This window comes from Anastrepha obliqua, chromosome 4 (assembly GCF_027943255.1).
Source record: "Anastrepha obliqua isolate idAnaObli1 chromosome 4, idAnaObli1_1.0, whole genome shotgun sequence".
In the NCBI taxonomy this organism is placed as follows: domain Eukaryota; kingdom Metazoa; phylum Arthropoda; class Insecta; order Diptera; family Tephritidae; genus Anastrepha; species Anastrepha obliqua.
The window spans coordinates 125,207,204-125,311,085 of record NC_072895.1 but is presented as its reverse complement, the minus strand read 5'-3'; the positions used below and the strand labels follow the sequence as shown (position 1 = coordinate 125,311,085).

The following is a 103,882-nucleotide window of genomic DNA, read 5'->3' as shown; positions in this document are numbered from 1 at the left end:
ATCTCAAAAATGAAATTTCATTTGACTTAATTCAAAGGTTTGCACTGAATACTACGTTGGAGACACGTTGCGTGGACCTATCTCACATCGCATCATTCTTAGATCCGCGACATAAGAACTTACTTTTTGAAAGTTCTGAGGAGTTTAGAACAAAGATCTTCACAACGGCAAAGGAAATTTATCAGTCTTGTTTGAACATGCCGTCAACTTCGGTCGCAGATGATACTCCAACAGTTATGGATATACTTCTTGGTGGGGATAACATAAATGAAATGCAAAGTGAGTTTGAAAAGTATATTTCTGAGCCTCAAATTAACCAAAATTTAGAGGCGAGAGCTTGGTGGAAGGATCACGAAAAGCAGTATCGCATCCTTTCACTACTAGCCAAGAAATATCTTGCAATACCAGCTACATCAGCAAGTTCCAAGCGAGTTTTTTCTAGTGCTGGTAATATTGTCCAACCTTCAAGGAGTAAATTAAAACAATACTTAGTATCAGCTTTAGTATTTCTACACCAAAACAAAAGGAAATAAATATTTAAACAGATTTTAGAATTAATTAAGTTTAAATTCATTATTTATTTATTAATAAGAAAATAAACTTCATGTGACACTGAAATACGTAATCTATTTCAGACTTCTTTTTAAAAGAAATAAATAATATATATTTGATTATCGAATTAAAAAAAAAATTTTTACTTTAAAAGGAAGAGCGTTAAGGTATTTTGCCTTTAGCAAAAGCATACGTACATAAAAACTTCAAAAACCATTGAATATGATAATTATTTATTACAAATAGTGTCTTATAACTAAATATGCAAAGAAATATCTACCTACTATTGACCACTCAGCAGGGTAGGTACATGTACATATACATATGTCATGTATCTGTTGTTTAATACCGAGCTTAGGTACACACATTAGCAACAAAAAGTAAGTGATATTTTTATTTTATTTCTTCTATAGCGTATTTTTTTGAAATTACATACATACATAGATACATACACACATGCATTTGCGCATCAATCCAATTTCAAAGCAATCTGCATGTGTACATAAATAAGTATATAATTCTATCCTATTATTGGCCTTGAATAACTTTTAAATCTGTAGATTAAGCAAAAGAAGATTTTAAGGCTCCATATTTATCGTTTGAGAGAAAACCATTATTTCGATCCGTTATCGTATAATACGATGCGGACATAGAAAATGTGAAATCATATTTCATCATACAATTTATATGGGAAATTGAAAAGTGCGATGCGGGCCACCCTAATATTAATATTAAGGTGTCTAAACGCAAGAATTGTTACGAGGGAAAACCAAATATTTTTTTAGAAACGCTCTGATGTTTTTATGCACATTTAGTTATGCACATACATATAAGTATGTATACCTGTCGATGTTTTATCAAGAACAAAACCAAAGAAATCTTACCATATTAGCTAATTGAAACATGAAGCGGTCAAATCAAAAAATCGAGAAAAACTGATTAGCACCATGAGAAGGGCCAATGTAATTTTTATATTTTTAAAAGCATTTTCTCCCTGATATAAATGAATATATAGTGAGGTATTCGAATAGTAAGGTATTCGAATAGTAAGGTATTCGAATAGTGAGGTATTCGAATAGTAAGGTATTCGAATAATGAACTATTCGATTTATTTGAAACGAATAGTATTATTCGTTTTATTCGAATAATGTTTATTGGAATATTATTCGAAAATAATCCCACTCCTAATTTGTATATTTACGGCATGAGCCAATGTAATCCCGTGAAAGGACATACAACTATTCCTACATAATAATATACGTCTTTTTTTTCTTGCTTGTAATTAGTATCGCTCGTGACCGATAATTCGACTAAAGAATGGGCACGAAAAATATTGGTCGGGCGAAAATCGTTATAACATCAAAACAATTTTATGTTAAAAAAAAAATGTTAAACAAAAATCTCATATCAATACCCTTTGTTATAAACAAAATGGCGCAATTTAGATTTGATTCCTCTCATTAGGCGATGGACATCAACTTTTGTTACGGTATCTGCTGCTCATTTTTAATTTCTTTTTTCAGTTTTCGTACCACACTGGCAGATGGCTTGGCGAATCAAATATTTTTTTAGGGCAATTGTATTATTATATTCATCATTCCCATCATCCTTGTATGAATATTAATTTGAATTTTATTTTCCAACCGTTACCCGTTCCTTTAGTTAATCTCACAATTTTGCTTTGGATTCCTTTACCTGTGTTCTATTGTCGTTGTACCTCTGTCAAGAAAGATGATAAATTCCATTGCAAGATGGATCGAATTTGTTTTTGACAGTTAAATTACGGTTTATTTTGTAAAAGAAAGTATCGTATAAAAAAGACCAAGGTAAAGTCTACATCAGGGCTTCTTAAACTGTGGGTCGCGACCCCCAGGGTCCTGTGCATGAATGCCTGCCTGTGCATGAATTTTGAATAGAAATCAAATCAGAATATCCCCTACTATCGGAAATGACAATGAACAAATTACTGCCATTTTGTACAACATATTTATGTGAATCAGCCTTTTCCACATTAACTTACATAAAATCAAAATACCGTTCAACTTTAATAAACGTTGAAAATTTATTACGATCTGCACTAACTCAAATTGAGCCTAGATTTAATTATTTGTGTAAAAATAAACAATCACATCCGTCACATTAATATTGTTTGATGTTAATAATATGTTTTGACGTGATAACGTCTTATAATTCGATTTAGCCGGTTGCACGCACGAAAAAATGTGTCGTTACCTTGCTCATTAGTGTTACCTTGCTCATTTGTCGTTACCTTGCTCATTGCCGTTACCTTGAATGAATTGCAAGCGAAAGCGCGGAACGAACAAAGCAAACGAACGGCAACGTTCGACATCTTACTCTCTCCTACTTAAGTGAGCGTATATATGTATGTATATGCGCAAATGTACATATATAAATTCACGTATTTGTATATATTTGTATATGCCTTCTTATTGATTATTATTAATTTGATTTACTTTAAGAATTTAAAATAAAACCAAGTTTGTTAATAATACCTGTTGTTTTAATGTTATTATTATTAATTTTTTTATTATATATGGAGGAAAAAATGTATGGTAATATTTACCATATACCTTATAAGATATGAGAAGGCTGCGCACTCTCGATACAGCATTTCTAACCGATGTAGCGGACATAGCCCATCTAAAACTAACGAAGCTCTGCTCGTTTATTAAAGCAACCGGATGGTTTGAAAAGGAACACGTAGAGTAAGGATAAGCTCCAGTGGTATCACAATGGACCTGCCGAAGGTCTAAGTGTGTCTTGCGACAACCACCCTACCTACCTACCTATAAGATATGGTTTATACTAATATATGTATATAAACATGCATATACATATACAATTTCGCGCAATTTTCAAAAAGAACAAATCTATATGTAAAGATGCATACAAGTCATATGGACATATCAAATATACGAATCTATTCCGTACGCAAGCTAATGTGCTTGAACTGCAAGCGAGAGCGCGGAACGAACGACAAAGAGCACAATCGGTCCCCGCGTTCGGCAACGTTCGACATCTGGCTCTGTCCTACTTGACTGAGCATATATATGTATGTATATGTGCATATGTAGGTATATAAATTCACATACTTGTATTTGCATATGCCTTTTTCCTGTGTGCATGGTAATGAACCATTTCTCTGTTGAGAATAGGACGATGATAGAAAAAGTAGGAAATGAAAGGGAGTGTTTCGAGTGTAAAGTGTCTTGAAAAAGGCAAATCGATGATGGTGCCTCTTAGTGTTGTTGACTTATTAACGTCTGATGCACAATCGAAATTGAAGATATCTTTCATGACTTTGATAAATGTTTCGTCACTTTGCACGTTTGTGTAAATGTAACTTGACCTATTCCTTTGCGATTCCATTTACCTGCTTCTCTATATCCATACAAAGTATCTATCAAACAAATTAAAATTTTTTTTGAAAATTGCAACCATTCCATAAATATTTTCTTATGACGTTGTCACGTTAAACTATCGTCAGTAAACCGACTTTACAGACAACCTTGTTGTCAACCAAAAATTGTTAGAAAAGTTTATTTTTTCTATTGAATATATAGATATAGTTTTATGTTTTCTTATAAAAAAATTGTTACAAAAGTTTATTTTTTCTATTGAATAAATATACATATAGTTTTATGTCATTCTATTTATTGCGTTTTATTACGACCGATACCCGTCAACGTTTCCAATTATATATATGTGAAATGAATGGGTACGTATTCTTTAATCCTTATTTTATTTACATTATAAAATAGTGCGATATTACATCTACATCTACGGTTAAGGCAGTAGTCTGCTTTAGAAGCCGAAAAAAAGCGTTTTTTTTAGCAATTTTTTTTGAAAGGGAAGGAAATGATTGCGGTAAACGGAATTTCAAGACGATAGTGTACTATATTTAAGGTTTAAAAAACAATATTTATTTTTAAAAAATATTGAAATTTTTTAAAGTTGTAAGTATTTTTCTGGAGCGCCTGGAGTCTGCACTTATAAATCGGTGCCGGTGGTGGAGGTCGTGCGATGCATCTGAAACAGTCGAACCAATTTTTTTTTTAATTTTTATAAGTTTCTTTTCTTTATGAACTAAAAAAATACCGAAGAAGTTATAAAATTCCAAATTTTTTCGAAGTTTGAAAAAAAAATTCACTTTTTTAAGAAAAAAAATTGACTTTAAGTTGCAAAACAAGTAGTTTAAATAATACTTTTGTCCAACTTTTTTAGTTCAAATAGAAGATAATTTAATACTGAAGCTAGATCACTTTGGTTTTTTTTCGATCGGACATATATTCTTTTTGCTATCGCCGGCACCGTTTTCTAACACTTGTGAAAATGAAAACTCGAGAAAACGCGCTTTAAAGTTCTGCCTGAGCATTCGCACCTGCTCGACGCTCGGCCACCAAAACTGCTCTAGCTTCGAAAATATGTCGAATTGGCCTCTGGAATTTTAAAGACATATTCTTGGATAGTTTTGGAAGAGATTTAAAACAAAACAAAAAAATCGATTTTTTGAAGCCTGTAAAGCAGACTACTGCCTTAATATATATTTCATTATATGGAGGAGGGGGTCGTTTAAAATTTCCTAAGCTTGAAGGGGGTCGCTATATAAAAAAGTTTAAGAAGCCCTGGTCTACATAACCCTTCCACTGCCGTACTATAAGCAACTAGCTACATAAATTGAAGTTATTTAAAACGGGGAATACTAAATACACTATCTCACAATCAATTTACTTACGGCCATGCCCAAATTCAGAATGATTTCATAAACTTAATTTTTTTCAATTGCACCTATTCTTAATAACAATGTATTTGGATCACTCTGTACTTACAACCGTTTCGGTACATATTAAGCTTTCTTTCACATGAACTAGTCTGTGATACCGTATCCAGAGAACCAGAGAACGTAAAACAGGTACCTGCCGTATCTTATAATTATTATATTCAACACTGAAAGTGTCTGTCAATTAATTTGGCACATACACTTGCTTATCGATATATTGTCACCAGTTTTCATGAAGTATGATATCAAACATTTCTACTAAAATCAATATTAAAATTCAAAGTGATATAAGTGTTTTATAAAAAATGTGAGTTTTTATAATTTAGAAAAATATAGCTTCAAAATGAGTTTTTATAAAAAATGTTCAGAAACTTATCGATTTCTAGTCAATCGTTTTCTTGGCTGTTGTCATCGTTAACTGAGTTCTGACATTTGTAGCAGTAACTAGCTGTGCTCAGTATATTTTGAGCAACGCGTTAAAACGGTTTGGTAAATTTTATAAGAACACAACGAATCATCTGAAACGACGGTGAATAAATTTGCTAAAGTGTTTTGCGTTTGGCTGCTTGGGTACGTTTGTATGTGCGCGCGTACGGTGACGCCAACGTCGGTGCTTCAGAGCCCATCGTCGCTCTCTGGTTGAAAACAGCTCTACCTCATCTAGTGCGCTCGCTTCCACTTATATAATATACTAGAGGGTGTGTGCAATTTAGCTTCGTGCATCTCTATTTTTGGTGTTGTGTTCATTGTGCAAAGTGTTTGTAGCAAAAAATTCGTCAAATAAAAAGTAAAAATCCAAAATTGTGAATTTCTTCAAACAACATATATTTTTACAATATTTACAGTAAAATTAAATTTGCATTGTACAACAGAGTGTTGGTGTGCTAACTGAGCGCAGTGTTTTGTGAGCAATAGGAATTTGTGAATTTGTCTGATTAGAATACAAATGACAAAGATTCTGGACGAGAACTAGGGATGTCCAACTGATGCGACTAATGCTAATTGTTAATTTATAATGAACTTAGCATGCCACTGATGGTATTTAACTTTGACAAAGTGATGTCATGGTTGGTTGTCTAGCTGGCGGAGCCACTAACCCGCGCATGCAGAACTCGATTCGTCATCATTTGGGTGGTAGGAATATTGACTCTTAGAAGCGTTTGCTTTGTTGCTCTGTGTGTATTTTCTAAAAACGTCTGTCTGCAAAAATCTAGTGTAACAATGAAGCAAAAGACAAAATGTCATAATGGAATAGTATTTGCGAAATCTGAATTAAAATAAACGTACGCAAGAAGAAAAATCAAGTGCAAAGAAGAATGAAAAAGTGACTTAAAGGTCGCTAAAACAAGAGCGACTGTAAAAACAATTCTATAATAAAGAAGAAATAAAAACAACTTCGCCAGACAACAAAGCACTCGCACACGAGAAAAACAAAAATAAGAGGAGGTGACGATTTTGAGGTATTAGCCGAGAATGATAGAATTTCTTATATTCGGTACACCGTGGGTATAAGTGGAATGAACCGAGGCGCAGGCAATTTATTTTGGTGGGGGTTCGCAGATTCGGGCACCCCATTCGTAAAACAGCGTCAGCTGCTGCTGCATGTACATATGTTCGTCCAATTGTCTTTTAAAGGGTGTTCAAATTGGGCTGTGCTGCTGACGTAACCTCTAAATATAGAACGCGATATATTCCTTAAAAATTTTGAGTGAGTTAATTCTCGTTCGTATTATTCCATTCACAGAGTGTACATAACTGCCCTCATAGGAAATAATGAATTTTTTTTTTGCACATGCAAAAGTATAAAAATAAGTCATTTTGCTCACCGCTCAAAAATTATTAAAAAAATAAGACATTTATAATATTGCTTTTTTGATTCACAAAATACATGAATGTGAATACCATTAGGAGTGAAACTCCACATTTTCTGTGCACATGGTAATATATTTTAAGTATAGTTTCTACAAAACAATTGATAATAACTTAAATATAACTCAAGCAACGGCACTTGATATCGCGACTCAATTTGCTCTGATCAATTTTTCCATGTGGTCGACAAAGTAGCTAATTACTATTATTACCAAATTAAGCCTTTTTAAATTTGAGTGAATGAACCCAAAATTTGCTTTGAAATATAATGGGAGATTGCTTCTACAAGCGAAGTAAATGTTTATATCGAAATCTCATTTGTAAAAAAACTGATTACTTTCATCGCAACTAGGAAATATGATATATCCGCACTGGACACCCTGTACAATACTGACGAGAAATTCCTGTGTAGCAGCTGAAAATGCTCAAAATTATGCAGGAGGAGCCAGAATTTTTGAACAGCGATTTAAGGTCTGTTTTTTCCGTCAGTAAATGCCTTATCAAAACAAAATAACAATTCAGAAAACTAATGCGCCTGATTTTCCACAAAATCTAAAAGTACTCAGACCACTTCCTGCTAATGTAATACCAGCGTCCTACGTGTTCCAATTAAATATATAAGTATGCATACCTCTAAACGTAGATATTATCGCGCGCGAGCTTATAGTCGTTTTTTCTTTTGCATTTTCCCATCTCATTGTCTGTTTGTCCACCTGTGCCACCTGTTCTGTTTAGCTGCACCATTAAACTAACTACCCACAGAATACCCATTGCCACTGGGCAGCTTGTCAATTGGACTGTCATTATCCGTTGTCTGAATACCTGTTCGATGCAGGTCCGTGTGTTTGTGAATAATAAAAGCAAGAGCAAAGAGCGGGGAAAGAAGAATACGTAGAGATTTACGCACATACATCCCAGTGCATACGCACATATAGGGTGTAAATACATGCATACATAGATAGTATACATACATATATAGTGGAGGGAAAAGAGTTATTAATCACAAGCAGCAGTATTATTTCATATAACAACCAATAAGTCTACGAATTAAAATTAAATGAAAACTAAATGTCGTCAATCAGTCTTTGTTCAGATGGCAACGAAGTAGTATAAGCAATGGTTGGGTTGATTTGTTCGTTCATGACCAACCCAACCTCAGCTATTGCTGACCTCTGTTGTAAATAAAACACTGTCACACCCCCTGTTATGTCAGCGAATCAGCTGATTGGTGATCGTCCCATTAACTGGCCTGACTCAGTTCACGATTCAATCTCGTATTAGGGCAATAGCATTCACAAAAGTTTCTTTGAAACTGATCTTGGCTGTGGCAAATTACCTTTGGGGATCAAAGTATTAGCGATGAAAATATTTTTTTGGCATGAGCAAACTAAAGTTTAACTGTTTGCCTAGATAAATTGCGGCCTCTACCGAACCCAGCCATTGTAGAGGTCTGCTGTTGTTGTTGAAACAACAGAAAATATTCTCCATTAAGTTTTAGTGAATGCTGCTCAAATAACCATTCTTAGTCGAATATAAAACGGGGCGTTCCGGTAACGTATATCTGACTGTTGTGACAATAGTTAGAGGACGGTCCTGAGCATGGCTGGACTTCTCGAATGATTTTCACCCACAACACAACTGTGTAGAAGGCTTTGAAAACTCTTGACTTCTCACTATCGACAAATATGAAGCGGTAATCTGCGCGTAGGTTGAATGTGCGCCACCGTCCTAAATCTGCAACAATCTTATCCACCATATGAACGAAAAAGGACGAACTTTAATCCAATATTCATGCATATGTTACAGCAATTCTGCCTTTAAGAAAGACAAAGTCATTGGGGCTCAGTTGCCATAAATATATGAAAGGCACATAATTTCGTTTTGCTTTTCTTCTCTTCTTCGTTTGAAGTAAAAGTCACAACATCAAGAATAAACTTTTTATTTATACATTTAGCTGATTAGCATTATCATTCATTAATCTAGGGTTACTTCGTAGCATAGCTTTCTTAAACTTGTTTTTAAACACTCATAGTTCACATCCCTTCCATGCAGGACTTGATATTTAACTTCGAGGGAATGTAACCTGAGATTCCGGGTGAGTTCCCTAACGGTCTTATTTATTTGAGCTTGATAGGTCATAAGGCCCTTTTCATTTGCCATTACATGTCTGCATCTCTCAAAGGATTTACTAAATGGCAAACAAAGGCGTGAATTCTTGCATAATTACAGGTGAGAAGGAAATTAAGTGGAAGTCATTTAAACAGTTAATTTTAGTCGTTTAAATTTTGTAAGGAATGTAGGTTGTAAAATTTTTTTTTTATAATTTTTTAAATTTATATTTGTCTGCCTATTTCTCGGAAAATAGGGTATTTTCCTAACATGTACTAAAATATTTCATTTGAAGCATTTTTTACGGCTTTAAGACACTCTGGGTTGGCAAAATATTACACTATAGTGAATGAAGCTGCAAACAGGCCAGAGAACCACAGCTAGACATGCAACGGGATGCTTCATTCGTTTACGTTGTGAGCTGTGTATACTTTTAGTTAAGAAGCATAGAGGATGGCGTTATCCTTGAGCTATAGCCATCACTACCAGAGCATCAGCTTTGATCACATGAATACCGGAATCTGAGGTCGATCAACACTTTTCGCAAGCGAAAAGCTTCTGTTGACCAACGAGTCTATATTGGCATAAGTAAATTCCGGTTAACATCCTACCTGACCATAATTTACCTAGATATATCCCACCCGGCTGTGAAGGAACCCCGTCTAACTAACTAACTAACCATATCCATCACGCGAATCAGCCAATTGAATACCCCTTTCCCTTAGTCTGCTGTTTGTTAATTGGACGAATATAGCTGATTTATGCAAACGAGTTTGCATTTAATGATCTAAGAATCCATAAAAAAAAACAAAATCACGCAAAATATTTGGCGATTGCGAGAACATCATTGTTTACCTTTTGTAATCATTTCCATATAATCTTCAATACAAATGCATATAAATACATACAGCGAGATCGCTTTTAAAAATAGCGCATGATATTGGAAAAAATACAACATTGGATTATCAATGCCTCAAAGCTTACATACATACAGTGAGCCTAAATAATTCTAAATATTCTATTGCAGTTGCGTTGTTGTTAAATTGTGTTGTTTACCTAATTCCACATTAGACCATATAAGTATGTACCTATGTATGTCGAGTGTGAATTGCCTCATTCGCAATCATAACAAAAACTACTGAAGAAAATGCGCGCATGCAATGCTATATCAAAATGTGGGTATACATTTGAATACAATGTATGTATGTATATACATATATTTCTGATTGGCTGTCAGTCACATCGGATCGTCTATAAATAAGTCAATAATGATTAATCCGAACGGAAGAATTGTAAACAAAGCAACGTAGCGTTTGCATGTATGAGCCAAATTGCAAAAGCGAGTAAAAGGTGAAAGAAGTAATGTGTTAATCCTTGCATGCGAACTCATTTCTAAGTATGTATGAATGAGTATTATAAAAATCATAAAAACAACAATAAGTGGTGTGACTAGATGCAGAACCAGCAGCAGCTGTTAACTCGAAGTTATATAAACTAATCTGCCACCAGGGGTATTACTGAAATTTAGCAGCAAATTCTTAAATTTATATGAAGGGGAAAGAAGGTTGGACAGAACGAAACGAAATTTCGTAAAGCAGAATGAGTTTCTCTAAAGTTTCCACAAATACCACCGGCTTTATGTTTGCATGTGTGCATGGACAGACGTCTTCAGATTATATGTATGTATGCGCATATGTGCGAGCATGTGCACCGGATCACTATTGCCAAAACACAACATGAGGTAAAACCCACAAAGATAAGAGAAAAGACAGAGGCGGAGACCGGCGCTGTGCTTCAAAGCGAACATTAGACTACTAACATGTGTATGGATGTACATATGTATTTGAAAAATGATTTTGTAAATGTTTTTTTTTTTTTTATTCTGTCTCCTGAACGCAGCCGAGCGTATCTCTAATTGCGTGGCTGTGTGTATGTTATTGTAATGCCAAAGCTGGCAGTTAATTAACTGGCGACTTGAGCATAGATATGCGTATCTTCTTAACCCTTTCATTAAGAGTTAGTCAAAACAGTAAAGCAACACAAAAAAAAAACAGAAAAACAATATTAATTTTCTTATAATAGTTTTGCGGAAAACAGGCTAAGAATCTGAAATTACCAACGCTTTAATGAGTGAAAAGGTGAACAAAAGTCACAGTCGGTGTTCGGAAAAAAGGAAAATAAATAAGTAAAAAACATCGAGCAAACCAACCGACATTACCCACATTGTTACAAACGCATAAGAAAAGTGAATAAATAATAATAAAGTGGTCACCGAAAAGCAGAAAGGCAGACACCGAGCCGGTCAAGTGTCAAATTCTTCCCACACTCAACCAAACTCAACTCAGCGCCTTTGTTTCGGTGCTGATATTTGGGTTCTCTTTTGTTGCACCTGAACAACCGATAACTGGTGCCCTGCAGCACTTGCAGACAACCTCCGCGGCAGCTGCCAGCGTCATGGGCAGCGTTTGGAAGCGTCTGCAGCGCGTCAATAAACGTGCCGCAAAATTTCAATTTACCTCATCGTATCATGAGCTGCGACTGGAGACCACCGCCAAATGGTAAGTTAATCACTTATTAAAAATGTTTTTATAGAAAAAATAATGGTACGCATATAGAATTTATTTTTTTAAAAATTACTTTATTTCAAATTTACTTTTGAATTTTGAATTAGAATACAAAATATTTATTTATAAAAATAGGGTTGTTTAAGTGAAGAATGGAGCTAGAAAACATTATGACAGTTAAGTGTGCTTAAGGCAATCGCATTCTAACATGTGTATATACATATGTATATGAAGTCTAGATAGCGGATATTGACGCGCAAGTGCCTTATTCTTCTTGCTTAAACTAACCTGACAGTTTTGCACGGTTTAAAATATATAGAGCTCTAACTAAAAGTTAGCTCGTTCAGAGCTGTTCTATTTGCTTATTTTTTTGGCATATCTTACTTTATTAATGTGGCGGTCGCTGTAGCCGAGTGCGCTTTTGTGTGACTAACATTCGGTTGCATCGGACTCGAAAATTGTGAAAAATCTATTCTGAATTGAAAGTTGAAAATTTTGATGTGTGTTTTTTGGAATTTGTTAAATTTTTGTGAATTTATACTTAAGTTTTATACTTTCATAGAAACATGAAAAAAATAAAATAACTAAATAAAAAAAATAAATAAAATGATAAAAACCTAGAAATTCGTCGCGGTATCATTGTTTTGAATGTATAATATCTTACTTTTTTATATACATACATATACATAGCTTCATATTTTGTAAATTATCTACTTTTCGGACCCGGGCAGTTAAGCATTAAGGTCCTATAATACTTAATTTCACATTTTATGGCAATTTTTGAAATTGAAGCTTGCTGATTACCAACCCCATTTTCGGAATTATTTTATGATTAATTTATTTGAGCACATTCTTCATATACTATACATATGTATATACATATAAGTACTATATAATTGGCACGCACAGTGTTTGTGCTCCCTCCTCCTCCTATTTATAGTGTGAGTCTTGATATTTCTCTACAAATGGAGGGAGATACAGTTTTACGCCGCCTCCGAGCGGCAAATGATTTTTTATGAGGGGCATTTTCATGGCAGAAATACACTCGGAAGTTTGCCATTTCCTGCCACTATTGTCATTAACAGAGGTTTGAACACGGGCACTACTAAGGGGTAGTCACACTCTAACTCGTTCGGCTACGTCGGCCATTTTCATGTATACATACATACAGATAAAAATGTGTATTCATACATATACAGGGTTGGCCATATTAAACTGACCCATTGAGTAACCCTATAACTTTTTACTGTAATTTGAAATCTAAGGTTTACGTCAACAAGCCAAAGACACTAGGCGCACTTAAGGCCAATATCCGACGGGAAATAGCCGCCATATCGGCCGCGACGCTGGCCAAAACTATGGAAAACGCCGAAAAACGGGCACATTACGCTATACGAGCTAAGGGCGACCACTTGCGCGATATCATATTCAAAAAGTGATGTAAACGAATCTCCTTAAACTAAATTAAATGTTTTTCACAATGAAACACAAAAAAATGTTTCTTTTTCCATATTTTTTTAATAATCACATGGGTCAGTTTAAGATGGCCAACCCTGTACATATCCAAATACGTGCTAAGGGCGACCACTTGCGCGATATCATATTCAAAAAGTGATGTAAACGAATCTCCTTGAACTAAATTAAATGTTTTTCACAATGAAACACAAAAAAATGTTTCTTTTTCCATATTTTTTTAATAATCACATGGGTCAGTTTAATATGGCCAACCCTGTATATGTACATATGCCATTTTTCATATTTTCTTATATTTGAACTTTTAATCACATTTTGTGCTGGTGACTTTAAAATTCCTTTTTTCTTTATTTCTCTTTATCAATACGAAATTTCCTGTTTATTTGGTCGCTGTTTTTTTGTTCTTTTCCAGTTGCGCACAAAGCAATACACATTGCATTTAACGTTTTTAAACGTGATTTTGGGAAATGTTAAAATCGTAGAAAACCCATTTAAAGAATTTCTGATTTTCTTCCCATTGACTGCCAGTGCAGAGGTGTACCGTTATCACGATGATGATGAAAATGTGCGAAATCGGTTAATAACAAAGCACACATAACCTATAACGGTAACTTTCTAAATTAAACAAATTTATGTATATATGAGTAAATATAAATATACATAGGCTTGGTAAATATAGAAGGAAGAAGATTTTTTTAAAAATATTGGAAAGTGGACGGGATTCGCTATCTAATTAGGCATCAACATTTGTGCGTTATTGTGATCAATTAATTTAAGCGCAAGAGTTACCGCATGACTTACAGATTATGGCCCCTATTATGAGCAACATTCGATCTTCGACTGTAGTCGAAAGTGCTGATCGAACGAATTGTCATTTGGTATTATGGTGCTCATTCGCTGAAGAATAGGACTATTGTGAATTTCGATCGCTCGACGCATTTACAATAGATAATTTTTTCTCAGCTGATACAGCAAATCAAAATAAAAGAAAAAGCGGTTGTATTGAAATTATTTGTTAACAACATTTTAACTTTTAAAAAGTTTTAAAGTATTTTTCGTGAAAATGAGTACAACGGATCATACAATGAAAATAACTTATATAAATGCGAAAAATCCAGGAGCTACTCATGATTCTATGGCTTTCAAGATGTCGCCATTGAAAGCGCATTTAGAGGAGCAACATCTCAATGGCCGTCGCAATACTTGGCTCCCCGGTATGTAATAAACACCAATTGAAATTCCGTTTTTAATAATTTTTGTCTGTCTCAGATGATGCTGGATACGCTCTAAAACCATACTTAATGACGGCGTTCAGAAACCCTGAGGTAGGGTCTCCACAAAGAACATACAACAAACAACATGCTAAAGCGAGAAGTATCATTGAGAGAACAATTGGAGTCTTGAAAAACCGATTTAGAGGTTTGTTGCAGGCAAGAGCTCTCCACTATTCTCCAAAAAAAGTAACAAAAATTATTAATGTGTGTGCAGCTTTGCACAACATTTGTCTGCTTTACAATATTCAACTTCCGGCTGAAGAGTTATCCGATGAGACCCTCAACGATGATGCTGGAAATATTGAAGTGGAGTCAAATAACGGAGAAGCAGAAAACATAAGAAATGAAATTCTTAGAATATTATGGAAAAAACTAAAAAGTATTAAATAAAAACCTTTATGCCATAGTTTCTTTTTTATTTTTGTTTATTTTTAATCCATTTTGCTGCCGTTCTAACTGGTGGTCCCAATCAATTCAGCTCCGTTGTAAACTCCTCCCATTTTTTGCTGCTTGAACGTTTGTGTAAATCCCTTTTGCGAATTACGGATTCTCTTCCATTAATGCAATCAGCCTTTCTAATTGCTGTTTGGTACTCATGACTTCCGACCTGCATAAAATTAACAAAATTAGTATATGTTTATTATTTGGTTACTATAAAACAATAAATAATCGCAGAAAACAAACATTTTAACTCATTTTCCCACAATACGCTACACAATCGGAAGCAAAATTGCATTCGACTCTAAATTCGGTAAACAACGAAAATTTCGATAGAGTTGCACCGCTCATAATACCAAATTGACATTCGATTTTCGATCTTCGACAACCAGCGAATATCGAAGATCGAATCGAACTCATAATAGGGGCCTATGTTTGTTTGACCCAGGCATTTGTTAAGCGTCGGGATATCAAAAGGTTCAACTACAGAAAAGAAAACCATCAGCTAATATATCAAAATATAATTTCTGACAAAAGAAATCGATCATGTGAGCTGTTTTATTACATAGTATATATTTCCAACTATTTTTGAATGGATTCTAATTTATTTATGTAAATGTGGTATTGCGGGTTTTAGACAATCGGTATTGTTCTTACTAAAGGTTTAAAAAGTGTTTTAGAGATATATGGATCATTGATTTCTTCTAATCACCGTTTTATAAATGCAAGAGCATTTTTCACTTTATTAACCATGACATTAATGTGAAGATTAAAACTAACACCTCGTTATCATCATCGTTTCCTTTATCTCCCTTTGGAGCATAGGTCCTCAAAATTAACACCTTAGTCTATAAAATTTGATACTTGCTCTATACTACAGTATTTTATAAGAAGCTGTCCAGTCTTGATTAACTTGAAGCGAAGCTACTTGTACTAAAAGTATCAGGTATATTTTTAGCTGCATGAGAACTCTCGATGTCGATAATTATGGTTTGACAGTTTGCAGACTGTGTTGACATTTTTGTTCGGTAATGCTTGGCAAGTCATCATGAATCATTTAACTCCAGAACAGCGCTTCCAAATGGGGGAAACTTGCTAAAAAAAATCAGTCTGTTCACTGACGGCATCATCGGCCCTTATTTCTTTCGGAATGAGGAAGAAGGTTCCGTTACGGTGAATGGCGAGCGCTATGGTGACTGAATTTTTGCTTCCAATCGACGACATTTGGTGCCAACAAGACGGTGCAGTTTGCCATACACCGCATTTAACAATCGATTTATTGCAATATTCAGGCCACCATTGTCGCCATACGGCCAGATTTATTGGAAAAAGTAGTCAAAAATTGGACCATGTAACTCATAGCCGCGGTGGATATACATATGCCAGATATAATATTCAAAAAATTAATGTCATGAAATTATCTACCAGATTATAATAAAAAAATTCAAAAATTCAGATTATAATATATATTCAATTCTCAAGCCATTGGAAAAAAACACGAGATGTGCGTCAACAATAAATACATACTGTTCCAAGAACCGTTACTTGCTTTCATGCCCTGTGCAGCTTTCCCTTTTTCATAACTTCCTTGTATTTTCCTTCGCCATACGCTTGCTTATACGCTCACTCGAAAGTAATTTTACCAAAAATTATGTCAACAATTTACGAATAGTATTCACCCATAGCCGAAATCAAATTTATGTCAAATATCCATTTTAATTTGAAGCTTACAGTTTATGGTCACTAATTTGCGACATTTTTGACCATCAATAAAAGCTTTAGGTCACTAAATAGCTTACACTATTCTACTAACACGCATATAGTGTCTGCACGTATACATACAAGCACACTCTTGTACCCAATGCGTACACTTCTTTTGTATACCCTGCATTCAAACGCATCAGTTCTGAACCGCCTTACTATCCGTTTTCTTTGCAGCTGAAGTAGTTCGGGTTCTATGTATTTCTTCCCAATGCTAGGCTACTAATAGACTCAACATAGCGATGATCTATGTAAAGTCAATTGCCACTTATACATCAACATTATACCAGTTGATGCTTAGTTCACATTGGCCGAAAAGTAGCAGATGATGGAGTTCATCAACATTTATAGTTGCCTAATCACCATTGGGTGCGTTTGAAACATTCTTATATACAGTAATAGAAAAATATTGCTCTTGCACGCACCTCTAATTTGCCATTCCCCCACTGGTACAATTCTAGACACTTTCGAACTAGTATGACTTGTTCCAACAAATACCAGTTCGTGAAATGGAAAGCCTGCTGAGTAGTTTGGCTTTTCACCACAGTTAATAACAAACGCATGTATGTATGTATATGTGTTTGTGTGTATACTTAAGTAGGTATGTACTTTGTACTGTGATTATTCAAACACTTAACGAATATTGCAATTGATTGCCACATAATATTCTCGCCACAAACCGCATAGAAAATTTGAGGAACTCATTTATTTATGTATCCGCTGCGCTTAAAAAACGGTGTTAATATACATATATCACAAGTATTAGCATAAAAATCGAGTCACTTTGGCAGACAGGCAGATAGTACGAATGTGTGGAACGACTTGTTACCGATTTGGTTTCTGAAAGGTGGAAAGAACGGAAGTGGTTGAGTATGTAAATTTTTTGAATGTTCGCGAGTAAAAAAAAATCAAATAAAAAATAATAAAAATTAGCATACAATTTTTTGTGCTAAAAAATTTAAGCAATTGCACTGAAAAAATCGTGCAAGGCGTAGAAAATTAAATTGTTATAAAGAAAATGCGGAAATTGATATTTTTTATTCAATATTTCAATATTATATTATAATGTAATATTATATTATATTAATTTTTTTGCATTCGTTTAAAAATTATTCGAAAATCTTGGATTTGAGGAATTTTAAAAAAATCTAAAAATACACGATATAGGTATGAAACTCTTGGCAAGTGTGTCAACATAAAGATCACTTGGCCTTGGCGTCACATTTGTTTACTTATGGAGGTAAATAACATACATATGTACGTACATCGGCAGCACATAAACAGCTATTGAAACCACAATGATTTGCTAACTGTAAATATGATATCTTTAACTACTTGGTTAAAACTTTTTTAAAGACAATAATTTATAGATTTTATACTATATACTTAAATATGTAGTATGTGGAAATATATTTACTCGCGAAATTGCAAAAAACTTAGTTGTTGTACATGCAGAGAAAAATTTGGTTTCTTGAACGTTGAAGTTTGTAGTGTTTCAAATTTAAGATTGATTATAAAGATTTGTCCAAAGTATTATTTTTGGTTGAACTGCAAAAGTTGAGTAAATGTCACTTGTTCGCCTTCATTCTATCTTTAAAAAATATTTTAAAGTTGAGCTAACTCTTTATTGCAAAAAAATAGTTTACATTTTTGCGGCAAAAGGCTCCTTATGTGATAACGCACATTTCACGATAAGGCGCGCCTACTCAAGGGCTAATATAAATGATTAGGGCGACTTTAAAATTATGCACTACTCACTAAAAGGTATCGACACGCTCTTTGAACATCAACGTTGTTTTTAGCCTTAGTTGCATCTTGTAGGCGCTATAGTTAACCGAGAGTACCGATATAAACTCGAAAGAATTCAAAAAGATAAAACTGGTAGTGCACCACGTCCCCACGTCCCCACGAGAATTTCAGTTGGTATTGCTGTTGCTCGGATGGCGCTGGAGCAGGAAGCTCAATGGTATACTTCAGTGCAGGGTCATTGTTCTTCTTCTTCTTCTTAATTGGCGCGATAACCGCTTACGCGGTTTTTGCCGAGATTAACAAAGCGCGCCAGTCGTTTCTTTCTCGTGCTAACCGGCGCCAAGTGAAGCCAAGTCCTTCTCCACCTGATCTTTCCAACGCAGAGGAGGCCGCCCTCTTCCTCTGCTACCACCAGCTGGTACCGCATCGAATACTTTCAAAGCCGGAGCGTTTGTATCCATTCGGACGACATGACCCAGCCAACGAAGCCGCTGGATCTTTATTCGCTGCGCTATGTCTATGTCGTCGTAAAGCTCATTCAGCTCATCGTTCCATCGATCGCTTCATCGGATGTTGTCATCGTCCAAACTTCTGCGCCATACGTTAGGACGGGCATGATGAGAGTCTTGTAGAGTGTTAGTTTTGTTCGACGAGAGAGGACTTTACTGATCAATTGCCTACTTAGTCCAAAGTAGCACTGCGTTGGATTTCAAGGCTGACATTGTTATCGGTGTTAATGCTGGTTCCTAAATACGCGAAGTCTTTTACAACCTCAAAAATATAGCTGTCAACAGTGACGTGGGTGCCGATACGCGAGTGCGCCGACTGTTTGTTTGAAGACAGGAGGTACTTCGTTTTGTCCTCGTTCACCACCAAACCCATTCGCTTTGCCTCTTTATCCAGCTTGGAGAAGGCAGAACTAACAGCGCGGTTGTTAAGGCCGATGATATCGATATCATCGGCATACGCCAACAATTGTACGCTCTTATAAAATATTGTGCCTGAGCGATTAAGTTCTGCGGCTCGTACGATGCTCTCCAACATCAGGTTAAAGAAGTCACACGACAGCGAGTCACCCTGTCTGAAACCTCGTTTGGTATCAAACGGCTCGGAGAGGTCCCTCCCAATTCTGACGGCGCTGCTGGTGTTGAGCCACGTCATCTTACATAGCCGTATTAGTTTTACGGGGATACCAAATTCAGACATAGCGGCATACAGGTAACTCCTTTCCGTACTGTCGAATGCAGCTTTGAAGTCGACGAAAAGATGGTGTGTGTCGATTCTCCTTTCATGGGTCTTATCCAAGATTTGGCGTATTGTGAATATTTGGTCGATGGTAGACTTTCTAGGTCTGAAGCCACACTGATAAGGTCCAATCAGTTGGTTGACGGTGGGCTTCAGCCTTTCACACAATACGCTCGCTAGAACCTTATAGGCGATATTTAGAAGACTAATCCCGCGGTAATTGGCACAAATTGCAGGATCGCCCTTCTTATGGATTGGGCGGAGCACACTTAAATTCCAATCGGCAGGCATGCTTTCATCCGACCATATTCTGCATAGGAGCTGATACATGACAGTCCGTCGGCGCCCGCGGCTTTGTTGTTCTTTAGCCGTGATATTGCTATTCTCACCTCGTCATGGTCGGGTAACGGAACGACAATTCCGTCGTCAACGATTGGGGTATCGGAATCTTCACATTCTCTATGACATGCGCAGCTGTCACCGTTTAGCAGGTTCGAGAAGTGTTCCCTCCATAATTTAAGATTGCTCTGTACGTCAGTCACCAGATCGCCGTCTTTGTTCTTACAGGACAACGCCCCGGTCTTAAAACCTTCTGTAAGCCGCCGAACTTTCTGGTAAAATTTTCGGGCGTTGTTCCTATTGGCCAGCATCTCAAGCTCCTCGCACTCACGTATTTCGGCCTCTCGTTTCTTCTGTCGGATAATACGTCTCTCTTCCTTTTTCAGCTCTCTGTAGCGATCCCACATGGCTCGCGTTGCGCCCGATCGCAACGTGGCTCTATAGGCGGCATCCTTTCTTTCTGCGGCAGCATGACATTCCTCGTCGTACCAATTGTTTTTTCGGGCTCGCCGGAATCCGATTTCTTCGGCGGCGGTACGTAGGGAACGAGAAATGTTGCTCCATTGCTCGTGCATGCCGGTTTGTTGGGCAGTGCTCTCCGAGAGCAGGAGTGAGAGTCGAGTGGCGAATCTTCTGGCTGTCTGTTGTGATTGCAGCTTTTCGATGTCGAATATTCTTTGCGCAGGTAGATGTACGTTTTTTGCTGCACAGAGGCGGGTGCGCAGCTTGGCTGTAACAAGGTAATGATCAGAGTCGATGTTGGGTTCTCGGATCGTGCGTTCATCTAATACACTAGAAGCGTGTCTTCCATCTATCACAACATGATCGATCTGGTTTCGCGTTTTTCGATCAGGAGACAGCCAGGTAGCTTGGTGTATCTTTTTATGCTGGAATCTGGTGCTGCAGACTACCATGTTTCGAGCCCCGGCGAAGTCGATTAGCCTCTGTCCGTTACCGGATGTTTCGTTGTGCAGGCTGAATTTTCCGACTGTGGGACCAAAAATTCCCTCCTTGCCCACCCTGGCGTTGAAGTCGCCAAGCACGATTTTTATGTCGTGGCGGGGGCAGCGCTCATAGGACCGTTCCAAGCGCTCTTAGAAGGAATCTTTGGTCGCATCGTCCTTCTCTTCCGTCGGGGCGTGGGCGCAAATTAGCGAGATGTTAATAAATTGCGTTTTGATGCGGATTATTGCGAGACGCTCGTCCACCGGAGTGAACGACAGTACTTGGCGACGAAGTCTCTCTCCCACAACAAATCCGACACCGAATTTGCACTCCTTTACATGGCAGCTGTAGTAGACGTCGCAAGGTTCTATGGTTTTCTTACCTTGCCCCGTCTATTGCATCTCTTGGATGGCAGTAATGTCAGCCTTTACTCTCAGGAGGACATCAACCAGCCGGGCAGAGGCACCGGACATTCCAGGTGCATGCCCTCAAATCATATTCCTTATTTCGTTTGCAGGGGTCGTCATCAGTAAAGGTAGTTCTCATCTGAGGCTTGTTAATTCTTTTCATTGGGGGGGATTTTTAAGTGGCGGGTCCCAAACCCAGCACACAACCAGCTATCCTGGAATGCTTCGCCTTCTCACGTTAGCTCACTCCCGAACAGGTGTTCGGAAGCTACCCAGAGGATACGTGGGCTAATCCCGGCCGTTGTGAGCTGCTTGAACCATATGTAGAAGAATCGTCCTGGCCACTCCCAAGTGAATGGCGATCAGTAACTTTCCCCACTTGCGTGGACTTCTACACATGGAACCATCCTCCAAGGGGTCATTGTTGCGTCACAGAAAAGAATAAGACCTTTTTTAATCTTATAGTTATCGATTAAATTCAACGACTACACACCATTACAACAGCAAATCCGATTTCTCTGCGTGTAACCGCTCTACATTAGCTATGCGCCGCGGTCAATAGTCGGGCAGACGTTCGAGTGTGGCGGCCCCATTACGAGTTCATATGTGAGAACGTTACTATGTGCAGATGGGCGTGTGTGCGTGGAACTGTTAAAATTCGCATATGTTGTGTGTCTATTTGTATGTCTGTCAGCTTACCGTTCCAAATCATTTGTATATTCACTCGTTTTTATTTGGTTTTGTTTTTCGCCGTTTCTTCCATGCACCTCTAATTACCTTTTCTATTCATTTTAGTACGTTCTTTCTGCTTCAATTATTTGCCCACCATTACAGTTCTGTTCAGCTTCGACTCTAAGCTAGACTTACCTTTGTTGCTGTGCCGCACTTCAAAAGGGTAGCACAACTCGAACTAAACAAAAAGGTGTGAATGTACGTACATACATACATATTTAGGTACATCTAAGCGTACATCTGAATGTGTGATTGCATGCTCTTAGTAGATGTCTAGGCGTTAGAGCGGTTGGACCAACAATGCACAGTGAGTAGTTTTTGTTTTAACTCTGCGAAAGATTTTTTTTCAGTTTTGATTTGTAGTTTGATTGCCACACATCATAAAGCGCACATAGTCATATAATTTATACGTAATAATGCATACATACAAAAATACATATAATGCTGAACCAGTGTTTTGACTGATCTGACTCAATAATGAATGGGCATTCATTGCCTGTATTCACCAATCATAAATTTTCCGCACTATTTGTGATTTATTGTATTATTGTTGTTGCCTTTGGGGCAAAAAAAAACAGTTCCCTAGGTGGTATTCTATTGATAATTTTTACACATACGTAAGTACATATATATTATAGTATATAAATATATATTATATACATACATATATGTGTACCTGTTTCTGTTGGTTGAAGTTATTGAAGGGCAAATGCGTGTTTAAATGCTTCTGTGATTTTCCTTGTTTTTTGCAAATTAAATTTATTTTTAACACACTTTTATTAGGTCGGGTTGTACGTATGTATGTATGTATGTAACGGAATCTTTGAGCTTAATTTTCACTGGCTTCTAAAAATCTGATCGACTTGAAATTTTGCACACGTATCAATGACCGATGACAATGCAATAATTTGATAAAAGTTTTCCATTATCCTTATTAGGATTGCCAGGATTAATATTTTCTTTTTTTTACTGTGGGCAAAAAGTAAGGTGAATTTGGTTGCAAAATGAAAAATCTTTATTTGTTCTTGTAAATCAGTTTCTCAGGCTCCCTCCACGAAATAAGTTCTTCATCCCGATTACTTCTTTATCACGGCCGATAACTGCATAGCTTTAGACTCACAGTCGATAAGAAAGGAATTAAATGTATCACGAATATATCGAATCATTAATTCACTGACTGCAATGATAACAATAATTTTCATTCATAATAAAAAATAGTTTAAAAAAATAACTAAAAAACTCGCTTTTTGCTAATCGAACTAAAAAATAGAAAATAAAAAATAGTTTAACCCTTTTAATACTAACGGGACACATATGTGCCAATGAGTGTTTTCGTTTTACTAAATGCCAAATATTTCTTTGCATCGCTGTGTATTTTCTTCCCATTAGTTTTTTACGAGATATACCATCAATTATGCTCCGTATGACCCGTTATTGTATTTTTCTCTACACATGTTTTGCAGTCGTAGTTAAATGGTAGCACGTGCTAGGTCAGTAAGTGGAAAAACGACAATTATAGATCTACTGAGTGTTCATTACGGGTGGGACAATGTTTTCCCAGGACATTTTCTCAATTCCTAGAAATAATTTCTTTATTTATACAAGAGGACATGCTATTTAGATCACTAGTAATAACTTTTCATGGTTAAATATTTTTTCCCCTTAAAAAAAATCCGTATTGAAAGGGTAAAGGTATTAAAAGTTTTCCATTATCCTTATTAGGATTGCCAGGATTAATATTTTCTTATTTTTTACTGTGGGCAAAAAGTAATGTGAATTTGGTTGTAAAATGAAAAATCTTTATTTATTCTTGTAAATTAGTTTTTCAGGCTCCCTCTACGAAATAAGTTCTTCATCCCGATTACTTCTTTATCACGGCCGATAACTGCATAGCTTTAGACTCACAGTCGATAAGAAAGGAATTAAATGTAACACGAATATATCGAATCATTAATTCACTGACTGCAATGATAACAATAATTTTCATTCATAATAAAAAATAGTTTAAAAAATAACTAAAAAACACGCTTTTATTGCTAATCGAACTAAAAAGTAGAAAATAAATTTTAATGACAAAGGGACCTATAATGAAGTGATAGCAAATCGAACGATCAGTCGAAGTCAACTACCTCAGAACAGAATTATAACAAAAATTAAGATAGGTACAAATAGAGTAATTCAAATTAGAGTTAAAAGCGTGGGATGCTTGATATAGTAAATATTACAATCATTCTATTGGCAACTACCTATGTACAGAGGGTTATGAAAGTGAAGCAAAATGCATCCCACGCTTTTAACTCTAATTTGAATTACTCTATTTGTATTATACCTATCTTAATTTTTGTTATAATTCTGTTCTGAGGTAGTTGACTATGACTGATCGTTCGATTTGCTATTACTTCATTATAGGTCCCTTTGTCATTAAAATTTATTTTCTACTTTTTAGTTCGATTAGCAATAAAAGCGTGTTTTTTAGTTTTTTTAAACTATTTTTTTTATTAATACAAATGTAGAGATATTTCCTAGGACTAATTTCTTTATGTCTAGATAAAGTTCCAAAGAGCATAGTTATTTTGCAGATAAAGAATTGGATAAAAAATTCCGAATTCACAATCGACTAAATTCCTAGCAGATGACAATTTTGGGACAAAAATTAGAAAAGTGGTAGCGCCTAGAAGTCATCATTTGTTTTCAATTATCTGGCTGATAAAGTGGCTGATAGCGTATGGTACGGTTAAGAGGGAGGCTAAGATATTTAAACGTTTTTGGTTTTCTTAAGCTTTTTTTTTATGAATGCATAATATCATAGGCTGCCGTGGCCGAATGGGTTGGTGCGTGACTACTATTCGGAATTCAGAGAGAGAACGTCAGTTTAAATCTCGGTGAAAGATCAAAAAATTAAGAAAAGGTTTTTTCTAATATAATAGCGGTCGCCCCTCGGCAAGCAATGGAAAACCTCTGAGTGTATTTCTGCCATGAAAAAGCTCCTCATAAAAAATATCTGCCGTTCGGAGTCGGCTTGAAACTGTAGGTCCTTCCATTTGTGGAACAACATCAAGACGCACACCACAAATAGGAGGAGGAGCTCGGCCAAACACCCAGAACGGGTGTACGCGCCAATTATACACTTGTGTTCATACAATTAGGCCACTACATAGAGCATGTGAATTTAACAAAAACACAACATATATAAACCAAGCTTTTGCATAACGGTAATAAAATTAAGAACTGTTACCTATTACGAAAATAAGGAGACAAACAAAAACAAAAGTTAACAATGCATTATGGTAAAGTTCAGAATAGTATCAAAATACGTAAAGCCACGTGTGCTCACAGAATTAAGCCAGTGCAGGTTAAGTAAAGAAGATAATAATTTATTATAAAAGTAAAGCACAAAGTAATTACTTTTAAGTTATTTTGAACTAGTTTTCGGATAATTTAAATAATTTTTTCGTCAGTATGGGGAAAAATAAGAGTTCAACTCCTCAGGAAAGAAAAATTATATGGGAATGCTTTCAAAAGCATAAAAACGTTACAAAAGTAGCAGAGCTTCTGACTTTTTCGAGAGGAAGAGTTAAGAATGCACCCAAACATTTCAAAACAAAGAAGAGTTTTGTGAATTTGCCGCGTAAAAAGCCAAGAAAGACCACGTGTTACGATGACAGAAAAATTGTTCACATGAGTAAGGTGGATCCTTTTTTGACTTCTACTGAAATAAGGACTCGAATGGAGGAGTACCATAACGTAAAAGTTTCAGCTCAAACCATCCGGCGGCGTTTACAAGAAAATTCCTCAAATGGGCGAATGGCAAGAAGGAAACCTAACGTGTCCAAAAAAAACATTGCAAGAAGACTTAGCTTTGCGCAGCAGCACTAACAGAAAGACGCAAAATTCTGGGATCTAGTGGTATGGAGCGATGAATCCAAATTCAATGTATTTGGAAACGATGGCAGACCCTATGTAAGGCGACCCCCATTAACTGAGTTAAGTCCAAGGTATACTAAGAAGACTGTGAAACACGGGGGTCTTCTGTAATGGTGTGGGGATGTTTCAACGCATCTGGCGTAGGCCCAATTGTTAAAATAGATGGAATGACAAGTGTTATGTACAAAGATATCTTTGCGGATCATTTGGATGGCGACTATGATGATGATCTGCCGTTAGCTTGGATTTTTCAGCAAGATAACGACCCCAAGCACTGCTCCAGGGTTGTTAAGGACTGGTTTGTGGCAAAGAAAATAAATTGTTTGGAGTGGCCGGCTCAAAGCACCGACTTGAACCCCATTGAAAATTTATGGGGCATTATTAAAAGGTCAGTTTCTGCTAGAAAACCGTGTAATAAAGCAACATTGTGGGCAATGATACACGAGGAATGGGGTAAAATTACACCGGACCAATGCAAGACACTAGTCCGAACAATGAGCAGTCGCTGTAGGGAAGTTATTTTGAAAAAGGGTTTCCCAAAAAAATACTAATCTAGCTTTGGTTAGTTTTTGACACGTTAATGTCGAATTTCCTTTAAGTAAATAACTTTCTCACAGGTGGCTTAATTACATGAGCACTGAAATTTCATCATCATGAAGATATTTTTATTTTTTTTTTTTAATGCGTACTTTGTTGCATATTTGTAAGTTAAAACAATTAAATAAAACTAATTTCCTTTCTTAAAATGGTAAGTGTTGCTTTTGTTTGCCTTGTTTCAATTAATTACCATGCCACGTTGGTTTGGTCATACGAGTGGCCTAATTGTATGAGCACAACTGTATATATACATATATATATAATATCGTAGGAATTTTGGGTAAAAATTAAAGAAACGACGTTACGAGTATTTGAGCAAGTGTTGCTTGAAGTCTGGTTTCTGTACCTACTCGACTTTGAAGAATTTTTCTGAATCTTGTTACTTACAGTATTTCTTTAAGCTACCCATGGATTTATGTTTTTGTAGTAATTATTAAATTTATTAGTTATTAAATTAACAAAATTAATTTCATAATTAATAATTATTAAATATTCAATGAATAAATCATAATTTAAAAAAATATAAAAAAGCAAAAATTTTCTCAAAAATAATATTACTTCTGTTCTTTTTTTGTGCAAATTTTTCAACATGTAGCGAAATTTTGAACTTGAGCGTATTTTCAATGTCAAAGAAAACAGCAACAATTACGCGTTCTATTGTGGCAATTTTAAAAACACAAGAAGAAATCCGCAGCGAGGTATATTCGTTGGAAAAAACATTTGAAATATATTATTTTTAGGAAAATGAAACCAAAACAAAAATATAAGATAAAAGGTGAACAAGAGCAAGAAAAATAAAATACTACTGCTCTTGTATTTTTGCTTTTATTTTCTATTATGTATTTACAGTTTTTATATTGTTTTTTGTTTTTGTGTTTGCTCATGACATTATCTTAATGCAAATTTAATTGGTTTTCTGCTTTCATGGTAAGCCAATTTTTCTGTCGACATTGTAAACAAGCTCGAGCAAATCAGACAAATAAACCAACCAAGTAAAATCTAAATGCAAATTAATAGAAAAATCTAATAAGGTCCATGTCACACCCAATCTAGAATCTGCTGTTCGCTGCATGTATCAATAAATCGCTAATATTTTCGTATTTTGTTTGTTTTGCTTCCCATTTTGATTTCAATAATTCAGTTTCCATTCCGTTCTTTGCTTTGATGTTTTGTGAACATCTTCTCTTCAAGTCAAATTGATGCGCCATATAAAACTGAACTACTTTTACTCTGCTGATGTCATGCGATCCACACAACTGCATTCAACACTTGCTTGTCGAAAAACGCCTATATACACCCACAGCTCAATAAAATCCATAATTTGAACGCTACGGCTGGTCAAGGAGTTGGTGCGAATGTGCCGCTTTTTATTTACTGGCCACCTGTCGTTGTCGTTTTTCATTACTCTCGCTCTAATATGATCGCAGTCCGCTCGAAGTTTCTTTCTCACCGCGCTTAGTCTGTTCATTTATTTACTTTTATTTGCCATTTTTGCGTCAATAATAAATAATTTTATACACCTACATTGCTGTTGTACAAGTAGTGTCAATGTAATAATTTGTATGACTTTGCAACTGTGCAACAGAAGAGCTAATTAATTTTTTTCTTTAAGTTTTTTCCTTGTTTTTTTGTCACCAGAAACCTTCCTTTTGATGGACATTCTGAGGCTCATAGGCTTCTCCCTCGATTGGCAAAAGTTAGAGCCACCGTATGGAAATATGTGGGGGTAAAATGTGACGGCAAGGGGATAAGGATCGGAGAGTTGGGTTGGTTGGTTGGTTTAAGGGTGACCCCGCATCGGAGTGCCACATAGACCGCAAGTTGGGTCCGTTGTGTTGCCCTAGAGCTCATTATGTTACATGATTTCCCCACCTAACCGAGATTTTTATTGTGGATTTTGGTCAAAGATATTAATTCGTTTCGAGATTTTGATGAGAGATTCGATTTTCAGGTTCGAGAGTACTGAAAGATTGTCAATTGTTGGAGAGCCAAGAAGAGCGAGGCGACTTCTGGCTAGACCGGGACAACTGCACAGCAAATGTCTACTCGATACTTCCTCATCTTCGTCCTCGCAGTATCTGCACAGGTCGTTTTGAGGAACCCCAAGCCGACGTGCGTGAGTGCCCAACAGGCAGTGGCCGGTGATAAGAGATATTATATGCCTTAGTTAGTGTTTCGAAAGACTTATAAGGGTTTTTGTCTGTTTCAGATTGTAGGATGGCCAGGTTTGTCTGGTCGTAACGCAAGTAGTTTCCACTCGCCATCTCCGATCAGCAATGCTGTGAAATTCTCGATCAATGAGTAATTTACATGTTGAGAGCGGAATGTGGATTGTGGGTAAGTTACTAACATTTGATTGCGCAGCTCCAGCTCTTGCGAGCTCATCAGCTTTGCAGTTACCTTCGAATCCACTGTGACCCGGTATCCATATTACTTGGACAGAATTCTGAACACTTATCTCGTTAAGAGATAAGAGACAGGATCGAACCACATCTGAGTGGGTATAAGAGGAGCTGAGTGCCCGAACGGCCGCTTGACTGTCGGTAGAGTAGGTAACGCACCACTTATGTACATACTTTCCGATCTTGGAAGTAATGGAAATATTATTTTTATATAAGGTAGCAAAATGAATCAACCCATTTTGCTTTTGTGCAACTTTTAAACTAAGTAAAAAAAAAATTTTTAATTATTTTGGATGGTTTGCATCTTTATTTTGACCTTTATGCGCTTTATTCCTTGTTTGTTTGTATACTGCAGCTGTATAGTTCAAAAGTGTCAAATATGTTTCGTGGCCATTTGCAAAAATTATAAATCTTCCGATTAATTTTGAACCGCCTTGTACATACATATTTTTATTATTATTAAAGCATGACTTAGGAAATTCAATTTTTAAGTTTACGTATATTACTACTACAGTGCGTTAAACAACTATAGCACGGGAACTTTTTGACAAGTTTTGGAAATTTATTTGTTTTTCATTTAATTTCATTAGTTTCTGTTTTTTGAAAATATATTTTATACTCCTACAAAAACCATATATGTATATCAAATTTTGAAACTCTGCAAATTAAAAAACAATTCAACAAATTTTCATCGAAATTTCAAACTTTTTAATCGGAATTTTTAGGAAAATTTTGAGTGTACAGCATTATAGTCACTGAATTTTAGAATAATCAAGTAGAAGTTCGAAGTGGCTCAAAATTCGCTAAACATTTTGTTTGCCGGCGGTGTGCATTTTCTCCCTATCACGAATGCTAGACATATTTTAAAAATATTTCGGAAAAATTTAAGATTTACGCATTGATTTGAAAATACCCTCAAAATTTGATTGTTTTTAATAAGTGGGATGAGATTTTAAAAATACTTTTTCCAAGAAATAACCTCAAATAATTGAACAGCTTAAACTTAAAAGGTGTGCATAAAAATATTTAAAATTTTTATCTTCCATATAACGCATTTTTATATTTAAAAAAAAAAAAGAAAAAACTGCGCAAGACGTTTATCGGAAAAAATGATCAGAAATCATTGCGAATTCCGCGCCGCCTCACGCTTGCATTTCATTGTACCGAAAATTGAGGTTTCTATAAAATTGCGGCCGCCGTAGCCGAATGGGTTGGTGCGTGACTACCATTCGGAATTCACAGAGAGAACGTTCGAATCTCGGTGAAACACCAAAATTGCAGGCAATTGCAAACCTCCTAGTGTATTTCTGCCATGAAAAAGCTCCTCATAAAAATATCTGCCGTTCGGAGTCGGCTTGAAACTGTAGGTCTCTCCATTTGTGGAACAACATCAAGACGCACACCACAAATAGGAGGAGAAGGTCGGCCAAACACCCAGAACGGGTGTACGCGCCAATTATATATATATATGGGGCATTCTTTCTGACCGTGAGACCCCCTGCCCCCAGAATAGATTTTGACGAAAAGAGCTCTATGAGGGCTTAAAATGTAGGTAATTATGTTTACTTTCGAAAGCAAAGTGGCACTTCTTGAAATTCAAAATGGCGGATCCAATATGGCGGATTCAATATGGCGCAATTTTGCAGTTCGTACATCAGATTTATGCTATTTCGTGTTTTCTTTATTTATTTTTAAGTAAAATTGTTGCATTGGATTTAATTTTACATATTTCCAAGTTAATTATTTATTTTTATTGGTCACTGATTATTCATCACATTTTTTATCATCAGTTCATAGCATAAATCTGATGCACGAACTGCAAAATTGCGCCATATTGAATCCGCCATATTGGATCCGCCATTTTGAATTTCAAGAAGTGCCACTTTGCTTTCGAAAGTAAACATAATTACCTACATTTTAAGCCCTCATAGACCTCTTTTCGTCAAAATCTATTCTGGGGGCAGGGGGTCTCACGTTCAGAAAGAATGCCCCATATATATACACATATATAATATAAAACTGCATACTCTTATAAAAGTTTATAAGAAATCGTTGTAAATATTTAAGAAATAAGTCTTGGAAGCATACTTCTGCTGCTGGATGTAGTACTTCGAAGGCTTCTCATCTCCCCAAATAAGTTTTTTATTGAATATGTGTGAAAGTATATTAATTCGGTAATTATTTACATATTATGAATAGACACATACATATTAAAGTAGGGATTGCACATACGGTACATAAATACATATGTCTAAACATTGTTTAGTTAAGTGACTTAGATGTGATAATACATAGTACAAAACTAATCTAAGAAAAAGTCGAACATATTTGTTTGCTTAAGTTTTGAGACTCGTTATTTTGCCGCCAAATCACTTAGGCGTTTTAAAGACAGCAACTGCACAGAATCGCATTCGTATTGGTGTTCCAATCATTTACAAGCAGTCTCAAAGCATTTAAAGGCTTCTTCATTGGACGGCCATTTTTCAGTTGAGACGATGCCATCACTAATTTCGTCTTCATCGTCTTCATCTTCAGGAACTTGAACCTGTGCTTGTCAAATTCTAGCCATTCATACACGTTTTCTTGGTCACATTCTTCAAATCCTGAAACCACTTTCGTCAACTCAACCATTTCTGAAACAAAGTTTTCATTTGTGCGTTCTTCAGATGTAGGGCCAGCTTCGGATTCAACTGCTGCACAAAGCTTATTCCAGGATTTCTTTAGAGTAGTCGCTTTGACATTAACCTACGCACTGTTGCCATGTAAACAGCATCCTTCAAGTTAATACCTTTGTAGATTTCAAGAATTGTTTTATCTTCCCCTTGGCCGATTAGGACACTACGAATCAACGCTTTTCTGTAGTAACGTTTGAAGGCTTCGATCACCCTCTGGTCCATAAGTTGAAGGAGTGAGGTAACATTGGGTGGAAAGAAAATCACCTTAAATTTTCCATCTTCTCTTTCAAGTAAAAGGTTTGAGCGATGACTTGAAGCATTATCAATCACTAATATTATAAAACATTTATAGTGTCTCCAGTTTCTCTGATGTTTTTAACCTCTGGAATGAATACAGCGTCATACCACTCGATAAATATTTACTTGAGTGTCCATACAAGAGTTTTTTTGGTTTTTGTAAATTCCTGTGAAGCAGTTTTTTTATTCCTTTGAAGCATCTTGGATTCTTAGATTTCCTATGATTAGATTTTCCTATGATTAGCAAATGTAGTCTATGTGTCCCCGTATTGTTTCCACATACCATAGCTGTTATGCGGGACTTGCTTGCTTTGAATCCAGGCGCTGAAATTTCTTTTTTAGAGACAAGGGATTTGGTCGGCATTCTCTTCCAGTATAACCCAGTTTCATTTGCATTGTAGACGGTACTGTCCTTATAACACTGCTTTACAAGCAAACTCTTAAAACTTTCTTTGAACTTTTCAGCAGCTTCAATGTCAGCTGACCGCTTTTCCCCTTGAATATCTAGCTCTCTAATTCCGTGCCTAGACTTGAATCTTTTTAGCCAACCAGTAGATGCTTTAAAATCATTGTTACCCCCAAGCTTTCTGTTCATTTCTAATGCCTTTTCGCAAATCAAAGGACCATTTATTGGTTGACATTGAGCATGTATCTGCATGAACCATGAGTAAACTGCTATGTCTAGGTTTTGATTTTCTGCCTTTTTCATTGGTTTTTTATGCAAGCTTCCATCTTCACTGTCCAGCACGCAGGCAAACTTTGTGATAGATTCACTGCTTTTTCATGTCAGCTATCGTTGAATTCCCAACACCAAACTCTCGAGCTAAACTTGATCCACTTACACATTTTTTTAATCGTTCCAAAATTTTAAGTTTGTCAGAAAGACTAAGCACAACTCGTTTACGTTTCGGCATTGCTAGGAGTCACACAGGTCAAAAAAAAAAAAACAGCACGGACCGTTAAAACAACACTCAGTCTCTCTATTGACAAACTGATTAGACGGATTCGTACTTCTGCCGGCCGCTCGTGTTTTAATGCGAGATTGCCCAAACAAAACTGTCGGCGTCGGATGCCCGTTCGATGCGCGTTCGTTTTGCGGCACGATAACACAACCGACGCTGTTATATTTAGGAACTGCGCTACTAACTTAAATTCATAAAGCGCGTGACAGAAAGCAAGTGTGTACATATCTACAAGGCTGTCAATACCTATGAATCATGTTCTAAATATAACATGCTATCGATGAAGACACAGAAAATGCCAATATCATGATGTTCCCTTGCATCGCTCTCTGAGTCATTTCTAGTAAACGTTTCTATTTCATTTGTACATACTTTTTTTATTCTTTATATTCGAAAAAGGCGGTTCCGTTCGGTTAACCGACGTTTCGGATGACCGGCTTTCGGATAATTGACTCTCTACTGTACATATGTTCAAAATCATGCCGAAGTTATCTACTAGGCGTCATAGCGTATGTATTTATATTTATTGCATGATAAGGCATAAACGTTTTAGGCGTAGTACCAAGTGCTGCTGTCCACTTTGCTCTTAACAATATCAAAAATCGGACTAGCAACATGACTAGCAGGAAGCTTACTCTTTACCGATAAATGTCTTTGACCCACCGGGGGCTTGCTGAATAAAACAGACATATGGTCCTAAAATGAAATTAGTATTTGTTTAGTTCTTAAGACTTCTCTGATGTGCCCACCACTGCTTACGTCAGCCAATCTATTTACAGTCTTAGGCTTCTTATTTGCTGAATTGAATGCAGCCATTGTTAAATTTATATCGCCACTAGGATGTTTAGAATTCAATTACAATTACAACGACACGCGTGAAATTAAATTTTCCACTTCTCTTTTGCTTACAAAAATGACCTTTCACCAGTCAGCCTTCCCACTTTCTGACTGTCTGGCTGCACCACCTCTAAAGCGAAGGCGCGAATGAACTGCACCTATAGCCAAATGCAAAACTTCTGTGTGTGTTCTCCGTCTGTTTATGCCTCCTCCCATTGCGCATTGATTAGTCAACAGACAAATTGACAGACAGCCAGGTAGTTCGGTGGAAGGGTTGGATGAGTGGATGGCTTTATTGTGTGCCTGTGCGCCTGTGGCGTTTTCATCCAATTCAGATACTTCCAGATGCCGCATTTTACTACTTTGCTTGTCGTTCGAAAGCCAATTGCGCCGACGGCCTCTTCAGTAGCTAATGTTTTGCTTAGCGTCAGACGCTGGACAGCAGACACTCGAAATGCGGTTAAAAATTCACTTGTACTTAATTTCCGATACACTCCATCAACCGGCTGTGGGCCTTGCGCTGATAACTTTATTTGTATTGAGATCTGAGTATGCAAATGTATTGAAAGAAGATTGAGTCTTTGCGTTTATTGTTTTAGAAATCAAAACATTTTAAAGTGGCGAATTAATTACTGGCACGCTCTGGACTGGGCGCTTAGCAACTCTTGCCATATACAAAATTGTTCGCTTTAATGTAGCTCGGTCAGCCATTTTTTTACAATATTCGCAATGTACTTCATGGCAAATTTATTTCGTTAATTTTGAAAATGTAGCTTTTAGTTAAAGCCTTACACTTTGTCAAAATTAAAAAAAATCATGAAATTTTCATTAGAATTTCGAGATTTTTACTGAGAATTTCTAAGCTTTCTTTTGGCATGCAGTTGTGTATTGTACACATTCTTACATACAACGCTTGAACACCTGAACGTCAACAAAAAAAAATTCCAGGAACGTCAAAATTGCACTTTGTTCATTAAATGAGCTATAAAACTACGTAGCAGAAAAATATTGAAAATTCTTAGTAAAAATTCGAAATTTTGGTTGATAATTTTTTTGTTGTATAAAGTTTGAAACTTTAAAATATGCTGCTTTTATTGTAGTATGAATTATATTTTTATACAAAACTTGTCATGGAGAGCATTGCAAATACTGTAACTAAACTCTGAAACTTTTTGCACTGACTGTATTTATTGCAGCATCGATTTTGAACTGATTATAATGGCTAATTATCCAAAGTGCTCTGAAAAGCACGGTGGGTGGTATTTTTTAAATACTTCTATTTAATGCTGTTTTGCCCAGATTTCCTTCACCAGACCAATTGGTTTTTTACACAAATGCTCAGTTATTCTAGCACATACACGTGTAGGCACATACCAACCAATCCCTTCCATATACGATTACATATATTTTATTCATTCAACGACCAATAAAAATATATTCACATGGCATGAAAATCAATAAATTGTCATATTACTCGCTGGGTGGTGTTGTTTCACGCTTGTCATTTTCACAATCACGAATGGGAGCAATAACAATGAAAGCACTACTAACGGAATTTTAGTTCACGCTTAGCTTCATTTACCGCACTAGCGCCGCTCCACTCCGATCGACTCCTCTTTCAGAGCATTGCGTTCTGTTTGCAGGTTTATCTAGGCTTTATCAAGTTTTCCTGTTCGCGTACTATTTATCTGTATGCGTCTTCGCTGTTGGTGGATGTGTGGGGGTGTGTTGCGTGAGTTGTACGCATAAAAATTGCCGATTCTTGCTTTTGTTTGCCAATGCTTCGTCGAGCGTAATTTAATCTATGAAATTTAGATTCGGTAGATTGCAATTAAATTTATATTAAATAAGAGCATGCAATTATACTGATAAAGCGCGTAATAAAACCCACCATTTTTCATATAAGTAGAAAATTACGGACTCACTTTTGAATAATAGTGAGTTTAGATGTTGGATATTGCAGTAACTTTGAAACTGATTTTCCTCGTGGAAGTTAGCAGCTACGATTATTATAACTGTCATGTCTTATCCTCAACTAGTTTTTATAGCAGCAGATTAACGTACTTCACGTCGATGATGCTTCACCAGCAAAGGTTTGCGTGACAGTTGATTATTTGTTTTTTTAATTTTCTTGAAGCTTCTAACTAGCAATCATTGGAAGAGAATACAGTCTCGCTCGAAAAGAAATGAATTCAATTGGATTACAAAGGATTAGAAAAGTATTTTCAAATATTCCAATTCCATTTCCTCCCAATTCGCAGAATATTACAATAGTGTTTACGAGTCTACTATAAAATTGTATGAGAAGTCCATCTTGATATTTCTCCATCTTACTCAGCCGCTAAACACCACCCCTTTCCTCTCATGGACTTTGTTTATTCAATTGAAACCTCAGTTTGCGCCTGACTTCACGCATCGTTGCCATGGTACAGTGATTAAAAGTGACTCACTTCCCGTCCAAGTTCGTAATCATTTCATAAATACTCGCAAGCTACTTACATATATACATTTCAACATACATACATATCTCGATAAATAAGATCGTTCGTATGTTTCATGGATGTGGCGTAAAGCGCAAAAAGTACAATTTTATATGTGTGTGCGTACATGCATAGATAACTTCTACTCAAATATGAACGAGACGTTATCAATAAAACGGTCCGCGGATGACATATGACAAAAATAAATTTTTTGTTTTTTGGTAGGACTGTTATAAGCTTACATGGCAAATTTCAGCGTGATATGTCACATAGTTTGTTTTCTGTGCTACTGTAAACAAGTCAAGCTCGAGTGTGTCCTTCGAATTTAACGATGGAAATTCAAGTTGAACAAAGAATTTGTTTGAAATTTTGTTATTCCAACAAAATTTCGGCTTCAGACGCCTTAAAAATGTTGCAGACAACCTATGGGGACTCTGCTCTATCGCGTGCACGTGTTTTTCAGTGGTACAAATCGTTCAAAGAGGGCCGTACATCAACCCAAAAAACCACGCCAAAGTCGCTCAAAAATTAAGGTTATGCTGACTGTTCTTTTCGATTACGAAGGTGTGGTGCACTCGGAGTTCCTTCCGCAAGGCCGATCGGTTAACGCTGAATATTATTTAGACGTTTTAAAGCGTTTGAGCGAGAACATTCGTCTAAAAAGGAAGGAATTGTGGGACAACAGTTCATGGTTCTTGCATCACGATAATGCACCAGCTCACACATCACGTCTTGTTCGCGATTATTTGAACAAAAATAATGTTAATATCGTTCCGCAAGCACCGTATTCGCCTCATATGGCTCCATGTGACTTTTTCCTATTTCCCAAGCTCAAGTTGCCGCTCCGTGGAAAACATTTTGAGACAATTGAAGTCATAAAAGAGAATTCGAAGAACACGCTCGAGCTTGACTTGTTTAGAGTAGCACAGAAAACAAACTATGTGACATATCACGCTGAAATTTGCCATGTAAGTTTATAACAGTCCTACCAAAAAACAAAAAATTTATTTTTGCCATATGTCATCCGCGGACCGTTTTATTGATAACGTCTCGTTCATATTTGAGCAGAAGCTATACCTATATGCATCGACCTATCGCGGTCTACAACTACATAAAAAACCTAATGAAGACTAAATGACCAAATACTAAATCAACAGCGCCTAAGCGGCTAATTCACCTTGCAATGCTGAACTGTCATTATTAATAATTATTTTGTTTCTTAGCCTTTGTTATTAGCCATTTTGCTGGCATAGCGCCGTCATTAAATTGGTATTAACTATATTATATTTTCCGGTTTGATTTATTTTATCTTTGGCTTTTGCAACGTTCCAACCACTTTCGGGTTCGTGAAAGGTGTGAGCGTTGCTACACATAAACGCAAATGCACATTTGTCAGTTCAGTTGCTGTTGTCGGGTGCCAAACTCGTGGATGACAACCCACAACAATGTTAATGTATACATACATATGTATGTGTGTACATTTCGAACACTGCCGTTCTGCTTAGCACTTTGCATGAAACTAAAACTACTTGCATTGCCTAAGGGAGCACTTACGGCAAACACCGGCAGCGGCAGTATACCGGCAGTGAATCTACATGGAAACTACATACATACATGCTTACCAATAGCTACCAACTGACCACTCAGCCCTGTAATTCATTGTCAATATCAACCATAACAACAACAGTAACAAATGCTTACGAGTACTCTCAGGCTGTAGTCTTTCCTTTTTCGTGCTCTGGTGATGACAGCGGAAAAGGAAATAGGCGGTGTTTGGGGGTTGCAGAGAGTGGGCGCTGACTCACCTCGATTTCATCAGTTTGATTCAACCAGAGGGTTACTTGTCTGCCCTTGTTGGCAGTGAATTTTTTGTTTCCGAGTATGTGCGGCCATTTACATTTTCATTCTTCAAATGTCAATAACATTAACACTAACATCAGCAACCACAAAGCCGAGTATTGAGGAGTTGATGGAACTGAAACGAGCTTCTTTAAGCAACCAGCCAAACATCTGCACTTCTCTCGAATGTTCGCCTTGTACGATAGTCTTAAGACATCCTTGCTGATTCTTTGTTCGCGCTGTGAAGTTTCGAAAGTAATGTGAATAGTAATAAAATTTGAAGTCATTTTCTTTTTCGTACTTGGCAACTGTGGGTGAAAATTGAACAAAAAGGTTTTATGGCTTTGTATTTGTAAAATTGTCGAACAAGTAAAACAAACTTTTGTTACACTTGTACTGCTATTTCTTTAACAGTCGAGGGAATATACATAGCCAATAGTAGAGCTGAAGGCACAAAATAATTCAATCTGATAATTAGTCAGCACAGTGAGCCAATCCTTGTATAAACGGCAGTTGGAGCTCACTCGCGGGAGCTTAACTCGAAGATGTGGATCGATGAATAATGGTCTTCTGTACAGACCAGACAGATCCGAGGTCAAATGAATATCTTTTTGAATATCAATGCTCAATGAAAAAAAAAAAAAAAAAATGTCGAGCGTTCATTATACTCGTATGAATGAAAATGCATACCACCAGCAACCAAAAAACAAAAGCTCAAAAATTAAGCGGAATTTTGAGGCGCTTCCAACTTGTATGTACAATGTTAGACCAAATTTGAATGGGATATAAAACTAGGTACCCAGAATTTTACTATGTACAATTTTTGATTTAGGTAGGTAGGTAAAAGTGGCAGTCGGTCTTTAAGGGGTTAGGGGTAGTCAGAGGCCCGAAAAAATGATGATTTTCACGAATTTTTTTTTGCTACTTAATTAATTTATTTAACAAAAATAAAAACATAGCATAAAAACATCATGTTTTAACTTGACTTCACCAAAATTTAAAAAAAAAAAATTAATAATTGCAAAAGTTATCGCTGTTTGTGTGAAGGCCGTTTCTCCAGAAGTCCCTTGCGGTGAACATCACAAGTCCTTGCAGATTCATCTAAAACCAATCGGACAAGAAAAATTAGTTTTATTAATAGATAATCTTGTGCCTGATCGAAGCTTTTTTTTTTGTTTTTCAAAATGAACAAAATGGCGGCCTCAGAAAATTTTTTCCAGATTTTAGAGCAAAAAACCAACAGTTAATTGTTAAAAAAAAATCGAAATTTTTGAAAAAAAAAAAATCCTTCGATCAGGCACAAGTTTTTTATGTTTTTCAAAAGCTGTATAAATTTTATTGAAATCTACGTAGCGGTTTTTAAGTTACAGTGTTCACCAGTTTGAAAAACATAGTTTTGAGAAAAACGCATTTAAAGTTTTGCTATCGGCTCCGGAGCGGCCGAGCGCCCTTTGTTAATTGTTGAATAACTTGAAAAGTATTTGTCGGATTCACTTCAAATTTTTACACAATATTTTTAAAACATTATACTTTAAGAAAATGCAAAAAAAAAATCAATTTTTTGAAAATTCTGACTACCCCTAACCCCTTAAAACAACTCACTTAGACCTTTGACCGTTGCCGATCTATTGGAATACCAAAATTTTAACTTAACAAGTTTGAAATGCTTATGAAGTTTTTTTGAATTTTGTAGAAAGTTTAAAATGTTGAGTTATTATATATAGTTTTTCTTGTAGTATGAACTATATTTTTATATATAAAGGTGAATGTCTGTACGTTGTCCGCGCATCATTTCGAAACGACAACATCAAATGTCGTAAACATTTTTATACATTCATATTTTCACCCAATGAAGGTTATAGGCATGTTTTTATGATGGAACTCCCTTCCCACAGCCCCCAGGCCGCGCCACCACTTTCACTCGTCACTAATAATCGAATATTTGCTTAAATGTAATCTAAAAAATCTTAGTTTTTCCTATTTCCCACTATTTATAGCACACTCTAGACTTCATAATCCGCATAAGCTGTTCAACTATGACCCAAATGCAAAGTTCAATAAAAATAATTTTGCTTGATATTTTTCTGATTGGTTGTTTTGATTTTATTCAACGAGGCATAGCAACGGACAGTGCTGCCGGACGACCAAAAAAAAGTGAAGTGAAAGGTCGAAAAAAGTGAAGTATTTTCGAAATTTTCGAACTGTTTAAAACTTTATATGGACAATGAACCCCCTTAAATAAATTTAATTTAGTTATAGTTAGATATAATGAATTTTATTGACATTTGATTAAACTAAAGGCTTACAAATTCAGTTTATAAAAAATTGCATTTACATATACAATATGTATTAAAATAGTTAATTTTAAGACCAATAAATTCACATGAATAAAGCCCTCGACTTCATATTACTACTGAAATAAAATGGATGTACAAATAATTTTTAATTTTTATATTAGATTTTATCTAATGACTATTCAAGTAAAAAAAAATAAACATTTAAATTGTGATTATTTTATACTGAAAAAGGATATATTGTAGCATTCTTAAGATTTTTTGTATTCCCTTAGAATATTATGGGATGGAACCCAATTATTGATTTCGTTTGCAGTCACCATTTCTCTTACTAAAAGTAAGGAGTCCACTGTACCCACATCCAAACAATTTCTTCTAAACGATTTAATACTATTCATTCTTGAAAACACACGCTCAGGGGATGCGCTACTATGTGGAAGGCTTAGGATAGCACCAACAAAATCTTTTAAATTAGGGTACATTAAATCTCCTAAGCTGTTTTTCATGCAAAACATTTGTTTCCAGAAACTCTCAAGACCTTCTTCGGACCGATTTTGTAGAATAAGTAACCTCCATTCACTTTCCAAAGGTCTAGATGTTCATCATTTTCTACAAGATTTGGGAATAAAGTGGTTAACGGCATTAAACTAGAGCCTAAAGAAAGAGGGTTTAGAATTTTTAAAATCGATTCTACGTAAAATTTGCTTGCAGAGAATTATATAAAACTGTTTACAATTTTGCTGAATTTCAATAGTTTGTGAATTTTTTAAATTCTGACTTTGTAAAAGACTCTGAGCTTTTTGTCCAAGATAAATATCTTTTAAAGGTTTCAATACACTTAGCTGATCAAAATTATCCACTGTTAACATTTCAAAATTTAACAGGTTTAAGTCAACAAAATTACTTAAAATATTTTTGAAATAGAGGGTAAACATTTCCAGAGCTACGTGAAAGCGTGGAGTCTCTGACTGAAATTCTAAGTTAATTTTATTGATTTCTTTCAAAATGTATGCTAAAAAAAACAAATAGCATTTATTTGCATTTGCATCATTCATATTTGTCAGTGTGTTATTTGTCATATCATGGTTTTGTTCAAAATTTGTTAAGTGAAAATAATGAACTGAGGCTTTCCATTGTTCCAATACTCTGGACACGGCATTTTCCATAGAAAACCAACGGGTATTAGATACCTTCAAAATTTTATGGTTTTCTAAATTGAAATAATTTTGAAATTCAACGAACTCTTTTTGCCTTTTACTGCTATAATTAAAAAATAGGTATATATCCCTCACAATATTATCGATTTTACTTGGAATGGCCTTAGCAGCTTTCGATGAACACAAATGCATAGAGTGGCAGATACATCCAATAACATACAAGTGAGGATTTATATCTTTAAGGAGCCTCTGCACTCCATTTATTTGACCCATCATCACTGAGGCATTGTCAGCTGCAAAGCCAATTAAGTTTGTTAAGGGAATTTTAAATCGTTCAAAAAAAGCTTTAATTGATTCAAAAATTGTTTTGGAATCACTCTTATCAAGTTCGATTAAACTTAAAAAATGATCTCGAATTTTCCCGTTTTCTTTATCAAAATAGCGAACCACTAGAGCCAAACACTTTGCTGAACTTACATCTGTTGCTTCGTCTATTATAAGAGAGAATTTGTTATTTCTCAAACAATCGCTTATCTTTTCAACAAAATTTTTATGTAGTACATTTGTTACGGTTTCTTTTGCCTTTGTTCTACCACATTTCAGGCCTTTTATTACATTTGTATTGGCTGCAACACTTTTAATTAGTTCTATTAAAGGCGATATGAGTGTAAACGGTAAATCGTAAATGCACAAACAAAGTATAATTTTTAATTCAGCTATCTTGATTGCATTTTTGGTAGCATAACACCTTTCTTTAACGTCACTCAGCTTAATTTGATTTCGCAAAGCTGCTTGCCTTTTTTTATGACTTTCTCCTTCTCCGTGTCTTTTAATATTGGTTATGTTATTTATTTGCAAGGATTTTTTTGCAAATCACGCAGTACGATTTACCTTCTTTAGTATTAAGCCATCTATGTAAATTTTTCCGATGTGGACGGAATTTTTGTTTACAATTTTTGGACACATCTTCGGAGGCTGATCCATCTGATTCGTCAGAAGAGCTGATACTAATACAGGGTGGCTGATGAAAGCCGCTACCAAAAAAAAATTGAATAACTTTTTTTCTTTTTAAGTTATCTGTTCCATTTTTGTTTTAATTTGCAGATTGATCTTTAAAATTTATTAAAATGGATAACTGGGACACGCAAACAAGAATTTGGATAGTCCGCCGCTATCACGCACTGGAGTCCCTAGTTTTGGTACAGAGAGAGTACAGGCGGATGTTTGGCGGCGATCCCCCGAGCAGATGGACCATAATGAGACTGGTGAATAATTTTGCTGAGCAAGAAACAGTCGCAAGAAAGCCTTATCATCGAAACCCACCAGTTCGGACGGAGGAAACGATCGCTGCTGTAGCTGCAGCTATACAAAGCAATCCAAGGGTTTCAACAAGAAGCTTATCTGCTCAACTTGGTGTCAGCCGACAGTCTTTGCAAACAATAATGCACAAAGATTTAGACTTATTTCCCTACAAAATTCAAATGGTTAACAAACTGAATGCAGCAGACTTGCCAATTCGCTTGGAATTTTGCCAGAAGATCCTGCAAATGGTGGAAGAAGACCAAAACATGTTAAACTGCCTTTTCATGTCTGATGAGGCCCATTTCGATTTAAACGGCAATGTGAACAAACAAAATTGTCGAATATGGAGTACTTCTAACCCACAGATACTCCACGAGACGGAATTGCATCCTCTTCGCGTGACAGTGTGGTGTGCGGTTTCTTCACGCTGTATTGTCGGGCCTTATTTTTTTGAAGAAAATGGTCACACCGTTACGGTTACTGAATACCGTTATTTGAAAATGCTGAAAGAATTTTTCTATCCAGAACTATGTACGCCGAAAGAGAATTCCTTTCAACTCTGTGTGGTTTCAACAAGATGGGGCAACGTCTCACATAGCACAGACTGTTATGACAGAGTTGCGACGAAAATTTCCCAATAAACTGATTTCAAGAAACTTCGAATTTCGTTGGCCCCCCAGGTCGCCTGACCTTACTGCACCTGACTTTTTCTTGTGGGGTTTATGTAAACAAGAAGTTTATAAAACAAAGCCAACAAATTTGGATGAACTAAAACAATCCATTCGGGCAACAATTGCGGCTATTCCTGTCGCAACTCTCAAAGCAGCAATGAACAACTTTTTACTAAGATGCCGTACTTGTGTCAACGAGCATGGGGGGCATTTAAGTTCAATTATTTTTAAAACTAGTTAAGCTACATTTAATAAAATTTAATGACCTTCAACTTGAAGAAAAAAAAATGAATTCCATACACTAAAAAAAAGTTATTTGAGTTTCTTAATGTAGCAAAATTCATTAGCCACCCTGTATAATATTAGAAATATTAGTTTTTGCAATCAAATTATTAACGACAACTTACACTGATTTACTAGACACTGGAATTGTTGGCTCCTTTCTTATTGCACCACATTGCGTGCCATCTGCTTTGACTAAAAAACTAATGCGTACAATTTAAGATATTTGTATCACACGTACATTTAAACAATGTTTTTTCTTACCGATCCATGATTTTACACCAAAGAAAACGAGAGTTACGATATGCTTTGCTATTAAAATTAAAGCACACTTTTTGAAACGATATACAATAATTTGAATGAAAACTTTTGTAAAACTATGAGGCACTTGTTTTCCGAGAAATAAATACACCAAACCAAATGAAGACAAAACGTAAAATCAGTTGAAGCCACATAGCGGTATTTTTCGAATGTGTTTGTATGTATGCATACAAATGCACAACTTCTAATTAATTGACATTGCCAAGTCAAGCAAACAAAGCAAATAAAATGACAATCAGTCATTAGAAATATTTATGAATTGGGATATTGAAATAACAAAGTATTTAAAAAGTTAAGTGTTTTTTTGTTGAAACAGGCAAAAAGAGAAGTGTTTTTTTGAACGTAAAGTATTTTTTCGAAAGAGGAAGTGGTGGAATATTTGGAAAAAAAGCGAAGTAAAATCTTCCAAACGAAGTAAAAACGGCAGCACTGGCAACGGATGCCGGGTATTGTGTATTATGGTTATTTTTTTTTTTTTTTTTATTATTATTTACATTGTAACTAGTTAATAAATTATAAACTAACGAACAATTTGGATTTAATTTTGTACAATACAACTAAATTTAAAAATACTCTGCATCAGGCTTGCAGGGAAATGGGCTACTGCGTGAGTTGGTGCGGTTTTTTTCGTTTCAGCCTTTCTTTCCATTTAACGGGGTCAATTAGGGCTGAGGCTTCGCTATTTACATGGTGGCGTAGTCTTTCCATATGAGACTTAGCGTTGATGTTGATCGAAGTGGCAACTGATTCGATGCCAAGGTCGCGTTCGATATGGGTGTTACGGACGTACCAAGGTGCATTAACAGCGCATCGTAGTACCTTATTTTGGAATCTTTTTATGGATTTTATGTTGGTTGAGCTTGAGCAGCCCCATAGCTGGATCCCATATGTCCAAATTGGTTTAAGCACCTGCTTATATAAACGAATTTTATTGTATAGGGATAAGGCTGATTGGTTGCCCATAAGCCAGTACATATTTCTAAATCTGATATCTAATTCTTCCCTTTCTTTTTAACGTGAGCATTCCATCTAAGCTTGGTATCTAGTGTCATACCTACATAAGTATTTGGCGGTGTTGTGATGCGGGATTTGTACGCCGTTTATATGTAGTGGCAGATATTTGATTTTCTTCTGTGTGAAGTCTAAATGAACCGATTTTGTTTCCTTTAGTTTTATGCGCCATTTAATAGTCCACTCGGAGATTTTATTTAAATAAATTTGAATTATTATTATTTATTGTTATTATGGTTATTAATAAAAAATTATTTTCTATGAAATTATTGTTTGTAATTCTTTATACATATCCTAAATCCCTCAAAACTACTCCTACTCGAGCGGGGCCGCGGGTTAAAACTAGTATTTTTATAAAAAATAAACAAAAATAAATAGTCAAACATGTCGCACTGTTATAATTGTGACTGCCACTATACATACATACATAGAAAATCTAGATTTTGTTGCAAAAATGATAGCCCTCTTGTTGTGTTTTCAGCTCTACCTCTGTCATATTATGCCTGTCCTGCTCTTTACACATTTTCTTTTATATCCCTAATAAAAAGTGTCCTGAACTTTTGTAAAGTTATTTATGGCCTGACTTTCCTCGAGTTTGCATACCCATCTGTAAGTAGACATACACGAATTTTACCACCGAAATTATTTAGGTTTTATGGCTGTTAATTTTTGTTGCTATTGCAAGATATTTTATAAGTATTAGTTTCTATGATACCTTTGAAAAGGATACTGAAAACGTAGTAAAGTGAATGAGTCGCAGTCAGTAAAAATTATAAATTTGTTTATCAAGCAGGCCGCTGTGCCATTTATTAAGGCGAAATAATTTTTTACGAGTGTTAGTTTTTTCTTATTTTTGGCTTTCTCTCTTAACTCATTCAAAATTGATTTCCATTTCGAAAGTGTCTATCACTGAAATCTTTTTTTACATAAAAGTTTAAATTTATGTTGTTTGTTAAATGATATTACTACAATTTCAATCGCAATCTCACCCAACGCTTTGTGGTTTCGTATGGGTTTTACAATAATAAAAGATTACTTTATCAGCTCAATGAATGTTTGTTTGTTTCCCCTTTTTCGCTGTTGTTTGAGAGTTCGAATTGTTTACATTGCGGTGCCATGTTAGGCATTAATGTGGGCCCCTTGCTATCCTCAGCAGATTGCTAGTGTGAAGTGGCCATATCGCAGTGCATGCATTCACTCACATACATATGTGCAGCATAAGTGTATAAGCAGTCATGAACACACGTGCTTGTGTACTTCTCTGTGTATGTATGTAGGCATGTGCGTAAGTTATGTGCATATGCATTCGTTAGAGAGTTGCTTATAAAATACAGAATCTGTTTAACTAGAAAACATTTTGTATTTCAAATAATTGGGGTGATATTTAAGGCATAGATGCTTAAGAAGAAACTCTGAGCACTTTTAAAAGTTATTTTAGTGCACGAATATTTTCGCAATTGGTTTTTCTTACGAGGTTTACGAGGTTATAAAATACATTAAGTTTATGTTGAAAAACTTAAAATTTTGTGCCGATATTAGTTGCTAGTAAATAACAAGTTTTCTCACAAAATGGAAAAATATAAACCTTTTTGCCGCTTCGAAGGCGAAAATACCTTCGGAAGCTTGTCAGCGCCGGGCAGGGACGTGTCGATACGTTACCGCGAGCACTTTAAGGTAGTTTCTTATAACGTTTGTAAGTAAAAATCCTCTTTTTGTCAAAAGCTAATTTACATTTCAAACGTTTTTCCTCTGACTTGGTTCCTTATTTTTTTATTTGTATCTAATATTTTGCACCAGGTCATTTGATTTATCATTTGTTTAGGTTTGTTTTATTTTATGGGCCTTTCTTTTGTTCTACATATTCACATATAACCACAACAAATACAACAACAAACAAAATTACAATTTATGACCTACAATTTTTATATGCGAGTTGACAAAGTCATCAGCTGCATATAATTTAGAAATTCATACATACACACACCCTCCAAATGTCCGATGTGTTGATAGTAGGGGTGGGATTATTTTCGAATAATATTCGAATAAACATTATTCGAATAAAACGAATAATACTATTCGTTTCAAATAATTCGAATAGTTCATTATTCGAATACCTTACTATTCGAATACCTCACTATTCGAATAGTTTACTATTCGAATACCTCACTATTCGAATACCTTACTATTCGAATACCTTACTATTCGAATACCTTACTATTCGAATACCTCACTATATATTCATTAACATCAGGGAAAAAATGCTTTTAAAAATATAAAAATTACATTGGCCCTTCTCATGGTGCATGCACTTGTACATAAACCGATTAGTAGTCCGCTAATCTAAATAAATATTTACCAAAAATATTCGAATAGTGAAGTATTCGAATAGTGATGTATTCGAATAGTAAGGTATTCGAATAGTAAGGTATTCGAATAGTAAGGGTTTCGAATAGTGAGGTATTCCAATAGTGAGGTATTCGAATAGCATTATTCGAATAAACGAATAAAAAATTCGAATAAATATTATTCGAATTACGAATATCTCTCGAATAAAAGATTTTATTATTCGAATAATTTTTATTCGAATAGTCCCACCCCTAGTTGATAGTAATATGTTGCTGTTGCTGTGGTCATGCTAAATTACCGGTCTAAATAAATTTAATGCTTATTGGGATCATGCGGTGGAACTAGCATACATATGTACAAACAATGCTGGTCTGCTGGTCATGCTTTGTTGTAGTAATGATTTGTGATGGGGAGAGTGGGCTGACTGATATTTATGTGTTGTAAAAAGTTTCAACACTTCCATTGTTAGTATATACAATACATAGGTGAGTCCGGAAAGCGGATCTGGAGTTCGACAGGAGGCAAGTATGGTGGGAACGCATGCGTGGGCCCGACTGGAGTGCAACTTTTGACGGCCGTCATGTGAGTAGTAATTCCCGTAGAGCTCACGAGTGGTCAAAAGGCTTTCTGACAATTTGCTTAATGGTAGTACGGCGAGGGGATCGATACTTAGACAAGAAGAGGTTTAATTCGGGTAAAGGCGTTTGATGCTTCTCCCTCGCACAAGAAATAGGTGCTTAGCTAGAACACAGTCTTACACCCTGTCACGCAGCCAAATGGGGGCTGGTGTAAATTAGACTATGCACCGCAAGTAACGATGGCAAAGCTAATCGTATCCTGGAGCACATTTTTTCTCGCGGCCCATCACATGGAGATTTATCGACTTTGACATTTGTGCTGTGTTATTATTGCAGAACCACATAAAAAGTTGTAAAATTTATTATTGTGCTTATTATACACTGTAAGGAATCATACCAACCCAAACTGGAATACCCAATGAGGCTCACTATAAAGCTTTCGGTTATATACTAATCTTGCATTAAAGTATATGTAGATTCGAGAATGTGTTCAAAAAAAAATATGATACTCAATATGGCTCCAAAGGCAATAGACTCGCCGAATTAATAAAAGAAATATAAAAATGATAGTGACTACGGAAATATATATACAATGTATGTATATACATATGGCGTGTATGAAGATCTATTGCCTCTTCAAATACAAATCCCTCCCTATTTCGATAGTGTTGCAAAGAAAATCATATGCCAACATGTCAAACATATGGAAAACTGCGACAAGTAGAATGGGGGCACTACTTAAATAGTTATACTAAGCCATATGAATTGCCTGATGGCTTGTCTGTTGTCACTAAATCGCGAGTGAGTGCTACAGCAGAAGTAGGCATGCAAAACGTGATACATATGTAAGCACAAGGAGAGTGTGAGCAACTAGCAGACCCATCGAACGTTATCTTTGGGCGAAATTTTCTGATGCAAGTCTTACTTCAATTAGTGCCGCACATACATATTTACATATGAGCATTTCTAACTTATTATATGCGTTGTATAGAGAAAAATATATATTTACTAGCAAATATGTGAATGTAAGTGATTGAAAATTAAAAAGTAGCATACCTCCTAAGCAGCAGGAAGTAGGCTTTGGAGAATAAGAATCAGCGTGCTTAAGTGCTATGCTGTGTGTACAAACATAAATACACATACAGTGAGTCAATAAAGTTTAAGTACACACATCAGTCAGATAAAAAAATGCAAATGTTTCATTCAATTTACATACAAATTTATTAGAGCTTGTATATTTCACATTGTAAATAAAGTAAGGAACATAAAATCATTTTTTTTCAATTCATTACATACTAGCTTTAAAAAATAATAAAAGCACTATCGTGATTTCACATAAAAAAAGTTTAAGTACACTTTATAAATAATATTAAAAAAAGAACAAAAACAAAAAACGTGGAATAAATTAATATTTTGTTGGTCCTCCACCTGCACCGATAACAGCTTGTAAGCGTCTACGCATGCTTCTCACTAACCTTTTAGTGTCATTTTCTGCGATTTTGCCCCACTCCTCTGATAACACATTTTTAAGCGATCCCTTTGAGGTTATATTATGTTTCCGAATTCTTTTCTCTAACAAATCCCAGACATGTTCAATGGGATTTAGGTCCGGTGATTGTGGGGGAGTATGCAGTTGCTTGCAGTTGTAAAGGAGCCATTCTTTAACTAAATATGATGTGTGCTTGGGGTCGTTATCCTGCTGAAAAAGAAATGTATTTTCATCGAGCCCCAATTGCGTTGCACTTTGCTTAAGATTGCTGCGTAAAATGCTTAGATATGAATGCTTATCCATAGTAGTTTCAATAAAGACCATTTTACCCACACCAGCTGCCGCCGTACACCCCCAAATAATTATGTTACCGCCACCGTGTTTGACAGTCGGTATTAAATTTTTTATCTGCATCTCCTCATTAGGCTTTCTCCATATTTTTTCGCTCCATCCGATCCATAAATATAATATATAGATTCATCGCTAAATAATACGTTATCCCAAAAGGAATCTGGCTTTTCTAAGTGCTCCTTTGCAAAATCCAAACGTTTTATTTTATTAATAGGTGATATTAGAGGTTTTCTACGTGGAACTCTTCCATTGTAACCAGCTTTATGAAGTACATTTCTAATGGTCTGAGGATTGACGCTTGTTGCAGTTCCTTGTAGCAATTCATCACGTATTTTTGGAGCAGATTTTTTGGGATCAGCTTTGATGGCATTCAAAATATATCTCTCTTCCCGTTCGGAAATTTTTTTTGGACGACCAGAACGTGGTTTCTTTTGCACATTTCCATTGCTGTTGTGAAAGTTAATAATATTTTGTACGCTAGAATGTGTTTTTCCAACAATTCTTCCAATTTCACGCAATGATTTTTTTTCCAAATACAATTTGATGATCAGTTTTCTTATTTCCATCGATATTTCTTTACCTTTTCCCATTTCGTCCACTTTGAACTAGCGCCTGTATACAAATGTACAAATTATCAATAATAAAATGCTTCAAACGCATTTCTACACTTGTTTGCTAAAACCCAAACAAATTTAAATCCGTTATTTTTACAAAAACAACAACGTAACAATACATATTTGCGTGTTGTACTTAAACTTTTTTTGCGTAATTTTAGCGCTCATTGCGGGTTATTTTACGTATGCATCTAAAATGTATAACGGGAACAACAAAAAAACCGGTTTTCAGGACAACAATGTACTCTTTTAATGATACAAAGACATTGCATGAAGTTTTTTTTAACATAACTATGATAATTCTTAGTGTTTGTAAGAAATAACAAGGTGTACTTAAACTTTTTTGACTCACTGTATGTATGTGGGTATGTAGGGAGACATCCTTACTTCCGTATTTGTTTCGTACACAGGGTAGAGCCTGTCTCTACTTTATGTTCAATGTATGTATACTTGCGTTCAAAATACTAGGAGCGCGTGGAATTACCAAGTTTTAACTATTTTTTTTTTATTCAAACTTCTGTTCTTCTGTTTTTATAAAAGTATAGTGCATTCTACAATAAAAAAATTTAACTCTAAGTTCCATTCCCGTCCAAACTCTTAAAATCGTTGCAAATTTCAACCTTTTTGTTCCAATTTTTTAGAAAATTCGAGGTATGTGGCCTTATAGCGATTTTAAACATTCCATTTTCTATCCTAAAGTTGTATGGGCTATAAAACTGCATACCTCGAAGTTTTCTAAAGATTCTGGTTAAAGAGGTTAAAATTGTGATGAACATTTTTGTAAATTTATCGTGGACAAAGTGTGGAGCTTTGAGTTAGATAGCTTTTTTCTAGAATGCAATATACTTTTATAAAAACATAAAAAAAAATTTAACACAAAAACATAGTTCAAACTCGGTAGCTCGTCACGCTCCTATTATTTTCAACACAGGTGTGTAGAGCTGCATACTGTCGAGTCGATAAATGTCAAATCACAACGTCATCCACCATTTACTATTCTTCATCGACTTGTTTTTATTATTTCATATTTGCTTTTTCGTTTTGCGAAATCGGCGCGCCATATGTGTACTGCTCCATCCCTAGACAGCAACAACATGCCTGTCAACAATATTAAATAATGAAGGCTATAAATTCAAAGGTAAACCACTATGAGTGAACATGAGCGGCTGTGCGAGTACAGAGTGTGGAATATGACGTTGCCATGATGACGCCTGTTCGCTGGCTGGGATTTGAATGATGTTCCTGGCTGCCTGCCGATGCTGTTGTCGATGATACTTACGACTAGCGATGATGCAATCAACATATGTATGTGTGTGTATGTGTTTCGAGCCAAAACGGGCATTGCTGGAATTTTATGAATTTTTGCGAAAAATTGGTCAAACCAGTACGAGAATGAAACGCCAGTCATTAAAAATTCAAATGAAATAAGCAGAATGGAGAAAATAACTAATTTTATTTATAAAAATTTTTAAATTGAAAATCCAATAAAAATCGATTGTATTGAAATCGTCCGATAAGTGTGAGTTTGTATTGCTTCTTTGTTTTGTTTTTTAATATAGCATTTGTATGTTTTAAATATTTGTATGCATTAGATAAGGCGGCATATTTCAAGACACAGCGCAAATATAGATAGAACAGATAAAATTGCACGAGCCTTAAGTAAAATCAACAAAATGTCTCACAACACACCTGCATACATATGTAGATAAGTAGCTAAAATACTAGTTTTGTAACAAAATGAGAATATGCAAAGAGAAAATTTCAACCCAATAAATACAAATAGATGAAATTGATTCAGTCAATCAAATGTATTAACTTAGTACTATCGTCGGCACACAATAAATTTAGTATAACAAAGTATTTACGTACGTCATTACAATAGGAATAGTGACATATTTAGAAATTAGTTGGTTTTGTCCGATTCAGATTTGTTTTAAAAATATTAAATTACCAAACCGTTCAATGAAAAGCGCCACAAACTGCTTAGTTTTATAAACTCATATTGCTCAGGTCACAGGAACTTGCTGATGTTTGCAATTATCGCTCATTGCTCATTGCTTTCTGCTGGTTAAATTGAAGTCTTGTGTTTCAGTCAGTAAATAAAATTCAAATATTCATAAGTAAATATGTATGCGTATATGTATGTGAGAGATGCTTGCCAGACTTTGGCAAATTGGCATTGACACCTTAAGAGACAAACAATTGCTTGATTTTATTGACCAAATATAAACAGTTGTTTTAAGATATATATTTGCACCTAAAATTAAATTCAATTAAACGAAAATAAAAAAATGCACCGATGATGAAAACGGAGTCAGTTGTTTGTAAATACACGCATACATAATTAATACTAGGTTGCTCAATAAGTTTTGCGGTTAGATAAGAAAAACACAATTTTGTGGTTTTAAATACACTTTATTATTCAGTGTAGTCTCTCTGAACATCAATACACTTGTTCCAAAGAGGTTCCAATTGATGAATTCCATCCCTGAAGTGAGAATCTGGAAGGCACTTATGACCTCATCATTTATTGAAAAACGCTTTTCTCGCATGAATTTGTTTAAGTCTGGAAACAGATGGAAGTCGCTAGGGGACAAATCCGGTGAATACTGTGGATGCTCCAACAATTCGAACTTTAATTCATGGATTTTAGCCATTGTCAGAATGCATTGCTCTGAAGAAAAATAATTTTTTTCTTTTGCAAGGTGTCTTTTTCAAGGTCTTTTTCACGAATTGTTTCCTTCAGCTGGTCTAGAAGGTTACAATAATATTCAGAATGTATTGTTTTACTAGAATCATGGTGATAGGCCCAAGTCTCATCCTAGCGATGAATCGTTGTTGCTGATAAAGCCGCGTTCGAATGTGTTTTTGTTCTATTGTTAAAAACATAAAATTTTCAAACTTATTATGAAAATGGCAAAATTCGTGTGACTGAGGCCTTGCAATTTTTAATTCTCGTATGACAGCCTGTAGATGTGTTCGTGGTCGACATTTAAATGACACATAATTATTAAGAGCCGTGTTTTGAATAAAAATAGTGAACACTGAAAGAATCTAAATTTTTAAATCTTTTATTTTAGAACAACATCTAGGCGCGTTTTATATACTTATATTATATTTATATTTTCTCGTAATAATTATTGGATTTATGTTACATCATCTTTTGGCTTAATTCAAAAAATCCTGAAAATAATACTTTTTTCAAAATTTTCATCAACTTTGACTTTGCTTAAATATTACTTTAAACACGAAACAATGTTTTATTTTATGTTTTATTTAGATTTTATCTCAAATAAGAAGCACCATAGAGAGTATACAGAATAAGAAAACGTTTGAGTTTTTGGTTTCAGCTTGATGCCTATGTTACTTCATCGCAGCCACCCACCTTAATTTATAGGAGTTCACTTTTACTGTAAGAAAAACAGCTGCAAAATCCTATGAAATAATTAGTCTTGCCATAAATTCTGAGACAAATTTTACAATGCATACGGCGAGAACGGATTCGCAGAAAAAAGTTCCGTTATTTTTGCTTTTGTTCGTAAGCATTGTCTACTCATAAATTATACGAGGGGTGCCTTTTATATTTCGGGATTAGAGAACAAAAACAAATTTTAAGCATCGAAAATCATTTTATTGTTTTTCAAAATATTCCCCAGAAGATCTATACACTTTTGCATGCGTTTGAACCAATTGTCGAATCACTTTTGCCACTCTGAATGAGGTGCCTCCAAAACATGCATTCTGAATGCCGCACCGGCTTCTTCAGGTGTCGAAAAACGTTGATCTCTCAGTTTGTTTTTTACGTACGGAAATAAAAAGAAGTCATTCGGTGCCAAGTCAGGACTATACGGCGGATGACCCATTAATTCGATGTTTTGGGTGCTCAAAAATGCAGTTGTTTGAGCCGATGTGTGAGATCTCGCATTGTCCTGGTGAAGAGTGATCCGTCTTTGGCGATTGGTTTTCCTAATTTCTTGGAAGACAACTGGCAAACAAATGGTTGTGTACCACTCAGAATTGCGCAGTTGCGACATGTCCAGTTTTTTCGAAAAAATAGGCGTCCATTTGCTTGGAAGTGCTTCGTGCGCGAACAACCTTTGTTGGATTTGGCTCATCTTGAAACACCCATACAGTCGACTGCTGTTTACTTTCGGGCTCATACGCGTAAATCCATGATTCATCACCTGTCACGATGTCATAGACGTGTTTCGAAGCCCCGTGATCGTATTTTTAGAGCATTTCCTTCGACCAATCGACACGAGCCCTTTTTTGAGCGATCGACAAATTGTGTGGGATCCAACGCAAACAAATTTTTTTGACAGTCAAATGTTTATGCAATATTGAATGTATGCTGGTCCCACTAATGCCTAAGATTGTCTCAATCTCACGATAGGTCACATGACGATCTTGCAATATCAGTTCGCGCACAGCATCAATGGTTTTCGGAACAACAACTGATTTTGGACGACCTTCACGAAATTCGTCTTGGAGTGAACTACGACCACGATTGAATTCACCATACCATCGATAAACACTGGTCCTTGATGGAGCTTCATCGCCAAAAAATGAATTAAGTTCATCCATGCAATGTTGCTGAGTTAATCCACGTCGAAAGATGTAAAAAATAATCGCACGAAAATATTCACGATTTAATTCCATTTTTGGACCGAGATGAATCTTTTAAGTTACTGTAAACAACACAAATAGCGCTGGTATTTCAAAACGTTCTGAGTACGTAAAAGCCAAAAAATGTCAAACTTTGCGGTACAGCTGTCAGTTGCCAGATTGCAACACCAGGGTTGCCAAATCCCGAAATCAGTTTCGAGGCAAATTTCGCTTGTTAACAATAGAGTGGGGAGCTGCGGAAAATCGCATTGCAGTGATTGCATGACATACGTGTGGTAAAAGTGCAACTGAGACTTACGAATTGCTGAAAATACTAAATATTTCGAGATTGTTTGTTTACCGCACTATCAATCGTTTTTCCCAAACGTCCGAAGTGGCAGACAGAAAAAGTAGTGGTCGTCCTCGCGTGGTTCGATCCAGTGCAGCCAAAAAACTCGTTCGGAGAGCAGAAAATAATGTCCAGGGAAATTAATTTATCGATCAGATCCATGTCAAGACTGAGTAAAGACGATCTCCACATGAAAGCCTTTTGTCGCCTAACTTGTCTGTTGCCCACACGTTTGAAGAAAATTAGACTCGACATGCAAGTATATTCTTCGGTGGCACGCGGTCAACGGTCATGAAAATTATCTTTTCTCAGATGAGAAAATTTTCACTGTTGAAGAAGTTTTTAACAAGAAAAACTACAAAATCTATGGTAAATCTCCTAAAGACGCAAAAAATGTTGTTCCAAGGGTTCAGCGTTTCCACCATCCAGCCTCCGTAAGGGTTTTGTGGGAATTGTCATGTAAATTCGTCACATCTCATAATTTCTGCGAAAAAGGAGTTAAGAACGAGGCAAAAGTGTACCAGGAAGATGTCTTAGAAGGCGTGGTGAAGCAGTTGAGTAGTACTCTCTTCAATGGAGAGTGTTGGATCTTCCAGCAAGATTCTGCTTCAGCCCATAAGGCAAAAACCACCCAGCAGTGGCTAAAAACCAAAATTCCTGGGTTCATAGCCGCACAAGATTGGCCGTCTGGAAGTCCAGAATTGGAGAACATGGCCTGTCGAAATTTGGAGTGTCGAAACAATCTTTGGTTCGAGCAACGACGTCAATATCCATGAAAACCGAGCGTGCTGCAATCGCTGAATGGCCTAGTCGTTTGAAGGCTTGTGTAAAGTAAATGGTGACCATTTCGAATGAATTTTTTTTTTTGTAATATTTACATGATTATATAAAACTAACTTTATTAAAAAAATAAAACTAATTTTATTACAAATTCGTTATTGTAATTTAAGATCCCAGTAATAGAAGAAGGCGGCCGCGGTAGCCGCATGGGTTGGTGCGTGACTACCATTCGGAATTCAAAGAGAACATAGGTTAGAATCTCGGTGAAACACCAAATTAAAAAAAGCATTTTTCTAATAGCGGTCGCCCCTCTGCAGGCAATGGCAAACCCCCGAGTGTATTTATGTCATGAAAAAGCTCCTCATAAAAATATCTGCTGTTTGAGTCCGCTTGAAACTGTGGAACAACATCAAGACGCACACCACAAATAGAAGGAGTAGTTCGGTCAAACACCCAGAAAGGGTGTACGCGCCAATTATGTATATATATATATATATATATATATATATAGGGTGTTTTTTTAGAGGTTAGGTTTTCAAGATGAAATAAAACGTATATAATTTCATGTTATGGACAAGAATTAGCTTTATTATAAAGATAAGGGTTTGCCATTATGTTTTAAAAATGATTTCGGGCAAGTGGCCGCTGCGGCTGGCTCGAATAAATTCCAGCCGAGAGGCCCAATTTTCGACCACTTTTTGCAGCAATTGGGGCCGTATGTCAGCAATAACGCGCCGAATATTCTCTTCCAAGACGTCAATCGTCTCGGGCTTATCTGCGTAGACAAGCGACTTCACATAGCCCCACAAGAAATTGTCCAGCGGTGTTATATCGCGGAGGCCACGCCACAGGTCTACGGCGCGAGATAATGCGCTCACCAAAAGTTTCCTTCAATAAATCGATTGTTGCGTTGGCTGTATGGCATGTAGCGCCGTCTTGTTGGAACCAAAGGTCGTCCACATCAACATCGTCCAATTCAGGCACGAAAAAGTCATTAATCATGGCTCTATAGCGCTCTCCATTGACTGTAACATATGGCCGGCTTCATTTTTAAAGAAATATGGACCAATGATTCCCTCTGCCCATAGAGCACACCAAACAGTGACTTTTTGAGGATGTAACGGCGTCTCAGCAATGGCTTATGGATTATGTTCACTCCAAATGCGACAATTTTGCTTATTAACATACCCATTCAACCTAAAGTGAGCTTCATCGCTGAACAAAATTTTCTTGTGAAAATCGGGATCGGTGGCCATCTCGTTTTGGGCACGATTTGCAAACGTTGTTCAGGTGTAAGTCTATTCATTATGAAATGGCAAACCAAACTGAGCATAAATCAAGTGACAGCTGTCAAAAAGACCATCTACGAAAAAAGTAGTGCCAACTTGAAAACCTAACCTCTAAAAAAACACCCTTTATATAATAGAATGCTTAACAGTTTAAAGAAGTTATAATATATTTTTCAGTAAAAATTTTTTTTAAAAGATTATGCTAAAATTTCTGCCTATAGAATGCTTTGGTCAAAACGGTTAGAACTTCAGTTGCCGCATTCTCATCGTTTCGAAATTTTGCGCGGGATTTTGCCACTACCTGCTTGAGGTGTTTGTTTTATGAATAGTTCTGGAATTTCGACACATTTTATGCATAATGCCTACCAAATTTGCTCGTTCAAAAGTTGAAAATTTCTCGTTGTCCTTCCTCTTACAGAGCGCCAACTAGTCTTCCTTTTGCCTCTTTTGTTCCTGGCACTGGATTAAGCCGGCTTTGAAAAGTTTCACTTCTTATCAAAATATTGTTTTTTATGTATAAACTTCTCATTTTGTTATCGCCAAACAGAATGTTATTCACTTTCAATGATTCCAATGCAGCTGGACGCCACATTTAATATGCCAACAAACTTCAGCGCCGCCTCCAGAGCGAATTGTTATTATCAGCTTGTCACGGTAGCAGGAGCGACAACCCAACAGCCACAGCAGGCGGTGCAACAGACGGTAGCGCAGTTTTTATGCGGGCGCAATCAGCAATATCAATAACACCACATAGAGCGTAAAACAACCAAAAAAAAAAAAAATAATAATTAAGAAGGAAGCGAAAAATACAGAATGACGAGCTGCTGTTCGTTGTTGCTGCTGTTGATGCGCTTCAGCTACAGTGCAACGTTATTTCTGCAACTCCTACTTTTAATATTTTCCGCATTTTTTTTCGGTACTCAATGTTTCTACTCAAGTTATTTGCTCGAGATTACTGCTGGATGGCGGCTTGGCTGACTGACTGCCGCCACTTGGCGTGTGTGAACTGATAGTGGTAAAGAGTGGGCGATGCGATAAAAAAATAAAATTGCTTACAGTAGCAGCTATAAGTTCAAAGTACTCGGAACTGATAATGCTGGTATGTCTTACCACAATCTGCAACAATATTCACACATACTTTCACACATTTTCACACACGAATTCCTTTCTTGTTGTTGTCTTCGTAATGGCATGAATAAAGAAAAAACGTTACTCTGGAATATTGTGAATCATTGCCCTACATACAGGATAGTATGTAAGTATGTTGTTGTTCGTAAAGGCGCATAATCCTGCAGTATAACACTTAAATTAGTTTTAGTGTCGTTGCAAAAAAATGTTTACTAAATTTGTATTGCTAAAAATCTTAAAGCGATAGCTACAAATAAGAAAAAAGAGGAGTCCAATTGGCTTTAGAAAAACGTTGCATATTTTTAGGCGCAACAGCAGCTTCAGCAATTTTTGCGATGGTTAATTCCTTATTTTTTCGTCTAAATGTTGTAGCGATGGGGTTCACTACCAAAAATTGTTAGGCCATTCAAACTCCTCGTGTTCCTAGGTTGTATTGTATAGCAGTTTTGTAATGGGCGTATACGTCCTTAGTTAGCTGTTTGGACGAACTTTCGCTGAAATTTGTGTACTACGTAGTAATGTAGATCCGTTTTATACCACCTGAAAAGCGGATGTTTTCTCCGAGAAATGGCAGAAATATAGTAAGAAGTTGGGCATTACCTGCCAATAATCGATTGCTATAAGAAACAGCTGTTTCAAGTTCTCGAACGAAAGGTCAACCGAATAGTAGTTACGAATATTTCTTACAAACCCATTCGTCTATGGCAGGCCTCTACTGAACTTAAACATATCACCCGGACTTTTAGCAAAATAAATTAGGGATTATGCTTAATAGAAAATTCAGAACATTGCTTTAAAGCTTCTCTTAGTCTTCGAGGGCTGAACAGGAAATTGATTACGAAAGGATGACAGAGAGCACGTTCAAAAAGTAAAAAGAGTTTGGGTACTACTGCTTGGTATGCAGCCAAACATTAACCATAACATTTAATAATAAATTGTTAATTCTTTTTGTTAAGCTAAGTTTGTTTTTAGCTAAGTTGATACTCTGCTAAATTCGATATTTTAATCCTGCTGCTGCTTACTCATCACAATTATAATTATTTATTTTTATTGTTTTCTTGAATTTTCTTTTGGCTTGTAGCCAATATAAAGAAACTTGGTTGCCTTCGCGGGTGTATTGTTCTTCTCTATTTAAACTTTTTTTTCTTTCTCGACTGCGGCACTTGCCTTGCATCACCAAAACGTGTCGGCTGTCTGTCGGCTGCATTAAATTCGCTTGTGACCCTGTCTATTTCACCGCTCTTGTTTGTCTGCCGCGATATCTGAATGCGAATAAATGTATGAATGTTTGTGTGTGTTTGATTTTTATCTTTGTATCCTTCAATTTAGAAATTATAGATGCTTACGTTGCAATGTAGTTTTCGCACTTGGTACTGTCACAAGCGCTTATTTGGCTTATTGAATTAATTTCAAAGCGCTGCTATTTCTTAAAAGGGTAACTTTTGCAATAAATGGTTCATTTATTTAACAGCATGGAGATGTTCACCGTGAAAGAGAGGACGATTGTCTCGTGCAAAAGCAAATGTATTGTGGTATGCAACACAAAAGCAATTTTGGCGGCTCATTCCCATTAGAGATCCTTTAGAGCTGAAGAATGCAATTGAGTGCGGTACTATCGTGAAGAAAAAATTAGCTGTCAATGTTGAGGTAGAGCTAATGAAAGCCTAGATTAATACGACCACTGTTATTGAAGCTGCATGTACCTCAATTTTCGCCTTATTTTTTCATGAAAATCAAGACTACACAATGCCTTGGATACTCTTAAAAATTAGTGTTAGTTTGTTTTAGGTGTTAAAAGAGTGCTGAACAAATCTAAAATTTTTATAAACTTTTTAGAATAATTTGAATCACTGTTGTTAAGCTGGTGTAAAATTTAAAAACCAAAAATACATACCAAAATAGTAAAATACAAAATAATTTACCTTGCACCTACGCAAACCCTAAAAAGCGAATTTCTTGCAACAATTCGACAACTCGTGATTTGATCTCCAAGCGTTAATGTTTTCATCAACATTCATCAGCTCTCAGTTGAGATGACAGTTAGCATTTTTCATAAAATTTTGCGTATTCACTCGAAGCACAAAGGCAAACTACAACAAAAAAAACAGAAACACATTGGCAGTATGCAGTCTTAATGTCGAACCAGTGGTGCATTTATAGGTACACATGAACATAGATACATATGAAGTTATGTACATATATATTCGCACATATGTCATACAGACATACATACATATGTAGTAAGTATATAAACAGTAGGTAAACCTTTTTGTGCTTCACAAGTTTTCATATTTTTCACTTTCCGATTTTTCCACCGACTTTTCCACGGACTGAAATAGACGTGTAAGCAAAAGCAAACAAAAAAAAATATAAACATAAATTACAACATTTTAAATGCACTTTTTTTATCGAAACGAAAAACGAACGTACATGTGAAAGCCCAAACATGGCATTCGTGTGCTAAAAAACAGAAATAGCGGCAAAAATAGAAAACGTAAAAACGAGTCGCGAATGGGATGACGGTGCGTACACTGAGAGAACCGGATGCTGACCCAGATTTCTGAAACCATTTCTGCTGAAGCAAGTGACCCTTCTGCCCATCACATACATACATACATACATATTTACATAGTTTTGCACTTTCCGCAGATTGGGCGGGCAGTTCGTACAGCTTTAGTGCGCAATATCCTTGAGCTGCCAGCCATTACTTGCATTGACAGCAAAAGTTAAGGAAAAAGTAGCAGCAGCTGCCCAAGTTTTACTTTCGTTTTATGCACCACTTACAATTGGCTTCAGCTTCAGTTGCCTTCACAGCTGGTTGGGGCAGTTACCTGCTCTGCTACTGTCTGCCTCAGTTTTCCCGCTACAGCATCTACAGCTGCAAAGCGTTTTTATTTTTAGTTGTATAATTTGCTGTCGGCTGTTTACTTTTGCGGCAATGTAAATCGCTACTCGTTTCATGTCTCTCTCGCCTCCATTGGCAGGTCGCGTCTTAACGTGCATCTAGCCCCTGGTGACCATCCAGCATGCTTGACTGCGCTTTGTATGTGTTAGTGCAGTCGGGTGGTGTCGTGACACACGTATTTTTTGTCGGCTACACGTACGATGCTTGATGAAAATCAAAAATTTTTGACATTTTCGTTTGACGCTTACTTTTTTGATCGTGTCGGAGTCTGATGGACAAAACAGCAGGGTTGTATTTAGCATTGAGGTTAGTATTTAGTGTGCGGTTTGTGCTGATATTCGAAATGGACAAGTGCACCGAAGATAAGCAGTTCATATTGAAGTTTATTGAAAACTAGCAAACCCGGCCCCTTCGCTGGGCACACTAAAATAGAATAGATATGGTTTAGAACAGAAAATATATGATTTTCATATTATTTATTTCTTTATTCTTTATTCAAGCGCTTTGGCATAAAAAAAATTTTTTTTTTCTATTTGTTTTTGAGTAAATATAAAATATAAATTGAAAATCAGGAAAAAGAAGATTGTTTTTAAATTTCAAATCAACGCATATGAATAAACAATCGTCTTTTTTCCTGATCATCCATGAATTTTTCGTTTCAATTTATATGTTTTATTAAGCATTGGAGCTTTTTTAAACATTATCCATTTATATTTTTCAAAAAAAAAAAAAACAACGAAAAAAAAATTTTTTCCCACGAACACATAATTTCATTCGGATTTCACATTAAATTCACAAATTTCGGAAGAAATTATTCACTGTTCCAAAATCCACTCCAAAAAAATTCACAAACAATTTTTACATGTTGCACTTACGTTTTTTCCTTATGGCATCCAAATCAGAAAGAAATATTAACACATTGTAACTCACACTGTCAATTTGACAGTTCAGTTCCGCCCCAAGCGTTAAAAGAGTAAGCGACATTATGGCTGGTTCAAAAGAACGCTGTACCCGTTGCCAGTGCTCCGAATTACAACCAAACTTTACGAAACCCATTTTCAATACTTACTTAACAATGTGCGTAAGTTTGGTTTAATTCGGTGCAACGACATGGCGGGTCCACGTTTTGGCATATATTTCGAGACCCTAGTCATCAATAGGTATGAAAATTACCCCGTATTAAAGCACTTATCAACAGCTTTCATTTGATACCCATATTGTACATACACAACCAAAGGTTACCCGGGTCCACGTTTTGACCTATATCTCGAGACCCCAGCCACGGAGCGGCATGAAAAATACTCTGTACTAAAGCATTCACCAACAGCTTTCATTTGATACCCATATTGTACATACCCGTCCGAAAGTTACCCGGGTCCACGTTTTGACCTATATCTCGAGACCCTATCTACCAATAGGTATTCAAACTATACGGAAATCATCTTCAATACCTACTTAACAATGTGCGTAAGTTTGGTTTAATTCGGTTCAAAGACACGGCGGGTCCACGTTTTGGCATATATTTCGAGACCCTAGTCATCAATAGGTATGAAAATTACCCCGTATTAAAGCACTTATCAGCAGCTTTCATTTGATATCCATATTGTACAAAAACATTCTTGGGTCCACGTTTTGGTCTCTATCTCGAGACCCTAGTCACGGAGCGGATGGAAATACTCTGAACTAAAGCATGCACCAACAGCTTCCATTTGATACCCATATTGTACATACACATCCGAAGGTTACCCGGGTCCACGTTTTGAACTATATCTCGAGACCCTATCTACCAATAGGTATCCAAACTATACGGAAACCATCTTCAATACCTCCTTAACAATGTGTGTAAGTTTGGTTTAATTCGGTGCAAAGACACGGCGGGTCCACGTTTTGGCATATATTTTCAGACCCTAGTCATCAATAGGTATGAAAATTACCCCGAATTAAAGCACTTATCAACAGCTTTCATTTGATACCCATATTGTACATACACAACCAAAGGTTACCCGGGTCCACGTTTTGACCTATATCTCGAGACCCCAGTCAGGGAGCGGCATGAAAAATACTCTGTACTAAAGCATTCACCAACAGCTTCAATTTGATATCCATATTGTACAAACACATTCTAGGGTCCACATTTTGGTCTCTATCTCGAGACCCTAGTCACGGAGCGGCATGAAAAATACTCTGGACTAAAGCATTCACCAACAGCTTCCATTTGATACCCATATTGTATATACACATCCGAAGGTTACCCGGGTCCACGTTTTGACCTATATCTCGAGCCCTATTTCCAACATAAAATATAATCCATGTTACTCGTGAATGATGTAGCTTTCGAATGGTGAAAGAATTTTTAATATCGGTCCAGTAGTTTTTTAGCCTATTCATTACAACTAAACAAACAAACAAACAAACAAAGTTTTCCTCTTTATAATATTAGTATAGATTATCAATGTTCACCAGCATTATGGAATCTAAAAGTAGAAGCATATTGTAATCGCGAGCAAAAGGCGAAACAGTATGAAATTCTATTGGAAATTTACAAAGAGCGGTACCCTAGCACAACAGTAGAAGATGTAAAAAAAAAATTAATGTTTTGCGTACAGGCTTTTCATCCACACTTTTTTTTATCTCTTTTCTTCTTTTTTTAACAAAACTGCAATAGTAGCAAGTAATAAAAATTCATCATCCGATGACGACATATTTACTTCTAAATACAACTGTGGATTGATCGCTTTTTGTTTTGAACGTTACCGGGCAAACGACGAGCACCCGACACGCACACATATAAAGCAAATTGACAAGCAATGCTGGACCGTGACCAGAGGCTAATCCACTTTCGAAAATGCGTGAGCCACTACACTAACAAATTGTAAACAAACCTAACTGCATACCTAATGCTGAAAACAGTGAACACCGTACGCAGTCCCTTACCCCAGTCCCTTACCGTGCACAAAAACTCACCCCCGAGAACAACTGCGTTCTTTTAATTACATATTTACACAATACATCGGTTTGTGTGTATAGGTGATTGGTTGTAACTACTCAATGATGCCATTGATATTTTTGCTTACACACTTTTTCACACATCCGCGTTATCAGTCACAATTTTTCATTGTTTAATAAACCGAAGCCAAAAACCAACAAATGCAAATAGTTCATTTATCTATAATTAACATTATTCAACAGTGTTTTTAAGTTATTTAAAAAAAATTATAATTTTTCTAAGTTTATTTTGTAAATGATTTCGAAATGTACTGCTTGGCAACACTGTGTGGTGAGAGAGCAATCAGCTCAAAGGGGATTACGGGATTTTTTAAAAATCGTGAAATAAAATCTACGGTACTACGATACGGAAGGAAGGAATTTTTCATTTACATGTGGTTTTCATTAGTTTGATAGGAACAGCTGACAGGGGATTGCGTACGGTGTTCACTGTTTTCAGCATAATATTTTGTGCGTAGAGGCATGTCTATGTGTGAATGAATTTATCCCTACTAATATTATAAATGTGAATGTAAGTTTGTTTGTTACGCTTTCACGCCAAAACTACTTAAGCGATTATTACGAAACTTTGTACACATGTTTTTGGAGGTGATAGAAGTAACATAGGATATCAAATTGAAGCTGTTGGTGAATGCTTTAGTACAGAGTATTTTTCATGCCGCTCCGTGACTGGGGTCTCGAGATGCAGGTCAAAACGTGGACCCGGGTAACCTTTGGTTGTGTATGTACAATATGGGTATCAAATGAAAGTTTTTAATTAATGCTTTAGTTCAGAGTATTTTTCATGCCGCTCCGTTACTAGGGTCTCGAGATAGAGACCAAAACGTGGACCCTAGAGTGTGTTTGTACAATATGGATATCAAATTGAAGCTGTTGGTGAATGCTTTAGTACAGAGTATTTTTCATGCCGCTCCGTGACTGGGATCTCGAGATATAGGACAAAACGTGGACCCGGGTAATTTTCGGATGTGTATGTACAATATGGGTATCAAATGGAAGCTGTTGGTGAATGCTTTAGTACAGAGTATTTGTCATGCCGCTCCGTGACTGGGGTCTCGAGATATAGGTCAAAACGTGGACCCGGGTAACCTTTGGTTGTGTATGTACAATATGGGTATCAAATGAAAGCTGTTGATAAGTGCTTTAATACGGGGTAATTTTGATACCTATTGGTGACTAGGGTCTGGAAATATATGCCAAAACGTGGACCCGTCGTGCCTTTGAACCGAATTAAACCAAACTTACACACATTGTTAAATAGGTATGTGGAGTTGCCTGATCTCCCATCGGGCGCGTCCCAGGTGGTGGATAGGGAGCCCTGGCATCACAAGAGTGGCCTTCCCTGATGGGGTGGGTTCAACACTCGTGTGATGACTCAAAGTTGGCATAGAATCAGGGTGCCATCCGCGAACCAAACTGGCTAGGGAGGAGTCCTGAACAAAAACCGAAAAGGTAATGGAAAACGATGGATTAACTACTCCAGGTGGAATCCACACAAGTGGCAATCCACCCGCTTCGGCGGCAGGGGCATGGATTCTGGAGGCCCCAACCATTACCCAAGTCTCTCAGCTCTACGAGCGAGAGCGCATCCTGGAGGAGACGGGGGTTGCTATCGCAATCTCCTCTCGTTCAGAGTCTGAAAAACGTTTCCCTGCTTCTGAGGGCCTGAGTTGTGAGGTCTCTTCGGTGGCTGCACGACCTCCCAAAGAAGCAGGGAAATCGAAGAGCGCGGCAAGGAGGAAGAGAACAAAGCGGCGGGCTGAGCTCATGCGGGAGAAATCCTCATGTGGCTCTGCCGGCCCTTCTGCGTCTGTGTCTTCCAAACGACCTCGGTCAGCGGAAGTGACACCCACGGAAGCTACCGAGTCTTCGGTGGGCACAGGCACTCCCAAGTTGTCTCGCTCTCGAGGCAAGCGGAGAAGGACGGCGGCTGAAAGTAGCACACCTCCCTGCCCTGCGGTTGCCGCCAATGGCCGAGCCACGACCCCCCAAGGTACGAGCGCGGTCTTGGCGACAGTCAATGTGGCAGGAAAAGGTTCTGCTGAGCCACGTCTCTATCGGCGCCTCGACAAAAAGTCCAGCACAGCTATCTGCCCGGCGAAATCTTCGTCAGTGGAGGATCGGGAGCTGGACCTTCGCCCAAGCACATCCAAGGGTGCGGCCAAGCCATCCTACAGCGAGAAGGCTGCCGGCCCACGACCTGTGGCTGTGATTGGAAAACTGGGGCCTGACCATCAGCTGACGGATGCAGAAATCAAACACTGCAAAAGCCAGCTGATGCGTCGGGTTATTGCCTCCGGTCCGGAAGCCAACGCGAAGGGCTATGAGACAAAGGACGGCACCATAAAGGTGACGTGCGCGTCTCTGGCCAACTTCGAGTGGATCAGGACCGTGGTCAATAACGTGCCCCCCATGGGGACCACTCGCTTCGCTGTCTACAGCGGGGAGAGTGTACCCCTCAGGAAGGCCATCTGCTGGATTCCGGATCCAGACCTGTCTACGGCGGATGTCCTATCCTGTCTACGTGCCCAGAATCCGGGCATCAACACGAGGCTTTGGCGAGTCGTCTCGTACACCAAGAGTAAAAACCGGGACGGGAAGGAAGGTGCTACTCTTGTGGTGCGAGTGGACGAGGCCAGTGTTGATGTCATGGGCTCACGGTACGGGAACCGTCTGAGTCTCTTCTTTGGGACGGCCAGCTTCCATGTCTTTCCCAAATGATTGACTCGCACGATTCCTGTAGCTATCGTCCCTTGACGGTGACGCAAATTAACTTGCAGCATTCCAAAGCCGCTACTGCACTACTAAGTAGAAGGCTTTCCCAGCTGCACACATTACCCCACATAACAGCAGTGCAAGAGCCCTGGGTCTTTAGGGGCCGTCTCTGTGGCTTAAGTGCGCTGAAAGGGGCCACGTTACTATATGACAGGAGTTCTAGCAGACCTAGGACCGGTCTTATAGTATCATCCCATCTCACTGTGACGGGTCTTGAGCAATTCTGTTGCCAAGACCTGGTAGCGGCTGAGGTGTGTTATAGAGGTAGACGCGGATGGTCGAAGTTTGTGATTGCATCTGCTTACTTTCCTTACGATGCTCTGGAAGGGCCACCACCCGGGAAGGCCACTAGTCTCGTGAGGTTCTGTGAGCGGCGCAGTCTGGGCCTCATCCTATGTTGCGATGCTAATGCCCAGCATACAATCTGGGGCAGCAGCAAGTGCAATGGACGGGGCTCTCGACTATTCGAATTTATCGCGTCCTCCTGCCTAGACATACAAAACAAGGGCTCACAGCCAACGTTTGTAACGTCTAGAAGACAGGAGGTGATTGATCTAACCCTATCAAACTCAAAACTTGGGTGGTCAATCAAGAACTGGAGAGTCCTTGCCGAAGATTCGTGCTCGGACCACAGGTACATTGAGTTTCAGTGTGGCGAGGAGGCACAAATGCCATTGCCCTCTAGAAACCCAAGAAAAACAGACTGGCAGAAGTTTAGGGAGGCGTTGCGGGACCTTGACGTTGCGCCACCAAGACTTCGAAAAGAACAGGCCATTGAGGCGGCTGTTGAGAAACTCAACGCTGCCCTAACCGACTGTTTTGAGTCAGCCTGTCCAACTCGACCTCTCCCGAGCCGGACTCCCGTTCCGTGGTGGAACCAAGAGCTCCAGATGTTGAGGCGTGAGTCGAGAAAACTTCTAAACCGGGCCCTCAAGACTAACCTTGCAGAGGACTGGGAGCGATACCGTGATGTTCAGAAGAACTACAAGAGGCTTATTCGGGAATCGAAAAAAGCCTCATATAGGGAATTCTGTAGCGGTATTGAATCTCTGAGTGACACGGCGAAGTTGGTTAGGATCCTGAAAAGGGACCCAACGGCAAAGCTGGGGTCACTTAGGAAATCTGATGGCTCCTTCACGGAGCGGAAAAGTGAGACACTCAGTTTGCTGATGGAGTCTCACTTTCCTGGTAATCAGATAAGCATCAGCCGGCAACAGCCCTTATTGATAGAGGCAGTTGTCAGAGCTGCTACACCTTCTCGGCATGACTGGTTCGTTGCCAGATCTGTGGTGAATGAGGCCGCCATTCGATTTGCCATCAAATCTTTTGGCGACTACAAGTCGCCCGGACCAGATGGCATATTTCCTGCCATGCTGAAGGAGGGTGCAGAGTTCGTGACAGCAGCCCTGAAGAAAATCTTCTCGGCATGCCTGGCACTGGCTTACATACCACGCTCTTGGAGGATGGTGAGGGTCGCTTTCATCCCAAAGGTTGGAAAAGACGACTACACCAGCCCCAAAAGCTTTAGACCAATCAGCATGACCTCTTTCATGCTGAAAAGTCTCGAACGACTGGTGGAACTGCACATACGTCAGAAGTCGCTGAAGGCTCACCCTCTGTCTCTATTTCAGCATGCCTATCAGAGTGGAAAATCCTGCGAGTCGGCACTGCAAAACCTTGTTGCTAGGATAGAGCTGGCCATCGACAGGAGGGACTACGCTATGGGTATCTTTTTAGACATAGAGGGGGCGTTTGATAATGCCACTTTTGATAGTATGTGTAACTCTGCTAGTAGGCACGGCGTAGACCGGGTGCTAGTAAATTGGATTCGTTCGATGCTGGCCCAAAGAATCGTTTCGGTGCGAGCAGAGGAAGATCTGCTGGTGTCATCTGGGGTTAACAGAGGCTGCCCCCAAGGCGGTGTGCTGTCTCCGTTACTCTGGTGCATGGTAATCGATCCTCTACTCACCACCTTAAACGATTCGGGAGTCTACGCACAAGCATATGCGGACGACGTTGCTTGTTTAGTAACAGGCTCTTCGCTTATGAACATCTGCAGGAAAGTGCAGAAAACTCTGGATCGGATTGACACTTGGTGCTGTGCGAACGGGCTGCCGGCAAATCCCGCCAAGACTGGTATTGTTCTCTTTACCAGAAGGAGGAAGCTTGACGGAATCGTTCTGCCAAAGCTAAAAGGAGTCACAATCCAGCTATCCAAGGAAATTAAATATCTAGGAGTAATCCTCGATAGTAAGCTCCTATGGAAATCACACGTTGAGACAAAGGCATCCAAAGCGCTGACAGCTTTCTGGCAGTGCAAAGGTGTCTTTGGGAAAACGTGGGGTCTCTCTCCTAGCAAGGTCCTATGGATCTACACAGCTATGATAAGACCCATTATCACCTATGCATCAGTGGTCTGGATGAGTAGACTATCCCTAGTGGGAGTCAGGAGGACCTTATCGAGACTACAACGCACTGTGGCCATCTGTTGCACCGGAGCTTTTCCGACTAATTCAGGCCCGGCACTAGATGCTCTGATTGGTTTACCACCACTTGATGCTTTCATCCGAGGAGAGGCCCTGAAGGCCATCTGCAGACTGAAACACAGTGGGAACTGGTACGGCCCTTGTCCGGCATTGGAGCACAGAGAAGGCATGGACATCGATCCAACGATTCTCTCCATGCCCCTTGACTCAATGCCATCAAGAGTCGTACTTGAAAAGAGATACAGTGTAGTGCTACCAGAGGCTCAGTTGTGGGGAGACTCAGAAAATGAGCCCGGCAAACACTGTTTTCGCATTTTTACGGATGGCTCCAGGACCGAGCATGGCTCCGGCTCTGGGGTCTACGTGGAATCCAGCGGGACAAAACTGCACTTTGCTCTTGGAATGCATGCATCTGTGTTTCAAGCGGAGGTGTATGCAATTCAAGAAGCGATGAACTTTGTTGTGGAAAAACGATGGAGAGGCAGATCTATATGTGTCTGCAGCGACAGCCAAGCAGCGCTTATGGCCTTAGACAGCCCTCAAACCACATCAGGGGTAGTGAAGTCCTGTAAATCCAGGCTGAACTATGTCGGCAGACATAACAGCCTGATGCTAACATGGGTCCCGGGACACGTGGGTATCGCGGGTAACGAGACCTCTGACTCCTTAGCTAAGATGGGCTCTGAAGCCAACTTCTTTGGCCCAGAGCCCGCTTTGCCACTCCCCTCTGCGGCCATCACGGCCACGGTTAGCAAATGGGTAACTACTACCCACAAGCGAGCTTGGCAGGCTGAGAGAGGCTGCAGATGGACAAAACTGATGTTACCTGTCATGTCCGATCAACTGTCGCAAACCCTTCTGTCATTAAGCAGAGGGGAGTGCAGACGGCTGGTTGGACTAATGACGGGCCACTTTCTGTGGGCAAAGCACATGGAAAGGTTGGGCATCTCAGACAGTGTACTCTGCCCAGCTTGTGAAGAGGAGGATGAGACGGCGGACCACTTCCTGTGTGTCTGCCCCGCCTTCGCCCGAATCAGGTTTGAGGTCTTTGGCACTGATGTGTTAAGAAGCGACCATCTTGGCTCCTTGGCACCACAAGATCTACTCAGATTTCTTCGGAGATCGGGTAGATTTAAAGAAAATTAAAAGGGAATCCAAGTGTAGTACAATGGACTCAATTAATGTCTGAGTGCTGCACTTGCTAGTTGTCCCGACAAAAAAAAAAAAAAAAAAAAAAAAAAAAAAAAAAAATAGGTATTGAAGATGGTTTCCGTATAGTTTGGATACCTATTGGTAGATAGGGTCTCGAGATATAGGTCAAAACGTGGACCCGGGTAATTTTCGGATGTGTATGTACAATATGGGTATCAAATGGAAGCTGTTGGTGAATGCTTTAGTACAGAGTATTTGTCATGGCGCTCCGTGACTAGGGTCTCGAGATAGAGACCGAAACGTGGAGCCTAGAGTGTGTTTGTACAATATGGGTATCAAATTGAAGCTGTTGGTGAATGCTTTAGTACAGAGTATTTGTCATGCCGCTCTGTGACTGGGGTCTCGAGATATAGGTCAAAACGTGGACCCGGGTAACCTTTGGTTGTGTATGTACAATATGGGTATCAAATGAAAGCTGTTGATAAGTGCTTTAATACGGGGTAATTTTGATACCTATTGGTGACTAGGGTCTCGAAATATATGCCAAAACGTGGATCCGCCGTGTCTTTGCACCGAATTAAACCAAAATTACACACATTGTTAAGTAAGTATTGAAAATGGGTTTCGTAAAGTTTGGTTGTAATTCGGAACACTGGCAACGGGTGCAGCGTTCTTTTGAACCAGCCATAATGTCGTTTACGTTTTTAACGCTTAGGGCGGAACTGAACTGTCAAATTGACAGTGTGAGTTACAATGTGTCAATATTTCTTTTTGATTTGGATGCCATAAGGAGAAGACGTAAGTGCAAAGTCTAAAAATTCTTTGTGAATTTTTTTGGAGTGGATTTTGGAACAGTGAATAATTTCTTCCGAAATTTGAGAATTTAATGTGAAATTCGAATGTTCAAATGAAATTATGTGTTCGTGGAAAAAAAAAATTTTTTCGTTTTTTTTGTTTTTGAAAAATATAAATGGATAATGGTTAAAAAAGCTCCAATGCTTAATAAACCATATAAATTGAAACTAAAAATTCATGGATGATCAGGAAAAAAGACGATTGTTTCTTAGTTATTCATTTGGGTTGATTTGAAATTCCAAAGCAATCTTCTTTTTTCCTGATTTTCAATTTATATTTATTATATTTTATATTTACTCAAAAACAAATAGAAAAACAAAAAATATTTTTTATGCCAAAGCGCTCGAATAAAGAATAAAGAAATAAATAATATGAAAACCATATCTATTCTATTTTAGTGTGCCCAGCGAGGGGGGCCGGGTGTGCTAGTGAGTATATAAAAAAAATTATTTATCTTACTAATGAATTGCTGTAGCAGTTAAAAGGTTGCTCTACAACAGTGGGACACATTTGTATGCCAAAGTATGCAATTTAGATGAAACCCTATGTGAAAAAGTTATTTTTCACTTATACATAGAAGTATGTACAATTTATTTGTATGACTCTTATATGCACTTTTCCCTGTTTTATTTTTTTTCTCTAAAAATTTTGAATTGAAAGCATCTTCTCTCCTCCATTTCCAGGCGCCCTTCAAATCTATCAGTTGTTTGGACGCGCCGCTCGCGCCGTGTGGTCTCGGCGCCACTGGCCTGGGAGCCGGATATGGTAAATCCGCTGGTCGGTCACATAGCCTGGCCTGTGCCAGATAATCACGCGATTTCGGTGACACTCTTCAAAGATCCGCGCACCCACGAATTAGAGGATAAGGACTGGACGTTTGTCATTGAAGATGTAAGTATTTATTTAACGGACAAAGTTTCTGTGCATGCCATTGTTGCGAAATTCCAATACTATTATTGAAGCCAACGAATTATAAATAAAATCAAAGAAGGGTTTCGCGTGCCTCACCAACAAAAAGTTTCGGTATTTGCTCCAAATTTAGAAAACGTATTATATTTTTAAACTTTTTAGTATTATATGCGTTTCGTTTCTCTGCAGCTATTTATTAAGACACCCAGGAGTGTCATGACGAACAATTTGGCACCCGTGACACAGAGCATGTCCTCAGACAATCTCATAAAAAAGTTTTCATCACCATTCATAGCATTACAGCTCGTTGTGAGCCTTAGCTTCCTCCACAACTCTTCTCCATACATCTCGCTTCATAGCCGGACTACGATAGTTGGTCGCTCCTATGCTTATGAGGTTGTCCTCCGCGTCGTCTAACCACCGTTTCCGCTGTCGTCTTCTTCGCTTTTCACCAAGCATGCGCGCATCTAGAACTTTGCGAGGTATTGTTTCGTCTTGCATTCTGCAAACGTGCCCTAGCCATCGGATGCGCTGCTATTTGGCGAACCGCCCAATGTTTTCACCTCGCTGTTATATCTGTTATGTCCCATGCTCTTCTCGTACTGGACCCAGTATTCTCCACATTCTTCTTCTTTCCAAATTGTTTTATTGTATTCCTTAGTCATAGTCCTTAATATTTTTCCGAGTCCGTATTCTTCGTATTTCGTTCATCCGAGGCCTCTGTGTAGGTTGCATTTGTGTTTTTTGAGTGAAACTGGCGGAGCTTTTATAGAATTAAGATTTTAATTTTTAAAAATAAATTTTCTCTTGCGACATATCTTTCATTTTACAAATTAGCGTCAGTTCAGTACATACCTACATACATATTTATTATTTTCATTTAAAGTGAGCCAATTGAAATCAATTAAGTTTGTAGTAAATATACTTTTCCCATTTCTACCCATCGATCGGCTTCAATAAACATTAATAAGCATTTTGCGCATATACAAAGAAATGAAATAATTGCCAATGACCGTCACAGTCAGCTTCCTCGCCCCTCAAACCTGCCTGTTGTTGCCTTTTGAAAGTGCTTGTATTTCAGATGTGCAACGAGGCGCCACAGTAACTGTACACCTCACTCTAATTATTGTGTTTTATTCTTTTGTTTTATTTTCTTTTCTGCATCACTTTAATCAATCCCTTCGTCATTTACACTTCAGAATTGCTTTCGTGCTTGCCGTAGAGCATTGCGTGAGATTGCGTGTAATTAGTGTCGCTAATTTATATGGTGATACTCCCCAATAATTCTATACCCGCTGAATGCTTGCTGCTGGTCGCAAAACAGACAAAGAAATTAGTAGGCTGACTGAATGTTGGACGTTCCGCTTATATTCTCAGCCTTACGGTTTGATGTCGGCTAATTTCGCTATTTGTAGAACACTTTTTTCATTGAACAAGCGTTAGGTACGGAAGAAGTAAAATAATAGTAAATTTAGTAGTAAAATTGTTGATGAAGACATAATTTCTCGAAAGTCTGGAAATGCTGTGATGAGGGGATTAATTACAACTGCACTTCCCAAAGAAAGTGCACTCAAAGCTCTCTCAATTCAATCTATGTTCATTCAATCTTTCGATTACAGTTCTGTCCATATATTGAATGCTTTGGCCAAATTCTCCAAAACTGATTATTCATAATATTACTATTCTCACAAGTTATGTTGTATTAGAAATCATCGCAAGTGTTTGCGACTAATGTATTCTCGCAATGGCCTATTTTCACCGAGCCTTAAGTGCAGTTTGCGCTTAACTACAGTTAAACAACATTAAATGCCCGAACTGCCAAGCAATTGTTTAAAACTAGTAAACTCTCTTTGAATGAGAGAACGGAGTTGTCTCAACTTTATTGGGAAATGTTTTGTGGACAGTTGTAGCCTAATTTCAGAAGTAAACATTTTTCAGATAATACTTTCGGGTGCGTAACCTTATAAAATCGAATGAGATCATTTCTTAAATTTGTGTCATAGATTTTTCGTAAAGAAATTTTTTTTCTTTAATTTTTAGCATTTTTAACAAAACAAGTACTCCAATTATTTGAGAATAGAAGATGGTGAAAAAATAAACCAAAAACATGACACTTTCAGAGGATCCGCTGCATAAAAACGCACACAGAACTCTTCTCAGGGTAGTTAAATTCTTGGTGTAAATTACTGTAGGAACTGCCTACATCTGTGACGAACTGTATCTTTTTCGAAATGAAGTATAGCCTATATATTGGACTGATTTGAGCCATATTGAATGTTTATATGTATGTATAGTCTATTTGATTCTAACAATCTTGTATGGGCTTATAATATTTATTATACGCAATATTTTCAATAAAATGTATAGACACCATTATTAGCTATAATGGCTTCACAACTTCTAGTCATATTTTGTGTTATTTTCTACGCAAGTTATGGTGGTATCAGCCGGATTTGCCTTGAAAACTGCTTGACCGTTCATATTTGTTTACCTTTGAGTTTTTACTTAACTACTGCCTAAACATTTTCAATTGGGTTGGCATCGGGCGACTGTGAAAGCCAATCCCACATTTCAATCCCGTTTTGCTGTTTCACTGCACACAGCTTCAGCTTCGATGCTTGGGATCGTTATCACTAAAAAACAATATTCCTGGGTTCGTCGCCGCAGAAGATTGGCCGTCTGGAAGTCAATATCTGAATCAATTGGACTACAGTATGTGGTCAGAATTAGAGAACAATGCCTGACAAAGACCTCACAGAAATTTGGAGAGTCTCAAATCTCAATATCCACGGAAACCGAGCGCGCTGGAATAGCTGAATGGCCTAATTGTTTGAAGGCTTGTAAATGGTGACCTTTTCGAATGAAAATTAAACTTTTTTTTTATTATTAAAGTCAAACATACAACCATGGGTTATTTTTACAATGATTGACCTTAAGAATAGTTTACAAAATTAAATCGTAGACAAAAGGATTAACAATAAAATCAAAATTAAAATTGTAGCTAGTGGTAGAGAAGTTGCAGTTGGAGAAGGTATTAAAAAAGGAAAGTAAAGTAAGATAGAAACAGTAGTAGGAGTAGTGTTTAATTGGAATAGATTGAAATAATGAGAAATCATTTGAGTACATTCAGCAATATTCGGCAAGGTAACGAAGCAATTTATGTTTGAAGCGCGAACTCTCTTTTATACGTTTAATTTTTTGAAGTAAGGTATTCCAAAGACGGGCAGAGAACACAAAGTATTGATGTTCAGTCACCAAACAACTGTATTTCACCGGGACTAAGTTTAACGAACGGCATTATTAAATGAATCTAACTGCATTAAATAGTGTTATAATTTCATATGTAATACGGACTTAACTTGTAACAGAACTTATGGCAGGTCTAAGTACAGCCACTATGTACTATTTTTTGCCCTACAAGTATGTGAGAAAGTCCTTGTCGTATATTTACTTATATTACAGATAGTTGCTTATTGTAGTATATACATATTATATAATATTCCCTGCGTAAAAATTTGCACCGCAAACAACTTTATATATGTCAAGGAGATTGTTTTGTATTACGAGGATATTACTGTTCCACCGAGGCAGGTCATTTGTTGCTGCTGCTTTGTTATCTGCACTCAATTTACTAAGAGCTTAATGGAAACAATAATTTATGACACAACACTCCTTGCTGACCGAAGGTGATTCCTGTGTGTATGTGTGTCTCTGCGGCACTGTGGTTTAGTAAAAGCCAACTCTTCAGAGGCTCGAACTATCTATTAGGACAATGACGGCTATTTGCAAAAAAAAAGTTATGCAGAATAACCGAATTCCTTGAATTTAAATTAATAATAGCGTGGTTCATCTAATCAATATTTTTATGTTGTCTCCAACACCACGACCACCAGTGTATGTATAATATATATGTACATATGTTTCAATCAAGGATATTTCATCCTTATTAAATATTAAATTACGTAAAGTTTGGTAAACACAATAGGAGTAGGCCGCTGAAAGCAATACTGAGTTAATCTTTCCTATAAATGTTTTTAGAGTTGCAAGAATTTCTACCTGCATACATACATACATACATACGTGAAATTTGAAAACGCAATTTCATCAAAAATCCCATTTACTCTCATTTGCCGCTCAAGTCAAAACAAATGCTAATTTCTTTGATACACTTGACTTGCGCGAGAACAACGAACAATGACAATTAATAAAACTGAATGGAAGTGAATGAATAACACTGTGCTACAAAAAAAACGAAATACACCTGACAAATTACACACTGTAGGTTGTTTATATGGTCGAATAATGCATAAATATATTTTTGTTATATTTTTTGTACCCTCCAATTTTTATTTATTTATAAAAAACCGTTTTTTCAGACTTTGCGCGGTAATCTACGGATATCTCAGTCATTTTTTCACCGATTTTCAATATTTTATATGTTTTGAAAATGATATTGTCAGACGTCAGACCTTTCAAATGATGTACCAAGTAATTATTCAAACTAGTTAGTTGTGATTTTTATTTGATTAAACCTGGAGAAAGTGCTTTTTTTATCATTTTTTTAATTTTAACAATTTTTTATTGCATAATTTTACAACAAAATTAAAGATGTTTGTTAATATTCTTTGAGTGCATTTATTAACGAAGAAATTAATGTATTACTTTCAATAATCGGATAAAAATTGCGTAAACTACACTAGTTTTCCGTAAATAGAAAAAAATGCCTTGAATATCTATCCATTTGTGGAACCATAGTTTTTGTCTTTAATGATTATTTACTTGGAAAAATCACTGCATTCTTTATGTATTGACAATAAATGTTTGACAATGACAATTTATCATAAATTACAAATGAAAGGTTTACGTGTTTCTACATAATTTTGCGACATAAATTTCGCGCGATTTCCTCCTCCCTCGCAGTAATTTTACCTCTCTCTAATTCGGTAAGTTTTGAACCGCGTGGCATATTGATATTTATTTACTTAAAAACGATTTAAATTAAAAGTTGTACTCAGCGAACACATTAATGCACTTTAAAGCTTCAATTCCTAATGCGTTCTATAGTTATGAAACGGCAAAAGTAGTAACGAATTACTCTGACTCGTGCTCAAAGTAACGGTACAAACAAACACAAAAACACCACGAGGAAAAGTTGTTGTTTATTGATACTAAGAAGAATAATGGTATTATTCCATATATTCATTTATTTTTACAGAGTACCTACATATTAACACACTTTTATTAGGTCGGGTTGTATGTATATATGTAACGGAATCTTTGAGCTTAATTTTCACTGACTTCTAAAAATCTGATTGACTTGAAATTTTGCATACCTATCAAGGAACGATGACAATGCAATAATTTGATAAAAGTTTTCCATTATCCTTATTAGGATTGCCAGGATTAATATTTTATTTTTTTTTTACTGTGGGCAAAAAGTAATGTGAATTTGGTTGTAAAATGAAAAATCTTTATTTATTCTTGTAAATTAGTTTTTCAGACTCCCTCTACGAAATAAGTTCTTCATCCCGATTACTTCTTTATCACGGCCGATAACTGCATAGCTTTAGACTCACAATTGATAAGAAAGGAATTAAATATAACACGAATATATCGAATCATTTATTCACTGACTGCAATGATAACGATAATTTTCATTCATAATAAAAAAACATAGTTTAAAGAAACTAAAAAATACGCGTTTTTGCTAATCGAACTAAAAAGTAGAAAATAAATTTTAATAACAAAGAGGCCTATAATGAAGCAATAGCAAATCGAACGATCAGTCACAGTCAACTACCTCAGAACAAAATTATAACAAAAATTAAGATACAAATAGAATAATTAACACACTTTTATTAGCTCGGGTTGTATGTATGTAACGGAATCTTTGAGCTTAATTTTCACTGGCTTCTAAAAATCTGATCGACTCGGAACACACAACATAGATGACTAGATGGGAAACTCTTTTTCTCGTGAAAGCGCTGAAAAATGTGCATTTTTTATAACATTTGCCAATATTGCCACACCGGTAGAAACATGAATTGGGTATTTTTTTAAACAAAAATTGGGAATTTTTAGTTTCCACACCACCATTGAGGCTAGTATTTAGTGTGCGGTTGTGTAATAGTAAACACCTACATATACTAAAAATAAAAAATAGTTAAAAAAAACTAAAAAACACGCTTTTTTGCTAATCGAACTAAAAAGTAGAAAATAAAAAATAGTTTAAAAAAACTAAAAAACACGCTTTTATTGCTAATCGAACTAAGAAGTAGAAAATAAATTTTAATGACAAAGGGACCTATAATGAAGTAATAGCAAATCGAACGATCAGTCATAGTCAACTACCTCAGAACAGAATTATAACAAAAATTAAGATACAAATAGAGTAATTCAAATTAGAGTTAAAAGCGTGGGATGCTTGATATAGTAAATATAATATTACAATCATTCTATTGGCAACTACCTATGTACAGAAGGTTATGAAAGTGAAGCAAAATGCATCCCACGCTTTTAACTCTAATTTGAATTACTCTATTTGTATCTTAATTGTTGTTATAATTCTGTTCTGAGGTAGTTGACTATGACTGATCGTTCGATTTGCTATTACTTCATTATAGGTCCCTTTGTCATTAAAATTTATTTTCTACTTTTTAGTTCGATTAGCAATAAAAGCGTGTTTTTTAGTTTTTTTAAACTATTTTTTTTTTTTGGAGTAAAGATTAAATATTCATGTTATGTGTCCTATAGTTATGAAACGCACCTTAGTCTGAAACAGCTATAATATTAGACCAGTCTTTGGTTGGCAGTGCCTTTTTATCTCCTTCTTCCAAAATCGCGTTTTTCTCAAGTGTGTTTTTTTGTTAAAATTGTTTATAAGTTAGTTAAAGATGTCTGACAAACGCAATAATTTCTGCTACGTTTTCGGTTTATTTGTTGATAAACAACATCGCCGTGAATTAAAAACAAATACTATCGTGGTTGAAGCATATAATCTTCACTTTGAGCGCAATTATAGTGAAAGTCGCTGGTATGAACCAGAATATATATGTTCCAAGTGCTCCATATCAGTAAAAAAGTGGAAATCTAGTCAGTGTTTTCAAGATCGTTTGCCATTTTCGAGCCCAATGGTTTGGCATCATCAAGTCATTCACAGACCAGGAGACTGCTACTTTTGCCAAACCAACCTCCAAGGTCAGCGCTTCAAAACACGTAACAGTATAAAGTATCCCGAAGTGCTAACTGCTACGAAACCATCTTTAAGAGAAAATGAAAACAAGCTAACTGAAGTAAAAAAAGTAGATGATTCAAGAAGCGGTGATAACAGTTCATCTAATAGTTCACATAGTGATGAACCTTTTATCACAGCTGCGTTAGAATCAAAAGAGCGGCATTTTGTTTCGAATTCAGATATGAACGATTTAGTACGTGATCTAGAACTCTCATACAGACATGCTGAGGTTTTGGCATCACGATTAAAACAATGGAATCTTGTAGAAAATGATTTCTATTTTTCTATTTCTATTAACGAAAAACTAGTGTAGTTTACGCAATTTTTGTCCGATTATTGAAAGTAATACATTAATTTCTTCGTTAATAAATGCACTTAAAGAATATTAACAAACATCTTTAATTTTGTTGTAAAATTATGCAATAAAAAATTGTTAAAATTAAAAAAATGATAAAAAAGCACTTTCTCCAGGTTTAATCAAATAAAAATCACAACTAACTAGTTTGAATAATTACTTGTTGTACATCATTTGAAAGGTCTGACGTCTGACAATATCATTTTCAAAACATATAAAATATTGAAAATCGGTGAAAAAATGACTGAGATATCCGTAGATTACCGCGCAAAGTCTGAAAAAACGTTTTTTTATAAATAAATAAAAATTGGAGGGTACAAAAATATGACAAAAATATTTTTATGCATTATTCGACAATATAAACAACCTACAGTTTGTAATTTATCAGGTGTATTTTCAGTGTTGCACCGTGTAATTAATTATTTACATTCAATAAAGTTCAGCTTTCGTGAGGGCCACAATACTTTTCACTGTTTCCCCCCTTTTTCATTTTTTTGATTGTTCGTTAGATTTGACGCTCTCTTCAAATGCGGCCTAATGAGTAGTCGTTATGTTTACTGCACTTAAAATGCTTCAATTACGCCTTTCAACGTGGACTCATATCAAGGACATTTCGATCGCATGTTGGCCTAGTCCCTGCACCTGCATTATAACTAAATGCCACCTGTAATTGAAATAGCTGTTTTCGTCAAAATACATAGCAAAGGCGTCACCCAGTTGGGTTGTTTGTTGTTTGTATTATTGTTTGTTGTTGGACCCTTTCTGTTTAAGGCCTTCCGCTCCTATTGACCTTTTCAATGACTGAAAGAGCAGTTTGTTCATTTACTTGTTTTTTTGTTTTGTTGTTTCATTTGTAACATGAGGTTAGTCCTCATTGCCACTCAGTAGTTGATTGTGCTTTTTTTTATTTTTTTTGTAAGGATGTCAACACGACGTTAGCTTTCACCGCTCTGCTGGCGCTTGTGTGGCATTTCTAATATTTCAAGGTTGATTTTTATTGATTGTTACTTATAGTTCTACATCCATACGCATACACTTGTTTGCATGTATGTACATATGTATGAACGTACCTCTCGTACCGTATTCATACCGATATACGAGTACTTGTAGTTTTACTTTGCAAACGCTTGTCGTTTACTAAATTTTGCTGAAAAGTTCATAAATTTGTTGTGCTGTATATGGCGATTCCTCGTTAAAATTGGTCTTGAACTAGGACATGCGATCGATAGTTTACAGCCGTGTTGAAATGTGATAAATTCATAGTCAGCACCTGCTGTTGCTGAATCTGAAACAATCTCGACTAATATTTATTACAAGGAAAGCAAAGTAAGTGCGGGAAGTTAAAATAACTATTCATGCTGCTGTGATGAAATTGAAAGATATATGCATATTACGTTCTTCAACTATAAAGTAATCTCCCTTTCGACATGAAAGTGTGAATTCGAATAGGTAAAGGTCTTTTTGTTTACTGAATAGCCGGTAGTCACGCGCAGCTAATTCAGGTGAAAGCGGATGTTTTAGAACTGCATATTTATTTATTTGTATATCAAACAAAGTAGTGCGAGATAGAGCATTCTCATGGTGCAAAGAGCAAGAGTTATCTCGCCGCAAATTTTGACTTTTTTGCTAATAAAGGTTTTCACGCAACCGACGCATTAATAGATATGGAAGAGAGCTATGCACCTGGATCTTAAGTTCTATTGTGCCCATAATCTATGCACAATATTCAGATAATTCTTGTACGAGTATATTGCCAGTATTATACAAACAATTTTTTTCACTATATCGAGTGTTTTCGTAATAGGTATTTGCTCACCAACAGTCAGAATAATCGGTCAAGTCGCTAAACAAATTTTTTTTTTTTTTTTTTTTTATTTATTTATTTATTTATTTATTTATTGTCTTTGAATGGATACATTCTTACAGACTATATTAAGCTAATGTACAATAGTTTAGTAGTATACTATGAAAAGAACGATTTAAGATGATTGACTAAGATGCCATACGGCCATGTAAAATCAGCACCAGAAGAATTGAAAAACATATTTAAATCTGCACATGTCCTAGGAATCGGAGCATTCACCCCATAGTTGGTTCTCGAGAAGCCAATTTTAAAGGTTTCATACTGTCGGAGCCTCATATTGGGTATATTAAATTGAATTTTACTTAAAAGGGAAGGACAATCAATAGATCCAGAAATGATACGGATAATAAATGAGCACGATAGAATAGATCGTCTGCTATCAAGTGGTTTTAAGTCAATTAATAAACATCGAGAGCGGTACGATGGTATAAACTCTTTTATTATTTTTAATATTCCACATATTTCAAATTCATCCAAAATTCGTGGCGAACTTTTCATCTGCCACGTTTAAAAGTCACGTACACACTCATGTTTACATTTCAATAAAATTAATTTAAATAATGAAACGAGGCACTTTTATTGCGTAGCCTAAGGCGTTGTAACGCAGCTCGCAGCTAAGGTGGCGGTCAACGACTATGTGGCGTCGTCACGGCACTGTGGCATTCCTTGGTGTCTTGACGCGAATCAGACATTGCCTTAGTTTCGGAGAAAATTGGTTGAAAAGAAAGTTGTATGTAAATGAAAGGAATGTGTATGAATATTTTAGAATTAAATTTAAAATTCTGTATATAATTAGAAATTAGTTAACAATAAAAATTTGCAAATTTGTTTAACTGACTCGCCACTGCTAGCGATTGTATGCATAATAATTGAATCTACAGATATATAGGGTTTTTCAGTAAGAGCGCTTCAACTTTTGAACTTTTTTGAATAAAACACAAACGGTTTGACCTTTTTAACTAATTTTTTTTTTATTATCGAGTTTGAACATTTACATTTAAGTATGGAATTCGATTTCTTTTGCATGACCACCGCGTGTACGTTTTACGAAGTCCAATCGTTGAACCCAATTTTCGACCACTCTTTTGCATAAATGAGCCGAAATTCCAGCAATTTCGCGTTCAATATTGGCTCTGAACTGACAAATCGTCGCCGGCTTGTTACTGTAGACCAATGACTTCACATTACCTCAAAACGGGACGGCTTTTAAAATAGCCGTAATGCTCTTAAAGTAGCAGCAACAGAACGATTATTTTCATAAAAAATTTGCACGATTTGCAATCGTTGCTCAAGTGTGTAGCGTTCCATGATGAAATGTATACAAATGAAGTTTACAAATGACAAGCGAAAAATAAAAAATATTGCGTCGTTCGCCCTCACTATCGGAAAAAAGTTGCAGCGCACCTATTGAATAACCCTATATATAAGAAATATTAGAAGCAATACAAATTCTAGTATGAAAATGTCCAATTGTTGAAGGGACTTAGACGTTGCATATTTGTCGGGGTGTGTGTTTGTTTTCTTTCTTTCTTTAAATTTAAATAAGGAACAACTTTTTCTATCATTGGATATTTTATGCATGGAGATTCGAACCGTGCACTTCCGAATGGTTGTCAATCGCCGACACATTCAGCTGCTGCATTCGCCTCAGTTAGGTTCCCTTGCTAAGTTTTAATCCAGTGCCAGTTTTCGAACTGATTTTCAACTTTTTTACGAATTAAATTAGGTTTAAAACTCTTTCTAAAACTGAAAACCTGATACAGAATTTGCAAAAATTCTTGCTTACCAAGATTGGGTTTTTGCTTTCAAGCTTCCATTAGATTTGTATGTTAAATTATATCGCATTTGAGTTTTTAGACTTCAAATACTTTTTCACCATAATTTATTGTAGCGCGCGACACTGTGTCAGCTCTTTGAGCAGTCAATATTGACAACATGTGAATTGCTATGAATTTGTGATATGATCACGTTGCACGCAAATTTTCGGTGTTATTGTGAATTAAAACTCGGGCACGTGCCAAAGCACGAACAACAAACTACCCATTTGCCTCATCCCATCTGGTTCTCCTTCAAAGACCTCGAAAAAAAAATCTTTATATAATTATTATATATACGTGTATTTTTTTTTATATTATCACTAATACGCGCTAAATTGCTTTTTTATAGATTACACCGCTCGGCAAGAAGCGTGTTCTAGCCTCGGCGAGCATAAATATGCGAAAATACGCTAGTATAGAGTCGACACAGCAAAGCTTCACGCTCAGCCTAAAGCCAACCTCGCGGAAGATTACTGCTGCAGAATTAGAATTGACAATCAGCTGTGTGTTCCTGCGCGAGGGCAAAGCAACGTGAGTATGCCAACCATATGTATGGGAGTGTGTGTGTGTCAGTAACATCTGTGGATGCTGCAAATGCGAAAATAAGATTTATTTGGAAACACACTAAACTCAAAAGCCCGTAATAAAGGGTGGTTAAATTTCAAGGGCCGATGTTGAATGTGAACCATACCTAAACGTCAACGACACCGTTGGACTTCTTTCTTTGGGGTTATTTGAAAGAAAAGGTATACGTCGATAAGCGAGCAACTATTCAAGAGCTAAAGGGTGAGATAATTCTGCACACTAACGGCATAGAATCTTAATTATGCGTCATCGAAAATTTGGAACATCGGATGGAGGTATGCCGCCGAGGCCGCGGCGGCCATTTGGCCGATATTTTGTTCCATACGTAATTGAGCCATACCAATATTATCATAATAAAGAGAAATGACAATAATTTCTTAAAAAATTGTATTTTATTCAAAATCAACACCGGCCTTTGAAACTTAACCACCCTTTATAAAGCTATAGAATTTTGTATGTTAATCTTCTCTCATTTTTCAATCGCAGCGATGAAGATATGCAAAGCGTCGTTTCTTTGATGTCTGTCAACAATAACTGCGATGTTGCTCCTCTGGACGACTTAGAGGATATACCCGATTTGGAGAGTTCGGGTGATATTTCGGATCATTTATTTGATTTCACACAACAGTTGGAGCAGATGACGACTAGCTTAAACGGTTGTATGGACCTGCCAACGCCATTGAGTGGTGCGTACCGAATTTTCATAGTTCTCTAGTACTTATAATTCTTTTGTCGGTTTTGGTTTTATGTTTGTCCTGTAACTGTCATAGTTAATATTTAGTATTTAGTTTAGGTATTGGAGTTTTGGACACTTTGTATACAAGTATTAGTAGTCCCTTCCGTAGTACTGGAAAATACTCTCAACGAGAGTAGGATGGAATGGTGCATACATGCATATGTACGTGTGCTGGCGAACAACTCAGAAAAAGCAATATAAGCTTAGCGTATATTAAGGAGTTGTTTTAAATTCGGTCCATTCAGAATTAGATAACACGTAGTTACAGCTGCATTTATAAGAATTTTTTTAATTTATAGAATAAAAAAATGTATAGAATTGACAATTTGGTAAAAGTAGATATTTGCTTTATTGTTTTCCTAATTCCCATGGAGGAGAGGCAGATATGTATATTAGATTCTTAAAACAATTTAGTTTTGTAGCTTTGTGAGCTCTGACATCCACGTTTTTTTTTTTTGCAAATTGCGATACAAAATCTTAACTTTCTAAAGACAATGATTTTAAACATTTGGAGACTGAGACTTAAAAAAAAAAACTTGAAGAGATGTTTTTTTACAGAGGGTAAATTTAGACCGTAGCCATTTTCAACAGGTAATTTTCAGTTTTCAATTGAAAACAAAAATTCCTCATCATTATCAAAATTAATTCAATGCTTGCTGTTATTGGAAAAATGGCGAATATACAAGCAATTGTATAAATAAACAACCACTGAAAGAGCTGAAAATTTCCCTAAAAACAGTAATTTGTATGTCTTCGAAATTAATTGTGTCTACATTTTTTCTCACCCGTTTCTCTTTCTCTCTTGTCTCTCAAACTTATTGTAACCGTCTGTTAAATTAAATCTTCTCACAACAAATCGTTTAATATATTTATCGCTTTTTATAACTGTTCAATAATCAATTAAACTCTCTTACTGTAAATGTTTGTGTTCTCTATTTGTTTTTGATGTTTTATTTTCTGTTTTATGCATTATTGCTGTCATACCAACAACAAAACTGACACTTACTTCAACATACCCCATCCCCACAAACCTAAATACATGCAAAACATTCACCACCTAATGTGATAACCGTTTGTATATGCTCGTATATATGTGTATGCGTAGTTCCTTCCTTGTCCGAAGATCCAACTCCATTGGCCGAACATAATCGTTTGAATTTTGAATTCGAATCAGAGAAACAATTTGGCTTCGACGCGAGTGAAGAGCTGCTCAAAACGCCCAGCGCCAGCGCCGTACAAGCTGAAATGCAGCAGGAGCAGCAGTCCGAGAAGGAAAGTGCTGACGCTGACAAAAAGTTGAATTATCAAGTTCCTGCGCTGACTCCTGCCAAATTGGAAGAAGCCAGTGTCAGTGTCAGTGCCAGTGTCCCGACGTCAGTGAAGACCAAAATTCTTACATCCACTCCAATCGCCGCTGCCACTACCAAGACGACTGAACGCAAGTCGAACCAAGTTAATGAAACTGGGGCACGTCGAGCAATCAACTTTCAAGACACCAAAAGCAGCAGTGCTAGCAAAAGCGGGGAGTCAGCACAGCAAAATGGCGAAATCGGCAAAGTGGTGGCCAACGCTGCTGTTGTTGCTAGCTGTGGTGATGGAGAAAAAGCAGGAGAAACCAAACCTGACCAAAAACCAACAAAAATCAGCAACAACAAATCTATAACACTCAGCTCTTTGCTGTCCATGGCGCCTCTTGTTGCAGCAACAGCAACTGCTCCAAATAAGGCTGCTGAGAGCGAGGAGTTGAAGAGCAAATCGACGAACGCTAGCAGCGTAGCGCCACCTAAACCGGCGCGGAACGATACGAAACGCGCCGAACTACAGCCGCTTAATTTGAAGAAGAGTTATGAACATGACAACAACAGCAATACTAATAATAGCAATAACACGTCCAAGAGCTTCAACAACACAAACAACAACAATTTGAGTAGCATTAACAGCAACAATAGTCTACAGGTGAACGGTACTGCTAAGCCGGTGGAAAAGATTGTGTTGAAAGAGAATACACCAGGTCAGGACTTGCTGGAATGGTGTAAAGATGTGGCGAAAGACTACCCTAATGTGAAGGTGACCAATCTAACGACCAGCTGGCGCAACGGCATGGCATTTTGTGCGATCATTCATCACTTTGAACCCGATCTGATGTGAGTAAACGAATTCCAATTAAATAATTCGACGGCCTTTTGATCTGTTATTCGTTTTAATTTTGCTTTGCACTTCCTGCTTTCCTTTCAGTGACATGTCAAAACTCTCCGCCCACGATGTGGTGGGCAATTGTCGCACAGCCTTCGATGCCGCCGAATCGCTGGGCATCCCGCGCGTCATTGAGCCGCGTGACATGAGTTTACTGGCAGTGCCCGACAAATTGGCTGTCATGACGTATCTCCATCAGTTGCGTGCGCATTTCACAGGCAAGCAATTGCAAATTGAGCAAATTGGTAAGCGAAACGAAGCGCAATATTTCAATTTACACTTTTCAAAATATCAAAGCAAGCCAATAAAACTATTTTCATACTTGTCTGTATATTTTTTTTAATGAAATGAATTTCTCGTTTGACTTCTGTCGCGTACGCAGGGCCCACATCCGACGAGTCGAGTTATGTGATTGGCAATTACAAGTCGGACAACCTTTCGCAGAATCTACTCAATTTAAGCCATTTGAAGGCGCAGTTGTTACACCAAAATTCGCTAGATGACGAAATCTTCGGTATTGAGGCGAAAAACAATTCAACGCCCGCACAGCCTTCGCCTACAGCGAAAAAGGATGTGAAGAATTTAATACTCTCTGGGTCGAAGAATATTTTGGGTAAAGTGCTTTCGCCTACGAAGGACAAGAACTCGATAAATGCAACACATCATGGTCACATGGGTAACCAGTCGCCGCATATCGACGATAAGGAGAACACAAATAGCGGCGATGGCAGTGGCGAAACTGGTGTTGGTGCTTCAACAGATGAGTCGAATAACAAATCGAATTTGGTGCAATCGGAGAAGCAACAGGTGGCGCCCAATTCCCCCACAGTGCTGGATCCAAATGCGGCGAATGTGAGTATTGCGCACATAACGATTTGTCATAAAGTTTATTGCTGAGCTGAGGTTTTAATATTAATTTTAACATCCTTAATTATAATTAATTACATTTTCTACAGTTTTTAGCTGAGAATTATTAGTTTATTTATTTTCGCAGAAATTTTGTATATTGTAATTTGTTCTTTTTCAATGCTTCGTTCTAGTTCGAGTTATTTGTAGTTAAGTTCTTATATTTACTTTAAATCAATTTCGCTTTGTCTGAGCAAATTTTTGATTTTTATGCTTTGATTTTGGCTTTCGTTTTCGGCTTATCGTTTTCGGTTCAATATTCATCTACCTGCCCATTCATCGAATCAACAAAAAAAAAAAATTAAAATTAAAAAAAAAAAAAAATTTAAAAATTAAAACACCACAGCGCATTTTGTCCCGTCACAAGGAAATGAGCGAAAAAGCTAAGCTGATGTTTGAAAAACTGAAAATTTCCAATGGCGTTGAGCGCAACGAGAACGACGTAAGTAAACATGAAGAGCAGCGTCACGACATCGCCGATTGTTTCAATCAGCTTGATTGCGATTGATGTTGCCGTTTTTGATTGCCTTGTTTTATATTTGAATTTTAACCGTTTGCTACCAATTGTTTATTTTACTATTCTAAAAATCTTCATCTTCCTCTTTCAGGAAGAACGCCAGCAGCGTTTGCGTGAGCAAGCGCGACGCATTATTCTTGAGACTCGTACAAAATCAGTTAATGGTGGTAGCGGTGGGACCAACTTGGATAGTCCGACAACACCCACAAAACTGAAGCGCATGAATTTCTCACCGGAACGTACCATTTCGCCCATCCACAACGGTATTGAGGACTATGGTGTACCGACTGTAGGCAGCAATTCACCGACAAAGATGCCAATGTCGCCTTCGAAGAAGATCACACCGCCGCGTGATGTAGATGCGATATCGACAACAACAAATAGTAATAATAAAATGATGAGTCCTAGTCATAGATTAAGCGAACGCTTCAGTAATGGCACAAGTAAAAGTGGCGGCAATAGTCCGCTGCAGTCATTCAATGCCGTCATGGAGCGCATATCACCAAAGAATGATAAGAAGGTAAATGGTAGAATTTGTTCTTAAAATCTCTCATAGTTTAAACATTATATCCTCCTTTATAGGGCGACAAACTCTCCTACATCGAATCGGAATTGGAGGCGCTCGAACGTGAACAGGAGGCCATCGATCAGAAGGCGAGCAGTCTGGAGAAGAAACTGCGTGCCGTCATGGGCGGCAATCCAAGTAATAATCGTTCACAGCATAACCCTTTTCTTAAATTGATACGCAATAGTATTGGTGGTGGTGATAGTATACGTATTAAATTGCTCGACATGGATAGCGATGGTCAGTTTTCATTGTCGCCTTCGGGCGAAGATACCTCTCCGTGCACATCATCGGGCTCCGTGACGCCTTCATCGTTGTCCAGCGATGAGGAGGCGGCTGACGATGTGCAAACGGCGTTGATGACGGATGTTGCTATTGACAAGGGTGTAGTTCGCCGCCGGCGTCGGCGACGACGCCAACATCATCGCCAACCGGCGCATGCGGCAGAAAACGCCAGTCAACAGCAACAGCTCCCGCCGCCGCACAACCGTCCACGCTCGCAATCGTGTATTGTCGATACGAATGAGAATCATAGAAATCATGCGCATCAACAACAACAGCACTATAGGTTTATAAGTAGCCGAAATTTCACAAACGCTTTTGCTCCGTTCAATTTTATGTTCTCCTCCTCCAATACAAACACAACAACCACAGCTTCCTCAAACCATTCCTCCTGTGATAATCTGCCAAAGGTGCACGTGCAAATGCCATGTAATGTTGAGAGCGAAGTTGACGATGCGATGCGGCGAATTCGATGCCGAACCGAGGAACCGCCCGGAAGCCGAAGACGATCGCGAAGTCGATGCCAGTTCCATTGTCGCGATGGTGGCGGTGGGGGTAAACATTTGTTTTGCATTAAGCCAATCCTAACGCCTGTAGTTAAAATTACTTAAACTTTGTATAACTACCATCTAATTACTAGCAACAAAATTACGGCAAAACAACAACAACAAAAACATGAAACAAGAACCGCACGCAAACGCATGCGCGCAATGCTTACTCGCTTACAGCAAATAGTCTGGCACAATGCAAGCGCCGCTCTCTATTCGACTTTTTTTTTTTTTGGTTGGCTGCGGCTTGACGCAGCGGATAATGTGTTGCCGTTTCGCCCTTTGGAATCTCACCGATCACCGCTCATAGTTCATTGCTTAAAACGCTTAGCTTGAACGCTTAGAATCGCGCGTTTGTCGCAATTCGTATGCTGTAAAAAACAGCTTTACTTATTTTGGTCGCTATTGCGCTGGCACAGAAACCCGCAATTCCTTTTGTATCATACATTTTCGCATTCATCGCTGAGTTCTAATGCTAAAACGCCGCTGTTACTCTAACATTCTAATCGCAATCCATATTAAAAACCAGTTTATAACTTGTAAAAGTAGAAATATTATTGTATTATCCGTAGCAGTGTTTGTTCGTCTGACATGAAAAGCATCATAATACGCGCAACTTGTGTGTAAACAAAAGGAGAAACAATAAATACAATAAAAAATCTTAACAATTAGCTAAGCAAATTAGATTTGAAATATTGCACACCAGTCGCGCGCAGCACAAATACAAAAAATCCTAACACATCAATTTTATTGGTAAATCTCTCTCACCACATACTAAATTCACCTCTTCGATTCAGTTCTTTTAATACAACAATTGCTAAAATTAAATTTAACAGAATGTGAATATATTTTACTGAACCCAATTCGTACTTTTATTTGGTAATTTTTACTCATATTCAGTTGAGTATTACTTTTATAAATTTACATAATTTCGTTGTATTTTTGTAGAAATGTTGATGAACATCCTCACCATTTAAATATTTATTTGCTATTATAAACGGATTTAATATCATATACAATTTTTTTTTCACTGCCATAGAAACCGACGAAACGGAAGAACAATTGTTGTCGCAATGGTTTACGCTCGTCAACAAGAAGAACGCCCTACTGCGGCGACAAATGCAGCTCAACATACTGTAAGTGTTGGGGGAAGATCAAAATAAAAATTCTGATCCTGCCTAACTTTTAGCAGCTGTATTCCATACCTATTTGCTACTTTGACTTCTTTCGCATTTCAGTGAGCAAGAGAGCGATTTGGAGCGCAAATACACGCTTTTAAATCAGGAGTTGCGCGCTGCACAGTCTGTTGAAGATTGGCGCAAAACGGAAGCACAACGTGAGAAAGAGCGACTGCTGCTGGAAGAGCTGGTGTCCATTGTGGACAAGCGTGATCAGTTGGTGCAACATTTACATAGTCAAGAAATTGCGTATGTAGACAAATAACAGAATGTTGTATATGCACTTACATATGTTTTATGCTAAGGTTATGCACTTCCTTTTGAAGCAATGAAACGCACGAGCAATTCTGTAATGAATTTTATTCTCCAATATTTTTAGTATCGAGGACGATCATGAGATTGCGCGTGAGTTGGAACAGGTGGACATCAGTGGTGACAAGGACAAATGCGTTTTGCAATAAAATTCCCAATGAGCTCATGGGCTGATGGGCAAACGGCTGAGAATTCAAACTTCTTTCTTCAGGGAGAAGGATTTTCCAGCGCAAAAACATTTGTTTGCATTCTCCAACGAAAAATGGCAAATCCAAAAATAATAACGATTATGAAAATGAATGAAATGGAACTGTGTGCACATAACAAAGCGTAGATGTAACATTGAATGAAAATTGTTCGGTAGTTAGTGTTCACGTTGTATTAATTTTCTACAGCAGCGACAGCCAAGCAAAGAACTGCTTTACACACACCAATTACTTATGAATTAATTACTTACATAGAGCATATGTATGTATGTGGTTGCTGAAAAATAAATAAACTAATTTCATTTTATAAGTAATTTAGCGTTATGAAAATGTTCGAAAAGACGAATAATAGAAAATTTAATACTAACTACAAATATTTGATTCCTAAGCTTTTTGGTTAACTACTAAAAATCTAAATCAGTGCTTATTTGCATGGACGACTATGTCAACTCTCATGCACAATACCAAACGAACGCCAGCGCTTGCAGGACATTTTCAACGATGACAATTGCGAAAGCCGAATTTGATCACTAATAATATGCGTGTAATAACATGAAAAACTAAAATGAATAGAGTTGCATAAATACTAAATTGAGTTTGTATTGATATTTAACTTTTATTCTTAATTTTTAGACGACAAAAATTAGACTTTCCGTTTTATTTATTCGACATCAAAATACTAAAACAAAATCCAAACCTGTTGCGTGTAACTCAAACACAAATTTGAAAAACAAACGTCCGTTAGTTTTGTAAGCAAAGTAAAAAGATAAAATACAGTAACAAAGTAAATGAAAATTAACAAAATAAATCTTATCTCTTAGATCCCTTTTTTGTACAGTTCTGGCTTAACAAGCTCGTTTTTGTGCCATTTTTTCGTTTAATCAACACATAAAACACTTAATAATTTAACGATACTCATTTTAATGCTTCTGCATCCTGCAATTTTTACAACAACAATTTTTTTTTAATAGCTTGGAATAAAAGAAACTGAATTAGGTTTCAAAAGCTTAGTTGAAACTCTTGTTTAAGTGGCAATCCGAATTGCTCTAATTGAGAGATGATTTTTTTTTCTTCTAACGTATCATTTTTAATTATTTTTAGTCGTACATTTAAGTTGTAATTAAATTTTTAAATAATGGAAGTTGTAATGACAGTTAGTTTATAATTTGACTAGTGTGATCCTAACTTTAAACTGTACCTACCTATTTATTATCAAATAAAAAAACTTGTAATAATATATAGAAATATGCATCTAGCTTTATAATTTCTATTTAAGTTAATTATTATTTTTATTGCATTAAAGTCTTTACCACAAGGAAATGGTGGCTAATCAGTTCTAATTTGATCTTTCTCCCTCCAAATATCTTCCTCTTTTTTTATTTAAGTTGAATTTTTTAATGCTCTCGTTTCCTATGGAACCAGAAAGTAGATATCGTGGCGTTTCAAATCTACTTAAAAACATAAATATATAATTTTAAATGAACTTTAAAAAATGATACTACGAGCAGAAAATGTATTACAATTAAGTCAGATATTTAATAAACAATACATAATAAATACATTAATACACACATGAATGATATAAATGTAAAATAATCAACAAAGAAATATATGTATATGAATAAATATGAATGAAATAAACACTGAATGCTGGAGTTTTATTTTTAGTGGATATGCGTTACATTTGCCGCGAGCAAAGGCATCAACGGGGCACATGAGATAAACAAATGCAAGTGCCACCTAAAGAAGACGAAAATAAATTAAAGAGTGGGTTCGAGCCGCTAAATAATTACTGCAATATTACAACCCTGTTACTTTACTGATGCTCTTTAGCTGATACTGTGCAGCAATACTGCAATGTTTATTTTTCGTCGAACGTGTTGCTTAAAAAATGGAAATTTTAACTTATTTGATAGCAGATGAGATGATGGAAAGGAGTCGTGATAATTTTTTAATAAACATGGACAAAAACAGGGGTGACTTTCTGTAATTCTCGTTTGCTCGACACATTAATTCGATATCGAATGCACGACGATCCCATTTTGATTCCCGTATTTCGATATTTGTACTATTGTTTTCAAATTTTCGGAAGTGTTTGAAAAGTGGTTTATAGTTGTCAAAAAGTGCATGAAAGGAATACAAATTAAAAGTAAATATGTACAATTGGAGTTATGTTTTAATTTTGGAAGATTTTAATGAAGAAAACTCTTCAATAAATAGAAGGAGAATACGCGATGCGTCAAATCCAATGGAATCGCCCGATTTATAGTAAGATTAATACAAATTTCATTAAGTAAATATCAAAGTATTTCTTTTTCACAGCTTCCAAACAAAATACCGACTGACCAAGGAGGTTTTTATGTACGTTCTTTGTGAATTAAACCTTAGAGAAGGACTTAGGAGTACATATATACCTCCAATTTTGAGGCTAGCTGCAACGCTGGAGATATTAGCAGGTGGCGGTTACCAGTGGCAAACTGGCGGCGCACACACAGCAGCAATGGGGCACAGTACTCTGTCGAAGATATTTCGCAGCAGATGGAAGAAACTCTATGCAACCAATGGATATCTTTCGAAAAAAACTTCCAGCCGTACAAAGAGTGGTTCCATGAAAAATATAACTTTCCGGGAAGTAAGTAGTGCAATATTAACGAAATTTAAATTTTTTACTATTTTCATTCATTGCAGTTGTTGGTGCCGTAGATGGTACTCGTTTAATGCTGTTGGGGCCTATTGAGAACGAACATATATACTTCAACAGGAAAGGAAAGCATAGTATAAACGCGATGATTATAAATATATACTTACACTAGCACTTAATCCTTTTTTCTTGGAGTTATCGTACTCTACGTTTTTTATTGCAGATATGTGACCATAAATTAAGAATAAAAGCTATATGCCCACAGTACGGAGGGGCTGCGCACGATTCCTTTGTTTGGAAAGCCTCAAATGAGAGGAAGGTAATGGAGCGGCGCTATAATAATGGAGATACAAGTTCGTGGCTATTAGGTGAATAATTAAATAGGAAAAAATTAAGTGACGGGAATAAATATGTATATTTTTAGGGGATTCTGGATACCCTCTTGAGCCATGGCTTATGATCCCGTATCGATTACGCGAAAATGAGACCGACGTAGGCAAATGTATTTTCAACGACATTTAAAGTAAGGCTAGAAGCATTGTCGAAAGAAGCATTGGTGTATACAAAGGTTCCTGTATTTCTTGAATCAAAGGTAAATATACTAACATTAATTGCATTGTTCACTTTAGGCTGCTGGAGAATATTATCGGACGATAGAAAGTCAAGGTACAACCCAACATTGGTTGCAAAAATTGCAAACGTGTGCGCCGCTCTTCACAATGTATGCATCAATAGAAATATTCCATATCAATTCAGCAACGAAACTCTAACTCAAAGACAAGAAGGACTGTTAGAATGTACACTATTGGACATAAACAATCGATTATCAGAGAGGATAAGGAATATAATATAATAAAAGACCATCCTTCCCAATCAGCAATGTAAAGATTTCATTTTATTGCTGGTAAATTAAATAAAATTTCTTAAGTATAACAAAAAATTGTACTTAATTTCTCAGGTATAAGTCTTTCTTTTTATAAAAGGTAAAAAAACTAAGCTTAAAGTTATCACATACATAAAGTAACTCATTATTAATTCATTGCGATTTCATATTTCAGTTTTTCCAAGTCTAGCTCTAAGACTTGAATCTTAAGTTTTTTATATTGCACTTCAGTTGCAATTCGTGTCTCCTTTAGTTGCAGTTTCTTCTTTGCGATTTCATTGCTCTCTTCGAAAAGCCTCAACACTTGACTTTGAAATTTTTCTTGCTTTTCAATCTCTTTTTCAATTATTTTGATTTTGGGGTCTGAATATCTTTTCGTTTTAGCAGGTTGTACCTCGTCGTTTCCCCTTCCTCGCGTATATTAATTTTTGGAGGCTCAGACTTACGTGATGTTTTGCCTTCGTCGTCACTAGAAGAATTATCGGCGCTCGAGATTTGGCTCAAATATTCGCAAACGAAAGTATCGTCTGCCTGAGGAGCCGCAGTAGAACAGCTGGGTTCGTCTGTATGGCAACCATATGAAGTTGTGCCTGGTACTCCCGATATATGCTCGCTTATTTTGGCTGCGGCAACTATCCGTTCCTCCATATGGTTCAATGAAACCGCGTCATATGGACCACCACCCGTTTTCGTCATGCTTTTCATGCGCTGGGTAAAGTTGCGTTTTGCATTGTATTTGTAGTCAGTCCATACCCAGGGGTATTACAAGAATTTATTACCACAAATGAAAATGTTTAAAAGTAATGGTGAGTGTTAATACAAACTTTCTGCCATGCTTTTGTTGGCTTCATGGGAGGTCCGTTACTATTTAACAATTCCGTTAGCTCATCCCATAACTCTTTCTTTTTCGAACGGCTATTAGCTGCACTCTGTAAGATATTTTTAGCTAATGAATCGTGTTTTTCCATATATTCCACCATTATCTTTAGTTGAGCAGCGTTTGTTTGTTGAGACCTATGCAAATAACTATATAAAAATTAAAATTAAAAAAAAAAATTAAATTTTTAACTTACATTTTGAAGAAATAAACAGCTGAGAAAATGAAAACGAGAGCAAAAGTGGTGTCGAGCTGTATCTATCGAACGTTCGATGTAACGCTAAGGCATATTTTGTTAGATAAAGCAAAAACGATACTTCGTTGTACGATACTTCGTTGTATCGTTTTTGCTCGATACCGAATTACAGAAAGCTACCCCAGGCGGAGAAGACATATGATAAAAGGCTTATTGTTTAACCATTGTTCCAAACAAAGAAAAGTGAGGAAAATGAAATCCTTTTTTTATATCGTTCTCTTTTTCATTATTTAGAGAACTAAGTATGAGCAGATTCCCATCAGAATTAATGTCGGATTGATGATTGTTGCCTGGACTTTCATGAACTTCCACGGAATGTCCAGGGAACTCTGCAGATTTTGAGATGGAGGAGAGATGGAATGTCTACTGCCATAAACTTCGTCGAATTCATTAAAAAATTCCCAAGTTGTGGCATCTCGTCCTGTACACTTGTTTCTCTTTTTAATTCTTTTGTAGGTTGCGACCATATTTAAAAATTTCCTCTGTAATTGATCTCTTGTAGGGCTGAGATCTGGAGCATCAGTTTTCATTTTATCCAGAACTTTGCCCCAAAGAACAGATTTCTTTTGCCTCCCACTTACAAACTCATCTTCCAGATCCAATCGACGCCTGACCAACAACTTGGTTTCAGTAACGCTTAGTTTTAAGCTAAAAAGAAATAATAAACAATATTAGAACATAAAAATAACATTTTTTGCAAAATTAACTTACTTTTCCTCCTCCATCTCAATTGTGCAGTCAAAATTTTTATATTGCGTACGGTTTGCTAGTGATGAGCAACAGATTGCCAACATTTTGTTCAACGAACGCGTGACGTTGCCAGTGTTGCCGAATTTTTCCCGTAAAACGTGATGCTCTGTTATAAAAAGCAACACTGCCGCAATATTCACAGCTCGAGCACACTCAAACATTTGTCATAATCCATTAAGTAAAACTAAAGGTCAAATTAAATTTCTATAAACAAAATCAAAAGGTATTATACTCTGATAAGTTGCAGCGTAATATTTGCCAAGCGCTAATGTTTACTCAGATGCATCCGCAATAGATGCATTGATCTAATTTCATAATGTCTAAATCTCTGTAGCCTACTCCTTCATACTCGCTGACTCCGCTAACTCCCTTAGATTTGAGTATATAAAGTGAAAGCTTAAAATATAGAGTAGTGTTGTATTCCGCGTACCGAAAGCCAGGTTCGGCATTAATTAAAAAGGAATAACATGGGTTTTAATTAAAGACTTATGCAAAGTTTTAATATGTAATTTATGCATATGAGTGAGTGTTGTTGTTGGAACAATGTGCAACATTTCCATTTTCACATTAAAGATTTTGTGAATTGGTGGGGTGTGGCACGACTCCAAATATAACAATGATCAGCCGATCTCGAGAATGAAATGGGTTTTTTTTGTTTAATTCTGTAGGTTTTTGCCTAGCATTTATCGCGCTGTAGTAACAAATCGTTTAAGTTGAAGTCTATCCCCATGGGCTACACTGAACTCTTGAGGGTGCGAATATCTCTCTCCGTTTCTAAGCTACATACTAAAAACTGTACACGCGGCTAACCTAGGCATCTAAATTTAAATTCTAACATTAAATTAATTTCAGTTAACTTTATTAGGCCGAAGAATGCAGCAAATAGCAAAACAAAAGTATCTTACGAGCGCTTTAGGAAAAATTGAATAAGCTGTATTTGATTTGGTTCATGGAATACCTTAGCTGTATAAAGGGGAAGTAGGGTTTCAGGTGGGAAAAGCTTGATTTCATGAATTTCCAGTTTAAATTCTCAGCTATACTACATACAATAATTTTTGAAACTGTGAGTACTCCGGCAATTACGCGCGAGAACTCAATGCAAAAGAAAGCAAACGAAATAGAGACAGCCCTCTCTATTAACTCTGCAGGATTACTGCAAAGCGTAGGGAGTGTCAACCTTCAAACTCAGCCGTTTAATGGCAGTTTAACAGCGTGCGTGAGCACAAACGGAATGCCAACAACAACCACAACCAACTCATCATCAACAACGACATCAATTCTGTACACTAGTACTGCAACAACAACCGTACCAAACAAACCATTGCATGCCATCTCCCCACCTTCTTATGTACAACCTCACGCTTTAAATGAGCAGCCCCCCATAAAGAGATCACGAAACTCTCCTATAAAGTCCTCAACTTTGTCAACCACCAACAAAAAACAAAAAATAACAACGAACTTGAGCCAAAGCAAATTACCAAACTACTGGCTGAGCGGCGATACAAAGTCCACAAACAAATTTGCATCTCTTGCTATTGATGACGAAAATGAAAACAACGAACAAATACACAAGCGAACAGTAGGCAAAACTCCGTTACTAATGCTCAAAATTTAAATCGCGAAAAAAATAAAAATATTAATAATAAACCACCACCAATATATGTGCAAGGTGTGGAATGCATCAAGACACTAAAAAATGCTTTAAGTGCAATAGCAAATAGCAATTTTGTCCTAAAAATCCTAAGAAATAATGAAGTACGAGTACATGCAAATGACTTAGGAACGTACACTCAAATACATCAAATGCTAAAACAAAAAGGAACAAAACTGCATACTTTCAAACCAAAAAATGAGAGGGGGTTTAAAGTAGTATTACGCAACATGCATCCTTCTGTGGACCAAGAAGAAATAAAGAGTGAATTAAGAGAAAAAGGTCATAAAGTCACAAATATATTTAATATAGCACAAGGAACAACAAAAAAACCATTACCACTATTTTTTATTGAACTGGAAACAAACACTAATAACAAAGACATTTACAACATAGACAAATTAATGCACTGCATCGTATCGTTTGAGGCGCCACATCATAAACGGATAATTGCACAATGCACGAAATGACAGAAGTATGGACATACAAAGAATTATTGCTCAAGAGACTCAGTATGTGTAAAATGGGCAGGAAAACATTTAACAAGCGAATGCAACAATCCCACCATTCAAGTGAAATGCGCACTATGTGGAGGTAATCATACCGCCAATTACAAAGGCTGCGAAATATATAAAGCCATCAAAATTCAACGATTCCCACCTTTACGCAAAAAGGAAGTCATAACAAATCAAAACACTAACATCACAAAATAAACAGTAATACCAGGTATAAATTATGCTGATGCAATAGCCTCATCAAATCCACAGGTAATAGAACCAGAACTAACTATCAAACCTCAAAACAACAAAGATATTGATGAACTCAAAGACATGATAATAACTTTAATCACCCAAATGACTAATATGATGAACATAATTACAATGTTAATAAATATTCGAATGGACGAAAGTAATAAAACAAAAATTCTTATCTGGAATACAAATGAACTAACTCGGCAATATTTAGAGCTGAAGCGGTTTTTAATTGACAGGAAAATTGATATTGCGTTAATTGCAGAAACACATTTCACAGACAAAAGTTATTTAACATTTCCCGGATATAAATTATATGCAACTAATCATCCCGACGGAAAGCTCATGGAGGAACAGCCATTATCATCAAAACAAACATAAAGCATACTGAACGACTGCCCGATGTGTCACCTCACATCCAAGCAACGTCTATACAAATTGTTGACATCAATGGACCCATATCAATATCTTCTATCTACTGTCCACCACGACACTTGATAAAGACGGATCAATATGATGATTTCTTTAAGACATTAGATAACAGATTCATTGCTGGAGGAGACTTAAACGCAAAGCATACTGACTGGGCTTCAAGGTTGACTAATAAAAAAGGGTATATATTTAATTAACGTAATCCATAAAAAAAATTGCAGGTTTATAAGTACGGGTGAACCAACTTACTGGCCTACGGATGTTAAAAAAATTCCAGATTTAATCGACTTCTGTATAACAAAAAATATTAACCATAACCAACTGAAGCTTAAACCGAGTTATGAACTATCTTCTGACCACTCGCCGATAATATTTGACTATACGTCAAAAATTGACCCTATAGAGATAACACCCCAAATATTTACAAAGAGGACTGACTGGGATGAGTATCGAAAACACATCTCCTAATAACTCATTCTAAGTACACCTTTGAAAACACAACTTGACATTGAGCGTAGCATCATACATTTTAATGACATAGTTATTGACGCAGGATTCAGATTCACACCGCAGCAAAAATATAGCGCACAAAACACTTCAAATGACATTTCTATTAAGAAGCAAATCAAGGAAAAAAGAAAATTGAGAAAAAAATGGCAAACAACCAGATCTCCTGCAGACAAAAAGAGGTTAAACTTAGCTACAAAAAATTTGAAGGCTTGTTTATGTGACATAAAAAATAAGGGCATTGAAAAATATCTAAAAAATTTAACTCCTACACATGACACAAATTATTCCTTGTGGAAATGTACAAAAAAAACTTAAAAACCAGATAAAGCATCAACCCGCACTAAGAAAAGATGACAACACATGGGCTTTTACAAATGATGAAAAAGCAGCGACATTGGGAAAGTACTTCGAAAATGTCCTATCGAACAACGAACATAAACAAATTGACACGATTAGTAATTTTAATACTGATACCATCACAAAAATAAGAAAAACAAGCACATAAGAAGTGATATTATGCATCAAAACTCGAATCAAAGATAAAAAAGCACCCGGATATTATATGCTGACTGGCAAAGCACTTACGGAGCTACCAATTGAGGCTTACCTATTTCTTAGAAACGTATTTAATGCAATGTTTCGCTTACAATACTTCCCAAAAGTATGGAAAGTCGCAGAAATCATTGCGCTACCAAAACCGGGTAAAAACCCAACAGCTTTAACTTCATATCGACCTATAAGCCTACTTCCGACTATATCTAAAATTGCAGAAAAACTTTTACATGACAGAATTACTTAAATAATTGACACGAAAAACATCATTCCAAATCATCAATTCGGTTTTCGAAAAAAACACTCAACTATCCAACAAATACATCGAGTTACACAAAAAATAATTTCAGACATGGAAAATATACTATATTGCGTTGCTGTATTTTTGGGCGTCGCAAAAGCTTTTGACAAAGTTTGGCACAAATACCTCTTGCATAAAATTAGGACAATATTACCACTGGACTATTATTTAATTATCAAGAGCTACCTTACTGACCGATGCTTCTACATTAAATACAATGACAAATACTCACATATACGTCCAATAACAGTAGGAGTCCCTCAAGGTAGTGCTCTAGGACCACTGATATATGTCTTATTTACCTCTGACATACCACTCCCAGACGACACTAATTCTACTATAGCAACATTCGCAGACGACACAATTTTATTGTCATCTGACAAAAACCTCTCAACCGCAACAACAAAATTACAGATGTACACCAACAATGTACAGAAGTGGTTTGACAAATGGAGTTTAAAAGTAAACGAGGACAAATCTGTACAAGTAATATTTGCGACAAGAACAGAGATTGCTGCTATGCCGATTAAGCTCAACAATAAAAATATACAAATTGAAACATCTGCAAAATATCTTGGAATCCATCTGGACTCAAAATTAACTTGGAAATATCATATCAAAAAGAAAATAAAACAAATAAAGGAAAAATTTCGACAATTGCATTGGCTAATAGGCAGAAATTCTAAGCTCAATATTTCCAACAAACTTTTAGTATACAAGGCGGTCATTAAACCAATCTGGACCTACGGACTTCAAGTGTGGGGAACTGCAAAAAGAACTCACATAAACAAAGTACAGCGACAACAATCAAAAATCTTACGTATAATAACAATGTCCGACAGGTACAAAAAAAATAATGACATCCATACTACGTTCAATATACCATTAATCGATGAAGAAATAAAAGCGATATCAGCAAGGTATTTTAACGAAATACACCAACACAAAAATAGAGAAGTCAATACACTCTCACAACTTGAAAGAAGAACTTTACGACGTCTGAAAAGAAACCGACCAATTGACCTATTAAATTAAATATTCATTCTCGTATGATAAAATAACTGTTCTATATAAAATGTAATTGTTTTCCTAAAATGTAATCGCTCTATTCCTCTTGGCACTGGCCATGATGAAATAATTTAATAATTTTCCTAACTAATTGTTAAAAAAAGTACTAAATGTCAGTATGACAGATGTATGATTAATGTAGGAATAACAAAATAAAAAAATTCTCAGCTATATAAGTTACTCGGCCGAGGATTCGAAAAAGTGTACTCAAGGCGAATCCATTCCAGATGATATCAGTAGAGCAGGGATTTGCTTTTTTCGCCTAAAAGCTGTTCCATTCGCGATATCGTCGTAGGCTTCTCTCTTCAACGCATACCGCCTATACAACGTACCTTTCTACCCTGTATGAATGCTCCTTCAATTATTCTATGGTTTCTTGATAAAAATATCCAAAACGGGGGAAACATGGGGGGACAGATACCTGTAAAATTTCAAAGAAAAAAATGTTTTTTTTCATAAAATTTTAATATAATCTTCTAAAAATATGTCAAAAAATGTTTAGAACGTAAATTTAAGTATTTCTTATATTACAGATCGTCAATCGTGACGACTCTATTCTTTACGTTCGAGCGCTGGGAGAGATATAGTTATGTATTCAAACTTTAGACGCGTTTTTCTCAAAACTATATTTTTCGAATTGGCGTACACGATAACTCGAAAAGTTTTTAACCAATCTCCCGGAAATTTTGCACACATCTTTTTTATGATATTACTTTATATGTGAATTTAAGTTTTCTAAGCAAAAATAGTAGGAAAATTTGCCCCGAAATTCATTTTTTTTTGAGCATTTTATTCCGTGAATTTTTTCAATTTGTTTTTAATTCATATATAATAGAAATTATGACATTAATAAACAAAAAAAATTTTAGTTTCTAGTATTCAGGTCACTGACGCCGATGCTACAATGCCCCGCTGCGACCTTCCTGGAAGAATTGAGTGTACATCCGCCGTTTTAAATGATTAAAATAAAAAAAATTTATATTAT

The 103,882-nt window shown here is 36.7% G+C and overlaps 1 protein-coding gene across 14 annotated transcripts; it reads left to right on the top strand.

Annotated features, from left to right (window-relative positions):
- Positions 1-5,794: 5,794 nt before the first annotated feature.
- Positions 5,795-93,872, top strand: LOC129246400 (EH domain-binding protein 1). 14 transcript variants are annotated; one of them, XM_054885195.1, is made up of 14 exons: positions 5,795-5,882; positions 11,414-11,889; positions 72,701-72,908; positions 84,546-84,727; positions 85,268-85,467; positions 86,623-87,661; positions 87,753-87,955; positions 88,093-88,562; positions 88,963-89,058; positions 89,225-89,653; positions 89,716-90,535; positions 91,568-91,664; positions 91,767-91,955; positions 92,086-93,872. In XM_054885195.1, exons 2-14 carry the CDS (start codon positions 11,786-11,788, stop codon positions 92,165-92,167), a joined length of 4,119 nt encoding a protein of 1,372 aa, XP_054741170.1. In that variant the 5' UTR covers positions 5,795-5,882; positions 11,414-11,785; the 3' UTR covers positions 92,168-93,872. The 14 variants fall into 14 exon arrangements, with proteins under 14 accessions (XP_054741170.1, XP_054741168.1, XP_054741180.1 ...); XM_054885193.1 differs by having other exon boundaries at positions 5,798-5,923; XM_054885202.1 differs by having other exon boundaries at positions 5,805-5,923; positions 11,429-11,889.
- The last annotated feature ends 10,010 nt before the right edge of the window (positions 93,873-103,882 follow it).

Coding starts and splice junctions, on each gene's coding strand:
- LOC129246400 (XM_054885195.1), top strand. CDS start 11,786: ATGGGCAGCGTTTGGAAGCGTCTGCAGCGCGTCAATAAACGTGCCGCA. Junction 84,728..85,267: donor CTGCGCGAGGGCAAAGCAAC/GTGAGTATGCCA, acceptor TTTCAATCGCAG/CGATGAAGATATGCAAAGCG. Junction 87,662..87,752: donor CACTTTGAACCCGATCTGAT/GTGAGTAAACGA, acceptor CTTTCCTTTCAG/TGACATGTCAAAACTCTCCG.